At 35.6% G+C, this 126,786-nt stretch overlaps 2 protein-coding genes and 2 long non-coding RNA genes across 9 annotated transcripts; 2 read left to right on the forward strand and 2 right to left on the reverse strand.

The window, feature by feature from the left end:
- The first annotated feature begins 11,553 nt into the window (after positions 1-11,553).
- Positions 11,554-42,676, forward strand: LOC113186258 (uncharacterized). Its single transcript, XR_003301259.2, has 4 exons — positions 11,554-11,707; positions 17,299-17,393; positions 24,467-24,532; positions 42,395-42,676. It is a non-coding gene; the product is annotated as an uncharacterized LOC113186258 (long non-coding RNA).
- Positions 42,677-52,248: 9,572 nt separating this feature from the next.
- Positions 52,249-121,617, forward strand: LOC113186257 (uncharacterized). 2 transcript variants are annotated; one of them, XR_003301258.2, is made up of 5 exons: positions 52,249-52,302; positions 57,970-58,155; positions 60,666-60,700; positions 63,501-63,564; positions 65,397-65,664. It is a non-coding gene; the product is annotated as an uncharacterized LOC113186257 (long non-coding RNA). The 2 variants fall into 2 exon arrangements; XR_003301257.2 differs by lacking the exons at positions 52,249-52,302; positions 65,397-65,664 and adding an exon at positions 121,492-121,617 and having other exon boundaries at positions 57,852-58,155.
- Positions 70,885-77,142, reverse strand: Kcnrg (potassium channel regulator). Its single transcript, XM_026393649.2, has 2 exons — positions 76,094-77,142; positions 70,885-71,298 (listed from the first exon to the last, which is right to left on the reverse strand). Exons 1-2 carry the CDS (start codon positions 76,669-76,671, stop codon positions 71,070-71,072), a joined length of 807 nt encoding a protein of 268 aa, XP_026249434.1. The 5' UTR covers positions 76,672-77,142; the 3' UTR covers positions 70,885-71,069.
- Positions 79,267-91,738, reverse strand: Trim13 (tripartite motif containing 13). 5 transcript variants are annotated; one of them, XM_077795164.1, is made up of 4 exons: positions 91,652-91,738; positions 91,040-91,144; positions 89,681-89,869; positions 79,267-80,814 (listed from the first exon to the last, which is right to left on the reverse strand). In XM_077795164.1, the coding sequence occupies exon 4, from the start codon at positions 80,806-80,808 to the stop codon at positions 79,576-79,578; it is 1,233 nt and encodes a 410-aa protein (XP_077651290.1). In that variant the 5' UTR covers positions 80,809-80,814; positions 89,681-89,869; positions 91,040-91,144; positions 91,652-91,738; the 3' UTR covers positions 79,267-79,575. The 5 variants fall into 5 exon arrangements, 4 of the variants coding, with proteins under 4 accessions (XP_077651290.1, XP_026249433.1, XP_026249431.1 ...); XM_026393646.2 differs by lacking the exon at positions 89,681-89,869 and having other exon boundaries at positions 79,268-80,814; XM_026393647.2 differs by lacking the exon at positions 89,681-89,869 and having other exon boundaries at positions 79,268-80,814; positions 91,040-91,147.
- Positions 121,618-126,786: the final 5,169 nt, after the last annotated feature.

Here is a 126,786-nt window from a genome sequence, read left to right on the forward strand (position 1 = left end):
TTCTCTTAAGCTAATAATTAAAGCATATACATATGTACCATGAGTAACCTCTAAGGAATATATTTTGTAATTATTTTCTTCATGTGTCAGTTAGCTACAGTGAAAAGAAATTATCCAAGTTATTTGGAAAAAAAAAAAGAAATTGTCATTATCTAAAATAAATCTCAAGTTTTTCATTTTAAAAAGGAAATGTAGATGGGTAAATCTGTAGGAAAAACTCATAACATTCCTACCAATAAATTTCATTAAATGTTGTATAGGTATATAATTTCAGTAATAAACTAGATGCTACATATATTAAATACTTATTGTCCATCTTGATGTCTGACACTTTATAGAACTTTTTTTAATATATATATATAGATATATATATATATCTATATATATATATATATTTTTAGTTGTCAATGGATCTTTTATTTTATTTATTTATATGTGGTGCTGAGGATCGAACCCAGGGCCTTGCATATGTTAGGCAAGTGCTCTACCACTGAGCAACCCCTCACCCCTATAGAACTTTTTAAAAGATTTTTAAAGTACTTTTATGAATTTGTTAAACAAAAAATACAGAAAAACACTTAGATGTTATTTTATTTTATTTATATTTTTATGGACATTAATCCATTCAAGAGGGGGAGCCCTCATGACCTTTAGGTGGTATCTTAAAAAGTAAAATATGCACTTATTACTACTACAGCCACACACCAATCCACAGAAAATGGTTGTTTACATACTGTATTAGTGTCCTCTTGCTATAAAATTACCACAGATTACTATAAACTTAGTGGCTTAAAACAACAGAAATTTATTTTCTTATAGTATTGAAAGTCAGAAGTTCAAAATGAGTCTTAGCTAGGGGCTAAATAAATAAATAAAGGTCCATCAACAACTAAAAATATATATTTAAAAAAATGAATCAGCTAAAATTAAGGCATATGCAGAACTGTGATCCTTTCTGAAGGAGACTTAGGAAAATAAATTTTCTTAGGAAAAGAAGTTTTCTTGCCTTTTTCAACTTCTGTAGAGCTTACAAGCTACCACTTGGCTCCTGGCCCCTTTCCATCCTCAAAGACAGCAATGGCTAGTTGAGATTTCACATCTCATCACAGCCACTGACTTTTGCTTCCCTCTTTCACACTTAAAAGACCCTGTAATTACAGTGGATCTACTCAGATAATCAAGATAATCTATTTGTAGGTAGAGTAGCAGCCTTAACTTCTGTTCTCAATCTGAATTCCCTCTTGCCATGTAGCATGACATAGTCAGATATTTCCTGTAGGCCATTATTCTACCTACCATATTTATGATTAATTTTTCCTTTAGTATTCTTCATGACCCATATGGACTCATCTGTCTCTGAAACTGTATGCAAAATATTCAAATATGCACATTATTCTAGAGAGAGAGTTTATAACTTTCAACAAAATTTCAAAGTTTAAGAATCATTGGAGCCACGCCCAGTGGCACATGCCTGAAATCCCAGTGGCTCCCAGAGCTGAAACAGGAGGATCATGAGTTCAAAGCCAGCCTCAGCAAAAGTGAGGCACTAAGCAACTCAGTGAGACCCTGTCTCTAAATAAAATACAAAATAGGGCTGGGGATGTGGCTCAGTGGTCGAGTGGCTCTGAATTCAATCCCCAGTACCACCCTCCCCCAGAAAAAAAGAATCACTGGATTCACTCATAGAATATCAGTGTTTCTTAGAAGAACAGTTTGGCTAATGCAACATTATAGATATGCTTTCTAACATATACATTAATAATAACACCTTGATATGATTTGAAAGTTTTTTCTTGCATTGTTCCTTGTTTTTTAAGTAATCAAAATCATCCAAATTATACTTTATATCTTGCATTTATAAGCAGTTTTCCATGTTACTGTGTATCATCTTTTAATGATGCTAATAGTACATGGAGTAAATTTTCCACAATTTAAAATAGATTCTTCCTACAATTAGACATTTCACTCCCCTTGTGCCTTTCTATATACCCACAATTTTTTGGCTATTATATTTAATGCTGGAATGGGCATATTCCTGCCTAACCCCTACACAGGTCTTTCTCCATATTTTGGATTTATTTCATCTAGATCAGATTTCTAAAATTAGAATTTCTGGCAGGCAAGACTTGAATATTTTCATAACCCTTTTTACTTTCCACAAAAGCTGTTTTATATTACCACTAGTTATAAGAATACCATAAATGTGAAGTGGTCCAGCTTTTTGTTATTGTTTTTGTGTCTTTTTTCTTTTTGGTCTTTAAGGGTAGCCTTTCTGTATAGAAAATACTATGCAGGGGTCACTTTTTTTTTTTTTTGGCACTACTGAGGATTGAACCTAAGGGTACTTTACCACTGAGCTACAACTCCAACTTCTTTTGGGGGGATAGGACAGTACTGGGGATTGAAGTCAGGGACACCCAAACACTGAGCCACATCCCCAGCCCTATTTTGTATTTTATTTAGAGACAGGGTCTCACTGAGTTGCTTAGGGCCTCACCATTGCTGAGGCTGGCTTTCAACTTGTGATCCTCCTACCTCAGTTTCCGTAGCCACTAGGATTACAGGCCTGTGCCACTGCACCCAGGTCCAACTCCTTTTTTTATCTTGAGACAGGGTCTCACTAAATTGCCTAGACTGGTCTTGAACTTTCAATCCTCCTGCCTCAGTTCCTGAATAGATGGGATTACAAATGTGTGTCACTATGTTCAGCTTGGGGGTCACTTAAAATTTTTTAAAATATTTTTGTAGCTTTTGATAGACCTTTATTTTATTTATTTATATGCGGTGCGGAGAATCAAAGCCAGTGCCTCACACATGCCAGGCAAGTGCGCTATTGCTGAGCCACAGCACCAACCCCGGGGTCACTTAAATTTTGATAAAAATTATGAACTAAAAAACTTGTCTTGGGCTGAGGATGTGGTTCAGTGTAAAAGTACTTGCCTAGTATGTGTGAAGCCCTGAGTTCAATCCCCAGCACTGCCAAAAAAAAAAAAAAAAAACCAAAAAACAAAAAACTTCTTTTTTTTTTTTTTGGTACTAGGGATTGAACCCAGGGTCACTTTAACCATTGAGCCAAGTCCCTAGCCCTTTTTTAATTTTCATTTTGAGATAGGGTCCTACTAAGTTGCTTAGGGCCTCAGTAAATTACTAAAGATGGCTTGAAACTTAGGATCCTCCTGCCTCAGCCTCCCCAATACCTAGGACTACAGGCATGTGCCATCACTGCCTAGCTCTTTCCTTAGCTTTTAAATTCAACTTGCAAATTTGTCTATTATTTGTAAATTTTAATAATAAGCGCTTCAAGAGGACTTTTTATGTTTTTAAACTGCCTTAGACTGCATTGACAAATTCTATTTTCTTAAGTACTTAATGTTTGATTAATAAGCAATATCTCTGAGTACTTAAATTCTAAATCTAGTATACTTCCAGAGAATCTTAAATTCTTTTAAAAGCCCAGATAGTCTTCATAAGCATCATTAAGATTCTCTATCTTTTAAGACTAATCTGATAAGTATATCCTATGATAAGTCCAATTTTCTTAACCATCATAATTTAACATACACAGATCATTCCTAAGCCTAATGCTAACATGGTAATAGTATAGGCTACAAAAATAAAGAGTATAGAATACAAAATCAGTTCTGTAATTTTATATATTCCTTGGATTAAAAACTATAACCCCCTGGTAAAAACTGTCATCCCCAGCATGTTAGAATTGCATCACAGGCACTGATTTACCTACCATTCAGAGCTTCCCAAATGGGATGATCTTGCCCACATCTCTCATATTAAAATTACAAACAACCTATTTTTTAAAATTTATTGCCAAGATTGTAGGTAGCTTTCATCACAACTTAGTTGTTTTGCTTATTTTTGGATACTCAATGGTCAACCAATTGGAACCTTCACCTCTCTCAGTTCTGTGACTTAGTTCTCTTAGTCTGCCAACTCTCAAGTCACACCAGCAAATGGAATATAATTATTCATGCCACAAAAGAAGCAAATGTTTTAAAAATAGATATGTAAGAATTGTGTAATCCATCAATCTTTTATTAATACATGTTTTCAACTGTTAATTTTTAAAAAATATTTATTTTTTTAGTTGTAGCTGGACACAATACCTTTGTTTATTTTTATTTATTTATTTATTTATTTTTATGTGGTGCTGGGGATCAAACCCAGGGACTCACACATGCTAGGCAAGAGTTCTACCGCTGAGCCACAACCCCAGCCCTTCAACTGTTAATTTTTAAAAGTAATTCAGTAACAATGAGATGAGATGATGAAAACTTTACATATCTCTTCTTTACATTCATTTTGAGATTATATCTTTTTAAATGCTAATTAATTATGGGTTTGATTATAATTTATTTTTCTTCTCATTAACTATAAATACAAAGCCATTCTTTTATTTCTCACAGACTTATCTCTTTGTATATTGAGGTTATTTAACCTTTACCTAGAGTATATATTGCAAATATATTTTAGTTTCTTTTTATTCATGTATCTTTTTATTTATAGTTAAACTTTTTTCTGTATATACATATTACAAATATTTGGGGGGCCACCAAGTAATGTTTACCAGGATTCTGTGCGGAGCCTTTTCAATCATTCTACATACCTTCCTCAGTGATCTCATCTGAACACATCATGTAAACTACCACCTATAATCAGTCAACTACTAAATCTACAGATAGCATGTAAACTAGGCCTTTTCCCTAAATTCCAAACTTCTAATCTGAAACTCCAGTTTTCTTTAAGGTGGGAGTGTAAAGATACGCTTGGCCCACAAGCATCTCAAAATCAGTATGTCACATATCAAAATTAACCAAACTTTTCTTTTTTTCTTCTCTCTTCTTTTTTGTACTGGGGATTAAACTCAATGGTGCTCTACAACTGAGCTACACCCCAGCCCTTTTTATTTTTCATTTTAAGACAGGATCTCGCCAAATTGCTTAGGGTGTTGCTAAATAGCTGAGGTTGGCCTCAAACATGCAGTCCTCCTACCTGTGACTCCCGAGTCACTGAGATTACAGGCATGCCCCATAGTTCTATTTTCTTTGTCTCTCAGTCAATGTTACCAACAGCCAACTAGCTCAGCTGCCCACAATAGAAATCTAGGAATCATGCTATTATACCATACCCATATCGAAAGGCTATCCATATAGAAAAGGTCCTAAGTCTCTTTAGTCTTACCTCCAACTTTTTCCATCCTTCCTTACTCTTTTCCAGCAATATAGATATTGAACTTACTGGCCTTTCCTGCTTAGGACATTAACATATGGCCTCTTCCTTTGCCTGGAATGTTCTTCCTCCCTTTTTGGCCAAGCCAATTCCTCTTTGTCCTTTCAAGTCTGTGCTTAGCCATCCCACCTTAAGAAGGCCTTATTTAAATATCTGCTGTTAGGTGTATGCTTTCATAGCATCTTGTATTTTTCTGTTACTTGTAATTGGTATTATTATTAATTAATTTAATATGTCTCTTTAATGAGACTGGACCATAGAGAAGAAACTATGACTGTTTTATTCACCCCACATTCTCAGTGCCTAGCAAAGACTACAGTGTACAGGCACAGACTAGGTGCTAAAAGTTAACCTGAGAATACTTACATGAGTACTGAATAAATAAATCCAATCTCTTTTATACCTCATTTCACTCACTTGCTACTTTTTCTAGTTCCTGTACTCATTATTTCTTGCCTGGATACTACAATAGCTTCCAAAAGACTCCCTACCACCTCTCCCACATTTTCTAATCTGTTTGCTAATATCCTCATTAAATGAATTCCTAAAATACAATCAAGTCATATCATGGATTGGTTTAAGATTTTCCAGTTGCATCAATATAAATGTGGCACAGAAAGCTCTTCATGGTTTGACTTCTATCCACTTGAGCAGGCTGAGCTTCCTCAATTATAGGCTATACATCACAGCAAACTACCTGATTTTCTTAAACATGCCAGGTTCTCTCTATCTGCCCTTTTTCCTAACATTCCAGTGATTCTGTTTAAAATGCTTTCTTTGGCCTACTTCTTCTTTCTCTTCTATAACTAGGATAACTCATTTCAATCCTTTAAGGCTCTGCTGAGGTGTCCTTCAAGACACAGAACAACTGTCACCTCCTCTCGAAAAACTTCCTCTCGAGCTACCTATTTCTAACTGGGCTAAATGGTCTTCCTTTATTTATTGAAGTATAATGTTTTAGAAAAATCTTTCTTCCATTAGACATTCAGCTCCTTGCTAAAAGAAACTATATATTTTCATATCTATATCTAATTCTGGTATGGACTTTGGTAAATGTTTGATTAATTTTGCATGGCAAGATATATTAAAACCCATAAACATATACCAATATTTTGAGAAAGAATATTTGTACTTCTGGGAAATCTTCCAATCATTTGATAAGAATCTAAATTAGACAAAAGGTATGCACAAATGTTCACATCAGAATTAGTTATGGTAGCAAAAAATGGAAAAAAAACAGGAATAGAAGAATGGTAGAATCTGCTGAATGATATGTAGCACAGCAATATAAATGAAGATTGTGAAAATGATGTAATTCAAACATTTGCTAGGTGAAATGAAAAAAAGGTTAAGAAAATTACGTCATACTATGATTCTACAAAATTAAATGAATAGACATTTACTAAAAGGGATCATGAAAAATATATGGATTGTTATTTCCTTTACTCAGAACTTTATATATTATTGATATATCTTCTTAATTGCAATTAAAATAATTAAAAATTAGCCTGGTACACTAACAAACACCTGTAATCCCAGTGACTTGGGAGGCTGAGGCAGGAGGATCACAAGTTTAAGGCCAACCTGGCAACTTAGTGATACCCTGTCTCAAAATGAATTTTTGTTTAAAAGGGATAGGATGTAGCTCAGTGGTAGATAACCTTGCCTTCAATCCCCTGTACCACAAGTAAATTAATTAATTTAATCTGTGTCATGAACTAATTATATATACTTGTATATGTATATTTGTATGCATGTACACATACATGTATATATTTTTAGATCTGTGTCCCAAAAGGTCCAAGAAGCAAAGACACCTCAGTATAGCAATGAACCCACCTAGTTCTGGTCCCTAATATTATTTTCCACTAACAGGAAACGGAACGCCTTAGAAAAAAGGCTAATTCTAGGACCGAGGTAGGATAAGTATAAGATAAATGTAGAATATTTTTTAATACCAGAAAGTAAGGAAGTGCTCTAAAAAATGGTGTGGACATGTCAAAAAGTCAAAGGAGAAAGAACTTCTACTAGCTAAATCTAAGAAAACTTGAACATGAAAATAACTAAACACACAGTTATACTAGAATGGAGACCATGATATAGGTATCTTACCCTCAAGTGGCTCAAAAACATTTTTTGATGTTATATCCCTATACTCATCAAAATCTTCCATTATATTTAGCATGCATTTATATTTAGCTGAGGCTGGCTTTGAACTTGTGATCTTCCTGTCTCAATCTCCTGAGCCACTAGGATTATAGGCTTGGGCCACGCAGCCAGCTAAAAAAATTTTTGTACATAAATATGCACATATAAACAGAGATGGCACAAACAAGAATAAGCAAACACAGAAATGGGAATACATAGGAATTCATAAGTTCATGTAGATAATAAATAGGTAAATAAATAAATAAAAAAGAACTCTACTTGCAATAGAATGTCATGGGCTGCAAATAAGGAGGCAATACTAAACTTTGCTCAGTTATTTTGTAACTATAATGGTAAAATTATATCAGCAATAATGGATGCTAAATATTATGGAAGATTTTGATGAGGATCAGTATATAACACCACAAATCTCTCCCACAAATTGCTTATTTACTGCCAGTAAGTAAAAAAAAAAAACAACTACACAATGAAAAATTCAAATCCCATACTGATGAAGTGATCAAAATTAAAATCATCACTGAAAGTCAGATGGATATCATGTGGTTCCAAATGAGATACTCAGAGGAGACAATATTACCTATGCAATAGTCCAGATGAGAGTGCATAATTTCAATCCAGTCATGAGGAAACATTAAACACAAAATGAGGAACATTCAACTAAAAAGAGAGTAGAGGGAGAAGCTGAATATTAAGTTAAATGTTCTAAATAAGTTAATTTTCTTCAAATATGTCAAAGTCATAAGACAATGAATCAAAAGATGAAAGTTTCATAAAGAAAAGGAGGCTAAAGAGATATGACCACTGGTGCAGAACCTAAGACTGGATCCGGTAAAGGAGGGGGATATGCTATAAAGGATCAACTTATCAAATTTGAATATGGATAATAAAGTATTGTTTCAGTGTAAATTTATGAAGGGGTGAGGGGCCAGAATCTTATAGCCTAATGGAAAATGGTTGAGGAAAAAATGTGATATAAAATTACATATATATGAAAAGAAAGAACTCACCCATGTATAAAAGCAAGCAAATTATATAGATTTTTAAAACTATTTTTATTTTTGGAAATTTTTTGAAAATTTGAAATTATTACCAATGTAAAAGGTTCAAAAAAATGAGTCTACTTCAGAGAAACAAGACCAACATGAAAGTAAAAGGAACTTTAAAAATTCTGCTAAACAGATTGTTTTCAAAATGCTCACTAGTATGTATTGTTTTCAAGTGATTTTTTAGAATGTTTTCTTCTTTTAATTTTTTTATTTTTTATTTATATAAATAAAAAATATGACTGTTTTCTTCTTTTAAGGGTATCCATTTAAAAAAAAAAATGAACAGACTGGGCTGGGGTTGTGGTTCAGTGGTACAGTGCTTGCCTAGCATGCATGAGGCATTGGGTTCAATCCTCAGCACCACAAAAAATAAAATAAAGATATTGTATCCACCTAAAACTAAAAAATAAATATTAAAAAAATGAACAGACCTACAGCTTTCACAGTTTTATCCAAATACGTTAATATGTTGAAGCTAATATTCCATCAGTTGTATTCAACTTATTAGAAAATAGTAGGGAGTAGGGAGTACAGAAATTGAAAACTTCTATTCTCCACACTACCCATATTTACCATTCATTTGCTGGTGATTGCAATCCAGTTTGCAGAATTAAAGCCCAGATTTTAAACTATGACTTCAGTTCTTATGACAAGAAGCATATGCAGAGACACAAATTGGGAGGGCAGAAAGGGGTAGAGAAGAGATGATTGATTAACTCTTACTGTATTGAAGAAAGAATGCTGAAAACTTAAGCTTACAGAGTTCTTTCTTCTCATAAAGTATATGATTTTTTTGGAGTTTTAAATTCTGGGCAGATAATCCTTACTAATTTCTTACCCATGAGTTTAATAGTCTGAAGTAAAAGGCTCCCCCCTCCCTTTTTTTCCCCCTTGAGATTTAACTCAGGAATTTGCACCCCCTTGTGGTCAAACATAAAATTCTTAGCTTTGGAAAGATCTTTTTTTTTTCCCCAGTTGGACTTTTTGTTCAAGAACAGGAATTGTTCCTCCTATTTTAGCAAATCAAGAAGCTTTAGTGGAAGATTTCTGGTTTGTTAAATAATATTTTAAACAAAATGAGACTTAAATATGAAAGCCACCTCTACAAAAGGTGCAAAATGGAGATTCAAACTCAGGAAGTTTGGCTTCAGATTTGATCCACTTAAATAGTTCATAAAAGTGTCAGAGAGAGATAAGACAAATATACTCTGCCATGTTAATTGTTGATAATTTGAAAATGCTAAAAGCCATTTCTTTTTCCAAATATACCTCAATAATACAAACCATGCTAGCCTTCTCCCATTTCCTTACTTCTTTGTACTTCAGGTAGTCATACTCATTGTCTTATTCAACCCTGACAATAATGGGATATGTGTTTTTGTACTCAGTTATAGTTCATCTCGAATTGTCTTATAACAAAAACTGGGACAAAAAAAGTTAATATCCCAGATTTTAGACTGCTGGATTCCTTAGAAAATCCATTTTGGGAGCTGGGCACCATGGCCCAGTACTGTAATCCCAGCTACTTGTGAGGCTAAGTAAGAAGATCCTAAATTTTGAGGCCAACCTGGACGATATGGTAGACCCTGTCTCAAAAAAAAAAAAAAAAAAAAAAATCAATCCACTTTGTGTTTAAGGAAAAAGTAGGCAATCAACAATAATCTTAAAATACAATCATAAGAACAGTTAGTTGGTTTTGTTTCATCTTAACCAGCTTGATGTCAAGTATGATAAATCTCCCAAGAAAATGATTAGATGATATTTTTAAGGAAGATATTAAAATATTGACAATTTTAGTATCATTTATTGTCCTATCATAGCGTCCAGTTTTTGAAGATGGACACGGGTTTGCATGAGTCTTTACTTCTACTTAGTTGTAAGACTTTGGGGCAGATTTCTTAATATGAGTGTATGTCATAATCTGCAAAATGATGATAATATCTACTTCATAGGGCTGTTTTAAGTAATAAAGGAGCTTAATCCAGAAAGCGTTTTTTCAGCACAGTGAGGAGTACAGTCAATACGTGGTGACTTACTACTTTTTTTTTTTTTTGCGTTGCGTTGCACAACGGGAACCCGTCTCTGCTGGATTCAGTAATTTAACACGCCATTATAAAAACATCATTCTAAATGACATCCAAAGACTGCCCATTCCTATCTCCAAAACAGAACTGAAAGTCTACGGACAAGTAAGGTGGTAAGAAAAACTGGATTTGATGAAAATGGCTTAGTAACAAGCACCCTAGGGCGGAGAAGGGCTCCAGCAAACTTAAGTAATCATTAACTCCAGGCTGGGGCGTGCGCGCGCGCACACACACACACACCACAGGGGACGGAAAACCACGCCTCCTGTGTACTCGGATTGGATCCTACAGTGCTAAGTGGCCCGAGTTCCAGAATCTGACAGACGCGGACTCATCCACGTGTTTGGTACCTGTGCTACCTCCGGCAGATTATTTAACGTTCCCAATCATTGGTTTCCTGGTCTTAACCGAGAATAATAACAGTTCCTACCTCGTGAGGCTGTCCCGTGGCTTAAGTGCAATAGCTCTGATAAAGCTCTGGCTTACAGCAAGAGCTCTACACAGCGGCGGGGCTGTTTTAAGTACACGTGTATCCAACACATGATCTCAAGAGGCACATTCCGTTGTCCGTAGTTTAGCAAGACGTTTTTCTTCTAGCCTAAGCTGGACCCTAATTTGTTTACCTCCAACGGTAGACTGACTGCCTGTCTCCTGACAAGCATCTGTGGACTCTCGGGCCCACAGTCTGTAAGGTCACTCCAGTCCACGGCCGTACAAAGGCGCTGCACGCACGCGCAAGAAAAGCCGCAAGAGAACGGCAGCCGAGGAAGCTAAGTGTGAGCTGCGAACAACCATGCGTCTGCGCATGTACAAGGTGTGTGTAAGGGAGGGGATGAGGGTAGGAGTTTACGCATGCGCAAATGTCGGGACAAGGGGGTGGTAAGAGGTGGTATTGACAGCTGTGGAGGCAGCCCGCGTTCCCGGCATGCCCCGGGGCGGCGGGGTTGGCTCTAACGAATTTGAATGAAGAGCCTCAGCGCTTTCGGCGCCATTTTCGAGTGATGCCTGATCTCATCAATCTAGCGGGAGAGACGGGATAACCTGTCTGAAAGTATAGTACCACTAGCGCTCCGCCGAAAAACCACTAAAAAAAAAAAAAAAATCACCAAAAATAACTTGGAGCAAAAGACAATCCGCGAAGCTTCGCCAGGGTTGACGCAGTGGGTAAGAGCTTGAAGTAGAACGGGACTCGGAAGGTGGCAGTGGTGGGACCGGCAGGCGTTGAGGAGTCCAGGGAGTGGGCGCTGGGTTAACCCTCACTTTAAACGTGAAAAATTCCAGGAGATAGGATTTTGGGTGACTTGGGCGCCTGCGAGTGGGCGGTGGCGGCGGAATGTGGCGGGAGCGCGGTGAGACGGAGCTGGGGGGGAGGGGAGCTGTAGTTTGAGCGGGACCGGGACGGCTGCGGCCGAGCAGCCGCCGCCCAGCCGACCTGTCAGCAAGACCCCCCGCCCGGGGCCGGGGACAGGGCGCCGCGGGGTCTCGGCAGGGCCGCGACTCCTTGACAGGAGGGGACGCGCGCCCCTCCCCCGTTTCCGAACAGAGCCGCCTTTTCCCGTAGTTTTCCCTGTCCGCTGAAGGCCGTCTTCTAACGAGAAACTTGAGTCGACGGAAAATTCAGGACCCAGAGTACGGGTGCCTTCGGTGGGTGGTGGCCCATAGTGCCCCCGCCTAGTCCTCGGCACCCAGCCATGCATGTTGTCGTCTTTTGACGCTTAAACGTGAGGTGCCCTAGGAAGGAGTCAGCCCGGGCCGCGCTCCCCCCGCGCGACGTCCCGGTGCGGTCTTCTTAGAGAGGGGTCGGACTGCCGCGCCCCGAGCTCGCGAGCAGGGCTCCGGGCGGTCGGGGCAGGCTTCGGAGGTGGTAGCGGGCTCCTAGCAAAGATGCTGGGACTTTCGCTTCTGGCTCGGATTTTTGTTATTTACTCTCGCGACGTTGTCCTTCCTCGAGGGGGAGGGGTGTTGGGGTGAGATGAAAGATGGGGCTGCGAGCTAGCAATTTCCTTCTCCTGACTATTTCCTTCTCTAAGTCGCACTCTTCTTAGAAGACTTTTTCCTTCTCCAGTCCTTGAAACATCCGAAGGGGAAAAAAGCAATCTGTGAAACCATACTGGTATTCTCCGGAAAACTCTTTACCAGGGCAACTTAACGGTAATTTTGCAATCCCCACCTTTTCTTGGGAACTGAGGCGGAGGAGAGAGGGGTTGTTGGTCTTTCCCTTCAGTGTTTTTTTCCCCCTTATCTATTTGTTTTTATCAACCTCTAGTCGACAGCTCTTAAATAAAGCAAGCCATTGACGGCTTTAACTTTAGGTAATACTTTAGAGATAATAACTTCTGTAAAAATTCTATTAGATCTTGAATTCTTTTTCCACAATGAGGCACACTTAGATTAAAATCCCTTTGCTTGTGTGATGTTTTGCGTGTGGGGCGCGCCGCGCACTGGGTTGCAAATATTCTGGAGATGATTTTTGTAGCAGCTATTCAGTTATTTGCAAAGAGGAATAAAACTTCTTGGGAACCGCAGTATCACTTTAGGACAGCCAGCCTAAAGTTTTCCCCTCTGTAATTAATAGAACGATTGATTTCGTATATTTCAATGAAGATTAGGGACCCGCCCTCGCTTAGAACCTTTCCCGATGGAGAATAGGATAGAGCAATGTGATGTTTTTCAAACTGTTTAACGGAGCTCCCCAAACACCCGACTTCTTATCCCCTGATTGGCTGGAAGGAAGCGGGACTGGGGGGTTTGAATATTGAACTCTGGATTATAATTCTCGACCTACTGAAAAATTATACTTTTAGTTGGAGAACCATGGAAATAGTTAGAAAACGTTAAAACGGGGAATTTAAATAAAAATTGGTGTTTAACATTTTCTTCTCCCACTAAAGGCTTTCGGGTGGCTCTGAAATGTATATGAAAAGTAAAACTGAAGAGGCTATTTTCGCAAAACTGAATTTCTGCTGACAGAAATTGCAAGACATATATTTGCCCCTGTTTTTTATTGGTTAAAAACTGAGTGAAGGATTTAGGTTTTTGTGGTGTTGGGGTTTTTTTTCTTTTGATAAAAAAGTTTCATCTTAAACTACTTGTAATTGTTGGATGCAGATGACGGGAGAATCGTTTCTTTTATTTTGATGAAAAAACTAATTTTTTAAAATGCTACATGATCTTTTCCACATTTCCCATAAGAATTGGATATATTTAAAACTTTTAACTTCTGTTTTAATATATATATATATATATATATATATATATATATATATATATATATTTAGCTAATTCAGCCATTGTAGAAGACTTAAATTTTTAATTTACAAGACATTAATGTTTCTTAAGTTAGATGATACAACAGGTAAGTATGTACAGGTGCGTATGTTATTGCATTCCATTGATAAATTCATTACAAAGAAATATATGCATCAGTGTGGTTGTTTTTATTTGGTTGGTTTTTCGTTGATTTTGTTTAATGTTGCTCGAGGCAGCCATCAACATATTTCTATTTATTACCAAACTTGTCATTCCATTTAATTGCATCTTGATAAGAGTTGGTGTGGTTTTTCAAAGAAAAGCTATAAACTCGCTGATAAACAGTTGTAGATGTTTTTAAAGAGAATTTTTAAAAATTTAACAGACATTTATATAATTTTATGAATAGTTGTTGAAATTTATAGTTTGCATTTTCAAAATACGTATTGTTAGAAAATATTAAAATGAAAACATGACAAATCTCTGTAGGACTTTAAATATAATTTACATTAATAAGTGGTGTAGCTGAGTTTAATAATTGTGATAACTGAATGCATCCATATTCATTACCTTTTTTCAAAGGTGTTTATTTTGGATCATTTCATGAATATTTCATAAAAAGAATTAATCATCCTCTATAAAATTGGATTTAATGAAATTGTAGATGTCATTTCTGTTTTAAATATAATTATATCACCCAGGACTGGTAGGTTTTACTTTTTACTGATTTTTTTATTTTAATTTTCATTCAAATATTGTGACTGGTAGAGTGTTTTGGGGAGGTTTTAAATTCCATCAGTCTGATTAAGTTTAGCCACTTGTTTTTTTTTTTTTTTTTTTTGTGATTTGGTTTATGGGATTTTGTTTGTTTTGAGGATGATGAGTGAAGGATTGTTTTGTGTGATTTTAAAATAAGTGATGGATTCTTTTCTTTAAAATACTTAAAGCTTTAGAACACACTAGTGCCTAACTAAAATTCACAGCCTTCGAAGTATTTTCCCTTCTTGTGATGTTAGATAAGAGGAAGATTTTAGTTTTAGATTTGTGAACATGAGTTCCAACTGGTATGTATTTTTAATGTTTATATGCAGTTATCCCTTTTTTCTATAAAAAGATAGTTCTGTGAGTGTGCGAGCGTATGTGCGCTATTGTAAGAAATACAAAAATCATTTGCTACCATAGAAAAAAATGATGGAAAATGGTACTGCTACAATAGCTCATCTTTTTTCAATACTGGATTTACATACTGTGGGGAGAAGGGAACAAGAAAAGGTACCAGCCTTCCTGTTTCATTTATTTGCCATTTATATACTGTTTTTTAAAAATTCAAGTAAAAGTCTAACTTTAGACTTTTTTTTAATGCTGTTAACTTGTCTTCATTGTGTGTTTACAAAATGTAGCCTCAGGTATTTGTATGTAACACTACATGTTTTCTAATCAGATTAATATCAGTTTTAATGTTTATCAGGATTGACAAGTAAGGATGAAAATTGCAAAGTAGTTGTAATATTTTGGATCCCTTATGTTTTGTTTTATGAAGTCTTGTGTATATTTTATTTATTTATTTATTTATTCGTATTTAGTAACTATTCATGATGTCACAAAATACTTCAATCCAAAAATATTGGTCAGTTGATTTTGGTTTACAAAAAGAAAAAAATTCCCCAGAAATATTAGGTATTTCTGATATATGACACATAAGCTTTCACCAATTACATTGTAAATTTGTCTCTAATTTTAAAATAGTACTGACCCAAAATGGCTCTTGCTTTTTTTTTCTTTTGTTTAATGACATTTAATTCCCACATTGATTTATTTTTAACCCCTTTTAGGAGAAACAGGTTATTGGTCTATTTATAACTAGAACACACATCTTAGAAAGAATTGTCAAAATATAGATATAGTTTTGTCTTTTTTTTTTTTAATTGAACAAACTTAGGCTTGTGCTTTGCAACTAATTTTGGCCGGCCTATAAGTAGAACTAAAACTTAAGACTTTTAAAAATTTTGTGGCCCAAAATCTCATAAGGCCAGAGGAAATCAGTAATAAAATACTACTGTATTTCAAATAAGTATTGAAAGTGAGATTGAGAATTTAATTTTAAGAATAACAGGTAACAGTTTTAAATGAATTTTAAAGTGGTTGTGTTAATGAAAGTCACAACATTAATTTTAGAATATCATATTACTAATATTTGTGAATATATCACCTGATTGTTTGCTTATATAAATGACTGTGGTAGGATATGGGAAGGGGCTAGGATTTTTTTTTTGTTTTTCCTGAATTAGAAATGATTTAAAGGCTCTTCCTTTTAGAAAAAGAAGTTTCAAACATTGGAATCAATATATTAAATGCATACATACATACATATTGGAGTTTTATACTTAATTATTTCGAATTGAGTTATGAGAAATTTAATACACTTTTACTTAACCTGTCATTTGACTAAAGAATGTTTGCACTGAAAAGACTTATAGTTGTTTCTAAATATAAATAATAAGCTATAATAGATTTTAGTTTTACTATTTGAAGGTTTTTTTAATAATCACCTTTTTTTTAATCACACATTTGGTTCAAAATTTATCTTTATATCCAAACCTCTTTTGTTCCTTATTATCTAGTATTTTTTTGTTTCACTACTATTTAAAAACTTATATTACAGTGTTTAAAATTTAACATTTAGGTTTTTACTATTTTCCTTCTATAATTTCTAAACTTAAGATACCTTAATTTTTAAGAGTACTCAAATATAGAAAACTATCTCTAATACTATGTAGAAATTGCCTCTTACTCATTAAGATTCAGAAAGGTGCAACAAAATGACAAAACTACTTATATACATTGTTACATCTCATTTATACTTGGAAACATTAAAAACTATGTGATCTAGAAGTGGTCCATTTATTATAAATATTTGTTTATTTTTAAAATAAATTCTAAATTTCAAATTGTTAAAACTGTAATGTATTGAAATGTTTGGAAATGTTATTATTCGCTCAGGTTTGGCAAAAGACTAAAATTTAACATAATGGCACTTTCAATAATTATTAATACATTTGACAATTTGAGGGAAAAGGTAGTTAACTTTTGTCCCTATGTCTTAGTAATTTTTTTAAATTGTGTGGATTTTGAGTTTTAGAAACACAAACTATATTTCTGATATTTTCCTTAAAAAGTCCCCCTTTACCAATCCTTCACAGATATCTACATACATAAACTCATTCACACCTCTTTGAAAGTGAATGCCCTAAAGAGAAATGAAAACAGAAACATATTAATCTGACTTCTTTGAAGAAGCTTCAGATAATAAAGCATATCACAGGTGTTTATAATCAAGTTATTTCTGTTTTAAAAATATCATATTCCTGTTGGGACTTCTTTGAACATTGGCAGGATTGGGATCATTTTGAAAACATTACCTTTGTGTTCAGGGATCAGTTGTGGAACTGAAGGAAACAAATCTGTTCAATGTCTTCATGCTATAATACATGACATTTTTATTGCAGGTTTTGACCTTTAGGAAAGAGCCAATTCTGGAAAACAACCTAACTTCTTTGATTGAATACACACATAACGCTTTGGAACATGATAGGAGATTAAGGTATAATAACATATTTTAAAAGCATATAATTTTATATATTTGCAATGTAATTGGACTTGTCAAATGGTAACATTAAAACTTTGGGGTAAACTAAAATCAGTAAATAAAGAATTAAAAGAAATTATCATGTGAAGTGACCCATATTAAGTTGTCTTGCTTATTAAACTCCAGATTTTTAAATATAGATTATATTCTCATGGTATTGTATTAAGATCTAATTCTTTTATTTATTCCCAACATAAGTATATATAATAACTTTTTTCTCAAGAATATTATTACAGTGTGTATAATAATTAAATTTGTAGTAGACTTTTCTTATAAAATGGAGGGTTTAAGTCAAATGAAATTTGATGTTTGGCTTTTTTAACAGGTAGAGAGACAGTTTTAGATAAGATTAATGAGAATATTTTAAATAAGAGAATTTAAAATTTCCAAGTACTATCCTAATCAAAAGTAGCAATTTGGCTGAAACTGAAAAACTCACTTTCTTAAGCAGAAACTAGTATCTTACTCATAGATACTCTGATTATTAGTTGTTCATATAAAAAGTTGCAACCTCTTTAATAAAATTGTAGAATACCTAAACCTCCAATGACTTTTGTCTTAACCTCCAAAATACTTTATCCCAGAACCATTTTTCTGGCATATTTATTTTCTTTGATTTTTACAGCGTTAGTTGAAAAATTCATATAGTATTTAGCTAATGCAATTTTGTTATCTAAATTGTAACCTGGTATAGTGAAAATGAACTTACTGAACAGTGAACAGTTTTACTAAGTATTACTTGGTTAGTTATATATATAAATTTTTTTAATGCTATTTGCTAAATAGTTACTAAAATACAACATACTACAATTTTTCTTTAAATTTTTTCATGTAAAAAGTATTTACTTTATACACTTCAGATACAAGAAATCCCAAAAGTTTGTTTTTATAAGAAAAAGTAATTTGGTCTTAGAGTAAGTTAATTATGATTATGATCATAGAACTGCTTCAAATTTAAACAGTGTAAAAATTTTAAAACATTCTCTGATGTGTTTAAGAATGTTTGAACATTGTAATACTTATCAAAATACCAAAAACTGAAATTTGATTTTTTTGTATTATTAGATGTTAGAAAATTCAGGAATGTGAATATTAACAGAATAAATAAAATGTTACATTTTAATAAAAATCAGTTTAGAAGTTCTGGTACTTTTATATTGGTGGCATCATACTGTAAAGTGGTTGTTGGAGATAAATAAAAAATAAAGAATGTCTTCGTACCTTTGGTTTTAGAATATTATAAAGAAGCAGTTTATTTTTAATTGGACAAATAGAAATAAAATTTTCCCATCTCACTTAACCAGTGTTTTCCAGGTTAGAGAGAATAAAGATGAAACTGAAAAATGTTTATACCAGTTTAATTTGTAATTTTCAATCCATTATATTTGACATGGCTTTAATGAGTTTCAGGAAAAGCCAACAGTATATGAGTTTGTATTGTAGATAAAGATATAAATCACAGAGCTGTTCCTAATTTAGAGAATTTGAATTGTGATCTTTAAAAGTGTCAGAACTTATTATTTGGACACAACAATTTAGCATCATCATTATTTTTTCTACGGTTACATACTCTGTCTTATAAACTAATAAGCTTTTTAAACAATTTAATATTAAAAGAATCAATGTAGATATTAACCATTTTATTATATTTGGTTACTTTTCACAGGGTAAGGAACTTTAACCTAATTAGTAGTATATGTTACTTTAGAAGGCAGTTAATAAAAATTGGCTTTTACTCTTATGTGTGATTGAGTCTCTCCTAACCACCCCTTTAAAACTTGGATTGTTGTGATTTGGCAAATCTGATTATCTAATTAAGCTTAGATGTAGTTCATTATGTCAGAATTTGGGTGAAGAAATTTATTGTGTTAATTTTTTTTTTCAGTGATAGATTTGTATCTCATTTGTACAATATTTATTTAAATTTTTGGTTAAATGCCTAAGGAATTTAAATAAAATTCACTTTCAATAAAAATTCTTCATTGTAAAATACAGTTATACTGTCACTCTTTCTGTCTTACTGAAAAAGTTTTTTTAGAATATTTGAATAAACTAGATGTAATTTAACATATCTACAGATGAAGGAACTTGGAATTATTCATTGTTTGTGATGTATAAATATAAAATATTTTAAGCAATTTGTCAATTACGATATTTTTCTTTGATAAAGGTTTTAGAATGTTGCTGAGGATTTGTGAAATAATAGATATAATTACCTTTTTTAGTTTAAAATTTTTAAAAAGCTTATTGAACCAATTTTGTATGTATTTTTGTGTGTTTTTGCAAATAACACCCGTAACCTATTTCTATTGTTTGTCTTCAAATAAGACTTAATGTATCAAAATTAATATTTTCTGATCAGCATTTTTCAAAAGGAAACATTTAATTAATGTGAGGATTTTAAATTTTTATTCAATATCATGTTGAGGTAGAATTTCTGTTCTCATCACTACAAACCACATTTTTAAAATTACATTAGCATATTATTAAAGTTGGTTTTACTTTCTTATTTTTGTGGTTAGAATCACTTGGAGGAAAAACTTGCAGTATCTTTCATATGCGTTTTCTGAAAATAACTCATTTCCATTTTTAAATAAATTTTAAGAAACTCTTTAGTTTTTGTTTTTTCTATTGACAACTTTTCATACTAAATAAATATATGCAGTTTTCTTGTTAGACTGTCATCTTCAGAAATATTTATTTTTACCATTAACAATATTTCTTACTGAGCCAAGCAGAAAAAAAATACTTTTCAATTGTGATAAAAATGAAAGGTTGAAGTTGGCTGTTGTTTTTTACAAAATATCTGAATTTAAAACATTGCTGTTCATACTTTTTTATTATTTAAATTTGCCAGCCAATTCTGTATAGATTTGTTTGTTTTATAATATTTTCCAGATTTTTTTGACTTTATATTTTTCTGAATTAAAAATTGCTTACGGTGCTAAAAGATGACTCTCATTTAAACTTAAGTTTATATATAGGTCTATAAGTAGCATATTGTATTTAAAGGTAATTTAACAGAATAAATATTTCTATTTCTGTTTTTCATTATTTGCTGCTATGTACTTACCAAGTTTTTAGTTCTATATTACCCATTTAAAGTAGATAAATTGCTTGTGGAAATTTTTTTTTTAATTGTTGGGAATTTTTGTTAAATCTTTATGGCTAAACTTATTCTTTGCTAATAGTGTCTAAAGTCAAACATATGGTGGTGATTAGATATGTGGTACCTAGAAGGGAGCTAGTGGCATTTTATAAACAAAATATAATTTCATTTCTTGATTGAAGTTTGAACACTTTATTTCCTAGGGAATAGTTAGGGAGGGTACTCTCTTTATGCATTCACCCTGACAAATGGCTAAAAACTCTTTCAGAGAATTTGTTAATTGAGCAGTTAAATCTAAACTAAGGAGCTGAATATTATTATTTATTTTTTCCTTAGATATTATAAATTCTCTTTCTAACCAAAACATGAATTTTGTCTTTTCTTCACTTTCTATCTCTTTTTAAGGAAAAAAATATATTTTTTAAAAAACAATTTGTCTAGTGCTATAAGCAAACTTGGTAAGTAGGTTTAGCCTGAACCAGTTTTTTTTTTTCCCTCTGTATTAGTTGCATGCAATTTTGTCAACTTGCTGCTTAAGCAGCAGAAGCAGCAACAGTGAACAAACAAGTATTACTACCACATCCCTTGTTCTTGCCCGTTCCAGCTGGGAGCAAGGGCTAGGAGATTGCTGCTGCCTGTCAGCTGTTCTACAGAATAGCATCAATATGCAGAAATGATCGTCAAAGAAGCCTGCACCCATCATTTTTTACAGGCCAGGTGGAAGGACACAACTGTCTCTGTACCCATATATAATTTGTAGAATATATTCTTTGACAGAAAGATATTTTCTTCCCAATGCCTCATAAAGAGAAGATGCTATAGTTCTTAGGCTATTATTTTTTACTATTTACTGTGTGGGTTTAGTTCATTTTGTTTTAATTTAGATAATTTCATTTGTTTAGAATGGAATACTGACTTCCAGAAGTATATATAGTATGTTTCATGCTTTTCACTTTTTAACTGATATACTGGAAAAAAATAATAATTAGTTGCTGATACCACAAGTTACGAAAAAGAAAGGAAAGTTGACTATGGCACACAAGAGTGTATCTTTCACTTTGGGGCCATATTCTGAGCCTGTATTGTCTTTGTTTTATAGCATACTCTAAACAAGGTTAAATTCTTATTGATTTTGCTATAATTTTTAAAAATCCTATATTACTTAATGTTGTAAATAACTAGATACAAGGCAGACCACAGGTGAAAACTTCTCATTTTTTCTCATTATTAAATTTTTCTATTTCTATTACAAGGTTTGCTATGTCTCATTATTACAATAATGTCATGCCATATTCTAAATCTTTTTTATTAAATCTAAATTTAATTTCAAATAATATAAAAAGGTGTTCTCAATTTTACAATTTGAATTTATACAAAGTCAGACCTTCCTTAACCTAAATATTAAAATATTTTTTCCTTTTTTACATCTAAATGGTTCCAATAGATTATAGTTGCAAGAAAATAAATATTGGACTTCTATTAAGGTTCTGATTTCACTTGTAAAATTGTTGGTAGGAAACTACAGGTAACATTTTGTCTTAGTGTAAAAGCCTAATGTCCCAATTTGAAGCCTGCCATGTGCAATAGAATTATTTTTTAAAAGTAACCATAATTTCTTCCTGGTCATCTTCATTAAAATCATTCCTGATCAGGGGCTGGGGCTGGGGCTGGGGCTAGGGCTAGGGCTCAGCATAGAGCACTCGACTAACATGTGGGAGGTGCTGGGTTCAAGCCTCAGCACCACATAACAATAAATAAAATAAAGTTTTTTTTTAAAAAAAAAATCATTCCTGATCATACCCACTCTTAATGTTGTTTTTTTTTTTTTTTTGCCAATAATAGTAAACTCAGAATATTATTTCTCTGGTATTAGTACCAAAAAACTTGTGTCAGGATGTGCTTATTTAACTGAAATAATTAATGAGCTCACAGTCTATTCTGGCACTGTGAAGTCAAGCATATTCAACCATAAATTGAGATTTACTTTTTTTTTCCCCCCTGAGTTAGTGCTAGAGTAGCTTTTTAAAAATATGTCTATGTAACAGAGAACATATTAGTTACTATTGCCTACTTTTCACCAAAAAGTGAGTTATGTAATCCTTTATTTTGAAATACACCCTTTTTTTCCCCATTAGTTATAACTTAATGTGTGCGAACCACCTGTACCAGAATAGCTTGAAATAAAGCATTTTTCCAGACCTGCTATATCAGAACCTCTGGCAGAAGGGCTCAGGAATTTGTGGGTTTTACAAGCTTAAAGAGAGCTTTTTCTTCTTTTTAGGAGTATTACGTGAGAAACACTTCCTGAAATGAAAGGGGGAGGACTATCCACACCAATAAACCATTTACTTCTCTTGCATTTTTTCCTCTTTGGTCATTTTGGATCTGACTAAACTCAGTATTTAATTAATAATCATTTTTGTAACAATAGTATTGGTATTTCCTCAATCATGAGGAAAAACGCATTATCCGAGCTTTATTTTTTGCAAGTGCCTCTGGCCAAATTTTAGTCTATTATATTTGTTTGGAATTTTTAGTATTCTTATGTAAGATATATATTAGATGAAGGAATTGATCACATAAGAATTTTTTAAACATTCATATAGATAGTAGCTGTTTTTCTTAAATGTACTGTCAAGTGTTGTAAATATATGAAAAGGAGAACTTTTCATATGCTATTGTGGAAGAATTTAATTATAGTAAAGTTTAAAATACAGTAGACTTGAACTCAATACGTTCCTAGATGCTCTAGATAAACTCAGACATATGGAAAAAGAAGAATCTTATTTATGTTTTATAGGAAAAAAATTTTTGAAACCAGTAAAAATACTAAGCAACAAGAGAATGGTAAATTATGACACAGTCTCATGGTGAAATATATAGCTATTAAAATGAGAGCTATGTGTATCATCATGGATAACCTTCTTACACAAACAAAAACTACTTTATGGAGAAGTTATATTCGGTATAACATTATTGATTGGTGCTAACCAATAAAAGATCAGACGTCCATATGACACCATGTATATAAGCTTTTAAGGAGCAGAATTTGTAGTAACAGTACAAAAACATGCATAGGAGATACATCAAAATTAAGTTGGGCCAGACATGGTGGCGCACACCTGTAATCCCAGCAGTTTTCAAGTTCAAAGCCAGCCTCAGCAAAGACGAGGTGCTAACCAACTCGGTGAGACCCTGTTGCTAAATAAAATACAAAATAGGGCTGGTGATGTGGCTCAGTGGTAGAGGGCCCTTGAGTTCAATCCCCAGTACAAAAAAAAAAAAAATCAAGTAGGGGTTACATCTTAGGAAACAATGGCAAGTAATGACACCATGGAAACAATTTCTTCTTATCATTACCCTTTCATTTACTCTTTGATCTAGGCAATTTCACAACTGTATTTTCTTTAGTTTTACTCATAGCATCATAATATAATTTCAGTTTCCAGCTTACTTAAATAGAGTATAAATACAAAACTGGAAAGTTTTGTATTTATACTCTATTTATATATTACATAACAATATAATTCTTGAATTGGCAATATATAGACTGTAGATTTTGCAAATGTGTGTGTGAAATCTCAGGATATGATCGTGCATTAACTTAAAATACCTGCAATTATATGACGTCCTCCAGAAGCTCATCATGCTCTAAGTTAGACTTTGACTTTTAAACTTCTAAAAGGTAAAGTAATAGAAAAACAAATTTTAAAAACTAATTACAGTGCATGGGATTGAAATAGAGAAATGTTGCTTCTGGGTATTTATAATCTGATTTTTCTCTGATATAAGAAGATCAGAAAACAATGACTGTTAACCTCAGTTAAGTGTTCAGAAAACAATGACTGTCAACAATGTCAGTTAAATGTTCTAATTTCTGTGATCAAATTTTTAAAGTTTACTCTTATTTTTTCCCTAGGTTTAATAATGACAAAATGAAGACCACAATAAAACAGCCCCCTACTAGCCCAGGAATTCTTACTTTGTGAGTATTAATTCTGAGCCCATGTACCATTGCTATAAAAGTTAGTTTGGTATCATATTTAGGTTTGTTTCTGATCCTTTTTTTCTATTCATCCTAGAATGTTTACTTTTTACTCTCCCCCTTAGTCCTCTACACATTAAGGTTTGATGTTAGTTTAATATAATTTGGAGCAAGGATGTTGCCTTGGGTAAGTTTTCTGTCATCTCTGAGAGTCACAGTTAAAATCTTTTCCCTTCAAAGGAATTTACAAATAAGTAATGTTTGGTTTTTTAATAACTTTATTTTATATATTTATTTTTATGTGGTACTGAGGATCAACCCCCAGTGCCTCACATGTGCTAGGCAAGCGCTATACCACTGAGTCACAATCCTAGCCTTAAGTAGTGGTCTTTTTTATTGTCATTATCCAGGTTTATTGATCTTATGATTTTATAAATTGAGAGAATAGCCTCTTCACTTGAAATTTTTTTAAATTTGTTCTTACATTGCATTCAATTATACTTGAGACTTTTTTGTTAGGAGTTTTACATTTTGCTATTAAAACTTCAGGAAGGAGTAAACACCAGAAGGCAGTCCCTTTTTCTTCCTTTCATATATGCATTTGCAGTCCTCTTTCTTAGAATAAGAAACATTTTTCTCCTGATTCATTTAATTTTTGAGAATTTATAAATTTTATAATTCTAACAGGCTAGCTAAAATCATATATCTAGAAAAACTCATAGATCAAAGTCATGTTAAATAACACAGATGCTTACTTCCTAAAAGTATTTCATACCCTAAAATGAGTTACCAAAAAGATTCATTTCTATCCATTCCTTGAGTTAACTCTATCTCTAAAGAAATCTTAAACTGTTTCTGTTCTTGTTCCTGATGGTGTTGAGACATGGCCTTTTTAAATGAAAACTAGTGCTTCAGATGCTTTCCTTACATTATCTACACATTGCATTGGTGGCTCAGATCACATGTTTGTTGGTAGGTAATCTTTTGGTCATAAAAGATTGGCCATTCTACTCATAAGTAGTGAGAGTTCTTGGGGGAGAAAGGGTCATTTAAATATGAAAATAGTTAATAATGGGCTAGTTTGCAAAGGTAGCCAAATGCCATAGGTCATTTTCTTTTTTAATTTTTTTCCCTTCATATTTTTATCTCTGGAAAATTAGAATGGAAATATTCGCAAATCCCTAAAGAATTCTGTGTAAGCCAGGCTTGGGTTCATTAATTGGTCCCTTAGAAGCCAGTATAGCCTTTCTTCAACTTACCTCTTAGAAAAAGAAATATTTTTTATTGATATTGCGCTTGTACTGTAGACTGGAGAAGAGTCCACTTTTCAAAAAGAGAGAAGCTGAATACAGTGGCACACACCTGTAATTCTAACAACTCATGAGTCTAAGGCAGGAGGATCACAAATTCAAGGCCAGCCTTAGCAACTTAGCAAGACCCTCAACAATTTAGCAAAACCCTGTCTCAAAAAATAAAAATACTGCAAATATAGCTGTTGCAAAGCACCTCTGAATTCAATTTCCAGAATAAAAAAGAAAGAGGTATCATTTATCTTCTTGACTGACTTATAAGCACAGATGTCATATACTTTTTTTAAAAATATTTTTTTAGTTATAGATGCACACAATATCTTTATTTTATTTATTCTTATGTGGTGCTGAGGATCAAACCCAGTGCCTCACGCATGCAAGGCAAGCACTCTACCACTGAGCCACAAACCCAGCCCCCAGATGTCATTTTTTAACCCCATTTCATCTCCTTTATAAATTTCTAAGCAAACAGCCTTATTTGGCTCTTCTCCAGCATTTTTAATATGTCATTTGCAATATTCATCATTGGAATGCTTTCTCTTGGTGTTCTAGGTAGTATTCCTGGAATTCCACTAAATCATAGATTCTAAAATGATAAATAGGTCTATAATGATCATATGTTAAGTGTGTTTGTCCCCATTTCTCTTTTAGTGTTTATTTTAATGGCATAGTTGCTTTTAGAGAGTGATTTTTTTTTAATATTTATTTTTTAGTTGTAGTTAGAAACAATACCTTTATTTATTTATTTTTTATGTGGTACTGAGGATCGAACTAGTGCCACGCACGTGCTAGGCAAGCATTCTACCACTAAGCCACAACCCCAGCCCTAGAGAGTGATTTTTATAAATGAATGATTTTTATTTATTTGTGAAATTTGTGCCCAAAAAATGTGGCATAGTAGCATTCATATATTAAATACTGTCATAATTAAATAATGATAATATATTGGATTCATTTTTTCCAAATTAAGTAAAGAGATGGTATATTTTTCAAGTTTGATTTTGGATGAAAGATTTAAAATTTTGATGGCTAACAAAAAACTCAGAAATAGTTTTACCTTTTCTTTTTCTTCACTTTTTCCATTTTGAACTATTTTTATTCTTTATATTGCATTTTTGGATACATAAATCTTAAAAAATAAAAAAAAGATCTTAAAGACATTGACTTTCATAAATAGGGAAACTGGAGATAAAGCAGAAAATCCACCAATCCACCATTCAATGTCATCATTGTTGGTAGTCCTATAAAGTACTAAGGATAAAGAAAAAGTACTTCCTAATTCAGGAAACATTAAATGTGCCTGCTCTCAAAAGCTACTTAGTAAAAAGCGACAACTATTTCCCATGTAGGAAAATAGATAAGGTTTAGAAATGTTATTAAGTTAGCAATAAAACATTAACATGTCATTAAAGCAGTCTAGAAAATACTATCAGTGGTTGAATTATATGTAGTATAAATGTAATAAGACTGACTGGAAGTACTGAAAAAAAAAATCAGAATGTTTTTATCAGTGGGGCAGTAAGTAATTGATGGTAGGGTAAGTGATATAAAATCTGTTTTTCTTTCAATACAAATGTAATATAATTATCATGTACTAGACAACTGGAAATCTGTTTTTTAAAATATTTATTTTTTTAGTTGTAGTTGGACACAATATCTTTATTTTATTTATTATTATGTGATGCTGAAGATTGAACCCAGGGCCTCGCATGTGCTAGGCAAGCGCTCTACTGCTGAGCCATAATCCCAGCCCCTGGAAATCTATTTTTAATTCATTTGTGTAGGAAATTTAGTCTTATATAAATCACTGTCTGCATCACTCATGAGGAAATTTAATTATCGTGAATAATTTTTGTTTTAAGTGGGAATGTTTTCTGGGAGAAAGGTATGTGCCAAAAAGAAAAAAATAAATTGCTTATTTGGCAGTTAGATTAGTGGTGAAGGGTGTTCACAAGGATACCAGCTAATATCAGCATTTGGTAAAGAGGATATCATATAAACCTGATAAGATTAATTACTTTTAATTTAGTAAATACATACAGGTCCTTAAAGTTAAATATTGTTCTCTAATTTATGAACATAGGAAAAGTTTACAGTATGCCCTGTTTCTCATTGTTCTAGTAACTGCTATTTTTAGGAATTAGTGCTTAATCAAATATCATGTGTTCTTTATCCTCAAAACCTTATACGTTTGACATGTATATGTTTAACAGAATGATTGAGTTAAATCTGAGCTTTTTGGTTTAAATAATAGCTATATTTCTGCTTTAAGCAAAATCAGAGCCATAAAATTTTTGATTTTAGTGTAAAAATGATGAACTCTTTTTTTTCCCTCCATGAACAATTTCTCAGTTTCTATATGAATTCAAAGAAAAGTAATAGGGAATTTCTTATTTATGAAGTTATTTTGGATGTTTTCTTAGGAAAACTAAACAAGGCAGAATTTTATACCTTAGACCTGATTTAAATAGAAACTTACATATGCAAATATAATAAACTCTAGTGAATAGGGATTTCAAGCTTTGTGCATACATACAGTAAGTCACCTGGACATTTGATGTAAACTTGCCCTTACCTACTGTTCTGAAACTTGAGTTTTTAAATTAATCTCCATGTAAAAAAGAGAAATAAATTGATCAAGGAATTTAAATATATATTCACGTTTTAGAGGCCTGACTTGGCCTAAATTATTAGTTTCACTCTTCCTTTTATCTTCAGCAAATAAATTTATGCTTATTTTGGTTATTAAAACAAGTTTCTTTTTTATTATTAGTTGTTCAAAACATTACATAGCTCTTGACATATCATTAAAACAAGTTTCTTTAAAATATCTTCTATGATAGTGAGATTATTTGTAGTTAATTAATGAAAATGAAGTTTTGAAATATTTAATAGTATTTACTACAAAGAATGCCATGATTTTCCAGTGACTAGTCAAATTACCACTAGTCAAATTTTAGAACCCACATTTAAAAGTTTAGGAGAACATTAATATCAAAGAATATCTGGATTTCAATTTATTAATTTTTTTTCTTCAGTTTTTCATATCCTTAGGCTGGCTATTCAAGTTGATTCTTTATGCCACTGGTATTTGATGCCTCACTATTTAGAATTTTAAATTGGCAGTTTACCCTGCAAATCTTTAATAGGACAACTTAATAAAGTTCTTATGATGTGGAAATGTTACCCAAAGACCCCAATGTTAAATGAAGAATTGATGGCAAGCTTGTGGCACTGTTGGGAAATGATTGAACCTTTAAGAGGTGGGCCTATTGGAGAAAGTTGTGTTATTGGGGGCATGCCCTTCAAGAGAATATTGCAACCCTGATGCCTTCCTGTCTCCCTGAGTGCTTTTTGGCCACTATGAGGTGAACAGGCTTCCTCTTCCACATGTTCCCCCATGATATACTGTGCTTCTGTAGAGCCAACAGACCATGGATGGAAACCATTAAAAAATTTTTTTTTCCTTTAAGTTTTAGGTATTTTATCATGGCAACAGAAAGCTAAATAACGCAAAAATAAACTGAAATTTTCTGAAAGTCAAATTTTTTGTGTGGTGCTGGGGATCGAACCCAGAGCCTTGTGCATACAAGGCAAGCACTGTACCAACTGAGCTGTATCTCCAACCCCTAACAGTCAATTTTACTCTAAATAGATCTTATTTTTAGCCATGAAATATTAAGAAAGCCATTATCTTTTATTTTTATATTTATTTATTAATTTATTTTTTTAGTTGTCAATGGCCTTTGTTTTTTATTTATTTATATGTGGTGCTGAGGATGAAACTCAGGTCTCACACATGCTAAGCAAGTACTCCACCACTGAGCTACAACCCAGGCCCATAAATACACTTTAATATTATTGATTTTATTTATGTTGATGATAATTGATAGAAAATAAAATTATCATAACAGGGCAGTGTAGAACTTCATTCTTTGATCCCAGATAAATCTTCTAAAAATAGTTTTTATATCTTTTCTCTAGCCTGAACATAACCACCAGTTCCTTCCACTGGTTCTCATAAGCGTCAATTTTAGATCATATGTATCCTGTATATTCCACTTAAGTTGGCTGCATTTTGTGTTATTCCTTTTAAAACATTGTTTATAAAACCAGATCCAATATATTCAGTTTGGCCAAAGTACAAAGTATGGTGCATCTCTTTTGAATCAGGTGCTCCGGTAACACAACCTGATTGCACTGGTTTTTCTTTATCATTAACTTTGTTGCTTCATGTTGAACTGCTGCAGTCCACTAAAACACTTAAGTTTGTCAGAAATTTCAAATCATACTATAAAATCTAGGTTTGGCAGACATTTAATAAACACATCTATTCACTACTAGATATGCTTCTGTAAGTTTGTGATTGATTAAACAATCTAAATGACAGAGTTATGAAGTAGACATTAGTTGCCCCAGTTTTCAGAAGAGGAACCAGAAGGTTTATATATTGAAATAACCAAGATAGGAATTCACAAGGGTGAATTCCATCATATGTCTTTTGGCTTGAGATTGACTGTTCTGTCATTGCTGCCTCAATAAACTATGTCTGTTGCTTATTATATTGATAATAAGTTTTAAAATGTAGAAATTGACCAATGATTCTAATATAGTCAGGATGATTATATAGTTTAGGCAGCATGTCTAAAATTTCTGAATGTTAAATGTAATAATGCTTTATATAAACTATATGAGCTGATACTAGAGCACTTACAAGAAAGAAAGTAAATATGTCTAAACAAAAGAATGTTAATGGAAACAAAATTAGAATTGTAAATTATTTACAGAGAGGGGTAAAAATATAATTTGTGTTTTACTAGAATTGTACTAAATTCTGTTTTGTATTATAGAAAGAAAACTGAAAGTAAAGATTCTACTCAGGTCTATATTCAAGTTGACTTCTAAAGACAATTATCTTGGTGTCTCACCTTTCAAAATGAATTTTTTTTTTCACAATAGCATTAGAATGGAAAGTTGAGCTATATCGAAATCCAGTAAAAATAATTAACTGTTCACAGCCTAGAATGTAAACCACAAGACTTGAAACTATGACTGTTATATAGATAAAGACCAAGAACGGAACAGTATTGTTTTCTTTTTGTTTTTCTTTTTTCCTAGTAGCTCTTTCCTTTGGTTCTACATCTAATCATTAGGACTCTATCCATAGCTTTTCTTTTAATCAGTAAATTCAAAAGCAGAGATTTTAAGGAATAGAGGCACAGTATTTCCAGTGGACTAAGATACAGGAATAGAGAAATGACATGGACCACACCAGGAAACAATTGGCCATATAGCTAGTTCAGTTTGAATGTAGAGGTATGAGAAACCAGTTACTTACCCAACACAGTAATACCGAGAACAACTGTCTATATTCAAAATTTATTAGCTAATAGACAATTCAGCATCAGCTAGAAAAGTTGAGGTGAAAATCCACTGGGAAAAAAAATAGACAAATTGTCCTTAAAAGTAGGTGTAAATGGAAAGCGAGCTGTAATCCCAGTGGTTCAGGAAGCTGAGGCAGGAGGTTTTCAAGTTCCAAGCCAACCTCATCAATTTAGTGAGACCCTGTCTCAAAAGATAAAAAGGACTGGGGGGATGTGGGTCAGTGGTTAAGCTCCCTGGGGTTTAATCCCTGGTAACAACAACAACAAAAAGAAACAATGGAAATGGGAGTAGTGAATATTTTAGCCTCCAGCAGTAGCTTTAGTGAAGAGTCAAAAGATCTGGTAAGTATATTCAGTTTAGAGGGGAAAAGAACTAGAAAATAATTTTGTTCCTGCCGGGGTTGTGGCTCAGCGGTAGAGCACTTGCCTACCATGTAAAAGGCACTGAGTTCGAATCTCAGCACCACATATAAATATATAAAATAAAGGTCCATCAACAATTTTTTAAAAATCATTATTTAAAAAATAATAATTTTGTTGTATAAACACCTCAGTTCTTCAGGGGTAGCTTTGAAGAATCACAAACTGAAAGGATAATAACTGCAACCAAATGATCACTGATTTATTTCTTCCAATTTCATTCTTACCTAGTGACCAGGATGACCATGCTTAATCAATCTTTTGTCCTCTCATAAATATTTCATTAACTTCTCTAATATAGGGACCTTTTTTCTTAAACATATAACCACCATACTTGTCAATGCACTCACATATTAAGCCCTTATTTAAATATCCAGTTCCTGTTAAAATTTCTGATTGTTTCGGAAAGGTCTACATACTGTATTGGTTGTCATATTTCTTAAAAGAGAAACTTTAACTAGAATGGTAGCGTGTTTCCATTGGGAAGAAATAGGAAATAATAGATAAATCCTAGTATAGACATCAATACTCAGAAAAGTAGAGACTCTACTTAGGAAGTTTATTAATTAAACATAGGAAGTCTAGTTGAAATGTGACTATAGGTATAAGGCACTTAGGCCTAATTTTAAGGTGTAAAATTTAAAATGGCAAAGAAATAGATGAATTGAGATTGCAAATAATCAATTGGTTTTACTGGATGATTGATCACAAGAAAGTTGGTAATGCAATGTGAGATTCCAGATTCATGGGCTGCAGCCACAGTTCAAAAAAAAAAAAATTGCCGTGAGAGCAAACTGCAGACCCAAAGTGGGCTCAGGATCCTAAAGACCACCCAATCTTTGAGATCTGTCAAGAACAACTGCTCAAGAAACAAGCATCAGTTTATTTGGGAAATTGAGATTGAGATAAGAGAGGTAAACATACAGGATGGGCCACTGAGTAGCCCACCACTATCTCCAGAAGGAACTGCAATTTTTTATTTTATTTTTTTCCTGGTACCAGGGATTAAACCTCAGAGGCAGTGACCACTGAGCCACATCCCCATCCCTATTTGTATTTTATTTATTTTTTATTTTATTTTTTTTAATCTTTTTTTTTTTTTAAGAGAGAGAATTTTTAATATTTATTTTTTAGTTTTCGGCAGACACAACATCTCTGTATGTGGTGCTGAGGATCGAACCCGGGCCGCACGCATGCCAGGAGAGCGAGCTACCACTTGAGCCACGTCCCCAGCCCCCTTTTTGTATTTTATTTAGAGACAGGGTCTCCCTGTGTTGTTTAGTGCCTCACCATTGCCAGGCTGGCTTTGAACTCTTGATCCTCCAGCCTCAGCTTCCCAGAGCTGTTGGGATTACAGGCGTGTACCACTACGCCTGACATGATTAATTCTGACTCTTTTTTGTTTATTTTTTGTGGCACTGGGGATTGAATCCAGGGCCTTGTGCATGCGAGGCAAACACTCTACCAAATGATCTATATCTCTAGCTGGATGGCAAATTTTTTATATAACCAGGGGTTTATAACTGGTTTGAAATTAGCTGAATTTGGAAACCCTCCTCTAAAATCAGGAAGATACAGATGTTGGCCCCAGAAAGTCCCACTCTCTTTTGATTTGATTAGGAAGACTCCAGGGACTAGGAAGGAACCCAAACCTGTGAAATTCTTTCTTCCTTAGTCCTTGAATCTTTGGATGGTGTAAAGGTCACAAAATTCCCGCCTTCAGGGAATTTGTGGTGTTGTTACTGACTGGGAAGAGTCTTCTGGCCTGCATTTCTCCTGCAGATAACAGGTTGTTTTCTGAAAATGTAACAAATCCTATTGATTTAAGTTCAGAGTGGTCCCAAGTAAATTGCTTTTCAAAGGCAAGCAGGGGGGAAGGGTTCAGCACAATAGGCCCATACTATATAAAATTATACTTTTAACCTCACTTTCCCTAAGCTCATATCTGTCTGTTACCTATCAATTGACACAGGGTAAACACTGAGAATAATGGGTACATATTCATAATTAGAATACAAAAGAGCAAAAGACAAAATGTATTTAAGGAAAAAAATGTATGGCTAATAACACGTTATATTTTCATGATGCATTTCTTGATTGATATGGTATATTTGTAATTTAGACAAGTCTTAGGGAGTAGAGTCATCAAAACTTTTAGAAATATATGAAATGTTTGACTTCTGATTAGTTTAACTTTGGATGTAAGGAAAACAACATTTAGGGGGCTTATATCTAACCTCACTTTCTGAAGTAGATTGTTTTGGTTGAAATCTACTTCATAGATACTTGTTAAATAATTGTTCACCCATTCATTTTTCCATCAGAAGAAATTAAAGGAAATGTAGAAACAATATAAACTTTCAATCACATCAAAATTGGGGAGAGGGCCACTGGTGTTTGAGCCTTAGGCTTTATACATGCTTAGAAAAAACTCTACTCTGAACCACATCCCCAGCTAAAATAAACCTTATATCCACTTAAATTCAAAAACTTGGTTTTTAGGATTATAAACTGTATTCTTGGATTATATATGAATACTATTTCATTGCATGTCTGATCTTGACACTAGTTTTAAAGGAATCTTCTTTTATTAAATGTAGTCTATGTTTTTAAGTAATTATATCCAAGAAACAAAAGTAAAGCAAAAACAAATTTTAATCTGCCTTCTGTAAATTTTATTTACTTGGATATTTACTAAAGCTTTGAATTTTGTAATAGGGTAATGAAATAAAATGCCTTGATAGTAAAATTGTCATAGTTTAATTAGACCTCAAAACTTGGTCGTCCTTTACAGATTTAAATAGTAGCTGTTTTAAAATTTTCTTTTGGATACATTATTGAAATATAATACTACTTGTTCATTATTCTGTTCTTAAGCAAGGATAGTTATTCTGTGTCCTAGAGGCTAAAGCATAGCTGGTTCCCTAGAGCTTCAAGGGCAAAATTTGCAGCATATCAGAATTAAGAAATTACTAGGTTACACTAGGCTCTAGGTCCAATCACTAGCACTGCAAGAAAAGAAAAAGTAATTGCTATCACTAATTATGTTGATGCTGGATTAAAAGTAAAATTAAGCTGGGCACCACAGCACATACCTGCCATCCTAATTACTCAGGAGGCTGAAGCAGGAGAATCACAAATTCAAGGCTAGCCTGGGCAACTTAGACCTTTCTGAAAATAAAATTTAAAAGAGCTAGGGATGTAGCTCAAAGGTGGAACACTTCTGGTAAGGTTCAACCCCCAGAGCACAAAAAAAAAGAAAGAAAGAAAGAAAAACATTCAAAAAGCCTAAAGCAGTGTAGTTTCACAGAAGGATATTTTGTGCTAAGTATTTTAGCATATGGATATCCCTGTGCCATAGAAACAGTCTAAACTTGATTCAAAAGAAATGTTAATTTACTAAAGTGACCCCTTCTTGAAGTCATAGAGTAAGATCAACTTTGATAGCTGGTAGGTAGAAAATAATTGGAAAGGAAAAAGCAAACCTTAACCACTCTAGGAGATTATTGTTGCTGTTGAGCAAAAAGAAAGAGATATGTACCTTCTCTATTTACCTGGAATTCTTTCACTCAATCTTTCAATTTGCTCTTACGTTTAAATAAAAAATTTTCATATTTTCTTTCATATTTTCTTGTGGGAATAATTCTAATAATATAAATTTATCAGGCTTTCAATTTAGAATCTGTTTCAGATAATTTAAAATAGAAGGATTAAAATGGGAAATCTTCTTAAGGTTGTTTACTAAAACATTAAAGATAAAATTACAATATAGTCACAGAAAGTAGTGCTAACAGAAATTACAACATGTTTCTCTTGGAAATTATCCATTAAACAGGAAAATTAGCCAGGCAATGCATCACACGCCTGAAATCCCAGCAGCTTGGGGAGGCTGAAGCAGGAGGAAGGCAAATTCAAAGCCCTTAGCAACTTTCTGAGACCCTGTCTCAAAATATAAAATAAAAAGGGATGGGAGTGTGGCCCAGTTGTTGAGCAACCCTGGGTTCAATCTCTGGTACCAAGAAGGAAAGGAAAATTAAAGATGCAGGAAAGAATTAAAAGAAATATCCTTAAGTAAGTGGGGAAAAATCTGATAATCAAGGGAAGGGATTTGTCTTAGGAACAGTGATGGTTTATCCCTAATGGAAGAGTTATATGGGCATAGATACATGTAGATAGATAAATTTAGGTCAAGTTCTCTTCTGATGGCTTCTGTTTTTTGTAAGGATAAAAGGAGGGAATATTAGGAGCTGGGGTTGTGGCTCAGTGGTAGAGCACTTGCCTAGCATGTGTGAGGCATTGGGTTTGATTCTCAGCACTACATATAAATAAATAAAATAAAGATCCATTGACAACTAAAAAACATTTTTACAAAAGCGGGGGAGTGGGTATTGGAAGTTTGAAGAGGGAAAGAAAACAGCTGTCTTGTATTTTTCTAGGAAAATGATAGAATGAATGAACCAAGATCACCAGACAGCTCTTGAACCAATTTTAGATATAAAAGGTAATTATAAAGTTAAATTTTCTTCATTCACAGTTGACATGATCTTATGTTTAGAAAACCCTTAAGATTCCTCACACACAAAAAAACTTAACTGATGGTCAAATTTGGCAAATTTGTAAGGTACAAAATCACCACAGAAATCAGTTGCATTTCTAAACACTTAACAGTGAACAATGTAAAATTGAAGTTAGGAGAACAATTCCATTTACAGAGCTTTAAAAAGAATAAAATACTTAGAATAAACTTAGCCAAGGATGTGAAAGAATTGTACATAGCAAACTATAAAATATTGCTGAAAGAAATTAAGGCAAATAAATGGAAAGACATCCCATTTTAATGAATTGGAAGACTTAGCATTAAGATAATAATCCTTCTGAAAGTGATCTACAGATTCAATACAGTCTTTGTCAAAATCCCAACAGTTTGTTACAGAAATAGGAAAATCCAACTTAAGATTTATATGGAATCTCAAGGAACACCAAATAACCAAAACAATCTAGAAAAAGAACAGAATTGGAGGTTTCACACTACCCGATTTAAAAACAAAAGCTATGGAAATCAAAACAGTGTGGTATTGGCATAAAGATATCTAGACCAATGGAAATAGACTTGAGAGCCCAGAATAAATCCTAGCATATATGTTCAAATGATTTTCAACAAAAGTGCCAAGAGATGCCAAAAGCCCCTATTGAGTGAGGAAAGGACCATCTTTTCAACAACTGGGGTTAGGAAAACTGGATATCCACATAGAAAAGAATTAAAGTTACATTCTTAAATTATACCATATACAAAAACTACCTCTGAATGGTCCAAGACCTAAAATATAAGATCTGAAACTGTGAGACTCACACAAAAACAAGGAAAAAATACACACATACTCCCAGCATCTTCATGTCATGGCATTTCTCCTTGACCTGGATCCTTTGGCTATATCCCATTTTCCTAGGACCTCTAAGCTGGAGGAAGCAATATCCTCTCCTTATTTTGAGAAAATGTCCTGGTTTACTGACATCAAGGGTGGCCCAGAGTTTTAGGGATTATCCATTTCTTGCTCCACCTTCCAGCCTGGAACATTTGAATCACCCTGGAGGGAAAGTCCTTCCCAGACAGTGTTTCTGGATAAGCGCCACTCTCCAGAACCAGTCTCTCATATCTGTAAATCTGTAACCAACAGGCCTATGGGAAAGCTGCTTAAGCCATTCCCCATAGGAAATGGCCCACCCTCCAGGGAAAAATGTACAAATTTAGGGGTTACTTCCAATGATAATAATATAGTGATTATAGCTATTTTATGTACACTCCACAGATGGAGGTGTTCAAAGAGCTCTGAAACAGCCAGGGATCTTGAAAGAAAGTTGAAAGATTTTCAGTGATTTCTTTCTTTTTTCTTTTTTTTTTTTTTAAGGGGAGAAGGAAAAAGCTTCAAGCTTCAGACTTGGCAGTTATTTCTTGGAAATGATACCAAAAACACAGGCAACAACAAAAAATAGATTTTACTTTTGTTTATCAAAAGATATTGTCAACACACTGAAAAGGCAGGCCACAGAATAGGAGAAATGTTTGCAAATTATATATCTGATAAGAGGTTCATGTTCAAAATATATAAAGAAGTCAACAACAACAAAAGCATGATAAATTGGCAAAGGAATTAAATAGACATTTCTCTAAATAAGACATACAAATGACCAATAAAGGCAAGATGCTTAGCATCACTAATCATTAGGGAAATTCAAATCAAAACAACAAGGACTCCACTCCCAATTTAGTATAGCTATTATCAGAAAAAGTAAATGTTTGCAAGAATGTATAGAAATTGGAAATCTTAATAAAACTGGTGGGAATGTAGAAGAGTGTAGCCACCATGGAAGACAGTACAGTAGTTCCTAAAAATATTAATAATTCCCAGCCCCAGAATTATGTACCTTTAAATAGTTAAATTGGTAACTTTGATGTGTTATTTAACCACAGTTTTAAAAAGTAGTGAGAACATTCTTCCTGTGAAATATTTTTTAAAGCTTATAAAACATTGACATTAACATGAACATTTATATTTATTTCTTTCAATTTTGGTGCTTTTGGGTTAATTGAATATATATATGGACTTTGCACACACTCAAAAAAAGAATTGGAATTAAAATGACCCAATTGATTCTTGATTTTTGAATGATCATTTAATGTATATATATACTATATGGAGACAAAAAGCAGTCTCTTGTCTTGAAGAACAATTTTTCACTTATTTCATGATTTTGTGCCTTATACTTAATGACTTTAAACTCTTTTTTTCTTGTTGGGTTTTTGTCGTTGTTTTTATTCTGGGAGTTGAACCCAGAGATGCTTTACCATTGAGCCACATCCCTAGCCCTTTTATTTTATTTATTTGTTTGTTTATTGAGACCATCTCACAAGGTTAGCCAACACTGAGAGGAGACTATATTTTGGTAAACTAGTATAACAACTAGGGCAGTGCCTGGCACATGGTAGATATTCAATAAAATATTTGTTTAATGAAAAAAGTTATGTAGATATAATATTTGAAAATATGTTTAAATTTTATCTGGAAAATGGGTATGAGGAAAGCATAAATTTCCTTTATGTGATTGATAAATGTAAATATTTGTTGCAAGTCATTGGGAATAGATCTATTTTGGTTACATTTTTTAAATGTGCAGAAACTTGAGACAAAAATCGAAATATGTGAAGCACTAGTTTCTTAGTTATGGGATTAGTTAGATTTACTTTTTTGACAATGAGGAAAATACAAAACATGGAATTTTTGACAGTGCTTTGTATAAAGAACTAAATATTATAATGGAGGGACAAATCAGTGCTGTGGTTGTGCACATAAACCTTATTCTGTAATAGAAATAGTGTAGCTTTACAAGCATAGTCATTTTAATGAGAAAATTGAGGGGAAAATGGTTATTGAGGCTTGAGATAGTGATGGTTTTTTGGTATCTTTAGAAAGTAATTCTTAGATCTAAGTGGAAACTCTTTGGGCATATGCTTTCTTGCCTGGTGAATGGAGTTTCTAGAGATAGGTAAGGCATAGGTAGATTAACAGCTACAGTATTTCTTGTTTCATATCTCCTTTCAGGATACCAAGTTAATACATCTCCAAGGCTTCATATTTTAGGTGATCATTATATCAAATGATATATAACTCAGAATAATTATTTTAATATGGCAATAAATATTGAGAATTAATATTTAACATTTTTTAAAACTAACATTAAGGGAGAATTTGATTTATTTGGGGCTTTGTATATTTTTACTGTATTTAGAATTAGTTATTTTATGTGACTCCTGGTCTTTTTTCTTTGGAAGTGAATTTGCATTTTTCTATCTTAAGTTTATTGAAACTGAGCTCTTGCATGTCATTTCATGTTTTTCTCTTGACATGAAGTCTTATCTACCCTGATAAACATTTCTTTTGAAAGATATACTACAAGGAACAAAATGCTATTTGTAAATTCTGCTCTTATCAAGGTGAAGATCAATTTTTACAAATTAACTGTTTTACTTATAAAAGGAAAAAATAGGAGCCAGGGTGACTCATGCCTATAATTCCAGAAAACTGGGAGACTGAAGCAAAAGGACTGCAAGTCCAAGTCAGTCTCCACAATTTAGAGAGGCCTTAAGCAACTTAGCAAGACCCTGTCTCAAAATAAAAAACTAGCTGGGGATGTGACTCAGTTGTTAAGTGCCCTTGGGTTCAATTCCCAGTACCGGAAAAAAAGAACTTAATATATTGAATACATTGAGAAGTTTTACTGAATATTTACCTGTATTTCCTTATTAAGTTGGCACAGTTAAAAAAGAAAATCCATTTCTTTTTCTATTATCATCTTTGTATTTCCTATTACAGCACTGTGTTGGGCATATAGAAGGATTTTATTGAAATTTTGATGTAGAGATAAACTTTATTCTACTTAAAAGCTTTTAAAAACAACTAATTATGCACATAATACAAATGTTTTATTCTTTAAACATGGATTTTTAAAATGTATTCTCTTCTAAAAGGATTCTTTTTTTATTTAGGTGCTAATGTGTGGTTTTTGTTTTTGTTTTTGTCTAAAAAAAAAAACCTTGGAGTAAAGTAGCAGCACATAATGGTTTGTGGATTTTGAAAAGGTGCAGGCCATATTGTGCTGCCTCAAAAATACAAGGATCTGATCTTCCGAAGAAAATAAATTTCTTTCTATTTATAGCTCTTATGACAGTAATGTCAACAGTGCCTTAGCAGCACGTAAATATTGGCGTTAAGATTCTAAAATTATCTCCAGTATTAACTGTGCTGCTGAAGTAAGGTTGGCCATACTCTACAATTGTGGGGTTTTTTTTATAGTTTTAGTGATAATGTTTTCATTATTGATAATATTATGATTAATGTGGTTCTGTAAAAATATTAATAACTTTCTACATGCATTAATTCTATTAAAATAGTATACTATTGACCCTTAGTATCCATTAGGGATTGGATCCAGGACCCCTGTGAATACCAAAATCTGCAGATGCTCAATTATTTTATATAAAATAGTACAGTATCTTGCATATAATCTGTGCATATTCCCCTGTATACTTTAAATCATCTCTATATTATTTAAAATACCTAATACAGTGTATATGTAAATAGTTTTATTGTCTAGGGAATGACAAGAGGAACGAAGAGAAAAATTCATGCAGATATATTTTTCCCAAAAATATTTTTAATCCATGGTTGGTTGAGGCCACAGATGCAGAACCCACAGACAAGGAGTGCTGGCTTTAATTGCAATTTAATAATTGTGTTAAATGGCATCAATAGTTTCCTGAGGGCTAAGGGTTTGGCTTGTAGGCATGGACCAGGGTTTAAACCCTGGTACTGGGGGAGGGGAACAAAAATTCTTTCAAAAGAGTTTAAGCAGTGCTGGGCATAGTGGCACATCTATAATCCCAGTAGTTTGGGAGGCTGGAGGATCATGGATTCAAAGCCAGCCTCACTAACTTAGTGAGGCCCTGTCTCTAAATAAAACATTAAAAAGGGCTGGAGATGTGGCTCAATAGTTAAGCACCCCTGAGTTCAATCCCTGGTACCAATAAATAAATAAAGCTTTAGGGAGCATCAGAGAAATTTTTTTGATGGACATAAGATAGGCCAAATATTGTTTTTTCCCTTGATTAAAACTTATGTTAGCTATTTGCTTATCTCACAAAGTTTATTGGACTGGGGATATAGCTCAGGGGTAGAAGTCTTGCTTAGCATACTCAACAGCCTGGTATTCAGTCCCCAGTACCAAATACACACACACACACACACACACCCCTAAAATAAGTTTTAGTAATGCTTCTAAATATTTCATTATTAATTTGAAGGGGGAAAAACATCAAAAATGTAAACTAAATTCCTGAACATCTAAGTTTCAAAATGCACTAATCATAACTTGAAAGGTAGGAACAACCTTATAGATGATCAATCTATTCATTGGGTAGCTGAGGAAACAAATTAATTAGCAGCAGATGACAGATTAGAATTCAAATCCCATGTCTTTAACTTTATAATAGACTGCTGTTTTTTCTTGTTTTTACTAAAATGTTTTCTTAAATCCTTAGCTGAAGATTTTTGACGAGTTGAAAATGTGAAGATCTTCTGTACATTTTTATATCCAATATTTAACTTCAGAGTAAGACCAAATTGTAATTTAGTTATTTATAACTGTGTAAATAAGTCAAAATACTTTAATTACGATTTAAAGGAAAATAATCTTTACCTTATATTTCTGTTTGTTATATTTGAAGTCATTTAAAAATGATGTTTAGTATAATTTAAGTAACTATGCAATGTATCATAATTCTGTGTTTTTTCTTCAAGGAACATTTTACCCTTTCCATTTTAACCAGACAATAAATATACAATAAAAGCAGTTCTTAGTGAATTACTTCCAATAATAATTATCTATTTTTAAAATCCTAAAAATATTTCAGGTTTTGAGGAATTGTCAATGAGTAAAATCCTTCTGTTTTCATTCTAATTTGAAGGCAAAGTCTATAATGTAAGACAAAACTCTCATCTTAAAAGACAAATTTTGCCTTTTTATCCCTCTATTATTATAGTTAAAAGTGTTTTTAAGCCACTGAATAGCATTACTAATAATATGCACATGTTAGCCATACTTGGATTTGCAAGATTATACTTTATCTCTAAGTTCATGTATATATTTGTTTAGAAGTTGACATTCTAAATCAAAAATTTCTTTTCCTTTTGCAGGTGGATATTACTATCCCTTCCTCATGGAAAATGTTTTATTCTAAGTGTTGTTTCTCATTGAGTATTATCAAAAAGGAGAAAAATTATTGTCCTAAATTTTTGAGATAGATTTGGCAATAGTAAGTATTTAGATATATCACATATCTGAGAGAAGAAGAGATCATCAGTATATTCCTATCTACTAAAAAGTTTTATTTTCTTTTATCAAAGGATTTTTTCTTTTATAACTTGTTACTAATAGCTTGAGCCCCTTTAATGCAGAACTAACCCCCTCACCAGCACTAAGGTTCTCGCCTTGTTTATTTTATAAAATATAATCCAGATATTTCTATTCTTTCTCTTTTTTTTCCTTTTTCTCTCTTTTTTTTTTTTTTTTTACATTGTTCAAAATCAAGCCCAGTGCCTCATACTAGGCAAACACACTACCACTCAACTACATTCCAGCCCTCTAATATTTTTTGAGGCTGTATGCAATGAAAAATATTTTGATGAAATGAATGTTTAAATCTTTTAAGTTATGATTACTGTGTAAGATGACTAGTTAGTTGCTGGTTTTATTTTTATTGTGCTGAAATTAAATGCAACATTTATAATTTTTACTTGGGTTTATTTATTAATTATTAATACATGGAAATCATGCAAAAACTTCATGAATATTAGGTTAGCATATTGATAACTTCAGATCCTCCCTAATTCTATAGGACTTTGAATATTGTGTTCATATGATAGGACTTTTATATTTTGAAAAGATATAAACTTCCCAAAGAATCTTATTATTTATAGCAATCTTATACATAGCATCAGATTTTGAGATATTCTGCTGAAAAATTGATTTCTTTTTCTTTCTGTAAGCATGTATTTTATGGGGATCAACCAAGAACCTTTGGCATGCTAAACAAGTATTGAATCGCTAAACTACACCTCCAGACCAAAACAAGAAAAATTTTTAAGTTATTTTTATACTAAATGTGCCTTGACCTGATTAGCTTACTACTGAATGTATACTAAGTTTCTTTTATATACTTAGCATGGATGTTCTTAGCAATTTGGGAGGCAACTCAGTGAGACCTGTCTCAAAATAAAATACAAAATAGGGCTGGGGATGTGGCTCAGTGGTCAAGTGCTTGCCTGGCACATGCAAGGCCTGGGTTCGATCCTCAGCACCACATATAAATAAATAAAATTAAATTTAAAAAATACAAGATTAGAACTGAGCATGGTGGCAGCAAGATCTTCAGTTCAAAGCCGGCTTCAGTAACTTAGTAAGGCCCTAAGCAATTTAGCAGTACCCTGCCTCAAAATAAAAAGATTTTTAAAAGGGGGCTGGGGATGTGACTCCGTGGTGAAGCATTTCTGGGTTCAATCTCTGGTACCAAAAAAAAAAACAAAAAACTAAAATACCACATTAGTATGAAACAATGAAGTTTGTCTAGTATATGCTGTTCCATAGTATAAATAGAGAAAGTTTAAGTGCATCATTTCTTTTTTCATTTCCCCATATTTTTTTTATTTATAGTTGTACATACTGATGGAATTTGTTGCTACATATTTGTACATGCACATGATATCAAGTACATCATTTCTTAAGAGAATTTGTAATTTTTAACTTAGACTTCAGAGGTTTATGTCAGTGTTTATGTTTCCATATATTTTCTGGAAGTGTCAGAATGCTAATATTGAAAACAACATTAAAAATAGTTAAGTAGGTTTGGAATACTGACATAGCTGTAGAAATTTATTCTACTATTTGGGTGCTAAAGATGATCACAGAACAAAGCAAATTTCAGCCCTTAGGAAACTTAAAATCTTGAGGATAGCAGATAATTAATGGAATAGAAAATTGGTACACTTTATGTGATTTGTCAGACAGTTATAAGTTCTCTGAAGAAAATAAAGCAGGGAAGATGGGAATAATGCAATAAAGGTGTTTGGAAATCAGGAGAAGTCTGTTTTAAATAATATGTAAGAAGATATCTCCCAGAGATAACATTTAAACAAAATAAAATGATCTCCAGGAAAGACCATTCAAGCTGATGAAATAACAAGCAACAAAGATCTTGAGGCTGATGAATTTTTTGTGGGTAAAGGAACAGCAAGAAAGTATTATGTGATTATGAGCCAAGGAGGGGAATAGTAGCTAATAGCATCAAAAAGTTTATAAAAGTCAGATCTTACATCTGTTCAAGATTCTAACTTAAAAGCCAAGTGTGGTGTACAATGCCTGTAATCCCAGCAGCTCAGGGGGCTAAGGCAGGAGGATTGTGAGTACAAAAGCCAGCCTCAGAAACTCAGCAAGGCCCAAAGCAACACAGCAAGACCCTGTCTCTAAATAAAATACAAAAAAAAGGTTGGGGATGTGGCTGAGTTGAGCACTCCTGGGTTCCATCCCTAGTACCTCTTAATCTTAAAATTCAGTTTTTCATAATTCTTTCGAGACAACTTTGATAGTTGTATGTGCCTCTGCCTATTGAACTTTTGCCGATTGGACAGAACATTCTTATGAATATGATTCAAGATTGTAATCTCCATCTGAGACCATTTAGAGTACAAACAATGTGCATGGTTAATAGGTATGTGTATGATTATCAGGATTTAATGAATTTTGCTTTGATGACACAAATTATTTTCCATTTCATCAGTTTATCTGGAGTCAAAACTAATGGATCCAAGGGACATTAAATTTGTCCATATTTGTCATCTACCCAAACAAACCACATTCATCTTTGATTCATCCAGCCTTAGAATTGCTACTGCCATTAAGTACTTTATTATTTCTCACTTATTTTCTTCAACAACTTTTCAGCTGAGAAATTCTTTGCCTCTAATTATTTCAGTCTAACAATTTCATCATCGTTAATATATACCACTAATTTAACCTAAAACACCTCTTCCTATATTATAAAATTCAAACTCCTTAGCTTGGTATCTCATGATCTTACCTCAGTGTTTTCTAAGTTAACTTTTTCTTCAAATGAACTAATTCTAATCCATTCAGTTTTCTTCTTCTGTGCCTTTTTTTAATGCCATTATACTACTTTAGTTCTCCCCCAGCTTATTCTGGTACCTTTTTTAAATGTTAAATCTCTCATGTATGCCAAGTATTTCTTGACTTTTGACAATCTGGCATTAGCCATTCTTCTCATAGTATGCACAATTTATGTCTATAGTTTTTGTTTTGTGTTTTTTGAGACATTATAGCACTGTTGCCCGGGTAGTCCTTGAAATTGAGATCCTCCTGCCTCAGCCTCCAAGTAGCTGGGATTACCAGCATATACCATTGCATCCAGCTTTATATTTGTAACTTAACCTTTTTCTGTTCCTTATTGTACCTAAGGACTATAACACTTCTGTCATTAATTGTGCCTTGTTTATTTGTACATGTTAACCTTTTAAATGTACTAACAATATGAATAAAAATTTAAGAAACAAAATGAAGACAAGCAGACGGACTAAGACAACTTCAAAACACCTGCCTAAATATTAAGTCACAAAGTTAATATACTGATTTATTTTGACAAGTTATAAAGTTGATATAGTTTTTTCTCTTTGTGTGTTAGTTACGTATGAGCCGGCTATAATATGTTTATGATTTTAGCTTAATAAATATGTTCTTGTAAAAAGTATTCCATGTATTTTTATAGTGTTCTTAAAAGATTGGAAAAATGTATTTAAGTGCCCAGTAATAAAAGGCTGCTAAAATAACATGCTGAATAGAATACTGTATATCTGTTTAAAATAATGTAGGTGAATATTTAATGAGCTAAAAAGTTGTTCACAGAGGATAAAGGTTATCGTATAATGTGAACAGACTCACTAAAATAAAATATATGCTACACTTATCACTGGTTCCTCGGGTAAGAGATAAACTTATTGGGGTGGAAGGATATTAATGTTTGATTATAAATAAGCACATATCGTTTTTGTGATGTGGAAAGTTTTTTTGGTTTTGCTTTTTGTTTTTCCCAAAGGGAGAGAGAATTCCTTAAAAATAAAAAGTTATTTAAAGGGCCTTACCACCAAACAATTACTTCCTTTGGATATCTATAAAAGGGAATAATACTATGCTGAGGAACTTTAGAACTTAAAATAGAGGAACTGAACAGATAATGTTAAAATCAGATAATTTGAAATCAACTTCATCTAGGAGGCATGGTAGCATACACCAGTAATCCCAGTGACTTGGGAGGCTAAGGTAGGAGGATTGCAAGTTTGAGGCCAGCTTCAACAACTTAGACCCTGTATCAAAATAAATACAAAAATGGCTGAGGATGTGGCACAGTGGTTAACCTCCCCTGCATTCTAAGTCCTCAAAGAAATATCAAAAATATCCCCTTCTCTCCTAGCCCCCAAAACTTCTAAGGTAAGTATTAAAAAAACAGTGTAGGTAAACACATTTTAATTCTGAAACTGTGTTAATAAACTATAGAGAATACAAATCTATTCCTGTGCCAGGGATAAGAAAAAGCGTGTACAAAAAAATTGGAAATATGCTTCTGGTTCAAATTTTTCTGCAAATTTGAATAAAATACCACTAACTGTTCCATCATAATATAAAAGTGTTTCAAATTAGAATTAATATCTTGTTTTTGTTTTGTAACAGTACTGGGAATTGAACCCCAAAGGTGCTTTACCACTTGTTATTATATATTTTTTTTATATTTTGAGACAAGATCTTGCCATGTTGCTGGGACTGGCCCTGAACTTATGATTCTCCTTCGTTGGCCTCCTGAGCCACTGGGATTACAGATGTGCACCACTGTGTGCAACTAAAATTATTTTTTTCTACTATTTTAATAAATGTGAGGATATGAAAAGTACATTTTATAAGAACGTGCATATCATTCCCAAGAGTACCTTCCCATGGTTTGAAAAGCGTTCTGAGACAAGGAAGGTCACTCGCTGAAATGCTTTAAATAGGAAGAGTGGGAGAAGTTAATGAAATGTACTGCTCAAAATTTGTTGCAAGAAATCTAACGCCTGTATATTTTGAGTTTCTTTTGTACCTCCATAGTCATATCAGTTTTCATCAAAATGTTCTAGAATTATGGGATTCTCATTTGGTTTTTCAAAAAACATTTAGCAGTGGTAATGACAATCAGTTATGTATATTTCAACTTAAAAATGGTTGAGTCAGGCATGGTGTCACACACCTGTAATCCCAGCAACTGAAGGCCAAAACAGAAGGATCAACAACTTAGACCCTGTCTAAACATTTGAAGGCTGAGGATGTACCTCACGGGTAAAACTCCCCTGGATCCATCCCCAGTACTTTGGGAGCAGGGGAGGGAAGGTTATAAACTGTAAATTAATAAATGGTGTAGTGAATGTTTGACTTATTAATAGTGAACATGTTTTTCTCACAATATGACCCATTTAGAATGTAAGTAAAAATTGTGTCAACCCATTTTTCTCACTTAATATTTTGTAATTTAAAAACTCTTAACTTGAAAAACAACTGAGTTAATAAACTTATTCAGAAGTCTAAAAGTCTGACTATGGAAAGAGGGGTGTTTATCAAAAAACAAACCTGTAATGCAGATTTCAGTCAGATCCTCTGTTATTCTACTTCTGTATGCATTTTAGTGGGCATTGCATCCTTTAATTTAAAAGAAAATAAAGTTTAGTGGTCCATAATAGTTACAACACTGTTATCAATATCATTTTTTAAAATATTTATGTTTTTTAGTTGTAAATGGACACAATACCTCTATTTTTTTAAGAGAGAATTTTTTAATATTTTTTAGTTCTCGGTGGACACAACATCTTTTTTTTTTATGTGGTGCTGAGGATCAAACAGTGCCTCACACATGCTAGGTGAGTCCTCTATCACTGAGCTACAACTGCAGTCCCTCGATATCATTTTTGAATTGGTGGTTCTAATGTGTTTAGATGCCTCCAAAATTCAAGAAATTTAAGCTTTAAAAATGAATGACTTGTTCTTTCTAGAAAGTTCTACATAGTTCTCTTAGGAAGAATTTATTAAGTAAAATTCCTACAGTGTACTCTTATTTTCAAGGATACTTAGATTCTGTATAATTAAGTTGGAGAAATTAATTTGGAGTCTGTAAGTAGATTTCAAATTTTTCAAAATTATCATGAAAGTTTCATTTATTCAGGTTAAACTGTTACTATTTGCTAATAAACATAAGAGTTATTCAAATATAAGTAGTGACTGAAAGTACTAAAAAGCTTTTTTCAAAAAAGAAAATCTTGAAATTTGGTTATAAGTTTTCTGCCAGTTATGGAGTAGACATTTTGGAAGTGTGCTTAACCTTAAAATTAATGAAATGGGAAAAACAGTAAGATTGAAAGGACATCTTTTGAAATGCAAAAGCACATTGACTGGGACAAATACTTTTCTTGAAAAATGTAGAGCATTTGTCCTAAAGGATTTTACTTATTTTTATGGGTGGTTTGGTTTGGTTGGAATGCTGGGGATTCAACCCAAGACTTCAAACATGCTAAACAAGCACTCTACCAGTGAGCTACACCCCCAAATACCTAAAGCACAATTTTTTTAACTAAAAAAAAAATGATAAGAAAAATTGTGGATTTTTTTTAACAATTTTTACTGGAGATGTGCATAACTGACACTTAGGAAGGTAGTCATAAGTTCAGGGTTTCTGGAAACAACATTTATTTTGAGATATATGAAATAATTAAAATATTGTGCTAAGAACATAATTTTTAAATATTTCTAAAAGCTTTTAAAATTTAGTATTTGTCTTCAAAAAGGTTCCTTTGGGGGTGGTTGGGAATCCCATTGTAGAACTGGATCATTAAATAGTAATTTTCCTCTTCAGACTTCCAAGGAAAATAAAGGTAAAGAATTTGAGTTAGCTTAGAGGGAAGGAATCAATTCCACCAAAATTGTTTAAACATAGTTTTGGAGAGAATTGATTTATACTGTCAGTGGGGCACTCTTTATTTTAAGATGTTTAGACATCAATAAGACTGTGAAGCCACCAGGTGCGAACACCTATAATCCCAATGGCTCAGGAGGCTGAGACAGGAGGATTGTGAGTTCAAAAACAGTGAGGTGCTTAGGAACTCAATTGAGACCCTGTCTCTAAATAAAATACAAGGGCTGGGGATGTGGCTCAAGCGGTAGCGCGCTCACCTGGCATGCATGCAGCCAGGGTTCGATCCTCAGCACCACATGCAGACAAAGATGTTGTGTCCGCCAAATACTAAAAAAATAAATAAATAAACATTAAAATTCTCTCTCTTAAAAAAAAAATACAAAATAGGGCTGGGATGTGGCTCAGTGGTCCAGTGCCCCTGAATCCCGAGTTCAATCCCAGGTACCCCAAAAAAGAAGAAGAAGCCATATCTTCTGTTTAGGATTGCCCCTCTTGGATTTTTTCCCCTCGTAAAATATTCCAGAGGTTAAATTCAGTTGGAACTTTTCTCAACCTAATAGGCACATAACAGGTGCTCAGTCGTTAAATGGAGTGTTCCTGGGAAGATCAGTCTCAAATCTGAAATTGGCCATGGGTGATGGGGTCTAGTTTCCAGCAGGAAATAGTCATTCTGTCTTTGCCAGTCTTCAGACTAACACATTGTTGAGACTTAAATAATGTTATATCTCATATGACAGCATAATTTTTATGACATTTTTAAGTGCAGGCTCCATAGTTTTTTATAGTTTAAGAACTTACCCTGCTACTCTTCAAAATTATGAGATTCTTGATAGAATTGTAAACACATTTAATGAATATCAGCCCTGACACATGTTAATATTATTTTGCTCCTCTGGGAAATAGGCCAGTAAATTTTTACTGTTTGAGTGTTGTTTTAGTGAAAATGACTCAAAACTTTTCAATACCTACCTGATACGGTTGTTTTTTTTCAAAAATGTGTTGAAAACTACTCAAGCCTTAGGTACAACTACTAGTAATAGAAATAATTGCTAACATGTTCCTTTACCAGAAACACTTTACATTTGTTAACTTATTTCTCACAACTACCCAGTGAGAGAGCTGTATTATTATCTGTCATAGGTAAGAAGTTTGGTCACGGGGAAATGCAGGCCAGCATCACATGACTAGTAATTGGGGGAGCTGGGATTCAGGCTCAAGGGGTTTGTAGAGTTTGAGCTCTCATGATTTACATTGCAGCTTCTGTCTCACACCAACAAGAGGAAAGGGAAGCAACTGCATAAAAAGCTGTAAACTGCACAAAATGATATTGATGCCTTTCTTTAGGTAGCATTTTTAGTTTCCAAAGTGCTTTGAGTTTTAGGTCATTGTCTTACTTTATCCCAATCATAATAGCCCACGTCTTTGCATACTTTACTGACTGCTTTGATTGCAAGAGAAATCAATGGAGGTAGTGAGATTGACTTTCCAGAACTTTTTATAAAAAAGAAAAAAAGTATTAGAGACTAGTAACACTGAAATTTTTACTCCTAGGAATTGAACCCCCGGTGTTCTACCACTGAGCTACATCTCCACCTCTTTATTTTTATTTTATTTTTTATTTATGTCTCACCAAGTTGCTGAGTCTGGCCTAGAACTTGTGACCCTCCTGCCTTAGCCTAGCCAAATTACTGTGATTATGAGCATATGCTACCGTGCCCAGCATACAACTTTTTAAAATAGGTTGTGGAAATATTAAACCAAGCACGAGTTTTAAATATTGTATGACCCATTGCCAAGGAAGTACATTTAGAAGAATATTTCAGTAGCATTAGGGATGGTCTATATATATAGGTCCATGTCCTTCATATGTATTTGTGGTTCATGGCTATACATTCAGATAAATGAATTCAGTTAGATATTGCCATGTAATCGCATAGTCCACCTGTAAGAAACTACCTTTGTTCAACTGTCCAGAATAAGTGTATACAATCTATAGGTCATAGTTTGTTTTTTTTTTTTTTAATGCACCAAACCAATATCATCTCACTTGAACATACTGTCCCTTTTTGGAAATTCACCAAAATCTAGTAGAGAAAATAGACCTTTGAAACTAAAAGGGTACAGACAATCCATTTAAATTGTAAACTTACCTTAGATATACCATATTGTTTTATGTCATTTTAAAGGATTAGAAAGGACTAATCATTACTAATCTCATTCTGTCTCAGTAATTCCAAGGAATATAGCAAATTCTTATTGCACTCTGTAGAATTTTTCTTACATATTATTTCAGAAGAGCAACATGTTCCCCTTTACAAACAACAAAATAGCTAGCTCCCTTTTCTGCATTATCACACTTAGAAGGTCTACTTCTTGTTATATGTTGCGATTATGTTCTACCATATTTCTCTCCTAGCCTGTAAATTTAATAGGTTTGAGTCCAAACTATCTTACCTTAGTTTACTTAATGACTAGTGTAGTAAATAGAGCTGTTAACTTCACATAACACTCAGCAGTATCTTAGTTCACTTATTTAATAGAATGCTTATATGTCACTATTAGTATGGCTACTCAAAAGCAACTCATTGGTCAGGTAGCCAGAAACTTATGTTGTTTTGGTGGAATTCCACAGTGCTCATTTAAGTCAAGTTTATAGGTCACCAACAATTTTATTGAAAGATCAGAAAAAATGAGAAATATGAAATGGTGCATGTCAAGCAATATTGTTTGTGTGTGAAACAAGTCTTTGTAAGGGTCATTTTTCATTGAGATAACGGTTGAATAAATTTCATGAAGCTTATTTACTTCCTAGATAACAAATTATATCTGTTGTAATTTTATATTTTATTTACTTTTTTATTTTTGTACCAGGGATTGAACCCAGGGGTATTTTACCACTGAGCTACATTCCCAGCCCCCCCCCTTTTTTTTTTGTAATTTTGATACAGGGTTTTGCTGAATTACTTAGGCTGACCTCGAACTTGTGGTCCTCCTGCCTCAGCCTCCTAAACTGCTGGGATTACAAGCATGCACCACTGCACCCAGGTGACCCTTTGGTTTCTTTACCCTTGTTTAAGAGTGCTTCAAAATCCAAATCAAGCTTGCTTAGACTGATGAATTCACATTGACTTTTGGGTAAGAATCTAACCAGAACAGTAGATTATAGCTTCCTGTGTGTTTCTGCCTAATCAATAAAACAGTTTTCACTTTCTCCCAACAGGATTATAGAGAATGAATATGACCCCTTTTCCTAGCACTGTATTTGTGTTCTTGCTGATTTTCTAGACTTAACTCTGCCTGCCTACATACATCCATAGAATTCAGACGCTTTGACTTGCATTTGGAAACCATCTGGTTTCTTGACTCTGCTTTGGTTTAAGGACACAAATGTATTAACTGAAGCTCCAACTTTAACCCTGTTTGTATGTAAACCCTTGAGTTGATTTCACATCATGGCCTCTGTCGCTCTTCATACTTAATTCTTGTGAAATCAGGCATGATCTAGCTAGCTATCGGTAAAATATTTGGATGGTAATTTTTTATCTTTTTTTTAAATTAAGTTCTATAGTTTTCTAAAACTAAGTGCTCACTGTTGGATAGCACTCAGTAACCTAATTTTTAGAAAATTAGAAGTCTAAGGTTTTGTTGAAATAGAAAAAGATTTTGACATCAAGACAACTCATGGCACTGTGTCTACACTTAATTTGCTTTATATAGATAATTGCATAATAGAATTTATCCCAAGACTTGTCAAAGGAGGTAGAAGAATGGCTGATGAGATCATCTCATAATTTTGTCCTCAATCTAAACCTGCATAAATATTAGCCATAGAGAGGCCTAAAGTAGTTAAGAACTCCTTTATTTAGCTAAGATTGCTTTTTATCTTGTTTCATGTCCTATCTTATAATTTTTAAATGAAATTATGCTCCTTAAATTTTCATAATTTTCCATTTGTATATAAAATGTAATTGGTATCTACTGATTTTAAATTAACATATCCTTCCATATATAAGGAAAATGTTTAACTGAGAATATATCTGATAGCTATTATTATCTAATTCATATTGAGTGATTTAATCTAATTTAACATAGCAACTTCTAAAGGTAAGTAAGAATTTTTTAAATTTTTACCAGCTATCATAGTCTTATAGCCTCTGTTTTAAAGGTGTTTAAATATACAGTATTTTTGTATTCAACTTCTCATAGTTGAAGAGATTTCTCATAGAAATAGTGAAATGAAGCCAGGTGGTGTTGTGTACACCTGTAATCCAAGCTTCCTGGGAGGCTGAAGCAGGAGGACCACAAGTTTGAGGACATCCTAGGCAATTCAGCAAAACCATATTTCAAAAAAGGATGTAAAGTGGTAAAGTGCCCTGGATTCAATCCCTTTAAACCCTTCCCCACACATACACACATACACACACACAAGAAGATGATTATAAGAATAATTATTTTTTCCAGCAACCAATAATTATTTTTTCCAGGCTGAGACAGGAGGATCACCTCAGCAATAGCAAGGTGCTAAGAAACAAACTGAGACCCAGCCCTATTTAGAGACCCTGTCTCTAAATAACATACAAAATAGAGCTGGGGATGCAGCTCAGTGGTCCAATGCTCCTGAGTTCAATCCCCAGTACAAAAAAAGAAAAAGAAGAAGAATTATTTTGAAAATTCATGCTGGGCAAGGTGGCACACATCTGTAATCCCAACAGCTAGAGAGGCTGAGGCAGGAGGATCACAAGTTGGAGGCCAGCCTGGGCATTTTAGCAAAACCCTATTTCAAAACAGGCTGTAACCCAGTGGTAAAGTGCCCCTGGATTCAATCCCTGTAACCCTCCCAACACACACACACACACACACACACACACACACACAAGAAGATGATAAGAATAATTTTGAAAATTCAAGATGGGCATGGTGGCACACACCTGTAATCCCAGCAGCTAGGGAGACTAAGGCAGGAGGATCATGAGTTCAAAGCCAGTCTCAGCAACTTAGCAAGACCCTGTCTCTAAATAAAATATAAAATAGGGTTGGGAATGTAGTTTAGTGCCTGGGTTCAATCTCTGGTACCAAAAAAAAAAAAAAAAAAAAAAAAGTTCACTGTTTTGTTTTTTGCAGTACTGGGATTGAACCCAGGGGCATGTTACTACTGAGCCATATCCCTACAGCCCTTTTTATTTTTAAATTTGATACAATCTCACTAAATTGTGGAGGCTGACCTCAAACTTGGAATCCTGCCTCACCTTTCTGAGTGACTGGGATTACAGGAATGAGCCAGTGTACCAGCTATAATCTGATTCTGTTACTTACTTATTTCTATTAGGGGAAAAATGCTTTAATATAGAAAAGTTTAAAGAAATAACTTGGAATTAGGATTCATTAAAGAATTGAGAATAATATGCAAAATAAGTGAAAAAAGTTCCATTAGATTGATTCTAGACATAAGTTATTTTTTGTTAGTTGTCCTCTTTTAAAGTCTCATTGCTTCTCATTCAGTAATGTGTGTACAGCTGTTCAACTCATCTAACAAGTCACTTCGTTCAGAGGCACTTTTCTTGTCTCTTCAATGTCATTAAGATAGCATGTATGAAAAGTCAGTGGCTTAGAAGCTATGAAAATAAAGAGTATAAACAGTTCTAATGCAGTATAATAAAAGTCATTTATGAGTATTATGCTAAAGAAATATTTAGATAGCTTGATAACTCTTCCAAGGGAATGAGAATGTAAATAGAAGGTAACACTGTTCCTATCCCAAAGAAGTTAAGTATGACCATGTTCAAATACTTGAAAATTATTTCTGCTGTTGGTTAGTTGTGAGGTCCTTTGCAAGAAAATTTCTTTCTCTAATCCTATATTTTCAAATGAGAGATTGAACTTGACTTTCATGTCCCAAGTTTTTATTTATTTATTTTTTTTTAAAGAGAGAGAGAGAGAGAGAGAATTTTAACATTTATTTTTTCTTAGTTCTCTGCGGACACAACATCTTCGTTTGTATGTGGTGCTGAGGATCGAACCCGGGCCGCACACACCCTAGGCGAGCGCGCTACCGCTTGAGCCACATCCCCAGCCCTCAAGTTTTTATAATCCTAGAAGAGAATCAACCTCCTCCAGTATATCAGTTTTGCAAATAGTACACTGACATTATTTACAAAAGCAAAGGAGACCAGGTGCTGTGGCGCACACCTATAATCCCAGTGGCTAGGGAGGTTGAGGCAGGAGGATTGCCAGTTCAATTTAGTGAGGCCTAAGCAACTTAGCAACACCCTGTCTAAAAAAAAATTTAAAAATGGAAGGGGATGGGGCTCAGTGATTAAGTACCCCTAGTTTCTATCCCTGGCACTAAAAAACAAAAAGGGGAAAGTGAAATCTTATATTTGGAAAATTCAGTATCACAATAAAATTATGGAAATTATATTTAAGTTGTCCATTAAAAAGAAAAATCTATATTTTGTTTTTCTTACCCTTGTCATGTTGACACCTTGACTTCATGACCAGGTTTCCTTAACAAAAAGGAAAACTTCCCCTACGAGAATTTGGAGAGGCAACATAAATGAAAAAATAGTAAGAAATAAACATTTGAAAATTTTGTCAAACAAATCATGTAATTGAAGTAATGGAGAAATGTGAAGTACTGAATAATTTAGTTAAGTTTAAAATCAATATTCAATTTTCTAAAATAATAAAAATTGCAATATTTTAGTATATTTTCTTAAGCAGTATTCTAAATATCAATAAACCTTATAAAGATCTTATCAAGTCTTATGAAGTATTATGTAATATGCTATAGACATAGGAGTTTAAGAATTGTGCTAAATGTGTTTTAAGCTCAGTAGCGCCAAGGGTGTTTAACATGTTTTTCTTTCTTCGGTGATGCTGGAGATTGAACCATTGCTTCATGTATCCTACACAAGCACTGTACCACTGAACTAAATCCCATCCCGCATTTTTTTGTTAAAATATACTTTTAAAAAAATGTAGAATGCAAGTTACTAGGCCAGGCTGGGCAACTTGGTAAGACCCTGTCTCAAAAAAAGAAATGGGGCTTGGGGTGTGGCTCAGTGGTAGAGTGCTGCTGGGTTCAATATCCAGTACTGGAAAAAAAAATGCAAGTGACTAATTCAGGTTAACTATTGATTCAATTTGAAGAATTCCAGCCTTTATCAAGCCAAATTTCACTTTACTCCAAAGTGAATGAAATTATATTGTATTCATAATTTCACTGCTTATTTGGAAGATATATACTTTAAAAGATTCAAATTATAACCCTTTTCAATTATAACTTATTGGTTGTAAGCAATAAATTTCTTCTACCAGAAATGGTTTGAGTCAGGGAGGATTGGGTTATCAAGAAAAACTACTGAGCAGTATACAGTGCCAATGCCTCTAATCCCAGGAACTCTGGAAGCTAAGTAAGGAAGATCACAAATATAAGCCAGCAAGGGCGACTTGACAAGACCCAAGACCCTGTCTCAAAAAGGGCTGGGAGTGCTGGGGTTGTAGCTCAGAGATAGAGCGCTTGCCTTGCATGTGTGAGGCACTGGGCTTCATCCTCAGTACCACAAAAAGATAAATAAAGATATTTTGTCCATCTACAACTATATGTGTGTGTGTGTGTGTGTGTGTGTGTGTGTGTGTGTATTTTTTTTTTAAAGGACTGGGGATAGGGCTCAATGATAAAGCACCCCTGGGTTCAATCTTGGTACCATTAAAAAAAAACTGGTTAGGTCATGGCTGTTATTATAAGTGATAGAGTAGAACAGTTATTCATATATAAATTTATTTAATGTGATAATTTGAGGTTTTAAATTCTGAGAATATAGTTTCATCAAAACAATTATTAAAATACTACTTTAAAATATCTTATTGGGGGGCTGGGGATGTGGCTCAAGCGGTAGCGCGCTGGCCTGGCATGCGTACGGCCCGGGTTCGATCCTCAGCACCACATACCAACAAAGATGTTGTGTCCGCCGAGAACTAAAAAATAAATATTAAAATTCTCTCTCTCTCTCTCTCTCTCTCTCTCTCTCTCTCTCTCTCTCTCTCTCTCTCCCCTCTCTCACTCTCTCTAAAAAAAAAAAAAAATATCTTATTGGGGGTGGGGTTTTCGCTAGTGGTAGAGCACAGGCCTAGCATGTGTGAGACACTGGGTTCAATCCTCAGCACCACATAAAAATAAATAAATAAATATAAAGGTATTGTGTCTGTCTAGAATTAAGAAACTATTTTTTTAAATGTCTTACTTGTTTTCTGTTTGTATTTTTCAAGTGAGATAATCTTCATTATTAAGGACATATTCTATGCCCAGTACTTCACTATAGAACGTAAAGATGGTGCCTACTGGCAAATAACTTTTACCCTAGATGAGAATGTTGTACTAACATATAAGCAACAACTAGAGAACAATAAAATGTAAACTATCTTGCAATTTAGAAGTATAGTAGAAACTCAAAAGAAATGTGGACTTAGACTGAGAGAAGACTTCTTAGAGAAGGTAAAGGATGAGTTGGGCTTAAAAAGTGTATGGGATTGATTAGGTGAATTGAAGGAATGATAGACTTTCAAGTACATAAAATAACATGAGCCAAAGAGTGATCAGGTAGGAAGAAGTAAAGTACATACAATAGACTGAAGGAATAGAGTGGGCATTCAGGGACAGGTAGGGAAATTAATATAACCATGTTTGAGATTGTTTTCCTTCCTTTGCATAAGGTGCTCTCATTTCTAATCAAAGAAAACAAGTATTCAGATTGCCTGCAGCCCCTCAAGAGCCAAGATATGATGCTTTGAAGAAGAAGGAAAAAAAAAGCCTGTAAGAAATAATTGAAAGGAAACAGGCTTAAATAATACAAGTTTACCCTAAACGATTTAGGAAGTCTGTGGCTCTTACCAAATCAGGTAAGAAATATTGAGGGGAAAGGGTTGCATAGCCAAAATTCTATCAGGATCTTTTTTGGTAAATTACCACTATAGGAATGTCTGTGATCTAATTACAATAATTGTTAAGCCAAAGAGAAATGAGCCTTTTCCAAACCTCTCTCTGATTTTCATCCAAGCCTTAGCTCAAGTTATTTTCTCCTAAAATGTCCTTTCCTTCATCTTCAGTTGGCTAAATCTTCTTATGCCATCTACCTCCTACATTAAATTTTCCCAATTCTCTTTTCTTCTTTAGCCAAAATGCTATATCTCCCTTTTGTGCTTCTGTACTTAGAACAATTAATACATACTGCCTTATGAAAATGACTGTCATATTCTTATTGTAATACTCTAGAAACTTTGCATAGTGTCTTGAACATAGTGGGTGCTTGATAAATAAACATTGATTGCTGAAAATCAACAGTAATGCCATTTATAGTAAAATAGTATATTCTAGAAAGGCTGAATACCAGCTAGCTAGATACAAAAATACCTAGATTCTTTTTTGGTACTGTAGGAGTTCTCCAACTTTTACTGCATCACTTAACCAGGGTTCCTCATGTTCTGTCCTGCTTACTAACATTCATGCTTCAAGTCATGAATACCTTAACGTGTCTTTTTCCTTTTGTTTTGTTTTGTTTTGTTTTTGAACCAAAGCCAGAAACTAGACTGGGGGTATTGCTCAGTGATAGAGTGCTTGCCCAGCACATCCTAGGCTCTGATTTTAAGCCTCAGCACCTCAAAACAATAACCAAAGCCTGAAACCTATGGGCAAGGGAATGAATAATCAGGAGTATGGTATTTTGATATCCCACTTGAGGGCCATGAATGATCTAATTGATAATTTCTAAGCTTTATAATAAAATGTGAAATACTGTGAACTGATACCTATTGGCCTTTATTTGTATGTCCTTGAGAAGATAGGAAGTGTTAGTAGATGAAGTCTTTAAGTTAAAAAAGATACATTTTAAGGCTGGAGCAGAAAGATTGCAAGTTTGAGGTCAACCTAGGCAAATACATTGTGATGTATTTGTCAGTCAGTGAAGACTGTCTCAAATTTTTAAAAAGGGGGAGGGGATTGGAGATGTAGCTAAGAAGTTTTAATCCCCACCCACCCACTCCCCCCAGAAAACTTTAATGCATATCTGAAGTCTCAGCTGAGGCAGGAGTTCAAGTTCACCACCAGTATGGTGGCACACACCTATAATCCCAGGGGCTCAGGAGGCTGAGGCAGTAGAATCTCAAATTCAAAGCCAGCCTCAGCAGCTTAGCAAGACCATGTCTCAAAATAAAAATTAAAAGAAAATAAAGGGCTGGGGATGTGGCTCGGTGGTTAAGCACCCCTAGTTTCAATCCTTGTTTTGTTCTTAAAAAAACAAAAAAGGCAAAAGTTCAAGGCCAGCCTCAGCAACTTGGTGAGGCCCTGTCTCAAAATTAGGAAACAAAAGGGATCAGGGACATAGCTCAATGGAAAAGCCCCACTGATTTCAATCCCCGATAACACAAAATAATGACTGGGGATATAGCTCAGTGGTACAGAGCTTGCCTAGCTTGTGTGAGGTCCTGGGTTCAATCCCATTTACCACTGAATAATAAATGCTTTTCAAGATCAAATTCTACTGGTTAAAAATTATATATTTCCTAAGAAGCACTATTTCCATAATCACAAAAAAAATGTATTGAGCACCTGCTATAGTTTTTAAAGAACTCTTTAAAATCAATGGAATGCTGTCAATGTTTACTTGGAACAACCTTATTGAATGAAATAGGCTTTACCATGCACTATCTTGGATTATGTGTATAGATACATTCTCTACTACTGAGCTATATCCCCAGCATTTTTTATTTTGAGACAGGGTCTTGCCAGGTTGCCCACGCTAGCCTTAAACTTTTGATCCTCCTGCCTCAGCTCCTGAGTAGCTAGGATTACAGGTGTGTGCTAACATACCCAGTTTGGACAATTTTATTAACACCAACCAAGTCATACCAAAAAAGCTTTCAGAAATATAAAATTATATATATATACACACACACACACACACATACACACACACATATATATGAAAATTGTGGATCAAATATGTAGAATTTATTTGATAGAACATTTAAGTTATATTTGTAATGGAATATGGATTTATTTTTATGTACCTTTAGAGTTTTTACATATGTTTTATATGTGTGTATGTTTATATAAGATATATATATGTGTACATCACATATTTTGTGGAGCTAGGTTCAATCTCACTGACTGAATCAAACCCAAGACCTCAGGAACACTAGGCAAGTGTTCTGTCACTGAGTTACACCCTCATCCTTTATTATATTTTTTGAAAAGCCTATTGTTGTTGGTTTTGGTTTGGCTTTATGGGTAGGTGACATGTTTCTTATATTTGCTATTTAGCCAAAAGTCAGGAATTCAACCAACAAATAACAGTTTCTATGGTAAAGCAGTTTCCCTTCTATCTTGATTTGCTTTATGAACTGTTTTCCAGGTGTGAATTTTGATACCACAACTGCCCAAAAAAAGGTGAGAACTGACTTAAACCACTGTTGCTTAGGCCATGTGGCAAAGGGACTGAGAGCAGAAAACAGAAGTATATGTAGAGCAGAGGGTCTTAGGGTCTTACAACACTCACTTTAGTAGAGGGCAATAACTGCCACATGAAATGATCCCCTCAGCACAAAACTGTAAGTAATTTTGGGGACTTACCTGGAATTTAGACAGTTGTTTCTGCTGTTGATAAAAAGTCATTTTGTTATTTGTGTCCTGCATGCTTACAAAACAAGTTGCATTGAATTGTCAAGTTGTGAATTTTCCTGATTTTAAGGTTAATATTCAAGCCAAAATTCCCCAAAAAGTAATCTGGGATCTGGGCCATAGGAAATGAGGCAAAGGTTACATGAATTTGGATAACTAGGTTAGAACTAAGTCATTGGGCCTTTGCCTTGAAGACTAATTAGATGACTTTAGTCTTGAAATAGTAAGAAATAGGGAGCCATCAGAGCCTCTGACTACAAAATAATGGAAATTGACTTTTTGGAAATTAAATGTGGCAAAACTATATGTAGAAACTTCTAAGAATAAAGTCTGGGGCCAAAGAAACTGGGCATGTGACTATTATAGTAATATAGAAGTAAAGAAAACCTGACTAGAATAGTGGCAATATGAATGGAGATAAAAGAATAAATTACATATTTTAAAAGAAATAACTGTAGAACATCACAATGGTTTGGATAAAAGGAAGATATAAAAATTATATACTTTCTATACTGGAAGAAAATTGTAGTCTCAATAAAAGAAAAAGGACAGTTGAGATGCCAGTTTCATCCAATTTTCGTGTTACATTTAAACTGGTATGTAGGGGCTGGGGATGTGGCTCAAGCGGTAGCGCGCTCGCCTGGCATGCGTGCGACCCGGGTTCGATCCTCAGCACCACATACCAACAAAGATGTTGTGTCCGCCAAGAACTAAAAATTAAACATTCAAAATTCTCACTCTCTCTCTCTCTCTCCCCTCTCTCAAAAAAAAAAAATAAATAAATAAACTGGTATGTAGGCATTCAGTGTGAAATGCCTTGATTAAACGTTGCTGGATATACAGAACTGAATTCTAACGTAAAATTCAGGAGAAGTAAATTTGGAAGTTATCGACTAACTGAAACTCTTTATTAAAGACAATGGATCCTTATGAAAAACTACATACACACACACATACATATACACATACATTTGTATAAAGAAACGATTTTATTAGGTATGTAATCTTAAATAAATATTCCTAAAATTGAATTGAAATTCTCCTTTTTTCCTTAGAGTATCATATCTCAAGCTTGTGCTTGTACTAAAATTCCTACACTTATATCAGTGTCGATGACTAAAATGTGTTAATACTCTTGAACTTTACCTTTTCCTTTAATAAAACAAAGATCTTTCAAAGTATTAAACTAAAGGAGAAATTGAGAACATAAGGTTCAAATAATTCAGTCAGTTAAAACTTTATGAAATTGACATGGCTTTAATTTCTCAAATGGAAAGGCAAGTAATTGAATTTGGGGAAGTATGTTGGTCTCTAGTTTCAAGAAACAGTGTAGCACAAAGATCTGGCAATCTAGCTGAGAAGCTGTAATAATAAACAGAAATTTGAAAACCAGGAAGACAAGTTTTCCAAGAGTGCAACTGTGACATTTCAAAAAAGTTTTAACAAGAAATTTCAGGAGATGGCCAAAAAAAGGTTCCTTCTTTGAATACTTGTGTTTGAGCTCTGGGTATGGTGATAAACATTTATAATCCTAGCAAATTGGGAGGCTGAGGCAGGAGGATCATAAGTTCTAGGCCAGACTCAGCAACTTAGCAAGATCCTCTCTCATAATAAAACAGCTGAGAATGTAGTTTAGTGGTAGAGCACTTACCTAGCATGTACAAGGCCCTGCCTGGGTTTAACTCCAGTACTAGTACAAAAAAAAAAAAAAAAAAAAAAAAAAACAAACTATTTTTGATGTAGAAGCACACTTGAAAATTCTTTCTAAGGTCTGAAACTTTGTCTCACCATAAATCAAGCTTGCTTCTGAAGAAAACTAATAGCCAAAAAAAAAAAAAAAAAGTTATGTGTGTGGGTGGGGACGGGGCGGTTGGCATTGCTTAAATTTTTGCAAGAGCTTAAAAAATGACCAAGAACTGGGATGTAGATTAATGGTATAGCGCTTGCCTTGCATGTGCAAACCCCTGGGTTTGATTCCTAACTCAACAAACAAAAAACACAAAGACCAAAAAAAATTAAAAAAGAAAAAATTAAAGTAATTGAAAGCAAATTGGCTTTCTAGGAGTGAAAACTTATGTTTTATAGAATTCCTATTTATAAAGTCAAAATATCTTGCTTTGTTTACCCAGATATTGTTTGTTATAAAAAAACAGCCTCCCATCATTACTCCACATCTTTAGTTGATTTTATTGTATGTAAGAAAACAAAAAGAGTTAGTCTGCACTTCCAAACCCAGAAACCTTATTCAAAACCCAGAAATCTTATTCAAAACCCAGAAACCTTGAGAGGCCAAGTCAGGAGGATCACAAGTTCAAGGCCAGTTTGGGCATTTAGCAAGACCTTGTTTCCAAATAAAATAAAAAGGGGTGGGGATGTAACTCAGTGGCAGAGTATTTTTCCCTAGCATACCCAAAGCCCTGGGTTCATTCCCCAGCACACTGGGAATGTGTCTTATGAATATAGCAAGATCTTTGGGCCATTTTACTTTAATCCTTGAATCCAAGTTCACTGAGCCTACCACCTCCAGTTGGGTTATTCAAAACCCAGAAACCTTTCTTTCTGTGTTTAGGTCCTAGTTACATGTGACTTACGTGCCTGGTCTGCTGCCTTTTAACTGACTCCTAAATCATGAGGTAAGTAAAGATTTAATACCAATTATAGTTATGTGACCTTCGTTCTGAACTTGTATTCTGTTAATGTTTTTAATTGCTAAGTACTCTTCTGGCATTACTTTTTTATTAGCAAATTATGTATATTACAATTTTGGCCAGGTTATTTTACTCAGCTTAAATGTATAATTTTGTGTTACTGTCCATGAGTTAGTAGTCCTAGATAGGTCTATATTTTCAACTCATTGAATGTAGAATTACCCAAGTAAACTTCAAATAGAAAATACCGTGAGGGTTTTTTTCTGTAGTCTGTTACTTGAGTCAGCTCTTTCAGAATGAATTTTATAACATATCCTCATCCATCTTTGAATCAACTATAATTCTTGTTTTTCCAAGTGTCTATTCACTGACACTAAAGCTTTCTAAATATTCTAGTTGGGTTCATTTGAACCTATTAGATACCAAGCTGTGGGGAAATATAAAGACCATTACAGAGAACAGTCCCAGTCCTTATCTTAAAAGAACTTAGGGAACCTCAGACATTGTGACTAGACTTCCTTGGGATTTGTTGTTGTTGTTTTATACAAAAAAGATAAGACAAGCTTCTCCATTTAGCTCCCTATTTGGCAACTCAAAGAAATTCAAATTTTCTAGAAGTGTTGTGAAATTATGAAAAGTAACAGGAACTAGAAACAGTTGCTATTTGATATGTTTACCCAGATGATAGGGTAGAATCATTTGTTTTAATGATTTCTGGATTTAAAGTGTTGGTATGAAATCTGAACATGCATAAGACTGTCCACCTAAAACCCCTGAGGACAAATCTTAGGCACATTGTAGTTTTGGGAGCTAAGTCCTGTTTATTTTTCCATGTTTAGTTCCTTTTATATTCTGTGCTATGCATACTACATATTTTCCTTTTTTTTTTAGTTGGACACAATACCTTTATTTCACTTATTTATTTTTATGTGTTGCTTAGAATCGAACCCAGGGTCTCATGCGTGCGAGGCGAGTGCTCTACCACCGAGCCACAACCCCAGCCCCCATATTTCCCATTTTCATCCATGTAAGGTTTAGCTTTTTTTGGGGGGGTAACTCTACATTGAACCCCCAAGGGTGCTTAACCACTGTACCACATTCCCAGCCCTTTTTATATTTTATTTAGAGACACAGTCTTGCTAAGTTGCTTAGGGCCTCACTAAGTTGAGGCTAGCTTTGAATCTGTGATCCTCCTCTCAGTCTCCCAAGCCACTGGAATTACAGGCATGCACCACTGTGCCTGGGTAGATTTTAGCTCTTCATCCATTGAAAGATTTTTGCATTTGATCAATTTCATAGTTTAGATAAATATACTAAGGCGTTTTATTTTATTTTTTTAAAAAGAGAGAGTGAGAGAGGAGAGAGAGAGAGAATTTTTAATATTTATTTTTTAGTTTTCGGTGGACACAACATCTTTGTTGGTATGTGGTGCTGAGGATCGAACCCGGGCCGCACGCATGCCAGGCGAGCGCGCTACCGCTTGAGCCACATCCCCAGCCCTACTAAGGCGTTTTAAATGATGAAGTTTTTGATGAAATTTTTCATAACTTTTCATCTTTAGTAGGCCTAATAGAAGGCCTAAAACTTGTTGAAGTGTAATTCTGTGGAAAAGCTGGTGGGCAATTGTGTTTTTTACTTGGTTGTTGCTATTCCAGAAATCCAAGTATTTTTAGTAGTATATTTTCATCTCTTTATATCTTGAGGTTTTGTTTAAAAACAGTAAATTCAGTGCCATATTGATCTCTCTAATGGGTTCTTCAGTGTTAGGAAGGTAATAAAATTTTCTAAATTTCTTTTTGAAAATTTCCTCCTAGTAGATTTTACATTATGAAACTTGATGCTACAATCAATTTCCTCAGCAAACAGGAGGTTTAGAATGCTCTTAGCAAATCTGTTGTTACTCCACCACAGTCTCTGGTAATGTATATCTCTGTAATTTTTGATAGAAAATCAGTACAAAAGCTTATAAAGCAAAGTTGAAGTTTGTTAGACGTGAATGGTATACAAAAATAATTGGAAACAGATATGATTCCCTAAACCACATATTTCTCAAGCTGCTTTCTTTCAACCAGTCTCCTAATTCCACGGCTGCCCAAATTATTTCTGCCTTTGCCGTAACCTAATTGTGACTTACAAATTAAACTCAAGAGTAAAATTCAGCAATAGGTCTTCTTTACAGAAAATCTTTAGGAAGAACATCCAATCACAAATTATTGAGGCTCAAGAATCATAAGCTAGCCAGCTGTGGCAGCACACGCCTGTAATCTCAGTGGCTCAGGAGGCTGAGGCAGGAGGATCTCAGTTCAAAACCAGCCTCAACAATTTAGCAAGATTCTCAGCAACTTAGATCCTGTCTCAAAATAAAACAAAAAAGGCTGGGGATGTGGCTTAGTGGTTAAGCACTCCTGGTTTTAATCCCCAGTATAAAAAAAAAGAATCATAAACCAAAGTCTTTAGTGCCTTGTTAGAAATGAAACTGCAGGTGATGGAAGGAAGCTGACACAAATATAACAAGTGGAAGAACAGAGGAAGCCCAACTATCAAGGATACCATTATGACTAATAAAACTAGGAATCCAAGAATGGTTTACACCTGTAATCCTAGCTACTTGGGAGACTAAGGGAGGAACACTGCAAGTTTGAGGTCAGCCTGTCTTAAAGTGAAATTTAAACAAGGAAAGGGCTCAGTAGTAAAGCACTTGCCTAGTATGTGCAAACCCTGGGTTTGATCCCCAGCAACACACACACACACACAAAAAAAAATAGACTGACAAATCTTTACATGTCATTGTGATGATATATACTTGTGTGTTCAAAGTGGAATGATAGGTTTTTATGATGCTAGAACAAGGTTTTTAGTGTGGATGGCCAAGACAAGCTTTTGCCATTATTTTCTTATAACTTAAAATAGATTAAGGGGCTGGAGTTGTGGCTCAATGGAAGAGTGCTCGCCTAGCATGCACGAGGCACTGGGGTTCAATCCTCGGCACCAAATAGTGTAGAAATAAAGATATTGTATCCACCTAAAAATAAACAATAAATATTTTAAAATTTTTTAAAAATAGATTAAGAGCTAATTGGTGCCTATATGAAAATGTCAGTCTCCCCTCTCCCCCAAACAGGCAAAGAGTTTAATTAGCCTGGTGGTGCATCTAACTTATCCCTATTTTCTCCAGACTACATTTGCCTGCCTCCCTTCCTAAAACAACACTCATTTTGGGTGTGGGAGGCATGTCGAGACATTCCAGTTATAGTGTCCCATTTTAGTTTGGAGTGAACGTAAAGGCTTACTGAGATATTAACAGGTGGGTCTCTAGGTAAGATAATCTCTGAAGTATTTACTAAAATAAGAAGCTCTTCATGGGGCTGGGGTTGTGGCTCAGTGGTAGAGCAGTTGCCTCACTTGTGTGAGGCACTAGGTTCGATCCTCAGCACCACATAAAAAATGTATAAAACAAAGATATATAAAAGAAGTTCTTCCTACTCAAAAATAAATTTTCTCTAATAAATAATAATTTTTAATTGTGGTAATCTCTCCCCCAAATCTCTGCACTATGAACTCATAACCTTGGAGAAACTATATCAGAGACTTAAGTTATTTTAATTTAAACCCATTGTCAATATTATAATTGTATTTATGGTAAGTTCTAGAGATGCAAGAACTTTTTTGTTCTGTGTAGTAAAAATCTCAAGAATAGTATTTGGCACATAGTAGATGTCAACAAACATTTATTATATGAACGTTATGTATGATTCCATAGGTAATATATTTCTATTAGTTCATTAAAAACATTTATTTCTAATCTCAAAATTGTTTCCTGCAAATGCAAATGACTAAGAACATATTAAAAGCTGCTTAAACATTTCCTGTTTTATTCCTTGCCAAACTATAGTTAGAATATTGTTTGCTTCGGTATTTTTTTTAACTACTTATCAGTTAATGGTTTTATCAGCAAAGTACTATACAGAATTAAACAGTGTTTATGTATAACTATGCCAATTACACCCAATTAGTTAAATCACATGCATGGCAAAAATATATATAGCAAAACAAAAATACTGTGCCTACCGTATAATGCTAATATGGGAACTATACCAAACACATCACCCCCAAAATAACTAGGTTGACTTTTCTGCAGAAAACAAAAGGTAAGGGCTGCAAAAAAGAAAGACCAAAAAAAAAAAAAAAGAATAATAAAAACTTATTCTAAGGGAATTTCTTCTTATATAGACCATTATTTTCAGTTGTTTTCCCTAAAATTACTAATATTAAAAGTATGCTTTTTCACGATACATAACCCTTTTTTTCTTCTTGGTTGGTACTGCAGATCGAACCCAGGGGTGCCCATCCCCACACCAGCTATATCCCTCAGCCCTTTTTATTTTTCCTTTTGAGACAAAGTCTCTATAAGTTGCCCATGTTGGCCTTAACCTTGCAATCTTCCTGCCTCTCAGCCTCCTGAGTCACTGGGATTATAAACATATACCACCACCACATCTGACTTCTACTTAATCTTTTGAAGTACTCTTAAAGAGTTTTTAAAATTTTTCCCTACAACCCAGAACACAGAAATCTATAAGTAACCACTAGAAATGTCAATTTTACTAAGTGGAAGTATATCACAAGAAGGGTGGGGCTGGGGATGTGGCTCAAGCGGTAGCGCGCTCGCCTGGCATGCGCATGGGACTGGGTTCCATCCTCAGCACCACATACAAATAAAGGTGTTGTGTCCGCCAAAGCTAAAAAATAAATATTAAAAAGTTCTCTCTCTCTCTCTCTTTCTCTTTTTAAAAAAAAAAAGAAGGGTGGTTGAGCAAAATTTGTGTCGGTATGAGAGAAAATAGATCAAACTATACTGAAATAAGTCCTCCTAATCCCTGATAAACACACTACCTTTCAGGTGTGGTTTCTTCCTTTTTTTCCCCTTTCTTCTTAAATACATATATATCCATGTAATCTGGTAAAAATTAAGTCTTCCTCCCACACTAAATCCCACTCAACCATTTTCATCTCCAAAGGCAACCTGTATCTTTGCTGAAAATTACATGTATTTATTTTTTTAAAGTATATGTCTTTTACATAAATTGATTCTGCATATATTTTTTTTCTAGTTCGTGCATTGTTTTGCACCTTGCTTTTGCTCCCACTGGTAACATATTTTGACATTCCTTCCTTATCAGCTTATAAACCACTACTTCATTCTTTTTAATAACTGCATATTTCATTGTATGAATCATAAGTTACCTGTTCCATATTGATGAACTTTGAGCTTATTTCTAACCTTTTGCTATTAGCATAATATGCTTTCTTACTTGAACGTAAGCTACTTGAGAATAAGAATTTATGTCTCTTTTTTACAGTACTGGGGAGGAAACCCACCCAGGGCCTTGCACATGCTAGGCAAGAGCTCTACCATTGAGCTACATCTGCCTTTTCTGAAATAAGCTCTTTCTAAGTTTCTTAGGGCCTTGCTAAATTGCTGAGGCTTGAACTTGCGATCCTCCTCCCTCAGGCTCCTGAGTCCCTGGGATTACAGGTGTATACCACCACACCAGGCTTAATTAATATAGTTTTGTTGTTGTTTGGTACTGGGGATTGAATCCAGAGGGACTTTACCATTTAGCTACATCTTCAGCCCTCTTTAGTTTTTTTGGCGGGGGGAGGTGAGGGGAGAGTCCTGCTAAATTGCTTAGGGCCTCACTAAGTTCCTGGGGCTGGCCTCAAATTTGTGATCCTCCTGCCTCATCCTCCTGAGTCACTGGGATTACAGGCACACACCACCATGACCAGTTGAACACTTTCACTCAACAGCCTTTAACTCCACTATGTGCAAAGCACATGCGCTTTTAATGTTTCCTCTTCTGGGTATTTATCCTAGTATTTAAAATGACATACATAACACCTATAAGAGAAACTATTAAATCAAAATATGCATATTTTAAATGTTGGTAGAGATTATTCCAAAGCTTTTCACTAAATTTAGGTATTGATTAGTAACAAAGGTTTTTAGTGTTTTGATTAGTAACAAAGGTTTTTAGTATTTTGTAGTCCTTTACACAAAACAGTATAAAAATTGTTAAGGTAGATCAAGAAGTTCCATTCAAGTAAGAAAAAGTTGTAATAAGAATTGTGATGCATTCTGCTGTCAAGTACTTAAAAATAAAAGCAATTTTTAAAAAGTTGTTTTTATGATGGCATCAAATCTATACAGAAGGGTTGCTGGGGGTATAGGTCAGTTCTAGAATACATGCTTGGCATATGTGAGACCCCAGGTTTGATCCCCAGCATCACCAAAAATAAAGGAAGAATGGTTAATTAATATATTTAGGTAAAAAAAATGACCTCACAGAAAAGATTCAGTTGAAAGTGCGTTGTCCATTTTCAGCATCATCACTGTTACTAAGTGCCTACTACACGCCAAGCAACATTATTGAGTATTTTATCTCCTTTAATCCTATCCCCATGTATCCTATGAGGAAGACATCTGTTTTATACTTAGTTAACAGATGAATTTGAAACAAGAGAGAGGTTAAATGTCTTGCCTAAGTCACACAGTTCATAATTGACTGAGCTGGGATTAGAAATAAGAAGTCCAGGCTATAGTTTAATTGGTAGAGTGCTTGCCTAGCATGCACAAGTCTCTGGGCTCAACCCCCAGCACCACCAGGGGAAAAAAAAAAGCAAGTCTAACTCCATACCCATCATTTTTAAAAACTATTTTTAGTTGTAGATGGATATAATACCTTTATTTATTTTTATGTGGTGCTAAGGATCAAACCCAGTGCCTCACACATGCTAGGCAAGTGCTCTACCACTGAGCTACAATCTCAACTCCATAGCCCTTTTTATGTGTGGAGGGTGGGGCTGGGGAAGGTACTAGGGATTGAATTCAGGGGCACTCAACCACTGAGCCACATTCCCCAGCCCTATTTGTATTTTATTTAGAGACAGCGTCTCACTGAGTTGCTTCACACCTCACCGTTGTTGAGGCTGGCTTTGAATCGCAGTCCTCCTGCCTCAGCTTCTCAGGCCGATGGCATTACAGGCATATGCCATCATGCCCAGCCTCCATAGCTCATTTTTGAAAACTATGTAAATATTCATGAAGAATGGCATTGAAGGTAGAGGGAACATATAGCAAAGCACCAGGTCATGGTATTTTTTAGAAAGCAGGAGGAAATTCAGTGTGGCTTAAGCATTTTGGGGGCCCAGTTGCCCAAAGATGATGTGGTAGATGAGGTCAAAAATTTAGGCTGAAAGTCTGGAGTTGTAGCTCAGTAGTAGAGCGCTTGGCTAATACATATGAGGTACTGAGTTTGATCCTCAGCACCACATAATAAATACATAAATAAAATAAAGGTATCCATCTATAACTTTAAAAAGTATTTAAAAAAAAAAGAATTTATAAGTACTTAAAAAAAAGGCTGAGTACAGATTTGACTGACAGAGATGCCCCAGCATTGGCATTTCCAAACAGGATAATGGCAACTTCATTTCTTTTTCTGAGACTGCTCTGCCTCCAGTTTTGGTGTTGAATTCATGGTGAGGACTTCAAGGGGTTTTATTCTTTCAAAGCTATAGCATTCACTTTTGTCTTCTGAAGATACTGTTCTTGTGCTGACTAGATGAAAGCCTTCCTTTAGCAAAATGTCAATCAGTAAGCCGAGGACATTTGTTCCATTGGCCAATTTTCGGTTATCAGGTTTTATAGAAACATACCTGGAACACACAAAAACATTTTAATTATAAAGCATTTGTTTGACTAGCAGAGCCAAACACATACATTTACTTATAACCTCAAAAGAAGACATACATCATACTACTTTCAACCAAATTTATTTTTTGAGACTATTTACAAATCCAAATCAGTTACTTTGGATAACAATTAAAAATTGGCTCAATTTTTTATATAGGACAACGTAAATACTACCAATTTTTCAGTTTGCTACATTACTCAAATCAATTTGTTTTGATGAACACTTTATACTTTTATAATTTCCTCCAGTCAAATCCATTTTTTTCAGGTGAAATGTTGCAGATATTTCAAGATGATTTTATTGTCAGTTTTTACTCAGTAATTATCCACTGTTGAGTAAATCTTGTGGTCAAAAATCTCTGGAGCAGAAATAGCAAAAAATTTTATTCCCTGGGCAACTCCACAGAACCAATGCACATAATAAAATATGCCTGACCTTTTCAGACTGGCTGCATGTTGGCTTTAGTAATGTCAATATAACATACCTGCATAGATGTGGTTATATTACTCCTTCCTTCCTTTTTTTTTTTTTTTTGTACCAGAGATTGAACCCAGGGATGCTTAACTGCTGAGTCACATCCCCAGCCCTTTTCAGTAAATTGCTTAGGACCTCACCAAGTTGCTTTGAATTTGCAATCCTCCAGCCTCAGCCTCCCAAGTCACTGGGATTACAGGCATGTGCCACCATGCCCAGCTTCCTTTCTTCCCTTCTATTAAGGGTGTTTATTTGTATCCTCCCACCATTTGTTTATGATGTGTGAAAAAGACTAATAACTTAGATTAGTTTCAGGCAGAAACTAATTGTCTAGTTTTATGGAGTAAAAAGATGTTTGTAGTCATCCCTAACCTCTTTTTAAATGATTATGACTGAAATAGAGTGGTTATTGTAGCTCACATTTAGAAACTCACTCTAGACAAACAACAAAAAAAAAGTTCAATAATAAAATCTAAGAATTATCAAACTATCAAACTACAACAACGCCCATCTCAAAACACTGGTTAAAATGTTTGATACAACTTTTTAACATTAGTAAATCATTTAGTCTACCCTCAAGCCCCAGATAGCCTAGAAATGGTTGTCAGAGAAAATTACAGAATGTCATAAAAGAATTCATATACAAATAGTAAACAGTAGGTGGTAACAAAGTATAATAGATTTGTAAGAAATCACTGAGCTAAAGTACTTGATTCTTATGAAGCCAAATTGAAAAAAAAAAAAGATTTCAAAGCACAAGAAAAGGGTACAACAAAAGAAACCAATGGGAAATTAAACTTATTTATTTATTCTAATTTATTTTATAGTCCAGGAGATGGAACCTAGGGCCCAGTGCAGTCAAGCATTCTACCACTGAGCTTTACCACTAGCCATTATTTAAAATGTTTTTAAAGACACCACAAAGATGGGTGACTAGGGATGTAGGTCACTGGTAAAGCGCTTACCTAGTATATACAAGGTCCTGGGTTCAATTTCCAGCACCACAAAAACAACATAAAAAATATTAAAAGCAGCTACACTTTTCTATTTGAACCTGTTTAAAAAGAGAGGTCAAGGGACTACAGTTGCAGCTCAGTGATAAAAAAGAGGTCAGATAGAATAAAGGTTAGAATCCTGTGACCATAGCTTGGACTTGATAATGTGCTGTCACATGAATGATGATCTGAAAGAATCAAGGCAAATATTTCTCTTTTTTTGGAGGTGCTGGGATTGAACCCAAGGCCTTACAGATGCTAGGCAAGTGTTATACCATTGAGATACATCCTCAGCCCAAGCCAAGTATTTCTAGTACTATGAACTTTTTAAAAATAATAACTGAGCAACTTGCTAAATTAAATAAGACAAAGTGGTAAATCATTCTGAATAAGGAGACTATAAGGAGACATTCAGTCTTACTCCACCACATTCCATCTTCCAAAAACATATGAACAGACAGATTCAGACCAGGCAAAAATAAAAATGATTGCTAATTTGGCAGTTATATACTCAATGGTGGGCCTTTTTTTAAAATATTTTTTTAGTTGTTGCTGTACCTTTATTTATTTATTTATTTATATGTGGTGCTGAGGATAGAACACAGTGCCTCACACATGCTAGGCAAATGCTCTATTGCTGAGCCACAACCCCAGCTCCTCAATGGTGGGCCTTTTTAAAAAATATTTTTTAGTTATAGATGTATACAATATCTTTATTTTGTTTATTCATTTTTATGTGGTGCTGAGGATCAAACCCAGTGCCTCACATGAGCGAGGCAAGCGTTCTGACACTGAGCTACAGCCCCAGCCCCAAAGGTGAGCCTTTTAAGGCCAGAGTTTTTGCCTATCACTACAGATTCTCATGTCACTCTATTCAAATTATTAATCTCTATTTTTAAACTAGCACTATAACATATTATTTAAAAACAAAACAAACAAACAAAACACTCCACAAATCCAAGGGGGAAAAATTCTGAACTAAAAACAACTGAAATATAGCTCAGTGATAGAGCACTTGCCTAGTGTGCCTGAGGCCCTGGGCTTGAACCCAGCACTGCAAAACAGAAAACAAAATAAACTATATAGTGACAGAAAAACATGTTAACTTCTAAAACTAGAAGCTAATTTTTAAATTATCTACTGTGGAAGTGTAAATATAATATCTTTGGGGCTGGGGATGTGGCTCAAGCGGTAGCGCGCTCGCTTGGCATGCGTGCGGCCCAGGTTCGATCCTCAGCACCACATACCAACAAAGATGTTGTGTCCGCCGATAACTGAAAAATAAATATTGAAATTCTCTCTCCCTCTCTCACTCTCTCTTAAAAAAAAAAAAATCTTTCTCACATGAAGGTAAAATAATTCTGCACTGTTTTTAAAATGTACTTAACAAAACAGGAGCCATTAGATACTGTGTACACACAATAGTCCCATTTCAGTTTCTAATCTCATTTTTCAAGATTACAATCACTTCCTCTACATGCATAGTTTAAAGAGCATTTAATATTTCCAAGACATATTCTTTTTATGGTCTATTTCTATTTTACCTGGTCTATTTCTTCTTAAAAATCAAGTTTCCCATGTTTTTTTTTGAAAAGGGATCACAAGGTCATAAGTACTTAATCGAAATTTTTAAACCAAAAGATTGATCTTGTTTACTTAAGTATCCCATCAATGAAACAAAAGTATACAGAATTAAAACAGTTTGAAATAAAACTAGGGCCTTAGATTTTCTTAATAGTTTATTTATTTGAGTAGCTCCCATTTCCCAGACACTTCAGCCTCTTTTGAAGGGCAAGAAAGTATGAATTGTAAAAACATCTGTATTACCATACTTGGTTATACTATCCAGTGTTCTCCATTTGGTAAGCAAGAACAAGGAGTATGTTGTAGGAAAGGTAGACACTTAGATTCTTCTTGATGACTACTGCTCAAATTAAAGTATCCTAAAATATGTCTTATTTACCTTTACCCAAAAAAAGTGTATTTTATTTTAAATGCTATGAAAAAAGAACACATACAGGCTTTCTAATTTTCCTCCTAAAAATTAAAACCAACCAGTTGGTAAAATAATAGTGAGACAGCATTAAGACATTTTTAACAGGAGTGAGAGCTGCTATATCCCTGACTCCAGGGTGGAAATCAGCCATTAAGTCCAGCCAAAAACAGGGAAAAGTGAATAACTGACTCAAGAGAAGCTGTCCATGACAAACTGACAGCCTATCCCAACTTTCTGAGATGTATAAGAGACACGAATATACTAGGACACCAAATTTGCCATGATAGATGTCTTCCTTTAAGGGCATTTAAAAATAAAAGGCCTTTTTTTCTTCATTGAAGAAAAATCAATAGTTGAATTTAAGCACTGAAAGAATAGATACAGAGTATATAAGGAAGTCAAGAGAAACTACTGAGCCTTTCTGTGAATCACTAAAAGGATCTCTTGAAAAAATAAGATGGGGCTGGGGATGTGGCTCAAGCGGTAGCGCGCTCGCATGGCATGCGTGCGACCCGGGTTCGATCCTCAGCACCACATACCAACAAAGATGTTGTGTCCGCCGAGAACTGAAAAATAAATATTAAAAATTCTCTCTCTCTCTCCTCTCTCTCACTCTCTCTTAAAAAAAAAAAAAAGAAAAAATAAGATGATTCATTTCTTTTCTTTTTGGGTACTGGGTACTGAACTCAGAGGCACGACTACTGAGCCACATCCCCATCCCTATTTTGTACTTTATTATTTAGAGACAGAGTCTGAGTTGCTTAGTGCCTCATCACTCAGTTCTTTTAAATTAATTAAAATTTTTTCATTTTAATTATTTTGTGGTGCATTTTGAACACATGGCATTGTGCACGAGAGGCAAACATTCTACCAACTGAGCTATATCCTCAGCCCCTCAGGCATTTTTTTATTTTTTATTTTTAGACGTGTCTTACTAAATTGTCAAGGCTGGCCTCAAGCATTCAATTCTCCTTCCTCAGCCTCCCAAGTCACTGGGATTTGGCACCAAACTTTTTAGCAATGGAACATAATCTATAAAATTATTTCCTCCTACAATTTGAATGACCACAGTCCCATTTTCTCTCGGCAGTCTTGTCTTGTTCCTAGTGCCCTGCATAATACCTTTTACTCTGAAGTGTCCAGGTTTAGAAAATATTTGGTCATTTTACCCAACTCCCTTGGTTACCCCAAAAATCTTTTTTTCTAAGAAAAGTTTTAGGCATGAGGAACTTTGAATTTTGAGGGAAAATATCAGAAACCAGAATAGAAGAGAGATACTTCAAAATACGAACCTGACTCCAATTTGATTATCAGTAGTGCTGTCAGAGCCACAGTAGAAAACCAGGTCGTGGTAAGAAGGTCTTTGTGGAGGCAGTGGAAGTAAGGTCATCTGAGGAGGGAAAGAGTTACTACTCCAGGTGGGTGCTGCTGGCTGCTCTATAAACACTGTAATTCTCCCAGTTAGCATCTCAATTGTTTTGCTGCAAGAGCCAAACACTCTAAAAAAGGCTTGCGTGTTTCGATTTAGGAAATGCACCTCAAGGAAAGCAGATCTTGGCTCTAGAATGTGTTGGTTTAAGAGATCAACCAGAGAATCAAGTTCATAGAAAAGAGCCTCTCTCTGAAGCCTAAGATAGTCTGAAAAGTCAGTGGGTAATAAAAGTTGGTGAGTTCTCAAAAAATCTAAGATGAAACTAAATAAAACACCGTCTCTGTCCACAAAAATCTGGCCACCAACCATCTTGAATTCTTGGTCTTTGCCATCTAACATTCGTGCCAACCGAGAAGCAGGAAACTGCTTTATAGTAGAAAGCCTTGTTGTAAATATCTTCCCTCCCACATTCAAAGTGACCAGTTCCTGACTACTCATTCTTCTCTAGTTTCAAACTGGAGGCTACAGGCCATCAGGCACAGACTTAAAGGACTTGTAAACCAACCTATTACCCTAAATATTGTTATATATGATTAAGAAACAAAAGAGGTAGGAAGAATAACAAAACCAGAAACCTAGATCCCTGGGTAACTGTTGTAAAACAAATATTGTATCCATAGTTGTGTTTGCAAATTTGAGTTGCTTGGGAACTTTGCAGTACACAAAAGGGAAAACTAACACATGAAACTGAATAGTTTAAGGAAAACTGACACTATATCTGAGAATTGATGTCAATTAGATCCCTTTCCTATATTTGATTTTTAAAGCTTCTTGAGATATTGGCCAAATTATATTGTTAATATTGTGTGCATGTACTAATCTGTAATCAATAAAAAATATGGAGGGAAAAGACAAACTCTTAAAATTCTCAGGGGCTGGGGATGTAGCTCAGTGGTAGAGCACTTGCTTAGCATGAGCAAGGTCCTGGGTTCCATCCCTAGCACTTAAAAAAAAAAAAAAAACTCCATGAAATCCTGGTGTAAAACATATTTAGGGCTGGGTTGTGGCTCAGTGATAGAGTGCTTGCCTAGCACATGTGAGGCATTAGGTTCAGTTCTCAGCACCGCATATAAATAGATGAATAAAATAAAGGCCCACCAACAACTAAAAATATATATTAAAATAATTTTCAAAAAACCATATATTTGCTTAAAAATAAATAAAAACTTACTGGGAACCAAAAAGCTCTCTCCCTCCTCAGGCCCCTTATTTACTATGAAGCCTTTACAGCAGAAGTTAAGATTCTCATAGAAACATAATCTGAATTTCTTACGATCCCCTTAGCAATTTAGTGGCTACATCAAATTAGGTGATATATTTGCTGTTAGGAATGAAACAGCATATACATCACCCAGCAGATTATTTTTGACTTTTCTCATAGCTAGTAGGAAATTATTTCTTCCTTTTTACATTTTATTTACAGATAGGATCTCACCAGGTTGTGAGGCTGGCTTTCAACTTGTGATATTCCTGCATCAGCTTTCGGGAGCTGCTAAGATTACAGGCGTGCACCCCCACATCTGCTTTAATTTATCTCTTTTGACTGGAGTAGATACTCTGTTCTCTAAATTGTTCCACAAAATGGGCTTTGAAAGGAATGCCTTTTTCCATAACAGAAACAAGGCAGTTCTGAGCTAAGGTTACCTCCTTGTTTTCATCTGAATTCTAAGCAAGGTGAGAAAATTTAGTACTTTAGTACTTTTGTTCTGTCCTCTTTATCTCACGTGAGCAGATAGTATACTATTAATGTTCTGATTACTCTGTACTTTTTACAAATGGACAGATTGTTTTATCTGCTGTCAAGTTTTACAACAACTAAAATTCTGTAAGCAAATGGAATTCATTTGGTTGTATAGCTGCCATACTTTAGAACCCACAACCACATTCAGCTGCCAGTAAAAAAGTGACTTTCCTATTTCCTGCTCCTGCCAAGTGTTGGATCGCTTTTTCTTTTTTAATCTATGCCTTTGCACAGCCACCTAACAATTCCATAGTTTATCATCTTTAGTTGAAAATTTTATAGAAAAGGAGAAAGGGGTAGGTTTAAATCTAAACCCTCCTAAAAATGTAAACATCACAAGAGAACACCAGTTTTTTTGTTTACATTAGATTTACATTTTCATGAGAAAGGAATCAACCCTCCAGAAAGACTTAGGAGACCCAATCTATTCATTGTCTTTTCTTCTTTAAAATTCCAACCTATTCACAAAAAGGTTGCTTAAGGCCAGGCACAATAGTGCAAAATTTGGAAGGCCAATGCAAGCCAGTCTTGGCAACTTAGCAAGACCCTATCTCAGAATTAAAAAAAGAGCTGTGGGTTTAGCTCAGTAGTAGATTGCCCCTAGGTTTAATACCCAATACCACCAAAAAATTGTCTTTACAAGACCAAGCTTCACCAGAAATTTTTTTGAAGGAGAGGGGAGGGGTACCAGGGATTGAAGCCAGGTGTACTTAACCACTGAACCACATCCCCAGTCCTTTATATTGAGACACGGTCTAAGTTGCTCAGGGCCTTGATAAATTGATGAAGCTAGCTTTGAATTTGCAATCCTCTTGCCTCAGCCTCCTGGGTCACTGGGATTACAGGCATGTGCCACCAAGCCTGGTTTTACCAAATTCTATACCACATCAATACAGAATTAGATCATGTGTTCTCTCACCTCCCACTTTTTGTTTGGTGTTGGGTTTTTTTGGGTTTGTTGGTGGTAGTGGATTTTTGAGACCAGATCTATGTTGCACAGGTTGGTCTTAAACTTCTGGTTCAAACAATCTTCCTACCTTAGCGTCCTAAGAGGCTGGGACTACAGACATGCTCTTATTTGTATGACAGCATAAAGAAAGCCAATATTAGAATATTTGTTTTAATAGCACTCTTTAAAAAAAGAAGGGTTCAGAACTGAATGACCGAATTTCCCCTTTAATTTTATGCTACTTAATGTGAATTTGTATCAGATGGGTTTTTTTTTTTTTGGTAGAACTTTTTTTTTAATTTATTTATAGGTGATGCTGAGAATTGAACCCAGTGACTCATACATGCTAGGCAAGCACTCTTCTACTGAGCTTCAACCTTAGCCCCAACAAATTTATACTTTTGAATCTTGGGGATACTCCAACCCTAGGACAATATTTTTTAAAAGGAATACTTCTGCGTGTGTTGCTGAAGATTAGAACCCAGGGCTTTGTGCATGCAAGGCAAGCACTCTACCAGCTGAGCTATATCCCCAGCCCTAAAGGAATACTTTTGGAGGAAAATATCTGATTGGAATCTTGACAAAATCTGAATTACTAACCTATTCTCTTAATAATTTCTATCAAAAAACAGAACTGCAGAGTTGGAAGATTTTATAATAGTTTATATTTGCACACAAATTCGGCCACATTATTTAGCACCACCAAAGTAAAATTGTTGACTGTTTCACTGAAAATGAAAAACCCATTTGTCACTTGTTCCCAGTAAAAAACTGATTGTTCTACAAAATCAGCTGATTTAGTCAGATAAAAACTGAAATTCGAAAGATGGTCTTTCCAAATTGCCAGTTCATCAAATACAGACCATTCTAGGAATACAGTAGGACCAAAGAAAATGAGGAAAATAAGGAGGCCAAGTAGAAGGAGTACCACAAATAACTGATAGAATCTCCAAGGAATCTTGCTTATGAGCGTGCCAGTATCTTGAGGCAAAGAAAGTTTATCCACATCTACTAGTTTTATGTCCTCCCATTGACTGGTATCAAAGTTCTTCATTAAAGGGCTTGTGGGCAAAGTAGAGGGAGGTAAAGGAGTTTCCTTGATTACTTTGATTTTCTCCCTGAACTCCTGCATCTGTTGCAGAAATACAATGGGTTCTGACACATCTTTGAAAGCCTCAGCAATATTAAAAGCCATTCGTTGCTCCTGCAAGATGGTATTGAGTTTGTTGATCTCTGGGTCATAAGCTTGCATTACTGCAAGTTTCATGGTCTCAAAGTCAGACAGGATTTCATTCTTCTTTTGATCCAATGTGTGTTGCAACTTCTCAAAAAATTCCTTCACTTTATCTGAATCTTTAGTCAGTAACTGCAGGGATTTCCTCTTACTGGTTTCCAAGGTATCCAAACGAGAAAGAGCATCTCCCCGACGCCAGGTCTCAAAACTCTGGAAGAGAGTCTCAAAGGCATCCCTTTCCTGAGCATAGGCATCTTCAATAGAACAGAAGACATGCTTGGTGTGGTCACCTCGAGTAGCACAGATCCCACAAATTAGCTGCATATCAGTTAGGCAGAAAATGTTTAGAGGCTGCCCCAAGTGTCCTTTGCACACTGGCATTTTGGGAGAGACCTTGATTTTGTTGTATTTCTCCACAATACCTTTCAGGGAGTAATTAACCTGCAGGCTATTAACTCCAGTAGCTGAGGTTTCCTTCCGGCATGTAGGGCACTTGAATGGAGATGGTCTCCACAACGAATTCCGCACATTCCCCTCTAAGAGACCTTCTAAGCATTTTTTGCAGAAGTTGTGTGAACAAGGCAAAACTCGAGGATCATCAAACAGACTGCAACAAATTGGACACGTGAGATCTTCTTCAAGCAGCTCCATCACATCCTACCACAGAGAAAGAAACATTTTATATTACTCCAGTAATCCCCTCCACTAGAACTATGTAATAATGAGAAGCTATCTTCACATTAAAATGTTTTGCTGAAATAACCAGCCAAACAGAGGAAATAAGTGAGAAATTTGGGAAGGGAATGCATACCAAAGCAGATTTAATCCGTTGAGACGACAACATGTTCCTTATTAGTAGGGCACCCTGCACACAAGGCCTTTGTGTGAGCTTTCCAACAATAGTCTTTGGCTAAGACAGGGTTAGGATTAGGACAACTGCAAGTTGAGCCAGCAGGACCCAAGTGATTGTTTTAAAACAGAGAGCTGACTACTAGCTGTCAGAAACAAAGCTACTCAGTGTCTGTAACAGAATGAGCTCTTTACTTTGGGCCCAGAAATATAAATCCAAGCCATGTACACCAATGGACTTTTTTAAAATTAGGAACTAGCATATTTCAAGGCAAAATTATAAAACAGTTGCAATTTACTCTCGTTTAGAGAATCAGGTTGGGTTTTTTTTTTTAATCTTTTTTTTTTTTTTTTTCATTTTTATGTGGTGCTGAGGATCGAACTCAGTGCCTCATGCATGCTAGGCAAGCGCTCTACCACTGAGCCACAACCCCAGCCCCAATCAGGTTGTTTTTTAAACAACCAGAATGACAAGTCAAAACCACCTTATAGATCATCTACAGCATCTTACCACAGTTCTCAAAATGTGGGCAGAAACATGGCTCTTTCAAGGAATCCATGAGATCAAATTATTTTCACAATTTTGCACCATGTTGACATTGGCACTTGCAATGTAAAAGCAATAGTAGGTACATAGCTGGAGCCTTAACAGGACTCAAGTAAGGCAGTAAAGAAGCAACAAATTGATTTAGTCATTGTATTCTTCACCACAGTCTGAGTGGATTGAGTGTTAGAGAGCCAGTTTCATTTTTAAATGTTCTTGATGAAGCAGCAAAAATTATACATTTTGTTAAATCTTGATCCTTGTGTACACATCTTTAATATTTTGTGTGATAAAATAGGAAATGTACACAAAAGCTTTTCTGTATACCAGCAGATGTTGTCTGGAAGAAAAGCACTTATGTGACTGAGCTGCAAGACGAAGCAGCTGCTTTTTTAATGGAATATCAGTTTTACTTGAAAGAAACTGACAAACCATAGCTATTCAGATTTAGGTATCTGACACATTTTCTTGAAAATGAACAAAACAAGCTTGTTCAAGAAAAACACAAGAGCAGGGCATGGTGGTGCACACCTATAATCCCAGTGACTCAGGAGGCTGAGGCAGAGGACTCCAAATTTGAGGCCAAACTTAACAACTTAGTAAGACCTTGTCTCAAAATTAGGAAAAAAAGGGGGATGGAAGGGATGGAGTTTCAGTAGTAGACTGCTCCTGAGTTCTATCATCAATGCTTGGGGGGTGGGGGGTAGGGTGGGATGGCTTTTTGGCCAATAAAAAAGTTGGATTTTCATGTAAAAACTGGAATTTTGGAAAACATTTCTACTTGTAAGCTTGATAGCCTCCCATTAATTAAAGATTTCTCTTATGAGATAGGTGGTGACATTGATGCACAGAAGGGCTATTTTTGTGGAGAGTGAATACTATATAATAAAATATGTCAGTTTCCAAAGCACTGAGTTATATCCCCAGCCACAGGTTTAATTATTTTTAAAATGTACATTAATCCCTAAAGATTTAAAACCAAAAATAGTGCTAAATATTTCTTTACTCAGTTTACCCTGGAATACACACACATATAACCACCAAATAAATAATCTACAGATGAGGCTGGGGTTATGGCTCAGTGGTGAAGACTTGCTAGCATGTATGAGGCACTGGGTTCGATCCTCAGCACTTCATAAAAATAAATAAATAAAATAAAGGTATCCATCTACAACTGAAAAAAATGTTTTTTTTAAAAAAATAATAATCTACAGGCTTTCTTACAATTTTCTTTTTGGGGGGGAGATTGTGCTGGATCATAATGAGAGCTACATCTAAAAGATTAACATACTTAAAAGGATATTCAGTTATAAAATATGTACTTATAATAAATATATTTAGTATAAGTAATATTAAAACAAAAACTATTGTCTCAAATTTAGTATCATGGCCTGGTGCAGCCTCAGCAATTTAGTGAGGCCCTAAGCAATTTAGTATAAAATAAAAAAGAGCTGGTGATGTAGTTCAGCTGTTGAGCAACCCTGGGTTTAATCCCTGATACCAAAAAATGAATGTGTCATATGGCAAAAAGTATGTAACCAGCTGATTTTTCTGAAAAATTTCTTATGATATGAAAAATCATATAACCTTTGAAAAGCACTAAGAGAATGGCTATAAAGATTGAAGTCAGTGTGTGCTCTCTAAGAGAGGTTACCAAGCAGCTATACAACATAACTTTTGATGATTCTCCAACCCTAAGAGAGCTCCACACTTTATCACTTCCAGAATTCTGTTGTTTCACCCAAGAATTCTACACAAGGTCAGATTTCTTTTTCTTTTTTTCAAAGATTTTTTTTTTTTTAAGATGGACACCATATCTTTTTTTTTTTTTTTTAATTTGTTTTTATGTGGTGCTGAGGATCAAACCCAGGGCCTCACATGTGTGAGGCAAGACCTCTACTGCTGAGCTATAACCCCAGCCCCAAAGGTCAGATTTCTGAGAAAACAGTAGACAACAACAACAACAAAAAAGCAGTGGGAGGGCTGGGGATAGCTCAGTTGGTAGAGTGCTTCCCTTGCATGTACAAGACCCTGGGTTCAATCCCAACACCACACCCACACACCCACATACACACACAAAAGCAGTGGAAGTGGAGTAGCAGCATGCAACAAAGCAAATATCTATTAATATTTCCAGGGATATCAATAAGTAAAAGGAAAACAAAAGATATCCTAACCAAGCTGGTTAGGATAAACGAGAAAATGGGCACCCTAGGCAAGAAAAACTTTGAAGAAAACAGAAATGATGTAATAAGGGTCAAGAATTTTAAGGCAATCAAATATGATCCAAAGTGAAAAATGTCACAGGTAGGAAATTTTAGAAAATTAAAAAAATAAAAAAGTGCTGGAGATATAGTTCAGTGGTAAAATCCTCTAGGTTGAATTCCCAGTGGTTGAGTGCACACTTGTGCATACATACATGCATGTGTGCACACACAGTTTTGAAGGAAAATATGCAATAAAGGTTTTTAGTGCTCTTTAAAATGAAATGCCTTCAAGTATGGCTAAAATCTGAAGAAATCAACAGCTTGCTCCTTTGAAAGCACATATCCAATCTTTTTTCTTAGCTAAATTTCCCCAATATATAGAAATCAAGAAACTTTAAACAGAACAGTTAAAACTTCAACTTAACCAACATCAAAATTAAACAAGTTTGCCAAGATTCATTTCTTCCTTCAAATATTCTGAATACAAAAAATTCTAAATTTTGAAGCATGGAAATCTATTTTCCCACCAATTAAATATTTCCCAAGTGTTTTTATACCAACAATTAAAATAGCTATCTATACACTAGTTGTCTACCACCTCTCTGGAAAAATGTCACCCTTATTTGCCTGTCATACTATTTTTTTGTTAATATTTATCTTTTAGTTCTAAGTGGACATAATATCTTTATTTTACACTTACATGGTGCTGAGGATTGAACCCAGTGCCTCATGCATGCTAGGTCAATACTCTACCACTGAGCCACAACACCAGCCCCTGTCATATTATACTATAACTGCATAACTATATACCATCACCAAATGTTTATTGTTTTAAATTTATTTATTTACTTACTTATTTTGGTGCCAGGGATTGATCCCAGGGTTGCTTATTTATTGAGCCATATTCCCGGCTCTTTTTATTTTTTATACTTTATATTTAGAGACAGGATCTCACTAAGTTGCTGAGACTGGTTTGTGAATCCTCCTGCCTCAGCCTCCAGAGCTGCTGGGATTACAGGTGTACGCCACTGTGCCAGCAAAGTTTGTTTAAGCAATGAAAAGTTAATACTTAAAAAGAAAACAGTAAAATAGAAAAACTAATAGGTATTAAGACTTTTCCCCCTTAGAATGATCAACCCAAAATTATTGTACTATAAAAGGTGCTCATTCATTTCCCTTAAGACATTCTTTCCCTAAAACACGTTGGGGAGGGGGGGGGGGAGTTGAACCCTTTCCTATTAAGTTATTCAAAATGTCATTCATTCCAAGTTCAGTGCCCCACGCCTATAATCCCAGGGACTCTGGAGGCTGAGACAGGAGGATCACAAGTTCTAGACCAGTTTCAGCAATTAAACAAGGCCCTAAGCAACTCAGTAAGTCCCTGTCTCAAAATACAAAATAAAAAGGACTGGAAATGTAGCTCAGCTGGGTTCGATACCCAGTACCAAAAAAAAAAAAAAAAAAAAAATTATCCATGGTCTCCTTTTAGTTCCATTAAGGAACAAAAAGAAAAGCCAGGGCTGGGGCTGTAGCTCAGTGGTAGAGCGCCCGCCTTGCATGTGGTGAGGCACTGGGTTCAATCCTCAGCACCACATAAAAATGGATAAATAAAGATATTGTGTCCATCTACAACTAAAAAAATATTAAAAAAAGAAAGAAAGAAACAAAGAAAAGCCAGCAAGCTTGTGTCTTAAGGGATTTTTAAAATTTACTTATTTTTGCAGTGCTAGGACCTGAACTCAGGGTCTTGAGCATATTAGGTATTTGTTTGTTGGTCTATTGCTGGTCTCGAACTCTTAGGCTCAAGTGGTTCCCCTCCCTCCTCCTGAGTAGCTGGAATACAGGAGTGCTTCACATCAGCTGGTTTCTTTTCTCCCAAGTAAATGTAAATGGGTTTAAATGAAGGTGACAAATTTTTACCCCTAAAAAACTTGTCTTCTTGAGCTGGGCATGGTGGCTCACACCTGTAAATCCCAGCAACTCAGGAGGATCACAAGTTCAAGGGCAGCTTCAGTAATTTAGCAAAGCCCTAAACAACTTAGTGAAACCCTGTTTCAAAATAAAAAATAAGAGCTGGGGATGTGGCTCATTGGTTAAGCACCCCCTGGATTCAGTCGTTGGTACCAAAATAAAAATTTTTAAAAAGTTGTCATCTTTTACAACTATTCACTTGGCAAATCTTGACCTATTAAGTTGTTATCCTCAACAGACTGGTATCATTTGAAAATTTCCATCACCTATTTAAGATCAATTTCAGCTTTTAAGAAAATACTCCTGGGGGCTGGGCATATAGCTCAGTTGGTAGAGTGCTTGCCTTCTTTGTATTTACAAGGTCCTGGGTTCAATCCCAGCACCACAAAAAAAAAAAAGGAAGAAAGAAAGTACTATTGGGACTGAGATTGTGGCTCAGTGTCCACCTACCAAAAAAAAAAAAAAAAGTACTATCAAAGTCTAGCATTCAGTTTATAGATTAATCTAGATAAATGAGATTATTTATACAGCATCTAACATTTTAATATGTAAAAACATGCACTATGGAAATTTAATTGGCATGAACAAAGTTCCTTTTGCTCAGTATAGATTCATATGTACATCTTATTTTAAGTAAACCTGATCTACAAAATATATGAAGTAGAAAACTACATCTAATCATTTTTATGTTGGCTGTAATAAATAATGCTATGTTGGTACAACCAAGCATCTACTGAATTTTGGTAATTACTAGCAAAAATTTCCAATTCAACTTTTCTTTAGAAAAGTACCTACATCTATGGGCTGGGGATGTAGTTAAGTGACAGAACACTAGTCTATGCAAAGCCCTGGGTGCAATCCCCAGTACTGCAAAACAAGATGAAAGCAAAATTTGAGTAACATTAATCTGATAGATAAAGTCAAAGTTCTAAGGGAGAAGAATTTTCCTTTAAAGCTTCTGATAGCTAGGTGCAATGGTGCATATCTGTAATCCCAGCTACTGGGGACATAGGGTAGATAGGTTAGGGGATCATAATTCTGAGACCAGCCTGGGCAATTTAGTGAGACCCTGTCTCAAAATAAAAACTAAAAAAGCATCCTTCAGTTCAATTCCCAGTACTGGAAAAAAAGGAAAGAAATGTATTTATAATAAAAATAAATTTTAAGGGGTTAGGGTTGTGTGGCTCAGTGGTAGAGCGCTTACCTAGCATGTGTGAGGCACTGGGTTCAATTCTCAGCACCACATATAAATAAGAAAATAAAATAAAGATCCATTAACAACTTATATTCTGTTCAAGCTGCTCTAGTAAATAAATAAATTTTAAATATTTGCATTCACATTATGGGAATTTACTCTAGAACAGTTTGAACAGAATATAAGTAATCTATGTTAAAGTATACCTGTATACTTTAACATATAGCAAGGAACACACACACACCTAATCTTGGTGAACTGTTTTAAGAGGGAGGCATAGCCATTTAATACCTTGGGTCCCACAATGTAATGACAATGGTAGTGTCTTTCATGAATAACAAAAATGGATAATCTATGACATTTTAAAAGATAAAAATATAAGCCAAATATACATCAAAAGGCAATCCCTATCCTAAATTCAGAAATGCAGAGCATTTATTGTTCTAAAAGGTATGAAAATTGTCTTATAAAAAGGACATACAAAAGAGTTCTACAACATTTTTAATGTGGTAAATGACAGACATCCCTGATTTACCACAATTCAGCTTTAAAACTGTATGACTTTACGATGAAACAAAAGAAACTGTACTTAAAATATAATTCTGATCTTTTCCTGGGTTAGTGATCTATCTGCACTGCCATAGTCTCCTGTGATGATAGGCAGCAACAGTGAGCCATAGCGCTCAGTCACATGATCACTAGGGTAAACAACAAGATACTATATTCCATAAGGTAATGAATGTAATCAATAAATTATGAGTCATTCAATACTTTATTATGAAATAAATTTTGTAGATGACTTTGTCCAACTGTAGGCTAATGTAAGTGTTCTGAGCACACTTAAGATAGACAGGGCTAAGCTTTGATGTTTGGTAGGTTGTATGTGTTAAATGCATTTTAAATTTAGATGGGTTTATCAAGAAATAACTTCATTAAATTCAGAAGCAATTGCACTGTACTATGTGCTTAAGATTATTATGTGGGTAGCTCTCATGCTAAATCTTACCACAAAAAAAGACAACATAGAAATTGGTGAGGTAATCCATGCTTTTGTGCTCTCCTGAATTATAAAAGTAATTTGTGCTTATTTTAGAAAATTCAGAAAACCTAGGAAAGGGGTTAGAGTTGTAGCTCAGTGGTAGAGTGCTTGCCTAGCAAGTGTGAGGCACTACTATTATTTTGGTCTTTTTCTTCCACTCTCATGTGTCTGTGTGTATGTGCCTGTACTTTTTTTATTTATCAACATACACTTCCACTATCATTATATATTGTTCAAAAGCATGATAATCCACCTTTTAAATATGTTTTAATATTCCTTATTTGGGGTTTTTTTTGTGGGGAGGGGGTATTAAAATGATTAAAAGTCTTGGCCCACAGCTCTGATTATTTCCTTAGACAATTCCCTGAAAGATATTGCTGGGTCAAGGAGTAAGAACATTTCTAAAGCTCTTGAAAAGATTGCCAGGCTTCTTTTAGAAAGGGGATATACCACTCTATGAAATATAATCAATTATGCATGAGGGTACTCCATTCTCTCCACCTCTCCATGCCATTCCTTACCTTACCACAAAACTTACCTTTATAAAGCTTAGTAAAAAACTAAGGCCAAGACATAAGCATATGTTACCATACCTACCTGAGTTTAAAATATAAAATATTTTTTAAGAATACTTATTTTAGTTTTAGGTGGACACAATATCTTCATTTTATTTTTTGTGGTGCTGAGGATCGAACCCAGTGCCTCACACATGCTAGGCAAGCCATCTACCATTGAGCCACAACCACAGTCCTAAAATATAAAACATTTTAAGGTAGTTAACATAAGTATCTGTGTATTACCAATATATATACACCTTGAGAATAAAAAGTAATAATAAAATAGAAATATTGGGCTTAAAATTATCTAGACAAACACTTAACTTTTTAAAAAAAAAAAAACAACTGAGCCTACCCTTGATCCCAAAATGGAGACCACCTCTCAATAAGCATAAAAACCTAAATTTTCCAATTCTTAGATCTTAGCACTTTTCAGAAAGTGAGTCATAAATTCAGTATGCTAAAGGGTTGAGGGTGTACCTCAAAGGTAAAGTATGTACTTAGCAGGCTGGGGTTGTGGCTAACTGCTAGAGTGTTTGCCTAGAAAGTGGAAGGCACTGGGATTCAATTCTTAGCACCACATAAAAATAAATAAATAAAGATATTGTGTCCAGGGCTGGGACTGTGGCTCAGCAGTAGCGCACTTGCCTGGCATGTGTGAGGCACTGGGTTTGATTCTTAGTACCACGTATAAATAAATAAATAACTAGATCCATCAACAACTAAAAAAATTTAGGAAAAAAGACATTGTGTCCATCTATAACTAAAACATATTTTTTAAAAAATGTACTTAGCACGATTGGAGGCTCTAGATTTAATTCCCTCAAAAAAAAAAAAAAAAAAAAAAAGAAAGAAATTTCTTATGCCTATAATCCCAGCAACTCAGGAAGCTGAGAGAAGAAGACCAAGCTCAGCTCAGCAAATTAGTGAGGCCCTAAGGACTTAGTGATACCCTGTCTCAAAATAAAACATAAAAAGGGCTCTGGATATGGCTCAGTGGTTAACTGATCTTGGGTTGAATCCCCAGTACCAAAAAAAAAAAAAAAAAAAAAAAAAAAGCCAGGCGCAACACCATAAGAACATAACTCTAGCTGGCGACTAGTGAGGATGAGGCAGGAGGATCACAAATTTGAGACCCTGTCTCAAAATTAAAATATTTACCTGGCATGGTAGCACAGGCCTGTAATCCCAGTGGCTTGGAAGCTGGAGGATCACAACTTCAAAGCCAGCCTCGGCAACTCAGCAAGGTGTGAAGCAACTTGCAACTTATCTAGAGACCTTGTCTCAAGATAAAATATAAAGAGGGGCTAGGGAAGTTGTTCAATGGTTAAGCACCTCTGGGTTCACTCCCTGGTACAAAACAAAATTAAAACATTTAAAAAGGATTAGGGTATACAGGGTAAAAATGGGAGTTCATAACCCACTTGAATCAAATGTATGAAATATGATATGTCAAGAACTATGTAATGTTTTGAACAACCAATAATAAAAATTTTTTTTAAATTACATAAATTATAAAAAAAAAAATAATAAAAAGGATTAGGGATTGTAGTTCAGTGATAGGGCAACCCTGAGTTCAATTCCCAGTACCACAAATTTTGAAAAATTCAGTATTCTCATTCATAAAATGAAGCTCTTCTAAATGATTTTTACAAATTAGGCTTTAAAAAGCCTTCCAATGAAGCAGCACAAAATCTGCTTCTGAATACCCAGGTCTTTATGGTACCTTCTTCACACTATTACTGGAAAAATTAAAGCATTAGAATTTTGCAAACTGCTAAACTATGTAAATGTATAGTATTTACTTACATGTATGTATAAATACAATGAAATCTGTAAATGCACACGTATAGTATTAGAGAATGGTCCTAAAAGAGAGTCGGACTCTCTTGAAAAGTGATTTCAAGGGATGTCAAAGTAAATATTACATAGGAATACCAGGTACAAAATGGACATATCTGGGGAAAAAGTTGTAGCAAGGAGGAACAGCTAACCTATCATACAGAATGAAAAGAACAGCTTGACAGTTCTAGTAGAGTGCTTGCCAAGCATGTTCCAGTATCTTTTGGTTGTAAAAGAAAGAAGTATAACCAGCTAATCAACAGCTCCATCCATTTCTACTAGAGGAAGTGCCAATGTAAATAAAATTGTACTTTTAAAACACATATATTAAAAAGTCTTCTAAAGTCATAGAAAAACTCAAGTCCCATTGTACAAGTCCAGCAGCCTGACAATTGACCAAACATGAAAAGGGCGGGGCTCTAAAGAATGCTACTGAAGCCTCTCTCTTCGTTTGCAATATAAATCTTTAAATATAATACATTTTAAATGATCATCACAAAGAACTGCCAAGCATGGATTCTATTTTTTCTGAGTTAACGAAATATGAAACAAAGACCATTAATGAAAAAAGTGGGTGTGAACATATATATTCTACAGATTTCAATTTTTGGGTCTAATAAATTTGAGTGCTTTTTCTTAAAATGTGAGCATAACATAGGGAAAAGTATTGTTATTTACCTCTGTCCCTGCAAGCAGGTGTTTACCGTAGAGTTACTATTACCCAGGGCAAAGCAATCAGGGTTTTGTTTTTCCACGTTTCAACTGACAATAAAAAACTAAAGGCTGCTGCGAAGAAGGAGAGAGAGGAGGGTATTAATGCATTTATTTGTAAAGGATCTCCATTCTTAACCCTCAATTTTCAATCGCCCGCACAAAGCCCGGGAGCTAGGAGCTCTTTGTACTAGGAAGCACCGCGGTCAGGGCGCCCTCCCCCGGCGCCATGCGGATCCCGAGTCAATGCCTGGTCTAATGGCGTGCTCTAACCTCTGGTTCACACTCGCCTGTTCTTTTTTAGGTGGTGTGAAGGCGCTGGGGGGAGTGTTCGGGCCCCAACAGATTTTCTGGATCATAAACACCGGGCTAGCCGGCAATCGCCCACCCTCAGGCGGCTCCTCCCCCACGATATCGCTGCCTAGCTGGTTTCCGCTGAGCTACCCCAACTGAAGCTCAAATTGCCCCCACTCACGCAGGCCCCAGTTAGCCTGGGCAAGTCCCCACCCCCGCTGCAGGCTCGAGGGTCGCCCCCTTCCTCCCTGAAGAGGAGCAGGGCGGTGGGTACTTATCTCTGACCTCCGGCAAAGCCTGCAGCTGCAAGGACTCAGGTCTTCCAGCTCGGAAGATCGCGCGGTAAGCGCCGCGCACCACCGCAAAATGGACTCGAGGCGCTGCACAGGCCCCGCCCTCCTCCGTTGGCACCTCGGACTCCACCCCCGGCGTGTACCTTTGTCCCGCCTCCCGGATCGGGCCTTTCCCGGGGGAGGTGAGGCGAGAGTCCTTCCGGTGTCTCCAACGGCCGCCGCCCTCCTAAAAGGGGGCGGGTCCCCGCTGCTCACCCTTCTCCCTTCCAGGAGCTGCGCGCGCTCAACTGGGAACGCTGGCGACCGAACGCCGTGCTTTCCCCCACGAAACCTCCCGGGAAGGAAGTCTACCAGTTAAGCCGACGAGCAATGAGATGGTTGGGTTTGGATTGTTGTACTTTTTTTTTTGTTCGTTGCATTTTTAGGAACAAAAAAAAAAGCCCAACCCTTCACACCACTTCATCTGCATCTCTCAGGACCAGAAGTGGGGCCACCGCGACTAGGAGAACGAAGATCACTTGTCTGCCCCGCGCCCCATCCGAGGGTAGGGTGGGACGGGCACGTCGGCGCTGCGCCGAGCTGCCCACCTGCTGTAGCGGGGTCTGCGGCCTAAGCACCACCAAAAGACGGTTAACTGTCGTCCCTCCTCTCCGTCGTTGCACCTATTTCCTTGCAATTTTTACGCAAGACACCAGTTCTACTGAAATTTTTAGGCGACCCAGTTTAATTCTCTTGCAGGAAAAAAATATGTATATATCACTACTGCTTTTTTCTTTGAAGGGAAGAACTTTAAAATTGTTTTTTAAATTACCCGGTGTTAACAGTTGTTCAATTCCTAATCTGACTCTTCTTGTGTCTGCCCCCTGTGTGGGGATTTTGTTTAGCACCAGATGTATAAGCACTTGCTGGTGACCAGTCTGAAAAGGGTACAAAGATGATGATGAAATGGTTCACCTCCAAAGCTTTAAAATTTTGAGGGAAGTGAGGCAAGTACAGAACCACAGATGAAGCTCTAGGATTGCATTCAGTCCAAGATGGGGAAAGTCTGGGCTTTGAAGGGAAGTAGTAGGTTATTAAAAAAAAAAAAAAAAAGAGTATTCACTATTTTTCATACATAGTACTTGATTAATAATAATAATTTAGCCCAAACGCATAAAGTCCCTTGCCATTTCCCCTGTGCATCTTACTGACTGCAGCAATGTAACACTTTATAGAACAATTCCTATAATTTGTCTTCTAGTCTGTATAAAAACACTGAAATGGGAATTAATGATCCTTAGCCTATAAATGAAGAAGCAAGGTGAAGTGAATTCTCCATTGTTTGAAAAAACGAGAGGCAGAGTGGAGGCTAAAATCAGATTCCAGGTACAGATTCTTTCTTTTTTTTTTTTTTTTCCATTGTAAGGTTTTTAATTAAAGGACACGAATTTGACCCAAGCCTAAAAGATAAACTTCCATAAGAGTCCCAATATTCATCTGCTTGAAGTAAGCAATGCATTTCTCCAGTAAAGAAACCATGCATAAAATTGATACAAAAAATTTGATGTTAATCTGATGGAATATTTTTTTAACCCCTAATTTATTTATTTATTTATTTATTTTAAAACAATGATCTTTATTTTTTTTAAAGAGAGAGAGAGAGAATTTTAATATTTTTTAGTTATCGGCAGACACAACATCTTTGTTTGTATGTGGTGCTGAGGATCGAACCCAGGCCGCACGCATGCCAGGCGAGCGCCACATCCCCAGCCCTATTTATTTTTTTTATTGGTTGTTCACAACATTACAAAGTTCTTGACATATCATATTTCATACATTAGATTGAAGTGGGTTATGAACTCCCAATTTTACCCCAAATGAAGATTGCAGAATCACGTCGGTTACACATCCACAATTTTACATAATGCCCTATTAGTAACTGTTGTATTCTGCTACCTTTCCTATCCCCTACTATACCCCCTCCCCTTCCCTCACATCTTCTCTCTCTACCCCATCTACTATAATTCATTCCTCTCCTTGTTTATTTTCCCATTCCCCTCACAACCTCTTATATGTAATTTTGTACAGCAATGAGGGTCTCCCTTCATTTCCATGCAGTTTCCCTTTTCTCTCCCTTTCCCTCCCATCTCATGTCTCTGTTTAAAGTTAATCTTTTCTTCCTGCTCTTCCTCCCTACTCTGTTCATAGTTGCTCTCATTATATCAAAGAAGACATTGGTACAGATTCTTTCTACAGCAGCACAACTGTCAGTGCCAATGAAAACCATACCCCAGCTCCCCTAAATTAGTGTTACTAAAAACTGGCTTATGAAAACATTTCAAACACCTTAATATTAAAATGATACAAGAATGAAAACTAAGTCATTAACTCATAAACCACAATTGTCCTTAATATAATTTATATAATGCATATTTATATAATTGTATCTGGTTGGTGATAAATACTAATTAATAAACTTCTGCCCAACTAAATGTAAAACACTTGTTAAATCTACATAGCAACCCCTAGACTGTTAAGAATTAACGACTAAGTAAAGAGCATAGTATATTAAACTCTCAAGTTTAGAAAAATGAGGAATAGCTGCCTCTTTCATCCCATGGTCCTAATATACACAAAACAACTATTGAACTATCCACATGTAATGTGCCTAGAAAAGAGTAGCTGCCCTATTAAACCTGCATACACAGCTACATCCTTCCTGGAAGAGCACAATGTAACTAGATCCTGGTAGAGATAACACAGGGGTTGTCAAAATTCTTGTCACACTGGAATTTCCTTCTATTGACTCTTCTTTCAATAAGTAAACTAACAGCTGAGGCTTGAATTCACATATTGGCCCAGCAGTAAAACTACAGTCTTACATAAGTTTCTGGGGTTTGTGATAAAAAACACAGGGTATAATTTCTAGTTATGAGCTATATAACACGTGTGTGTGTGTGTGTGTGTGTATATGCACATTGGTGTGTTTCTTGTGTTGATTTATCTCATGGTGTGGCTTTTGTCCCAGTCCTTGACAAAGGTAAAAACTTCTTAGCTTTCCTCCCCATCTAACAATACAAATGTGATCAAGATATTCCATCACAAAAATGTAGGCACACTAAAATGTAAATTGTGAGTGATGAACTACCAATAACTAGGTCTGGAGCAACTATATATAGGGGAGTGGTGCTGGTGAGCCTCTCCAAGTACATTGGAACATTTTTTTATTATTATTATTCTCCCCTATAACTGCCAAAGTTATGAATGCAAGCCCCCAAATTCTCCATTAGAATTCCTGCCCCCAAAAGACACTGATATTACAAGGTATAGTGCAATGTCTAAAGAATAGGCTTTAGAATGAGTTCTGTATCCAAATTCTGTGTTTGCCACTTATTAGTTGTTCAAGTTACTAAGTTGTCTCTGTAAAATGAGAAATATGTCACAAATTTTATTTTAGTAATAATTAGGTAACATAAAGCAACCAACATTTGTCTGACATACAATAAGTACTTAATAAATGGTTGCTACTGTAATATGGTAGAAGAAAACCATGAATAATAATAATAATAATATTTATTATTATCATTATCATTACACTTGCCTTGGGTTTGTAAACCTGGGACTCAAGCACAATAGTAATCTTAAGCAGAGCTAAACTACTGTCTCTGCAGTAGAGGAAGATAGCACCATAATTTCTGCTTTTCTCCATCTAGCCCAGGGTGATTGCATGATACGATAAGTGGGGGGTGAGGTAAAACACAGGGTGCTTTATCACTGAGCTGCATCCCAACCATTTTTATTCCTTTATTTTTTTTTTTTTTTTTTGAGACAGGGTCTCACTAAGTTGCTGAAACTGAAATTGTCCTCGAACTTGGGATCCTACCTCAGCTTCCCAAGTAGCTGCAAGTAGCTGGAATTACAGGGTTGTGCCACCACACCCTCTTCAGTGTGGCCTTTTAAAAGCATATATCTTTCCACTTCTCAATCCCTTCTCCTATATCTGGGCAAAGGAGAGACAAAGGAAAATTCATACACAATGAAGAAAGACTTTGCTGATTTTTAAAAAATATTTTAAGAAAATTGAACATTCAAAAGTATTCCATTAAAACCTGGGAGGGGGATCTAACTGTAAAAAAGTAAAAATTCATCACAAAAGAGAAACTTACCCAAGATCTAATGAGATTAAAGGGAATAAGTCCTTGTTTGAAGAAAATTCCAGACTTCATATATTTCAGTTACAGTAAAGAGCATGCATTAAAGGGGTTGATAGCAAGATCAGTTAGCTTTGTAAGAAAATGAGAGACACTTAAGCATAGTAAACTTGTCCTTTAGTTATTGCTGTTTCTGTAGATAAAAACTGTAAAAAAGTGATACATATGCTTATAATTTTATACTCAATTTTAGGCACCAAAAGTACCAATCAAGGAATTTCCCCTTTGGTTGAAGAGCTAATATAGAGATAATATAGGGGGCTGGGGATGTAGTTCAGTTGATAGAATGCTTGCTTTGCATGCAAAAGGCCCTGGGTTCAATCAATCCCCAGCAGCACCACCAAAAAATAAAAGATAGTTGGGTCTCAGAGCCAGAATGAGTGATGAAGACAAGTGATGCTTCTGGTACCTGGGAAGGTACCAGAAGCATCAGGGAAGGTGCACCAGGGAGGTGGAGTTGAATCAACTTTTAAAGATCATGGAATTTGGGGCTGGGGCTGAGCTTAATGTTAGCTCTTGCCTAGCACCAGTAAGGCACTGGGTTCCATCCTTAGCATCACATCAAAATAAACAAAGGCATGCTATCCATCTACAACTAAAAATAAAAAAAATTTTAAAAAGATTATGGAGCTAGGGATATAGCTCAGTTAGTAGAATGCTTGCCTCACATGTACAAGGCCCTGAGCCCAATCCCCAGCAACACACACACAAAAAAAGAATCATTATAAAAAATTTTTCTAAAAAGATGGAATTTGAATAAGAGAAAAAAGGAAGAATATCTGAAGTGAGGAACACAGCACAAGCTCTAGGTGGAGATAGCCTTTGTCAAAGATGAATGTGGCCTGCTTTAGAAATAAAGCTGGAAGCCGAACTGGTATGTTTTGAATGTCAGAATAAAGAGTTGAATTTCATTAAGTAAGAAGTGGAAAGCTACTGAATAATATGCAGGTGGCACTAGCAAAATGAAAGAATTTTAGCAAGATTTATCTGACCATAAAGTCCAAATTTTAAGGAAGAAGGAATTTTCTTTAAAACTCTTGAGGGCTGGGGATGTGGCTCAAGCGGTAGCATGCTTGCCTGGTATGTGTGCCGCCCAGGTTCGATCCTCAGCACCACATACAAAGATGTTGTGTCTGCCGAAAACTGAAAAAATAAATAAAAATTCCCTCCCTCTCTCTCTCTCTCTCTCTCTCTCTCTCTCAAAAAACTCTTGAGGTAGCCAGACATGATGATGCATGCCTACACTATCAGCAACCCTGGAGGCTCAATCTCAAGTTGGAGGCCAGCCTGGGCAACCTAATGAGAGACTGTCTCAAAATCAAAAAGAAAAAGGTTTGGGGTTGTAGCTTAGTATTAGAGTACCTCTGGGTTCAGTCCCTAGTACCAAAGGGGATAGGGAACTCCTGAAGTTTGTTATTAAAAATTATAGATTTTTAAAATGAAACAATGTATACAAAAGTACAGCTTTTATGTTGTAGTCCTATTGAACCACTTAATATCAAATATCTGTTCATTTCTCAATTTGTAAAAAAATAGAATGAGAAGTTCTAAATCTTCTGAAAGAAAATAAGATGCACATATATATTTATGTGCATACGTATATGCATATAATTATATGTGCATATATATAATTTATCTTATATCTTTATAATTTATCTTACTGTGATGATCTTAACAGTGATATGTAAATGTCCAGTTAATGTAAATGTCCAGTTACTTAGCTACATTTTAGAGGATGCCTTAATAAAGCTTTAAAAGTCATTACCTATATATTTCTGAAATATACTACTGTTCTGATATTTTAACAATAATTACATTTAGCTATGATGATTAAATGTGTGCATTTTTAAAATATTGTTTAGTTGTAGTTGGACACAATACCTTTTATTTATTTATTTTTATGTGGTGCTGAGGATAGAACCCAGGGCATGTGTTAGGCGAGCACTCTACCACTGAGCCACACCCCCAGCCCTAAATGTGTGCATTTTTTTCCCCTTTTATAGTACAAAGGATTGAACCCCAAGCTTTCAGTATGCTAAGGCAAGTATTCTACCACTAAGCCACAAACTTGGCCTCCAAATATATATTCTTTTTGATGAGTAACTCCATGAACGCCTTTAACAAATTATTAATTCAGGTAAAGATGAATAAATGATGTAATTTACAATTGTTTGAAAAGTTGATTTGAATTTCTGTTAAGTTCATTAATTATTATGTACTTGATTTTTATCTTGAGAATGACTTTTTTTTTTTTAAAGAGAGAGAGAGAATTTTTTAGTATTTTTTTTTTTTTCGGCGGACACAATATCTTTGTTTTGTATGTGGTGCTGAGGATCGAACCCGGGCCGCACACATGCCAGGAAGGGCTCTACCGCTTGAGCCACATCCCCAGCCCAAAGAGAATGACTTTTTTAATGACAAAATCTTATTTTGGTTTAGAAAACTACTTTCATGGTTGCATGAGACATTTTTAGACTATTCTGCAAATATAGGGAAGGGTTATACAATTTTCAGTAGCTGGTTTCTGTATTAAACATATTCTTCTTGGGTGTTTTTGTTTTTGTTTGCAACAAAACAAAAACCCGGGATTCAAACCTGGAAGCAGTCTACCACTGAGCTAAATCTCCGGTTATTTTTAGTTTTTATTTTGAGACACAGTCTCACTGTATTGCCCACACAGGTCTTGAACTTGTTATCGTTTTGCTTCAGGATCCCACATTGCTAGGATTACAGATGTGCATCACCATGCCTGGCTTTAAACATACTTTCTTTAAAGTAACACATCTCAATAAACTTTGTTTCTGAGCATCTAGATTCATCAGAAATCTATATAGCACTACACAAGAAATACATGCTTTTTTAAAAACCATGAGTCCAGTTAGTTCTCTCTGAAATCAAAACATTTTGTAATAAATGCCTTGTCAAAATGTGTTTATCTTATAATGGTCTCATTTGTAACATCATGCAGATTGTTGCTAGAATGTGGTCAGATTTTCAGAAGCTTGGGATGGATCTAAAGTAGACCCTTCCTAGTCAGGCAAAAGACACAGACAATTCAGAAGATGTGTGAGACTGATTATAAATAGCACATTTAAGGCATCTTGCAAAAATGATTGACCTCCTTGTTGCAAAATCCAATGGATATGCTTCCAGTTTCATTTTCCTTCATCTCTTCGTGGTATTCTGAGCACCATTATCTTTTCCTCAAAAGGCCTTGTTTTCCCAATCTGAATCACTTCCGGCTTTTCTACTTCCAGCTCAGGAACACTTGCTAGGTTATCCTCTTCCACCTAGCATTTATATTATGGAAATCCTCAAGTTTTGTGTTTGTTTTTTGAGGTGCTGAAGATTAAACATAGGGCCTCAAAGATGCAAAGCCCATACTCTACCACTGAGCTACATCACCAGGCCAAACACTCAAACACTGGGACTTCTGGGACTTCAGTGATCATTTAATGACTTTCATATTCCCTGTAGAGCAAGAATCTTGTGGTACTGGGGATTGAATGGAGAGTCTTGCACTTGCTAGGCAAGGATTCCACCACTGAGCCTTTTTCTTTCTTTCTTCCTTTTTTTTTTAAATGTTTATTTTTTAGTTGTAGTTGGACACAATACCTTTATTTTATTTATTTATTTTTATGTGGTGCTAAGGATCCAACCCAGGGTCTCACATGTGTTAGGCAAGCACTCTACTGTTGAGCCACAACCCCAACCCCTTTTTTTCTTTTCTTTTTTGATACAGGGTATCACTAAGTTGCCCAGGCCAGCTTCAAATTTATGATCATCCAGCCTCAGCCTCCTGAGTAACTGGATTTACAGTCTGTCACTACACCCAGCTACACCATTATTATTATTTTTTTTTTTTAGAGAGAGAGGGGAGAGGGGGAGAGAGAGAGAGAGAGAGAGAGAGAGAGAGAGAGAGAGAGAGAGAGAGAGAGAGAGAGAATTTTTCAATATTTATTTTCTAGTTCTCCGCGGACACAACATTCTTGTTGGTATGTGGTGCTGAGGATCGAACCCAGGCGCACGCATGCCAGGCGAGCGCGCTACCGCTTGAGCCACATCCCCAGCCCCCAGCTACACCATTATTAAAGAGGAAAATTGGGCTGGTTCTATCCTCAGCACCACATACAAACAGAGATGTTGTATCTGCTGAAAAAACTAAAAAATAAATATAAAAAATTCTCTCTCTCTCTCTTAAAAAAAAAAAAGAGGAAAATTGTTTCAATTTAAATACTACTTTAAATACTTTCTCCTCTCTCCCCCACAATCCTTCCTGTCTTCAAGCATTTGTTAGCCCAAGGTTTGTACTTCTGCTTCAAGGCTCCTGTAGCTGCTGCTTTCCTGCATGTTGCCCCTTTACCAGTCATCTGTCATCCCTATCCCCCAACCACAGAATAATTGATTTGTCTCAGGTTAGCTTTCCAAGACGTGTCAAAACTAGATTTTTTTTTTTTTTTGTACCAGGGATTGAACCCAGAAGTGCTTAGCCACTGAGCCACATCCTCAGACATTTTTTTTTTCATTATATTTTTTAAAATTTTGAGACAGGGTCTTGCTGGGGGCCTTACTAAGATGCTGAGGTTGGCTTTGAACTTTAGATCCTCCTGCCTCAGCTTTCAGTGGTACTTGGATTATAGGTGTGTGCCACCACACCCGACAAGAATAAATCCTTCTTAATTACCTCATATTGTCCTATGCTCTTCTATAATCATGCATACTGTAGGTTGTTATATTTATTTATGTAATTATGTGAATAACATTTTCTCCCCACTTGACAAAACTGGAGAAGAGCTGAGATTGTGTGTGTGTGTGTGTGTGTGTGTGTGTGTGTGTGTGTTTTCATCAATGCATTTCTGGCACCTAACCTAGTTATTTCATGAATGTTTAGAGGAAGTAAGAATTCTCTATTTCAAAGATTATTGATGTGTTTTAAAGTAGTAAAAATCAGCTGTTGGGATAAACTGAAATGATAATGTTCTACAATTTAAATTCACTTAACAGGCACTTCATTATATTTTATTAAACAGGTACTTCATTTATATTTTATTTTATTAAAATAAGGTATTTTTACATCTTTTGTTTATACAACAAGGTTTACCATATTCTTCCTATGCTTACACTCCTATAGTTTACAAAAATGTGTCAATAGTCTTCATTTTTTACAGCAGAGCACATATCTTAATATGAAGGATAAATTCCTGAATCTTTGGGGAATTTTTTGAGAATCTTTTTCAGAGCATAAACATTAAGCAATATGCAATTTTTAAAAAAGATTGGGGCTGGGGCTGGGCATGGTAGCCGCCCACCATAAGACCCTGTCTCAAAGTTTAAAAAGCACTGGGGAGGCCAGGTATGGTGGCACATGCCTATAATCCCAGGAATTCAGGAGGTTGAGGCAAGAGGATCTCAAATTTGAGGCAAGCCTCAGTAACTTTGTGAGATCCTGTTTCAAAATAAAATTAAAAATAGTGCTGGGGATGTAGCTCAGAGTAGGACATCCTTGAATTAAATCCCTAGTACCACCAAAAAAGAAAAAAAAAATGTTCAGGGGATGTACCTCAGTGGTAGAGAACTTGCCTAGCATACATGATCCTTTGGGTTAAATCCTCAGCAACAATAAATAAATTTAATTTAATTAAAAATTTAACAAAAGGGCTGGGGTTGTGGCTTAAGGGTAGAGCACTCGCCTCACAGGTGTGAGGCACTGGGTTTGATTCTCAGCACCACATATAAATAACTGAATAAAATAAAGATCCATCAACAATTAAAAAACTATTTTAAAAAATAAAAATTAAAAAAAGACTGGGGGCTGGGAGTGCAGTTCAGTGGTAGAGCATGAATAGGCCCTGGGTTCAAACTCTACTACCAAACCAAGAATCACAAAACTGAAAGATATGACTAAATAAAATGTAAAACTTTATATCATAAAAAAATACAATATTGCCGAAGTCCGGCTGCAACAAAATAACCGGGGGGTGACGAGCAACTTGTGTACATTGATACAGCAGGAGTGGGAGCCGTTTATTGTAGGACAGGAGGGGTATATATACATTACACACAGCTTATCTTAATTAACATAAACTAGATACAGCAGTCAACCAATAAGGAATCTCCACACTTAATGGCTCGCTGGCCTTACTTCACAAATCACTACCCCTGGCAAAATGCCAGGCGCCATCTTGACTTGTTTACAGACCCTAACACAATGTGTCACATAATAGTACATAACTAAAAGATATTAAAGCTGTAATATTGGAATTAAGATATGTATAAGATATAGTTAATGAGGAATCAAGTTAAAAATAGTTTTGTACTATGGTTCCAACTTTGGGAAAAAATGCAATTGGTAGAATATGGATGGGAAAAAAACACATTTGTAGAAATATACACCAAATTCTTAATGTGAAAGAAAGGAATTTTGGAAATTGTCAGTATTTATACAATATCAAAAAAATGTAATACTTTTACACTGAGCATCTATTATTTTTTTTAATTTTGTTTTTTAGCTGTCAATGGACCTTTTATTTATTTATACATGATGCTGAGAATCAAACCCAGTGCCTCACACATGCTAGGCAAGTGCTCTGCCACTAAGCCACAACCCCAACCCCTTAAAATTTTTTTAAAATATTTTTTTAGTTGTAGTTGGATACAATATCTTTATTTTATTTATTTATTTTATGTGGTGCTGAGATTTGAACCCAGTACCTCACACATGCGAGGCAAGCTTTCTACCACTGAGCCACAACCCCAGCCCAACTTTTATAATATATACAAAAAAGAAAAGAAGATAAATTTGTAAAAGAAAAAAAAAACAGACTCAGTTGGAACAAATACATGCAATATATATTACAAACTTTTCCAAATGAATAACAAAATAAACACCAATATAAAAAGACCAAGTACATGAAAAAAATCCACACAAAAGAAATACCAGTGATCAATAAGCATGAGGAAAAATATTTCATTCTCATTGATAACCTAATATCAAGCAAAACATCAACATAGCCTTTTAAAACTCATTAAACTGCCAGTTGTAGTGATGCAGCCCTATAATCCCAGCTACTTGAGAAGTAGAGGCAAGAGGATCTCAAATTCCAGACCAGCCTGGGCAATTTAACAAAGCCCCTGTGTCTCAAAATAAAAATAATAAAAGAAACAGGGACACAGTTCAGTGGCAAAGTGCTCCTGGGTTTATTCTCTAAATCTACTGTAAATGCGGGGGGGGGGGGTGGAGGGAAAATAAAGTTCATTAAATCCACAGAGATTTAAAACATCATGACCAGCAGGCCATCATCTAGAAGTGGTACAGGCCATCTTGTTTGCTACTAGAGACCAACAACCTTTTTAGAGGACAAGTTGGTAATCTGTATTAAGAATGCTCAAAATATATATATTTAACTCAATTTCTAGGAATTTGTTCTAGGAAAATAATCGTAAATGCCATAATTTGTACCGAAAGTTTATTTGTTACACAGTTGTCAAATAAAAATTAAAAACATCCTAATTATCTATCTAAATGATATGGATTGAATGAATCCTGGTACATTCATACAAAATAATAATATGTAGCAATTTTATTTTGTTTTGGAGACAGGATCTTTCTGTGTTACTCAGGCAGGTCTCAAACTCTTGAGCTCAAGAGTTTGATCTCAATCCTCAGCTGAGACTACAGGTGGGCAGCACCATGCCCAGCTTCACCTGATTTTTTTTTTTTTTAAGTGCTACATCCTCAGCCCTTTTTCTAACCTGTCTCTCCACCTATAGGTGGCACCAAAATGGTAGCCGGCTCTCTCACACAGACATCTCAATTTCACCATAGGTTCCTCTCAGGGAGGTGACCACATGTCCAAGTTCACCTAAGATGAATCCTGACCTACTCCTCAGAGTCCAGACATCCCTCTGGCTTGGTCTTTCATTCTCATTCATTCACTCCCAACTTATATAGTTAACCCTGTCTCTGAAGCACCAGAGCTAGAATAAAACACGAAACCACAAAAGCAAGAAGTAGTCCTCCATCAATTTACGAATTTCCACCCATCAAATAAATCACTCTGTGTCACCACACACATCATTTCAATTCACCCTCACAACACCCCTACCAGGCAATTATGGGGACATGAATTTTGTGGGTAAGAAAAGTAACTAAGTTCAGCAATTTGACCATAGTCACCCAACTATGAGGAACAGAGCTGGATTCAGATGTTCCTCTGCGTGACCTTAGTTCCTGCTCATAATAGAGGCTACTGCCTCCTCCGGCACCAATTTCTGTTAGGAAACAGAATTTTACCAAGCAAGTTGGTTAGTTTCAATGTGAAAGGAATACTTTGAATATTCATGGTTTTCATCTTAAATTTGAAAGCAGAAATCTGCTTTGTGTAATCTGCTGTGTGTCTAATTCAGCTCATGTTTCTATAACCTAGTTTGAAGGATGAAACACTTCCAAAAGAAGCAACCAAGTCTACAAAGGCATGGTTTGGCTCAAATGGATCCAACCACTTAGCAAATGGAAAATAACACTAAGGAGTAAGTTTTGCATCATGAGAGCAGCCATCCCTAAGGAAGCTAGAGATTTTTTTTTTTAAAGAGAGAGAGTGAATTTTTTATTAATATTTATTTTTTATTTCTCGGCGGACACAACATCTTTGTTTGTATGAACATCTTTGTTTGTATGTGGGGCTGAGGATCGAACCTGGGCCGCACACATGCCAGGCGAGCACGCTACCGCTTGAGCCACGTCCCCAGCCCCAGGAAGCTAGAGATTTAAGTGCAAGTCAGAGAATGGATGGCTCAGAATCTTCACTTTATATATGTCTAGCTTTAATCTAAACCAGTTTCTCCTAGAAAAGGAAACTGAGTCATAGCCTTTCCAATTTTTTTTCAGTTTAATTTCCAGGTCCAAAAGTACTCCCTTAATGCATTCTCTTTGAAAACAAATTATACATAGGCTTAAGTGGTCTTTAATCAGTACCCCAATCTCAGCCCAATACACTGGTACAAGTTTAGGATTTTTTTGTTTTGTTTTTTGTATTTTTCCCCTTCCAGATGTTTTTGTATCCAGGAAATTATTTTTCTGTCTTTTTTTTCAATAAAGCTTCCAATATTAGAATATTTCCCTTCCTCCCCAAAATCTCCATCAAAGGGAAACTGCTAACTCTCAGAGACAAGAAGCTCCCAGGGGGCTGCAATAGCCTCTCTCCTTTCACCCCATTAATGGCTAAGAGGAAGGGCTCTAGTCAGACTGCTTCATGAGAATCTTAGCTCTATTACTTTCTACCTAGGTGAACATGGGCAAGTTCATTCATTCACCATCCATTCAGCAACACTTGAGCCCTTTTATTGTCTTCCACAGCCACCATTTTGGCCTATGCCATCATTACTGCTTCTGACTTTGATACTGAACAAGTCTCCCTGCAGTCACATCTGCCCTTCTACACAATCACGTCACTAGGCCACTCATACCACTCCCCTGGCTTCCCACCAGCTCGAAGTCCAGTCGCCAGGGGAAGAGGCCTACAAGTTCCTCCCTGATCTGCCCTCTCCCTAACTCACATCCCAGACCTCTCTGACTTATGCCTACTCTTCTACTGTTCTCTGTCTGCTCTAGCCACCTGGGCCTCCTTGCTGTTCGTCCAACATGCCAACCTCACCTTTTCCTTAGGACCTTTGCATATGCTGTTCCCTCTGTCAGAGAGTTCTTCCTTTAGAATCTACTTGACTCATTCCCTCTCTGTCAGCTTTCTGCTTAAATGTCCTCTTCCTGGGAAGGCCCTCCTGGACATGCAAATAGTAGCCCCTCATTGTCACTTAACACTCCCTAGTTTCCTTTACCCATCTTGTTTTCCTCCATACCCATACTATCGATTTCTTGGATTCTTTTTTTCTCCTACTAGGATGTAAGCTCTTCACAGAAGCAATATGCCAGCATCCAAAATGCCTGCATATAGCAGGTGCTCAATAAATAAATTTGCACTTGGAAATCATAAGCCTGATCCTGTAGGAAAAACCCTGGAAAGGACTTTGGGTTTTATTTTATTTTTATGTATTTTTTGTGGTGCTGGGGATAAACCCAGGGCCTTGTGCATGCAATGCAAGCACTCTACCAACTGAGCTATATCCCCAGCCCTGGGTTTTATTTTACATGTGAAGTTGTGATAGCTTAGATATGAGGTGTCCCCCAAAATCTCTTGTATAAGACAATGCAAGAAAGTTTAGAGGTAAAATAATCGGATTATGAGAGCCTTATTAACCTGATCAGCGTATTAATCACCTGATAGAGATTAACTGGGTGGTCATTGAGGGCAGGTAGGGTGTGGCTGGAGGTGGTGGGTCACTGTGGGCATGCCTTTGAGGTTTACATTTTATCACTGTAAGTGGAGTACTCTCTCTCCTTCCTGGTGGCATGTTCCCGGCTGCTTCCCTCCACCACACACTTCTGCAATGATGTTTTGCCTCACCTCAGGCCCCAATGAATGGAGTTGGCCATCTGTGGACTGAGGTCTCTGAAATCATGGACAACAAATAAACTTTCCTCCTATAAAATTGTTCTTGTAAATTCTTTTGGGCACAGCAGTTTAAAAAGGTGAGTAAAACAGAAGAGAAGCCACTGGAGAGTTCATAATCTGATATCTTGTTTAAAGATATCATTCTGGCCATGGTATGGAGGAGGGAAGATTCTACTAAGGGTCAAGATTGGCATGGGGAGGCTAACATGCTAAGTGTAATAAGCCAATCCCCAAAAACTATAAGCTGAATGTTCCCTCTGATGTTAACTCACAATGTGGGTGGTGGTGATTAGGGAAGAATAGAAGTTCTTTGGATTAGACAAAGGGAAATGAAGGGAAGGGAGAGAGAAAGGGAACAGGAAAGATAGTAGAATGAATCGGAATTACTTTCCTATGTTCATAAATGAATACATGACTAATGTAATTCCACATCATGTACAACCAGAAGAATGGGAAATTGTACTCCATGTATATATAATATATCAAAATACATTCTACTGCCATGAATAACTAAAAGGAACAAATAAAAAAGTTTAAAAAAGAGATTGGCATGGGGCACCACTTTGGAGGACAATGCAACATTGAAGCAAGAAACACAATGAGGAATTGAGTTAGAGTAAAAAAAAGGTTAATCTCCCCAGACCTACCACCCATAGTGGAGATTGAACCCAAGGGTGCTTTACCACTGAGCTATATCCCCATCCCTTTTTATTTTTAATTCTGAGACAGTTTCATGAAGTTGCCCAAACTGGCCATGAACTGACAATGCTCCTGCCTCAGCCTCCTGAATATGTGTGATTACAGGTGTGTACCACCACAACCAGCAAAGGTTAAGTTGCATACGGGTGTGTTTGTGGGTGAGGGGAGAAAGATACCAGGGAAACTCAACCACTGAGCTACATTCTCAGTCCTTTTTATTTTGAGACTCCCTAAGTTGCCAAGGCTGGAATTGAACCTACAATCCTCCTGTCTGAGCCTCTCGTAGCTGGTATTAAAACAGTCATGTGCCACTGTGCCCAGCAAAAGTTTAGGTTTTTAAAAATATATTTTAGAGTTATAGCTGACAGAACTTGTTAATACACTAGGTGAGGAATCTAAGAGAAAAAGAGGAATTGAGGATAACTTCCAGGTTTAGAGTCTCAATACTGAATCTTTCTAATTTCTCTTTCATGATTGCTGTGAGAAAAGAGGCAGAGAATGTAAACAGTTCACACAGTGTCGAGCACATGTAAATCCTCAACAATCATTAGCTCTTATTATTACCCCAAAGAGAAACAAGTTTTTCCCTGCCTCACTGGTGAATAGGATTGTAAAAATATCCACCCACCAATTGTGGGGGGAAAATATTTTGTTGGGTGTAACCTCCCTTCCTAAGGGATGGACTTTTACTTTTTAACAGAATACTTAACAGTAGTTTTGGAACATTTTACTTGCACACAGATAAATAAAAGGATTTCTCAGATTTCAAAAGACTTACAAGGCTCTTTTAGGTCATGTTTGTGTACTCAGTACTTAGCAGGAGTAACTAAAAGCTGAAATTACAAACTTCTGCTGATTAAAAATCAATCAAAACATAAGATAAAGAACATCTGAAATAATAATGATTTTTTTAAAAACAGGGATTGACTTCATTTGAATACACAAGAAGCTAAAATACCACGCTGTCCAGTTCAATACAGGACACCTGGCAACCGTGTTTGTAAGTGTAACTCAGCTTTCTGCAAAGCCAACACCCAACCCTTCTTGGCTACGTAGCCTTGTCCTCATTTCCCCCTGAAAAACTGTTTTAAACTCAATACAGATAACATTCTGCCTCTGTAGTTCAATTAGCAGCTTCTCTCAATAGGTTGTCTGGTGTGGCAAGTGCTTGATTAAAGTAACCCTGTATTTTGAAACCTCACAATGGCTGCCTCTAGGTAGCATTTAAAAAGCTGCCTGTAGGGAATTTAGCAGCTATTTCAAGCCCCTTGGGGACTTTACTGCTAGCATTTTCCTCTGCCTCACCAGATCTCTCTGATTATTGATGAACTGGGACCCTCACTTAAATGAAAAGCAGACATTTTTCTTTTCAGCATCTAGGATGTTTGGAGAGAGGCCCTTAAATCTGAGATCCGTTTCCCTACTTTCCACAATCCTTCAATCCTTTTACTATCTGGGAACCTGCAAAGGCAACCTTGAATTTGAACTAGAGCTAAAAAGGGCTTCCAAATTATGTGCCCCATGGGGGAGTCTTTGATCTGTGTGGCCTCTACTGCTCAGCTTTCTCTATTCAGAAGTCTAGAAGACATCTTGCTTCTGAAAGCAGAACCTAAGAACCAGCAGCCTTCCCAGGGAGCCTGTTGGAAATGCAGACTCTGAGGCAGAATTTTGGCCCTAGTAAATCAGAATCTTCCCTTTAACAAGACCCTCATGGGATTCCCAGGCATCTGCAAGTTAGAAAGGCCAGATAGGTGCTCAATCCTGGTCCTGGTTAAAGGTCCTTAATCTTCAGCCTCACTTCATTGTTCTCACTTTCCAAAGAATCCTGAGCTGCTTCATCCCAACACCTTCTCTGTCTTACCCCTTATAGCCAGGGTCTCTTTTCTGGGCCCCTTTCCCTTCTATAAGATATCTCAGCTGGTTTTAGAAGTCTGTAATCCCAGTATCTCCAGAGGCTGAAGCAAAGTTCAAAGCCAGCCTCAGCAACTTAATGAGGCACTAAGCAACTCAGTGAGACTGTTTTAAAACAAAATGCAAAAAAAAAAAAAAAAAAAAAAAAGGACTGGGGATGTATGTGGCTCGTGGCTAAGTGCTCCTGACTTCAATCCCTGGTACCAAAAAAAAAAAAAAAAAATCCAAACCTTGACTCCTCTGTTCAGGTCAAAGCTCATATCTTGATGGGAATATTTCTTTAATTTCTTTGAGGATGTATTGCCTCTAATTCCAAGTGCTGCCTCTTCAGCACTACTCAGAGTTGCTTTAATCTGTCCAGGAATGGTTTCAGAGTTGAGTCTGATTCTCTCATCCCTGGTCCTCAGCCAGAGTCTGAGAGGACATCTTGTGTCAGGGGTTTCCCCTTCCCATGGTTTACCCTGCAGTCAAATTCATCACCCTTATTCCTCTTTCCCTCCAGCTGCTCCCTACAGATCCAGCAGACAACTAGATACAATCCAGTAATGGCTGCCTTCAAATGGGAGAGAACCAGAGAAGGGAAAGGAATGCTGGATAAGAGGGCCTTGGCCAGATGCAGTGACACCAGCCAGGAATCCCAACTACTCAGGTGGCTGAAACAGGAGGATCACAAATTAAAAGCCAGCCTGGGAAACTTAATGAGAACCTGTCTCAAAATAAAAACTAAAAAGGGCTGAAGACTTCGTTCAATGGTAGAACATCCCTGGGTTCAATCTCTAGTACCAAAAAAAAAAAAAAAAAAAAAAGAGAGAGAGAGAAAGAGAGAGAGAGAAAAGCCTTAAAGAGGGTCTTCTTTGGTTACACTGAAGTAAGAAAGTCAGGGCTGGGGAAGGATATACATTAGGAAAGTTTTAAGCAATTGGTTCTATGAGAGTTTGAGGTTATTATTTTCTAAACTTTACAAAGTGAGAAATATCTCATAATTTTGGGGGACTGTGGAAATCAAACCCTCAGATGGAATCATAACTTAAGGCTTTTTGCTCGGTCTGGTAGTCAGATTGATAAACACATACTTTTTCTTACCCCTTTATCATTTATCATACAATTGATTCCTCCCCCCAAAAAACGATAATATTAAAACCCTACTTCCAAACTTTAAAACAAACCCTTGGAATGTTCTTCATATTTGTTATTAAAATAGCATCTTCCAAATTTTTATGTGTTTTTATGCCTCTTCAGCACCACTTTGGGGTGTGTGTGTGTGTGTGTGTGTGTGTGCACCAGTGTTTGCCCAGGCTGGCCTGGAACTCCTGAACTCAAGCCACCCTCATGTCAGTCTCTGGAGTAGCTGGAACTATGGGTGCACATCACCATCCCTTGTTTGTTTTTTTGTTTATATTTTTCTTTATCTTCCCTCATCCCCCCATCCCCACCCCAAATACTAGGGATTGAACTCAGTGGTGCTTTACCACTGAGCTACATCCCCAGCGTTTTTTATTTTTTAAAACTTTGAGATAGGATTTCACTAATCTGCCCAGGATGGTCTCCAGTTTGTGATTCTCCTGCCTCAGTCTCCCCCAGTAGCTGGGATTACATGCATGCAGCATCATGCCCAGCTTTTTATTTTTGCAGATGATTATTGTAGCACTTTTTGTGTACCAAGCACTCACTGTCCTAAGAGCTTTACAAAAATTAACTTATTTTACCCTTAAAATAATCCAATGAAATAGATCCTGTTATTAACCTCATGTATAGAAGAGGAAATGAAAGCAGAGAGTTAAGTAACTTCCTCAAGTTCACAGAACTAAGAAATGATGAACTAGAATTAAAACCCAGGAAGTCTGAATGGGTCACAGTTATATACTGAACTTGCGCTGCCTCAGGGCCTGAAAAACCACACCTTTGAACATATACATGTATATATTTTTATGTACATTAAATATATAAAGTAAAATATATTTACATATACATAAACTTAGACATAAGTATATTTAAAAATTTTTTTTTTAATTTTGTTTGCTGTTGGGGATGGACCTTGGGCTTAGGGTTCTATCACTGAGCTACACCCCAGCTCATTAATATTTCTGTTTAAGTATAAATAGACAGAGACAGGGAGGGAAAGATGTAGTTGCCTTTCTTTCCAATGGCCACCTTTCCACATTTTTTTTGTACATGCTGAAAGCTCAGTTTTGAGGGAAGCATAATTTCTCTGTCCATAGGTCCCCCGTGAAGTCTAAATAACTACTTTCATAAACCTCAGTCTCCTCATCTGAGATAATGAGGTAGTTAGATTAGATGAGCTAGGGCGCCCTCTGAACATACGGAGCCTTCCAATTTAAAAATTATTAAAATTTCCCGAAAGACAGACGAGGCAGCATTTTTCTTTTTCAGGTTTGGAGTTGCAAGTTACCATGGCTTAGTGTTTTAAAACTAATTTTAGTTTAAAAACTAATTCTGGATAGTTCTTGCGCCTTTCTGGACTAACCATAACTGGGGTTTGCCCTGTGCAACTGACGGTATCCTAATGCGTTTGTGCAGGTTTAAATTTAAATTTCCGGCCAGTTTCGGTTGGTGGGGTTTGAGGAAACGCTCAAGCCCAGAGCGAGCAGCGAAGGAAACGGCACCGCAGCCACTTGTGCAAGCGCGCCCTCTGCCGGTAGCACGTGTGCTCCGGCCTCTTGGGGGAACCTCTTCAGCTTCAGGGACAGCGCAGAACTTGTGCCCTTCCCTTCCTCCTGCTGTATTACATACAACTGAGCAACGTTTGTTTAGTGCTTTTATGAGCTAGGCACAGAGTATTTGGGGCTGGAGACAACAAAGATAAATAAAAACGTCCCAGCCTTAAAGGATCTCACAGTCCAAAATCAGATCATTGTAATGTCATTTGAGAACTCAATCACCGGTGCTACACCCTAAGTCCCCATTAGTTTGCAACTCCAAGTTGTACGCAAGAGCCCAAATCAAACAGCAGGTACGATGCGCTTTTGTTAGGAAAGGAGAACTAGTAGCACACTAGCATTTTCTCCGGGCACAGAAACAGATGACCTGCCCAGGAGCCTCAGGGGAAACAAATATGGATAGTCATGGTGCAGAAGGTTGCACCATCAAGAACATTTTAAATTTGTGATTCAAATTTAAGAAACACCTGTCTTTGAGAAATGCATGCAATACATAAGTGCAACAGGTTAAAGAAAAATCAAAACCCACATACATCACATAGCTACTGAGAAGTGGAGAGGTCAGGGTAAAGATGGTGGAGGAGGCTGAGAGCACCTAACACAAGCAACCTGCATGCTGCTCTGCCCAAGACCAGCCTGGACAAGGGCTGCTGCCAGAGGCTTAAAGGAATCCTAGCCAGGCTTCCTGCCCCTGAAAATCACTACCTATTTCTCAACAAATGTAAGATCTATTGAAAAATAAAAAACAAAGCTCTTCACCAAAACTACAGAAAAAAAAAAGTCACACTTCCCTATTTCATTTAATTGGCCAAAACAAAAACAAAATCTATATTTTTACACATGTCCAAAATGTTAACAATGTACCTGTAGCAGTTTGTGAAGTAGTTTAGCAAAAGTGTTTGTGTGAAATAAATATACTGATATCACTATAAAAGCTGACCTGATTCACCTAGTTTTATGAGTGTGTTTTTGTGTGTGTGTGTGGGGGGGACATCGGGGAAGGAGCCCAGGGCCTCACTCATGTTAGGCAAGTGCTCTATCACTGAGCTACACCCCAGCCCTTGTTTGTATCTGGGGCTTTTTTTGGCCAGGGTAGGGAGCTGCTCTTCTGGGAAGTGTGCCTGGCCAGATGTGGTTGGGGCTGAGTTCCTGAGGATCATGTCCTCAAGATAGCACATGCAGCCACTGCAAGGTTGGAGTTATATCTTATTTATACTTATTTGTCCTAATTCACAGAGGTAGCAGGTGGGAAAGAGGACAAGGCTAAAGAGGAGAGGGGTGGCAGACATATGTCTTTTGCCTAAATTAAACCAGGCTGAACTCCCATGGGTAGATTAGAATTTTACATATCTTATAGAGAGGTTCAAATAGTATTTTCCAATACAGTTTTAATATAAAATAATTAAGACTGAACCATGGTTAACATATAATTCAATTATATAAATAACAAATAGGAATTAAATAATAATTGAATGTTTAATTATGTTTTTGTGTAATATGAATTTTAAAAAATATTTATTTTTTAGTTGTAATTGGACACAATACCTTTATTTTATTTATTTTTATGTGGTGCTGAGGATCGAACCCAGGGCCTCACATGTGCTAGCAAGCTGCTCTACTGCTGAGCCACAACCCCAGCCCTGTAATATGAATATTTATATAACAGATAAAATGTGTATTTTTATAATATTATTTATGTAATGAGTAATAATTAATACATATGGATAAATAGAATGCCTTCCTTCATGTAATTATAAAAGAGCTCTAGTCAGATGCAGTGGTGCATGTCTATAATCCCAGCAACTTGGGAGGCTGAGATAAGAGGATTACAAGTTCAAGACAACTTAGCAAGACAGTGTAACAAAATAAAAAAGAGTTGGGGATGTAGTTTGTGGGCAAGATCAATCCCCAGTACCACAATAAATAAATAAACAAAGAAGAGCTCTAATATATTGCTTTTTTTTTTCTTTTTTAATAATTTTTACTTTTTTTCACAAAGCAGGAAGCACTGTTGTGTATCTAACCCAGGGCTTCATACATGCCAAGCTGACATGCTACACTGAGCCACATCCCTAGCCTTAATGTATTTCTTTGTTAATGCTCCTTTACATAATAATTCTTTATGAATTATTAAAATATCAGTTTGGCTTTTAGTCAGATATACTGGTTTTTTTGTTTGTCTTCTTTTGTTTCAACAGGAGTCTTCCTGTGTTTCCCAAGCCAACCTTGAACTCCTAGGTTGAAGTGATCCTCCTGCCTCAGTTTCTTAAGTAGCTGGGACTATGGTTGTGTTCCACTGTGCCCTTGCTGGCCTTTAGTCAGAATATCCACTAGAGTCTGGAGTATAGCATGATATGAACTAGTTTCAGTCCTTTTTGTATCTCCCATGTGTATCTTTTTTTTTCCCCCCTCAGTACTAGGGATTGAAACCAGGGGTGCTCTAATACTGACCCACATCCTCTGCACTTTTTTCTTATTTTGAGAGAGGGTTTCACTAAGTTGCCCAGGCTGGCCTTAAACTTGTGATTTCCTGCCTCAGTCTCTGGAGTCACTGGGATTAGAGGTGTGTGCCACCATGCCTGGCCCAACTCAGTGTTTTGTTTTGTTTGTTTGTTAAATATTTTTTTAAGTTGTTGATAGATATTTATTTATTTATATGTGGTGCTGAAAATTGAACCCAGTGCCTCACACATGCCAGACAAGTGCACTACCACTGAGCCACAGCCCCAGCCCAAACTCAGTGTTTTTAAAGAGTTCTCATCAAACTCCTTTCCAAGGGGAAGGGATATGAATATTGTTCTATAGTTAATATAGTCAACTCTTAATCACAAGCTACTTTATTGTTCTGCCTGGGAAACTCCCATCACAAGAGACCAGAAATACTCAAAGAAATACTGTATCCTCTCTACAGACCTACCTACATGAGAATCAAAAGGTAGCCTGGTGAGCAAGGAATCATCAGCACTGCATTAAAAAACTGAAAAAAAAAATGAAGCTGCAATGTCACTAGGTTAAGAGAGCTTAAGCATCCAGAGTTTAGACAGCTTTTGAAGATCTTACTCTACTATAGCATTTACATTAGAGCTGGATTTGCCCTGGGACCAGAAAAGCTGGCAGTCCTTTGCAATCAGAGCTGTGAAAAAGGAAGAGTCAGACCAAGTTCAGTTTCTTTAGGGAATGGATAAAATTTTGATGTTTTCTTTTTTGTAAATTAGATGATTTTTTCAAGTATAAAACATTTTTTCACACGACTCTCAAAAATTCCTTAAGCCTTTGGCATGTGGTCCACAGTATTCAAGGTATAAAATGGTGAAATCATAACCTCAGTCAAAGATGTAGAAACCACAGCATTCTTCATAGAATTAAGAGAGCTGGAGGTACTGGTTAGGAAGAATAAGGCATGGATGAAAGTGCTACAGGGGCAGGAACAAAACTGAGTCACCAACACCTTCACAGGGCCTGGTTCATAGTAGGCAAAGATAAATATTTGAAAATGAATGATCAAGTAATAGGTAAGCCAGAAAATCAAAGTATCAGGGGGATAACAAAACTGGATTTAAGTAAATAAAACCCTAAGAGATCAGAATTCAAGAAATTAGATTAAGTATAAAAGGCTCTAGGTCCTAGTAAGCAGAATACAGGTTCAGTCACAACAATGGCTGGGGCTGGAGGTTTGGCTCAGTGGTAGAATGCTTTCCTGGCATGTTGACGCCCTGGGTTCAATCCCAGAACCAAAACCAAACAACAAATAATGCCCCCCCCACTCCACCCCCCCAAAAAAACCTCATAGTGGCATTTACTCTCTTCAATGCATTTACTACTGACCTAGGTGGCATCACATTTCTAGATATTTTTTCCAATTTATTATGAAAATTTACAAACATATAGCAAAGTTGAAAGCGAACACTGTATACCTGCAAACTAGACTACTGTACCATTGACATTTTTTTTTTTTTTTTTGAGAAGGAGTTTCACTATGTTGCCCAGGCAAGACATAAACTCCTGGGCTCAAGTGATCCTCCTACTTCAGCCTCTCAAGTAGCTGGGATTCCAGACCTGTACTACTGTGCCCAGTTTTTGTTTGTTTTGATACACTTAAAATTATAGAGGCCAGTGTGGGCACACCCTGTAATCTCAGCAACTTGGGAGGCTAAGGCAGGAGAATCACAAGTTCAAGGCACCTGAGTGACTTAGCAAGATCCTGTCTCAATAATAAAAAGATCAGAGGATGTGGCTCAGTGGTTAAGTGCATGGTTAACTGCATGCATCTGGCTGCTGGGGATTGGTTGCCTTCTGCAATTTTTTCTAGTAGCAGGGCAAATGAAATTTTATTATTGTTATAATACAAAGGATTGAACTAGGGGTACTCCACCATTGAGCTACATCCCCAACACTTTTTCAGTTTATTTTGAGACAGGGTAAATTATGGAGGCTAGCCTTGAACTTGGAATCCTCCAGCCTTAGTCTCCCAAGTCGTTGGTATTATAGGCCTGAACCACAGCACCCAGCACAAATTCTTTTTTTTTTCTTAAGTTTTTTTTTTTTGATTAGACACAATACCTTTATTTTATTTATTTATTTTTATGTGGTGTTGAGGATCGAACCCAGGGCCTCATGAATGCTAGGTGAGCGCTCTACCACTGAGCCACAACCCCAGCCCCCAGTACAAATTCTTAAAACCAATAAGCCCATAAGCCTTTTCTATTTCCTGAAATAGTGTTAGAAAGCATTTTTGAATGTCTTAAGATAGTAAAGTATTAGCCGGGAGCAGTGGTGTACACCTGTAATTCTAGCTACTCAGGAGGCTGAAGCAGATGGATCACAAGTTCAAGGTTAGCAGGGCAATTTAATTAGACCATCTCAAAATAAAAAACAAAGAAACTGGGAAGAAAAAAAAGGGGGGGGGGCTGGGGATTTAGCACACTGGGTTCAATTATCAGACTACAAAATACATAATATATAAATTTTAAAAGATAATAAAATAAATATTTACATTACCAGATTTTATGTTCATTTAACTGGCAGTTTGATGTGCAACACCCCAGATGCAGCCCCTAGCTTTGGAACATGGAACTTTACTCACATCCATGGAGTAGCTAGACATTGTGATGTCAGTAAACACTATATTAAAATACCCTTATAACATTTTAATTACAGAAATTGTTAATAATACATGGGAAAAGGATAATGTTGATCTTAGTAAATATAAAGGTGTGGAGATAATACCATGCACCATATTTGACCATAATGGAATGAAATTGGAAATCAATGATAAAAGAAGGAAGGAAAAACCCTACACCACATGGAAAATGAACAATATGTTATTGAATGATCAATGGGTTACAGAAGACATAAAGGAGGAGATGAAAAAATTCTTAGAGTCAAATGATAATACAGACACAACATACCGGAATCTATGGGACACAATGAAAACAGTTTTAAGAGGGAAATTCATTTCTTGGAGTTCTTTCCTCAAGAAAAGGAAAAACCAACAAATAAATGAACTCACACTACGCCTCAAAAATCTAGAAAAGGAAGAGCAAAACAACAGCAAATGTAGTAGAAGACAAGAAATAATTAAAATTAGAGCAGAAATCAACGAAATTGAAACAAAAAAACCATTGAAAAAATAGATAAAACTAAAAGTTGGTTCTTTGAAAAAATAAATAAGATAGACAAGCCCTTAGCCATGCTAACGAAAAGAAGAAGAGAGAGAACTCAAATTACTAACATACGGGATGAAAAAGGCAATACCACAACAGACACTACAGAAATACAGAAGATAATTAGAAAGTATTTTGAAACCCTCTATTCCAATAAAATAGAAGATAGTGAAGATATCGATAAATTTCTTAAGGCATATGATTTGCCCAGATTGAGACAGGAAGACACACACAATTTAAACAGACCAATAACAAAGGAAGAAACAGAAGAAGCCATCAAAAGACTACCAACCAAGAAAAGCTCTGGACCAGATGGGTATACAGCGGAGTTCTACAAAACCTTCAAAGAAGAATTAATACCAATACTTTTCAAGCTATTTCAAGAAATAGAAAAAGAAGGAGCTCTTCCAAATTCATTCTATGAGGCCAACATCACTCTGATCCCAAAACCAGACAAAGATACTTCAAAGAAAGAAAACTACAGGGGCTGGGGATGTGGCTCAAGCGGTAGCGCGCTCGCCTGGCATGCGTGCGGCCCGGGTTCGATTCTCAGCACCACATACCAACAAAGATGTTGTGTCCGCCGAGAACTAAAAAATAAATATTAAAAAATTCTCTCTCTCTCTCTCTCCTCTCTCACTCTCTCTTTAAAAAAAAGAAAGAAAAAAAGAAAACTACAGACCAATATCTCTAATGAACTTGGATGCAAAAATTCTCAATAAAATTCTGGCGAATCAAATACAAAAACATATCAGAAAACTTGTGCACCATGATCAAGTAGGATTCATCCCTGGGATGCAAGGCTGGTTCAATATACGGAAATCATTAAATGCTATTCACCACATCAATAGACTTAAAGACAAGAACCATATGATCATCTCGATAGATGCAGAAAAAGCATTTGACAAAGTACAGCATCCCTTTATGTTCAAAACACTAGAAAAACTAGGGATAACAGGAACTTACCTCAACATGGTAAAAGCTATATATGCTAAACCTCAGGCTAGCATCATCCTAAATGGAGAAAAACTGAAGGCATTCCCTCTAAAATCTGGAACAAGACAGGGATGCCCTCTATCACCACTTCTATTCAATTTAGTTCTCGAAGTACTAGCCAGAGCAATTAGACAGACAAAAGAAATTAAAGGCATAAAAATAGGAAAAGAAGAAATTAAATTATCGCTATTTGCGGATGACATGATAATATACTTAACAGACCCAAAAGGGTCTACAAAGAAGCTGCTAGAGTTAATAAACGAATTCAGCAAAGTGGCAGGTTATAAAATCAACACGCATAAATCAAAGGCATTCCTGTATATCAGCAACAAAACCTCTGAAATGGAAATAAGGAAAACCACTCCATTCACAATATCCTCAAAGAAAATAAGATACTTGGGAATCAACCTAACAAAAGAGGTGAAGGATTTATACAATGAAAACTACAGAACCCTAAAGAGAGAGATAGAAGAAGATCTCAGAAGATGGAAAAATGTACCCTGTTCATGGATAGGCAGAACTAACATCATAAAAATGGTGATATTACCCAAAGTTCTCTACAGGTTTAATGCGATGCCAATCAAAATCCCAACGGCATTTCTTGTAGAAATAGATAAAGCAATCATGAAATTCATATGGAAAAACAAAAGACCCAGAATAGCAAAAGCAATTCTAAGCAGGAAGTGTGAATCTGGAGGTATAGCGATACCTGAGTTCAAACTGTACTACAAAGCAATAGTAACAAAAACAGCATGGTACTGGTACCAAAACAGGCAGGTGGACCAATGGTACAGAATAGAGGACACAGAGACTAATCCACAAAGTTACAACTATCTTATATTTGATAAAGGGGCTAAAAACATGCAATGGAGGAAGGATAGCATCTTCAACAAATGGTGCTGGGAAAATTGGAAATCCATATGCAACAAAATGAAATTGAACCCCTTTCTCTCGCCAGCCACAAAAGTTAACTCAAAATGGATCAAGGAGCTAGATATCAAATCAGAGACACTGCGTCTGATAGAAGAAAAAGTTGGCTCCGATCTACATATTGTGGGGTCGGGCTCCAAATTCCTTAATAGGACTCCCATAGCCCAAGAGTTAACAACAAGAATAAACAAATGGGACTTACTTAAACTAAAAAGTTTTTTTCTCAGCAAGAGAAACAATAAAAGAGGTAAATAGAGAGCCTACATCCTGGGAACAAATTTTTACCCCTCACACATCAGATAGAGCCCTAATATCCAGAATGTACAAAGAACTCAAAAAATTAAACAATAAGATAACAAATAATCCAATCAACAAATGGGCCAAAGACCTGAACAGACATTTCTCAGAGGAGGACATACAATCAATCAACAAGTACATGAAAAAATGCTCACCATCTTTAGCAATCAGAGAAATGCAAATCAAAACCACCCTAAGATACCATCTCACTCCAGTAAGATTGGCAGCCATTATGAAGTCAAACAACAATAAGTGTTGGCGAGGATGTGGGGAAAAGGGTACACTTGTACACTGCTGGTGGGACTGCAAAATGGTGAGGCCAATTTGGAAAGCAGTATGGAGATTCCTGGGAAATCTGGGAATGGATCTACCATTTGACCCAGCTATCGCCCTTCTCGGACTATTCCCTGAGGACCTTAAAAGAGCGCACTATAGGGATACGGCCACATCAATGATTATAGTGGCACAATTCACAATAGCTAGACTGTGGAACCAACCTAGACGTCCTTCAATAGATGAATGGATAAAAAAAATGTGGCATCTATATACAATGGAGTATTATGCAGCATTAAGAAATGACAAAATCATAGAATTTGCAGGGAAATGGATGGCATTAGAGCAGATTATGCTAAGTGAAGCTAGCCAAGCCCTAAAAAACAAATGCCAAATGTCTTCTTTGATATAAAGAGAGCAACTAAGAACAGAACAGGAAGGAAGAGCATGAGGAAAAGACTCACAGTAAACAAGGACTAATGGGGGAGAGAAAGGGAGAGAGAAGGGAAAGCATATGGAAATGGTAGGAGACCTTCAATGATACACAAAATTATAAGAGGTTATAAGGGGCAAGGGGGAGGGGGAAAAAAGGGAGAGAATTGAACAACAGCAGAGGAGACAGAGAGGGAAGATGGGAGGGGAGGGGAGGGGGGATAGTAGGGGATAAGAAAGGTAGCAGAATACAACAGTCACTAATATGCCATTATGTAAAAATGTGTGTATGTAACAGATGTGATTCTGCAATTTGTATTTGGGGTAGAAATGGGAGTTCAAAACCCAATTGAGTCAAATGTATGAAAGATGATTTATCATGAGCTCTGTAATGTTTTGAACAATCAATAAAAAAAAAAGGATAATGTTGAATCCCCATGTACCAATCACCCAGCCCCAACAATGATCATCGTAAAATGCATTAAAGATTCACCTTGGCTGGATGAATAAATAATCTGTTCCTTTTTATTGCTGAGTTGTATTCCATTATAGGACCACCACAGTTTGTTTATCCATTTATACCCTGATTGCTTATTTGGGGAAAATTATGAATATATATTCATATGCATGTTTTCATGTGAATGTAAATTTCATGTCATTTAGATAAATACCTAGGAGTGAGATTATCAAGCCAGCACAGCTCAATATATTGAGAGAAAGCTCTCAGCTTGTGGTTTCTCTGTTATTTATGTAATATGAATAAATAAGTGTATATCTCTGTAATAGATACAAACATATGTATATATATATGAGTAATAATTAATATTTATAGGTAAATGTAGAATGTGCTTCTTTATACAATTTTAAAAAGAGCTCTAAAGTATTGTTTATTAATACTCCTTTACATAATAATTCTTTATGAATTACTAAGGTATCAGTTTGGCCTTTAATCAGTTTGCCCACTAGATTCTAAAAGGTAAACAGTAAATTTAGCATGACAAGAAAACAAAGTATCAGCCACATTTTTCTGTGTATTCTGGGTAAAACCTGTGTTTGTGGTTTCTATGAATGAAGCACAGTTCCAACCCTAACAGAGTCATTGGAAGCCAGTATTCTTGGGTAGCAAGATTAAAGAATGCAGCCTCATAAGTTATGATGCATCAGCATTAAATAAAAATGGTATATTGTTTCAATACAAAAAGATTATGAACAACTAAGGCACTGTAATAACAGAAGTGCTACCTATTTCTTACAGTGGAAGATATGAAATTAGCCAAGAATGATGCATTAACAGTAAAAACATGAAGAGATTATTCCTAGGTCTGAAAAGGAAGAGATGATTCAAGGACATGACAAGAATCTTCACATGCACTGATTAAGCAAATATGTAAGTACACATTGCTACCAATTACTCTGTATCTTCTTCAATAAATTACTATACCTCTTTTGGAACCACTTTCTAATCAAGTTGTTATATAGATAGAAGCACTGCAAAATATATTTGCCCAGAGCCCCATATACCCTAAAGTCAGCCCTGCATGAAATATAGTTTCTATAGAAGGCAGGAAAAATGCCTTCTTGCAGAATGAGTTGACACTCTAGCAATCATCTTTAATGACCAATGAATTTGTCAGTATTATTAAAACAATAATTTTGGATTTTTAGAAATTTGATGTTTCCATCAGTTGCTGCTGTCAGTCTTTTTGATGTTGAAATCGTTCTTAGGTTAGTGGGAATTTGCATTCTTTTTGAAAGACACCCATTACTCTTTGATAGCTTCCTTGCATTTTAGCACAAAACGTTTTAGATTTATCTCGTGTAGTTCCTGCTCCCTACCTAGAACTGGACATTTCTTCAAGGACACTTGATGTCTTTTAGTATGAATTTTTAAAAAGTTTTTATTTATTTATCTATCTATTTATTTATTTATTTTAGTTGTCGATGGACCTTTATTTTATTTATTTATATGTGGTGCTGAAATATAAACCCAGGGCCTCATACATGCTATGCAAGTGGTCTTCCACTGAGCCACAACCCCAGTCCTTAGAATGAAATTTTATTAGAGACCAAAATCTGAGTGCTAGGGACACTCATGGAATTGGATTGTCATTCATTATAAGCCTTTTCAATTAAGAAACTAAAATTTATGGGGGGAGGGTACTGTGAACAATTCAGGGGCGCTTAACCAATAAGTCACATCCCAGACCTTTTTATTTTTTATTTTAAGAAAGGGTCCCACTGAGTTGCTTGGGGCCTCAATAAGTTGCTGAAGCTGGCCTCAAACTTATGATCCCCTTGCCTCAGCCTCCAGAATCACTGGTATTACAGGCATACTTGCCACCACGCCTAGCAAGAAGCTAAAATTTTTTAGTGGGGGGTACCGGGGATTGAACCCAGGGTGCTTAACCACTAAACCACATTCTCAACCCTTTTTATTTTAATTTTTAAAAATTGAGATGGGCCTTGCTAAATTACTAATGGTGTCTTTGAACTTGTGATCCTCCTGCTTTAGCCTCTCAAATCACTGGGATTACAGGCATACATCACTGTGCCTGGGAAGAAGCTAAGATTTTTAAGATTTAAAATCTTTAAGATTTAAGATTTAAGATTAAAATTTTCAATCCATCACTTGCTCTATGGATTTTACCTTCCAATTTAAAATTTTAAATAACATCTGTAATATGTCCAATTCTTTCCTTTACCCGATTTTAGCAGGTAAAGGTACTCTTTACTAGAGTACCTATATCCTTTCTGGCTTCCCTCCAATCTTCAGCCAAAGTGATTCTTAGAGCTTTAAACTGTCATCTGTCTGTTTAAAACCCCTCATTGAGTTCCCATCACTCTCTCAAGTTAAATCACTCATACACACACACACACAGAACCAACTTAATGCAGCTCTGGAGTAGCCATTTCAGATACATTAGGTATGACAGAACAGGGTTCGTCTCCTGGTGTAATGGTGAAAAATGAGATTCCTCAAGCTCAACTTGTATTTTGTTATTACAATGCATAATCTTATCATAATCTTAATATTATTTCATACACATGCAGATATAAAAATCTGCCATCTAAAAAACATTCTAGTTAACTAATATTTTTTTCCTTTCCCTACCTAAAGTAATTAAATTCAAGTTATGGTATTAAAATTGTGAATTTCACATCTCTTTTTTTTTTTAAATATTCTTTAGATGTTGACGGACCTTTATTTTATTCATTTATTTATATGTAGTGTTGAGAATCAAACTCAGTGCCTCACACATGCTAGGCAAACACTCTACCACTGAGCCACAACTCAGCCCTGAATTTCACATCTCTTAACATTATAAATGAATAGATAATGATTTGGAATTTTTGCCTTAGTAAGATAAAAATTTTAATTTCTTTAATTTTATAAGATGAAAACTACTGAATTTTTTTTAATCTGCAAAATGTTTTATTTACTACCTCTACTTTGTGTGTACTTTGTGTACTTCTAAACATCTAGAAATACTTGATGTTTCAAATGAGGACTTAAGTTTTGTCCACAATGGATATAGTAGTGTTGAATAAACTATACATATGTAATAATGGTTATATCTGAAAGCTTCTTCTAAGTAGGATAATTCTGGAGTCCTTCATCTCTTCCATTTCGTTCTTTGAATTTTTGTTATTAATTAGTACCAACTTATTTTGTTCCAACTCAGGTTGGAACTTTCTTTGAATTTTGTTTTATTCTTTCCATTTCTGGCAGTGTGCTAGATAGATCATAGGTAGGCAATTGCTATAGTAGGACACAGACTGAACACCTGACTTTCTTTCTCTGTTAGCTAAGACAGCAATTGTATGAAAGGAAGCAACTGGGCAGATACGAAGTTTAAGTCAGAAAGGTTTCATGTTACTGCTTCAAGGATTAGGGGCATAGTTTTCAGATGGAAGGGTAGTACCCCCAGAAGCATGTTAGTTGTCACAATGATTTGAGGAGTGACATATAATACTGGCATTTAATGGATGCGGGCCAGGTGGGATAGTCCTATCCAATGAAGAATTTTCCAATATTGTCTTGGAAATGTCAAAAGGTGAAAAACATCTTTAGCAAATCTGAGCCTAGAACTCAATTCTTTTTATATACAAATACTCAATTCTTTTTTTATATACAGATGCTCCTCTACTTAGGATGGGGTTATATCCTTAAAAATCCATCATAAGTTGAAAATAATGTAAGTTGAAAATACATGTGATACATAACACAATGCCTTAACAACATAGTATATGTATAGGTTGGTTGTCTCCTCTTATCGATAGCTGGGCTGACCAGAAGCTGTGGATCATTGCTATTACCTACCATCTCTAAAGAGTGTCTTACACATGTTTCTAGCCCAAGAAAAGATCCAAATTCAGACTCTGAAGTAGGGTTTCTATTGAATGCATATTGCTCTAACATAATCATAAAGTCAAAAATTTTAAGTTGAATAATCTTAATTCGGGGACTGACTGTACACAATGAAAAATGTGTATTAAAAATTTGAAGAGGGGGCTGGGGATGTGGCTCAAGTGGTAGTGCACTCGCTTAGCATGCGTGAGGCACTGGGTTCAATTCTCAGCACCACATAAAAAAAAAATAAAGATATTGTGTTCACCTAAAACTAAAAAACATATATATTAAAAAAAAAATTCAAGAGGGGTTGGGTTTGTGGCTCAGTGGTAGAGTGCTTGTCTAGCATGCTTGGGGCACTGGGTTCAATTCTCAGCACCATATACAAATAAAATAAAGGTCCATCAACAACTAAAAAAAAATTAAAAACAAATTTCAAGAAAACAACAACCATACAAATCAAAGAAGATGAGCATGTGCGCGTGTACACACACACATGCATGCACGCACGCATGTAGGCACGCACACACGCATGTAGGCACGCACACATATATCAAAAACTATTTTTTTTCTTTTTCTGGTCCGTTCTATAAATATTGAATTTTTAAAAAGTTTTATAATCTGGACATGGTGACTTCTACTCCCCGGCCCTCCTATAGTCCAAAAACACAGAATCACTTATAAGTTTCAGTTGATTTGAGAAATTTTAATTTGAACTATTTGGCATAGCTAAGTGTCTTCTAGTTTTCCTCCCATAATGCTGAATAAGATAGGATAGATAGATAATAAAATAGGCAGACAGTTAAGGAAATGCACCCCATAATGGCATCTCTAGATGTAAAGCCATTCCATGAGATTAACCTGTAGAACCATTCCAAACATTCCAGCCAACTCTTTAATCCCTGGGCAGTGGAAAAAGGAAGGCAAGACAGACCTGAGTGAAAGCTACAGACTCAGGAGTTAGCAAATAAAAATGTTGCAGGCTAAACTAACAGGCTTAACATCTTTCCAATACCTGATTGGCACAAATTTTGACCAATAGCATGGGTACTTTTTAATTCCTAATTAGCATAGATTTCAGCCAATAGCATTGGTACTTTTCCAATATCTGATTAACATAGATATTGACCAGTGCCTCTACTCAGCAGCTCTATAAGGTCCTAGATTAGCACACTTAAGTGACAACTCCAAATGGGTCTCCCCTTTCACCCTGCAGGAGTTCTCTTTTCTTCTCACTTGAATAAATCCTAATGTTTTATGCTTACTATTCTTTGTCCATGGATTTCATTTTTTGAACACAAGAGCCCAAAAAGAAGGCACTAGCAGGAGGCTAGGGTCTGCTGCAACACTACTGTAGCAGAGGCTGAGAATCCAGTTTCAAATACCAAGTTATTCAGTCTTATCTTTGGCCATGAAAACTTTTTACAAAACACTTCTCATCAACTCTTTGTAGGCACGCCACAAGTTTAAGTGCCCCTCAACAAATAGATAACTAGGGAAGATCTAAGAACTAACTGTACTTACCATCATCTTCCTTCATATCTCTTGAGAATGAAAAACCTACTTTGATAATGACCTTTGCTTTGCCTCCTTTTTGTATCCTCAATGTTCCTGTTTCCTAATTATTGCAGCAGTAGTATTTGGAATCTAAATTGGTGAGGAAAATATATTTAGATATCTAGGATACCTGTATTTTGAGTGGGGGAACTGGAGGTTGAGCAGAGATCTGCAGAATTCCCCTTGGTTGATGACTGCCTACTTCATCTTCCACTGGAAGAAAGCAGGAACAGTTGTTTGGCTGAAAATTTTGGGTAGTAAAACATACTTTTTATTCCCTGGGCCTCATACAGCACTAGCTATTAGTTTCTGTCTCTTCTTCTTTTTTTTTTTTTTTTTTTGGTTCCAGGGATTGAACCCAGGGGTACTTAACTACTAAGCTATATCCCCAGCTCTTTTTATTTCTTTATTTAGAGACTGGGCTTCCCTAAATTGTTGAGGCTGGCTTTGAACTTGTGATCCTCCTGCTTCTGTCTCCCAAATCACTGGGATTACAGATATACACCACCATGCCCAGCTTCTCTTCTTTTTCAATATAAAAAAATTGTTTTGCTCTACCCTCTATTGTTCTTATTTTGTTGTTGTTGTTATTGTTTATTTTTCAAATTCCTTTATTCCATCTTCTCTTCTCTTTCTAATGCC

The sequence above is a fragment of the Urocitellus parryii genome, chromosome 2, assembly GCF_045843805.1.
Source record: "Urocitellus parryii isolate mUroPar1 chromosome 2, mUroPar1.hap1, whole genome shotgun sequence".
NCBI lineage: Eukaryota > Metazoa > Chordata > Mammalia > Rodentia > Sciuridae > Urocitellus > Urocitellus parryii.

Coding starts and splice junctions, on each gene's coding strand:
- Kcnrg (XM_026393649.2), bottom strand. CDS start 76,671: ATGAGTAGTCAGGAACTGGTCACTTTGAATGTGGGAGGGAAGATATTT. Junction 71,299..76,093: donor GATAATCAAATTGGAGTCAG/GTTCGTATTTTG, acceptor TGTGTGTTCCAG/GTATGTTTCTATAAAACCTG.
- Trim13 (XM_077795164.1), bottom strand. CDS start 80,808: ATGGAGCTGCTTGAAGAAGATCTCACGTGTCCAATTTGTTGCAGTCTG.